The following is a 128794-nucleotide window of genomic DNA, read 5'->3' as shown; positions in this document are numbered from 1 at the left end:
GTCAGACGCTCAACCGACTGAGCCACCCAGGCGCCCCGTAGTATCTTCCATTTGTATCGTCTTGCCCTCCTATCAATATTGTAGGAGAGGGGCACCTGGGTGGCTCAGTGGGTTAAGCGTCCGACTTCGGCTCAAGTCATGATCTCACGGTTCATGAGTTCTCTGTGACCCCCTTCCTCCCCCGCTCACACTCTGTCTCTCTCAAAAATAAGTAAACATTAAAAAATTTTTGTAAAAACATCGTACAAGAGTTCCAGTTGCTCCACAATGTTGCAAGCACTTGGTACGGTCGGTTTTTAAAATTTTCATCACCGCAGGAATGTATAGTGGTCGCACTGCATTTGTTCCCATTTGTGTTGCCCTGATGACTCACGACACTGTGCATCTTTCCAGGTACTTTGTATGCTATACACATGAAATAGATGAGGTAGGGAACTTGGGAGAACTTCGTCTTGGCTCTGAACTCTTTCTTCACGGACATACAGGCTTGTTGTCACTCACCCATCACACAGTTGTTGAGCGTCTATTGTGGACCACACGCTGTGCTGGGTCGAGAGGTGGTTATGAACCAGACAGGCATGGTCCCTGTCTCATGGGTCTTACGGAGTCAGGGCAACACATTCATTTCCTTCCCTCGTGGCAATCTATATCAAAAATATGTATCTACTGTCAAAGAATTGCTGAGTGATTAGGAAACATCAAAACAGATTTATGCTAATTGTATATATTATATAATTTTAGGTTGATGTCTCATTAAGGTGTCTCTCACTTAAGATATGTGTACTTATTAAACATTTGGTTCTTTCACGTGGGCTCCCTTGGAGAGTGTCGCATGATCATCCAGGGAGATTAGGATTGCAACCATCTTCGAAACTGAAAGTCAGAGAGCTAGAAAACTGGCCCAAAGTCACTCAAAAGCAGAACCAGTCTTTGACCTCAAATCTTGGAACTTTAAGTCTAGATACTGCTTGGAATAGTAACTGAGTGCCACTGGCATATTTTCAGTACAATTTTAGGACTAACACACTAGCTATAATCCGTTTAAATTAAGGTCCAAGGGATTATGGTCTGGGTTATTTTCCAAAGTTTCCTAAATATCTATCCAAATCCCTCATTCAGCCTGTGAGACCAAAAAGGTCCAGAGGAATGGCCACAGGGCGAGTCAGAATCCAAGTCCCGGCCTCCCGACTCCAAGCCGTTGTTTTGTGAAAGTGTTGCCCCTCGGTCCTCCCTCCTTTGCTTGGCCAGTCTCCGTTTATTTAGTCTACAAACATTCAAAGCAGTCTGTGCTGCTGTGGGCAAAGGAATGAGGGAAGGTGAGAAGAGAGACCCAAGAGACCTGGATTCAAGCCTCAGCTTTGCCACTTCCAGACCAGATGACTCCGGCAAGGAACTCAACTTCTGAGTCTCAGTTTCCTCATCTGCGCAATGGGAATGATAACGGCACTGACGCTGACGTTAGAGAGCTTCAGAGAGGCCTCAAACTCCAAATGCATGGAAAGCCCTCCCCTTGAGCTCCGGATTTTACTATTTGTTAAATAAACGAAGGAATACAAGCGCTTCGCTCCCTGCTGAGCTTATAACAGCACTGGATGAATCACTCAATGGCCAGCTTTTCCATTTAATAATTGCACTGAAATTATGTTTTATGAAGATTGAATTAAAGGAAATTTTAGTAGAGAACATTTTCACTGAAATGAGAACTCAAATACACTGTTTCATTTCTCCGTGTTTTCTTCAAACTTTTATCCCCATTGGGAAGTTGCATTAAAGTGATTTATTGTTAAGAAGCTGACAACAATGAAAAGAAAATCCTAAAGGTACATTTTTATATAAAACCCATGACTCAAAACATTAATGGTTTTCATTTCTCTACATTGCCTTCCAACTTTTATTCAGAAAATTTTTACCTCATTAGAATGAGAATGGCTGTCTTTGGGTCACTCTTTTTGGAAAACATTTTATTATTTAATTTTTGCTTCAAATTGTTTAATAAATAAAGTTGTTCATGAGCTTTATGCCTGTGATTTCTAATGGTTCCATATGATTCTATCCAACAGAATTCATGCACTAACCTACAGAATCTCAACCCTGCAGGAAATTATATCAGATTATCATAGCTTATTATATTCCACAAAATCACTAAACGTTTGGATGTCACCACAACCCTATAAGGTTAAGTACTAAAATTACCCCACTTTAGGGGCTTTTGGGTGGCTCAGTCGGTTAAAGCGTCCAACTTCCGCTCAGGTCATGATCTCACAGTTCGTGGGTTCAAGCCCCACGTCAGGCTCTGTGCTGACAGCTCAGGGCCTGGAGCCTGCTTCGGATTCTGTGTCTCTCTCTCTCTCTCTCTGCCCCTCCCCCACTCACACTGTCTCTCTCAAAAACAAATAAACGTTAAAAAAAATTTTTTTTAAACTTAAAATGATCCCACTTTACCGATGAGGAAACTGAGGCTCGTGTAATTTTAATGACGGGCCAAAATTCATACAAATAGTGTCTCAGCGATCTATTGCCGTGTGGCAAACTGCCCCCAAATGCAGCGGCTAAGGCAATGACACCAGCTTATTTGCTCATGATTGTGCAACACGATCAGTTGGTGAGTTGGCTCATCTCTGCTCCACACAGATACTGACTGAGGCAGCTTCCTTGTAGCTGGAGGATCCCGGGGTGGGGGTGGGGGGGGCGGTTATTGAGACTCCTGGTGTCTCCGCAGAGGAGGCTGAAATGGCTGGGGGCTGGCTGGTTTCTCTCTTTGTGGTCGCTCATCCTCCAGGGCCTCTGTGTCCACACGGTGTGTCTGGCGGGCTGGCTGGACTTCTTTCTGGGCGTGTGGCTTCCTAGAGACCGAAAGCAGAGACCCCAAGGCGCCTTAAGACCCAGGCTGGGAACTGGCACGACACCCTCTCTGCTGCATTCTTTTGGTCAAAGCAACTCCTAGGGTTAGTCTAGAATCAAGGGGAGGAGAGTAGACCCTACCCCCTGCTTGGGGGAGCACCAGGCATGAGGATGGCGGGACTGTTGGCTGCCATCTTGGTAGCTATGGAACAGAACTCCAAGCATAGGCCTGCCCGACTCCGACCTCCAACTCAGCTTCCCCGTCTCCATTCTACCTCAACAAATCTTTTTGTCTCACTAGCTCTTTCTCTTAGTTTCATTCATTTTTAAGTGGAATTTCCAGGAACGGGGAGACCTGGTCAAAGGGCAGGCACGTTGCCGTGCTCTATGCTGAGACAAGTCGGCATCGGCAGAGCAGAGTTATCTCCTGAGCTTCTCCTTAGGCATGCTGCTCAAGCCCCTCCCCCCCCTTCACAAAGGAGATGTAGGTTTAATTTAATTCAGCTAATTTATTCGATTTTATTCATTTAATTTATTCTGTTGCCGCACTTACTTTGATGGAGGAAATCTGGGTTCCTGCTATGGAGAACCTCTTTGGGACTTCTGGGCAACAATAAAGTTAGCAGAGACTTATGAGGATCAGCTGATCCTGAGCTAGGCAGGATAGTGTTCCCTGTGGGGCAGGGCACTCGGGGAAAGTAATTTGCTGACCTTGACTTTTTATAGAACTTGGGATGCGACAGCAAGAACATGGCTTATGCTTGCCAGAGTTGAGCCCCCGTTCTGAAGTGTGACCGTGTGTCTTTGTTTGCTGTTCCAGTTAACGGTTTGCTGTTCCAGTTACACGTGTTGTCCCATATTCTGTCCAGGTTAGCTTTTGTCCAGGGCCCAAACCTCCCAATTTGGACGATAAATTTTACGCGTACCCTACCTGTCACAGAAACTGGGGTAAGTCATTTCTCTTCCCCGAGCCTCAGCTTCCTCATCTGGACAACAGGCCCAGCTACCAATTTCAGAGATGTGGATCACTTTTCATTTAATAGCATTCTTCTGTGTGGCAGGAGCTGTCCCAGGCTCCGGGGGGAAACTGTGGGTAACCAGACACTCTTCCTGCTCTCCTGTCTTGCTTGGGCTTCACGTAGACAAGCCAGCTAATTTCAGAGGTTGAATTTAGATCAGATAGCCAGGGAGGGCTTCTCCGAGAAGGTGATATTTGGGCCAAGGCATGAAGAATGGGAGCAGAGCATAAAGGGAGGTGAGGGCACAGCATTCCAGGTTAAGGGAACAGCAAAGGCAAAGGCCCTGAGTCAGGAGATAACTCACTACAAGGGATAAAATGGAGCTCATGAGCAAGGTCATGTTCTAGAAACTGTGAAGAGTCCCAACAGTAATTATTTTACACTAGAGGGCTTTAAAATACTCTCAACATCCCTATGATCCTTAAGCGATCCTTAAAATGATTCCAAAAAATGTTGGACAGGCAGGGCCGAAAAGTATTAGTCCTGCTTTGCAGAACAAAATATTCCTATGAATTGTCTTTGCCTATCTTTCCAAAATGGTCCCACTATACGTCTATGCTTAAATTTAATTTCATGTATCACCATTATCTTTTATTGCTTTTGAGGATGGGAATCTTCTGGGAACCAGAGACATCTTTATAAATCTCTTCCCATTATGATATTTAATTCTGTGGTTAAGTCCTCGTGTGTGTTGCTGTCACATCTATATTCATAAGAGATACTGGTCTGTAGTTTTCTTTTCTCATGATGCCTTGGTCTGGTCTTAGTGTTCGAGTAATGCTGCCCTCATAGAATGAGGCGAGAAGTGTTCCTTCCTCTTCTGATTTTTGGAAGGGTTTGTGAAGAATTGTACGGATTCTTCTCTAAATGTTTGGTAGAATTCACCAGTGAAACCATCTGGACCTGGGCTTTTCTTTGTGCGTAGTTGTTTTTTTTTTTTTTTTTTTTTTTTTGTTTTTTTTTTTAACATTTATTTATTTTTGAGACAGAGAGAAACAGAGCATGAACGGGGGAGGGTCAGAGAGAGGGAGACACAGAATCTGAAACAGGCTCCAGGCTCTGAGCTGTCAGCCCAGAGCCCGACGCCGGGCTCGAACTCACGGTCCGCGAGATCGTGACCTGAGCTGAAGTCGGACGCTCAACTGACTGAGCCACCCAGGCGCCCCCAGACATTCTATTTCTTATTAAACTAGTGTTGTGTCTTTTAAAAATGTTTATTTATTTATTTTGAAAGAGAGAGAGAGAGAGAGAGAGAGAGAGAGAGAGAGACCCTTCAGGGGAGGGGCAGAGAGAGAGGGAGACACAGAATCCTAAGCAGGCTCCAGGCTCCGAGCTGTCAGCACAGGGCCCAACGTGGGACCCGAACTCACAAACCGCGAGATCATGACCTGAGCCGAAGTTGGAGGCTCAACCTACGGAGCCACCCAGGCGCCCCTCATTTCTTATTTTAATAATTTTAATCATCTCTCTTTTTTTTCTAGGTCAATTTAGCTAAAGGTATGTCAGTTTTGTTGATCTTTTCAAGAACCAACTATTCGTCGTTGAGTTTTTCTATTGTTCTTTGATTTTGTTAATTTTGACTCTAAACCTTATTGTTTCCTTTCTTCTGCTTGCTTTAAGGCTTCATTGATCTTTTTCCAGTGTCTTAAAGTGGAGAGTTAGATTATTGATTTGAGGTCTTCTTTCCTAATACAGGCATTTAGTGCTTTGAATTTCCTTCTCTCCTGTGTGCTGTTGTTTAGCGTCAGGAGTCTGGGGTTTCCGTCTCAACTTCTCCACTGCCCCTGGAGAGGCCAGAGTAAAATAACCAGGTGTAGAGTCAGGGAGCTTCCCGGGTCCTGAAACTGACACTTGCCGGGTGACCTTGGTTAAGTCACTGCCCCTCTTGGGTATTAGTTGTTGTTTCTTATCTATAAAATGAGGAGGCAGGGGGCACCTGGGTGGCTCGGTCAGCTGAGCGTCTGACTCTTGGTTTTGGTTCAGCTCATGATCTCACAGCTTGTGAGATCGAGCCCCACATTGGGCTCTGTGCTGAGAGCATGGAGCCTCCCTGGGATTCTCTCTCTCCCCCTCTCTCTCTGCCCCTCACCTGCGCATGCTCTCTCTCTTTCTCTCTTTCAAAATAAATATTTAAAAATAAAATAAAATAGGCTGCACCATAGCATGTCCAGGGCTCTCTTCTAGTCTAAATGGCTTAGAGAGCAGGCTCACATCTGACACTTCTTTATATGTGTCTTTATATATCTTTTTGGAGTGGGCATGTGTCGTTTCTACTCAGCATTCTCTTCCCTCCCCTCCGACAAGGCACTTGGTTGTCCTTTGGGGAGACACCACTCTCCCACAATATATCTAGACCTTTTTGTGTGTGCCATGGACCCCTCTGGCAGTCTATAGAAGTCCATGGACCCTTCTGCAGATGGATGTTTTTAAATGCATACTATAGACTGCATATGATTTAAAAGAAGTCAATTATATTGATATCGTTCTCAAATAATTAGAAACACGAAATTTTGCTATAGTCTTATACATACACTTCTTTTTTTTAATCACATTTATTTATTTTTGACAGACAGAGACAGAGCACAAGCGGGGGAGGAGCAGAGAGAGAATGAGACACAGAATCCGAAGCAGGCTCCAGGCTCCGAGCCATCAGCACAGAGCCTGACGCGGTGCTCGAACTCACAAACCGTGAGATCATGCTCTGAGCCGAAGTTGGAACCTTAACCGACTAAGCCACCCCGGCGCCCCCATACACTTCTTTATTAGTACATTAAATAATAAGATCTAGTTGGTCCGCTGCCTACCATATTTCAAATAGTGAGGAACATAAATGATACTTTGAGATACCGACAACTGTGATGTAATACGAAACACCCGTGATTTCTATTGGTGACAAAGTTGTAGGTACTTTCAATGCTACTGTGATGCGTTTGCTACATTTGTAACAGAAGGAAATGCTAAATTTCAGGTAGAAGTCCGTGAAAAGAGAGCTATAATTTTTTCCTATGTAAATCAACCGTCCCTTGTTAAGAAACCTTTGTTTAGAAACTGCTTGACTCCGGGGATTCCGAAGTAAGCGTGCAACCCAGTAGCGGCCAATCAGAGCAGAGACTGGCTTAGCTATAGGCATTTAAGCCAAAGTGGTAGCATCAGAGTGCACCCTGGGCCTTTGCTGGAAGCCTGGGACGGTTCTTTCTGGTGGGTTTGCTAAAGAGGATTGGGTGTAGGCCTGGATCATACATACCTTGCCTTCACTGGGGAAAACCGACCTCAGGATGAAGCCAGTACCGAGGAAGGCAGAGCTGAGGAGTGATCATTCACAACTTCCTGGCAACATTCCTCCTTTTAATGTGTTAATTATGGAAGCCAATACATTATCTGTTGAAGCCAGTTTGAGTGGGGTTTTCTGTTCATTGAAATCAAAGCGGTCATAACTAATACAGTCCCATAAAGCTGGCACAAAGTAGGCGGCTCATGAAGGAATGATGAATGAATTTCAAACAATGTGGCAACGTGATTAATATTGTTTGCTAGACTCATCTGTACAGAACTGGCTTGATTGTGTATTAGAGGATGAAGGTATACTTAAAGCAAGCATTCCATGGGCTTTTTGTTGGCTGAAGGAATAAAAGGACTCATGCATTGTCATTACTTTCTATTTTTAGCCTCGTATATTCCTCAGTGATACAACCAAGACCGCATAACACAAGTCTAGAGTCATTTGGGGCCACAGTTACAAGCGAAATCTGTGGCCCGCTCACCCTGGGGAATAGCATGCAGTGATATAAAGGAAGAAGGTAGATCTATATGTGCTGATATGGAAGCACCTCTAAGACTCTTCAAGAAGGAAATTACAGGGGCGCCTGGGTGGCACAGTCGGTTAAGCGTCCGACTTCAGCCAGGTCACGATCTCGCGGTCCGGGAGTTCAAGCCCCGCGTCGGGCTCTGGGCTGATGGCTCAGAGCCTGGAGCCTGTTTCCGATTCTGTGTCTCCCTCTCTCTCTGCCCCTCCCCCGTTCATGCTCTGTCTCTCTCTGTCCCAAAAATAAATAAACGTTGGAAAAAAAAATTAAAAAAAAAAAGAAGGAAATTACAAAACAGTAATGACAGTAAGGTTCCATTGTCATTAAAAACGAAATCTCCCAAGCAAAACTTTGAGTTTCTCTGTGAACATAATGAGTGTATAAATCAAACAGAAAAGTCTGGAAGGTCACTCACGAAACACTAACAGTGGGCACCTCTGGGGAGGGAGGGGTATCGGGTGGCCGTGGTCACAGGAATGTCCTTTCTCTCTATTCTTTCCATTTTTTTATACAAGGATAAAATAATTATGGATCGTTTGTGTAATCTAAAATAATTTATGATGAAAAAATAAGAACTCTGGCAGAAAGCGGACTATTCCCTTTTAGCCTGCTCCCCACCCCCCACCGAGGTGTCGTCAGTATTCTCAGGGAAACTGAACATAGCAGGGATGTGCCCATGATGCTCTGCTGCTCCCCTGATGCTGTGCCCATGATGCTTTGCTGCGCCCACGATGCTGTGCCTGCGATGCCATGCTATACTCTCTGTACCTTGCCATGCCTATGAGGCCATGCCCTTTCCCTGGGACTCTCGTTCTGGCTGCTCCAGGAGCCAAGGAGATTCCACCCCATATAAAATGCTCCTGGGGTGGCCTACTGACCTGGATTCTCTTCTCAGTATCCTGACTCCAGCTGCCTCTTCTGCCAAACTCCACACGGCCCAGATGATTTCTCCTGCAGATGGGAGAGGGAATCAGAGCATCTCACGGTCAGGGCAGAGGCTCCCAGGGAGACCCCTATCCCACGAACGTTTGGGGTGGCCAATCCAGTCTATGCCTGTTGTGCAGACTGGGAATTTGAGTCTTAGAATGGGGAAGAGGTTTGTCCAAATGTGAGTTTAGTGCCAGAGTGAGACTCTGACCTGCCTCCCAGTTCAGAGCTCATTTTCAGGAGGGTGCCAAAAGTTCCCGCTGTCACAGCTCTCCTTTACGTAGAGATCTTGTCTCCAAGATGTCCCTGTCACAATGCGCATCTGTTACTTAAATCACACATTCAGCACTCAGCAACCTAGTTTCCCAGAGGAGCTGGGTTTTAGCATAGAAAGCAGATAGCAAGTTACATTTTATTTTATTTATTGTAAAAAACAAAATTGTAGGGGCGCCTGGGTGGCTCAGTCGGTTGAGCGTCCGACTTCGATCGTCGATGATCTCTCTGTCTGTGAGTTCGAGCCCCGCGTCGGGCTCTGTGCTGACAGCTTAGAGCCTGGAACCTGTTTCGGATTCTGTGTCTCCCTCTCTCACGGTCATGAGTTCGAGCCCCGCATCAGGCTCTGTGCTGACAGCTCAGAGCTTGGAGCCTGCTTCGGATTCTGTGTCTCCCTCTCTCTCTGCCCCTCCCCCGCTCATGCTCTGTCTCTGCCTCTCTCTCTCTCTCTCTCTCAATAATAAATAAACCCTAAAAAAACAAAAAAAACAGAATTGTAATGACACAAGTGAACATATTAAAATAATGTATTTCTGCCATCCTAATCCTGTTTCGTGTGCGCAGATGTCTTACGTTGCTCTAACATACATACTTTGCACGCGCGTTTATGCACACAGCTATAATCATTTCATAAGGATTTTTATAATTTTGTTTCACTTAATATTGTACATTTTCCCCATTTTCTTTTAAAAAAATTTTTTTTAACGTTTATTTATTTTTGAGACAGAGAGAGACAGAGCATGAACAGGGGAGGGTCAGAGAGAGGGAGACACAGAATCTGAAACAGGCTCCAGGCTCTGAGCTGTCAGCATAGAGCCCGATGCGGGGCTCGAACTCACGGACCGCGAGATCATGACCTGAGCCGAAGTCAGCCGCTTAACCGACTGAGCCACCCAGGCGCCCCCATTTTCCCCATTTTCCACATCGCTTTCTCCTGCCTTCTGCAGAGTATTTCATCATGTAAATAAACCATATTTACATAAGTACATCTTCATTGTTCTTCTAAAATATTCCAAACATACAGGAAAGCACAGGAACGATACGCGACACAGGTTCAACAAATACTGATACTTCACAAAGGTTTTTGAGACCTTTTCCAAGAAAATAAACCATTACAGGTACAGCTGGAGCTGTCTTCTGTACAATGGACTCTAATCTCCCAGGACAAGCGACATAACTTGCAAGGCTCAGTGCAAAGTGAAAATGCAGAGACGGGTGTTCAAAAATCATTATGAATTTCAAGACAGTGACAGCAGAGCGTTCAAGGAAGCATGGGGCGTTTCTAAGTGTGCGGCCCAGGGTGACTGTGCAGGACGCACACCCACGAAGCTGGCCCTCAGGCCCCCTCTCCTGTCACATTCCTGAAAGTGATCTGTGTCTTTGCTGTCCCATGTTTACGCTTTTCCTTCATACACATGCATTGCCCAACATTATGGAGTACTAGTTTACATATTTTAAAATATTACGTAAGTGGCATAACAACGTGTATCCTTAGACTGCTTGCTTGTCTCGCCTATTGTTTTTGTGATTAATCCATGCAGATTCATGAAGATGTTATTGATTTTCACTATCGTCTAATATTCCATTATGAGATCTCACCACAGTTCATTTTTTTTAGAACCCTTCTCTTTTTACCATAATTACTAACGCTGCAGTGAACAGCCTTGGACACAGTTCTCTGTGCACATGTGAGCTTCTGTCTGCTCTCTGTGAGGAGGTGTGGAATCGAACTGCTCTGTCTTACTACATGGTGGGGTTGTTTCCGATTTTTTCCCGGGCATCAATGTGCTCCCCTTACGTGTCTCCGCTTGGAGATGCCCCACAGACATCCAACCCCCCTTGGGAGACTTCCCCCTAGTTGTGTTTCCTCTAAGACCCATCACTCACTGAATCCAGAAACTGGATGTCCTGTAATCCTCCCCCCACCCCGGCCCCCATTTCCTACCTATGACCAAAGCCTACTGATTCCCAGTCCAAACTATGGCTTCCACTCATCCACTCCTTCATATCCTTCTTGCTACCTTCATTGTCTTGGCTTAGGATCCTACCTCTCCCCTGGGAACTTCTCCCAGCCCCTCCAGCCTCCAGCCTCCCAACTTGTTGCAGAACCTATGACTCTAGTGAACTGCATTTTGACTAGTCTCTCTCGCATGCATGTGGTGGAGATCAAAGCTGTGAGTTATACAAGAGCAAAGACCATATCATGGGTCCCCTTTGGGGGCCTGTGGCACAGTGCCTGACACCCGGCAGGTTCTGAAAATATTTGTTGAATCAAAGTGTATGTAAACATCATGCTGTAGTTTCCCCATCTTTTGAATCAGACCCCTAGGATAAATTCCCAGAGGGAACGTTATGGATGACTTAGGATAATGACTTCGTAAGTAAACTTGATCCACAGAAAATTCTAGGTCAGGTAGGGTAGATAGGATGATCCTCGCCAAGGAGTCATTTTCCCAAGGTCCCAAAGCCAGAAAGTGACAGAGTGTCAAGAAGAGGTCTTCAAGTCTTGCCATCGGCTTGTCTTATTTGATAGGGATACTAAATTTAGATGGTGCCCTTTAATGTCAGGTGACTGTCTCTTTAAATGTTGCTGTTCTGGTATACATGTAACAACCTGGTAGAATTCACATCTCTGTAAGAGCAAAACAGAACAAAATAACCGTCACACCTATGAGCCTTTGTTTCAGTATCTATCAAATGGGCAGACGATCTCTTTGCTCTGTGGACAGATAAGGAAGAAGCACCTTTCTATCCCCTACCCCGATCCATCCTTCCCATGCTTAGTGCACAGTTATTTATGAAACCGAGGAGGGTGAATGAAAAACAGCTCTCTGCAAAAGTGACTTAATGCCCCTCACCTGCTGATCTGGAAGCCCTTTAATCATTAGCATATGAAAGAGAAATCTGCTAAGTGTATTCCCAAAAGGTACTGGTGATTTCATAGGCTAACCCTCCAGGAAGAAAAGGGCATTGACTAACACTAGAAATGCCTTGCTTATGATGGATTATCAAGCGCCCAAGATCCCCACCCCCCAACTCTGAGACCCTAGAATGACACCATCTAGTGTATCTTTCCAAAGGCTCAAGCCCTGCACACGCAGCCCCGCACACGCCTGGCTTGCGGTCCTGGCTCTGCCCCTGGAGGGCTGTGTGGCTTTGGCCACATTCTCCTAACCTGTACGATGAAGGGGTAGATAACGCCTTCTCCCCTGCACCCCTGCAGCTCTCAGGTTCTGTGTTCAGCGAAAGGTGGAGATGGCTGTCAGAATTGACAACACAAAGCAGGTGTTTTTTAGTTCCTCTTGGCTCGAATTTCTGCCTCCTGGACAGAAACTGGGAAATACGTGTGTTTCTGACTCCCTGGCATGGGTCACAGAATCCGAGTTGTGGGTGGCCGGCAGGAAACCCAAGTGATTCTAAAGACCCAGGTCCTAGCGCTCTCCCTCCCTCAAAGAAAATTCACCATGCCCTGATCCGTGAATAGAATACAGCCAGGTCGTCAGCCACCGTGTTCTCTGATTTATCCATGGCACCTAGCGCAGTGGCTGGCACGTAGTAGGTGCTCATTAAATATTGGCTGAACGATGGGTAGTTTCTTGTAGGAAGCGTCATCTAGGGGAGCCTCTTAAATGCAGATTCCTGGGCCCACTGCAGAGCTACCCGATTGTAATCTCTGGTAGCAGAGCCCAGGTGACCGTCGTGCCCTCCAGAGTTTGAGAGCCACAGTTATAAGCGTCTGAATAAAGTATGCTCCTAGGATCAGAAGGGAGAAAATGCTGTTGTTTTTAATGTTGAGCATTTGTCAGTGGTGACTATAATCAAGTGAAAAAGTTCATATTGCTGTCGCCATTTCCGTGGAACCTGGAGGAGTCTGGGCTTTGCCGGGTGTATGTGCAAAGCAAACTTTCACTAATCTCAGGAGAGGCGAGGCCAATAAAAAGGCAGAGCAGATAGGAGCGAGCCACATGAAGTCCAAGTTTGGCATTATTATTGCCCTTCACTTGGAAGTCATAAAACAAGAAATGTGCCACCGTTCGGGCTTCTTGGGAGTGGTTAGCTGGTGTGAGGTTTTTCTTAATTCCTTTCAAGGGTCTGTGGCTTGGACCAGACACAGACCTGGGTTCGAATCTTGGCTGCGTCTCTAACTGCTTGGTCTTGGGCTAATCACTTTAACCCCTCTTAAGCTTTAGTTTCCTCAGTCATTACGTGGATATAATAATGCTGACTACTCAGGGTTGTTGAAAACAACCTGAGATGATACACATTCAGGTATCTGGCCCGTGTGTGGTATGGAAAAGCGAAGTTTTAGCCAGTAACCTATAAACAGCTATCATATTGGAGCTGCAGCGTTCAGGAAAGGGTCGTTTAGTTTAGCTCCTTTGTTTTATCCTTGTGCAGGGGCCATGCTAATCTTCTCTGTGTCGTTCCAATTTTAGTATACGTCCTGCCTTGTTTTAAAGGCAGGGAAACAGCCTGACGGAGGGCAAGCAAATTGCACAAGATCACCTAGCACCTTAGGTTTCTTGAGGGCTTCTGTTCTCAACGAAGATCTTTGAGTCTTTCCATGGACCAGAGAGGGTGAGGAGGCTGAGCTCTGTAGGTGGCTTGTGATGGAGGCATTTTGAAATGTGCTTTTGAAAAGAAAGCTACATATCTCAGGTGGGGAGTCTTGTCACCTGAGTTGTTTGCCAGCCAGAAGCCTGTTCTGAGGACATAGTGATTGGTGAGAAAGTCCTTGAAGCTGCTCAGTTTGTGGCTCTTCTGTCGACACCAGAGTTTAAGGACACCAGAGTTTCGAGCACTGTTGAGGCCTTCCCTGGGAGGCCCTGTCTGGTACTGTGGTTGTGCAAGGCCAAAGCCTGGAGATGGCTGGCCTTGGGGACTCCCCAAGTCTGGCCTCTCGGCTGCAAGGGGCTCAACGCCAGTCACAGGCCATGCTGGATCTGGTAGGGACATCTCTGGAAACTTGTCCTGCAGGGTTCTGACTGGGGTCTGTGGGCAGCGGCAGCAAAGTCCTTGGTGCTAATGACGATGACCTTGGTGACGGTGATGACGATGAGGGAGGACGAGCCCAGCTATCTGCCAGGTGCAGGGCCCAGCAATTTCTTTTACGTGCACTGATTTGTGCAACCCTCACAAGAACCCTATGGGGAGGAAACTGTGGCTCAGAGAGGTTGAGTAAATGACCAAGGGCACACAGCTAGCGAGCACCAGGATTCAAATCCGGTTCTACAGGAGTCCAAGGCAGCCAGCAGCCTGTGAGTGCTGGAAGAAAGGAAAGTAACACCGGCCCGTTCCTTCAAGGGACGTGTATTTTCTCCCCATTTTTACAGATGAGGAAACAGAGGACCAGAGTTTAGTGTTTTTCCCCGTGAGGTCAGGCACTGTGCCAAGCACTTTACATATTTTACCTCTTCACTCATCATAACATCCCTATGAAGTAAGTAATTCTATGATTTCCACTGGTGTAGATGAGGAACCCAAGGCCTGACACTAGATGATTGGCAGGGGTTCAGAACCAGACAGTCTGACTGCGGTGGGGGGGGGGGGGGTTGCCCATGCTCTTGATCTCCTGAGTTGCCCAATACTGAGACAAGATGTAGCAGGACTGGACCAGGACCCGGGACTCCTGAATCCCAGGCTAGTGCTCCAAGGCTAGATGGAGGCTCTCTGTTGGGACTCTTTATTCCTTAAAAGCGCGCTGGCCTAAAGCCCAAAGAGTGAAATCACGCCCTGTGGTTCTGGGAACCTGACTGGAGAAGAAGGAAGCTCTTGCTCTGGTGTTCAAGTCTGAGCAGGTGTACTGAGAACTCTCCCTGTTTCCTCCTCTGGCTGGGAGGGAGCCCACGCAGGGTGGGCAGGGTGGGCAGGGTGGGGCAGCCCTCCTGAGTGCCAGTGGGGGAGGAGAGCAGGAGGCAGGCGTGCCCAATGAAACAGGCCTAAATCTTCCCTCCTTAGGCCTTTATCCAGGTGGTGCCCTCATGTGCTGCCTGGCAAACAGCAGGGCATGATGATGAGAGTCCAAGGTTACAGTCAGGAGGCCTGAGTTCTGGTTCTGGCACCATCGGCTCTGGGCAGTTTCCTTATCTATTCAACGGGTGGTGGGGGTGTGGGGGGAATCAAAATCCTCTGGGTTTTATAGTTAACACATTATTTATTAAGCACCTACTATGTGCCAGGCACTGGAGATATAGCAAATGGGAAAGCAGATTTAGTCCCTGCCTTCATGGGTCTTAGGGTCTAGTAAGGAGAGACGTGAAGACCAAATCTTCACTGAAACAAATGTAAGATGGCAGCTATGGCCAGTGTTTTATTTTTATTTTTTTAAGTTTATTTATTTATTTTGAGAGAGAGAGAGAGAGAGAGAGAAAGGCACGGTGTGTGTGTGTGTGGGGGGGGGGGGGAATCCCAAGCAGGCTCCATGCTGTCAGGACAGAGCTCCATGTGGGGCTGGAACTCAAGAACTGTGGGATCATGACCTGAGCTGAATCAAGAATTGGATGCTTAACCAACTGAGTCACCCAGATGCCCCTAAAGGAAAGGCCTGTAGAGCTAAGGGGGCCCATGGCGGTGGGGTGCCCGGTGCCTGCGCAGCAAGGGGTTGACAGTCTGAAGGGCAGTGGGGACCCACTGAAGTGGGGACCCACCCTCTGAAGATGTGGTTACTAGGTAGATGGCTGCTGGTCAGTGGAAAGCACTGTGTGTGGATGCGGGTATTGAGAGGGTTCATCAAAGGAACTGGGAGGCCAGGGGGGCGGGGGAAGCGGGCATGTGAACCATGCATGGTAAGAGAAGTCATGGAAGTTTATTCAGGGGTAGGGGAGTGAAGGGAGACCGGAGGGAGATGGTCAAACTTAACAGAATACGAGTTAATGCATTTTTCAAGGAAAAGAAAAAAAAAAAGGGCCACCTCCTTTGAGGAGCCTTCCCTGATTTCTCCACCTTTGACCTATGGTTTTCCTCCCTCTCTGGTCTTGCAGCTCAAGCAGAAAACCTCAAACCTCTGGGGCAGTCGGACCTGAGCTTATGTACTGTGTCTTCCTGCTATTGAAATGCACAGTGACTTCAAACCAAGTCCTCTGCCTTCTCGGGCCTCAGTTTCCCCAGCTGTGCAGAAGCAGGTTGTCTCAAAGGACCCGCCCAGCGCTAACGCAACGTGATTCGCTCTGGCAGGAGCGGGGGGCTGCCCGCATTGCTGCGCAGGCACCGGGCCGCTGGCTGGGGCATCGTCACCCGGCTGCGGGCGCTTTCCTCCGGGCCGGGGGCTGCGAGCGAGGACCCCGGCGCCAGACGTGGCGCAGGGAAGTGGGGGCGCGACCCCCGGCTCGCGCGGGCACCGCGCGGCCCCGCCCCCGCAGCCAGCGGCCCTGCGGCAGCCGGGCCCTGAGCTCCGCCCTCCGCCTCCCGCCGGCCTCGCTCCCTCCTCCCGCCTCCCTCGCTTGCTCGCTCGCTCCCTCCCCCCGGCCGGCTCGGCGCTGACTCCGCCGCACGCTGCAGCCGCGGCTGGAAGATGGCGGGGAACGACTGCGGCGCGCTGCTGGACGAAGAGCTCTCCTCCTTCTTCCTCAACTATCTCGCCGACACGCAGGTACGGCCAGCAGGGGCCGCGGGCCGGGGGCCAGGGGTGCTGAGCTGCGGGGGCTGCCGTCGCAGCGGCGGAGGCCGGGAGGCGACGGTGGGTGCATCGGGGGGATCGGGGGTTCCCGGCTGCGGAACCCCCCTTTCCTTGCACCCTGAGAGGATCTCTGTTTCGGAGGTAGGGAGCTGGGGGCTCCCCCCGCGCAAGCCGGAGCGTGGGGGGAGCTACGGCCGCTGGGGAGGGTCTGGCCTCGGGTGCTTGGAGTCTGCCCCCCCCCCCCGCCGGCAGAAGTGGGGGTTACCGCGTTTCCTTGGGGAGGTGGAGCCGCGCCAAGGTGTGGGGGACCCTCAGGCTGGCCCTGGGTGCTGGAGGCGCGCCCTCAGACTGCCGGCACTTGCTGCCGTACTTTCACGTGGACTTGTGGCCCCGGCTCAGGCGCCTGCCCCGGTCCCCCGAGTGCCCTGGTCCTCCGGTCTCGGGTGCCCGGAGTGCTGCTGCTGGCCCCCCGCGGCTCCCCATCGGCGCCTGCAGCGCAGAGTTTCCTGCCGGTTGCCGGCTAAGGGCTTAGGGGGTCTGCGGGGCACGTGGACATGCGGCCGGAGATAGCACCTTCCTGGTTTCGCTACCGGCCGATCCCCCGGGGGGAAAAGCACGGCAGGATGGGGGTGGAAAGGCTGTCTGGGGGCGCCTGGGTCCCCCCTGCGGCGCGCGGCCCCGGTGCGCGCCCGGCGATGCTGGGGGAAGGGAAGGCGAGGCGGCGTCCCGGGCTCCGGCTGCGCCTGGGAGCCCCACCGGCGACACGCGCGTGACAGGAGAGGGTGCTCTGGTGTGCCGGGGCGGGGGGAGGCGAGAGAGCTGGTGACTTGGAGACGGGGAGCGGGAGGGGGGGGGGCTGCTGCTGGGACGAGCCGCCACCGAAAATGCCTTCACTAGGCGTACGCGCCCCCCCACCCCTTCCTTGGTTTTCCCCACCCCATGCCTGTTGCAAGCATAAAGTTTGGCCCCATAGTTATGGCTTTTTCTCCCGGCGCCCGGCTGCGGGTAGCGGGGAGGCTGGGGATGCGGCGGAGGCGAGAATGAGACCCCGGATGCGGGCGCACGGCTGGGCGCGGAGAGGGGGCCGCCGGGCGGAACCGGGCGCGGCTCGCGAGGGCTGGTTTGGTACCTGGAGTCGGAGCGCCGGTGCCGGCTCGTTTTGCATAACACTGGAAGGGAGGGGGAAGGCGGAGGGGGGGCGGGCGGTGGGAGGAGAGAGAGGGAAACTTTGCTTCTTGTTATAATCTGCCTGTCTTTGGGCGGCAGCAGCTGTCATGGGACCGGGTGGGCGGGGAGAGGCTTGCAAGCTGACTCCTAGCCGTGAGACTCGACTTGGAGGGGACGCGCAGCAGCCGAGACGTTCAGCTCCGGGCGGCGACTCCCGGCTGGCGGCTGGGACGGCGCGGCGTGGCGGGGTGTCGCGGAGAGGAAGCCCGCCGCGCGCGGTAGAAGGCCGACCCTCGCCCGCTGCAGACATCCATGCGTCAGGGAGCCGCGGGGCCTCGTGGTCGGTGGCGGGCGTGCTGGGGTGGTTTCGGGGCTGGGGCCGAGGGGGCGGTGGCGTGTGATCGCGCATTCTTAGGGCCGGGGGTGGGGTGGGTAGTGTGTGTGATGAGCGGTCTGCGCGCGCGGGTGTGTGTGTTTGTGTGCACACGCCGCGCGCGCCGGGCGCGTACCTTTACCTCTGACGAAACTGCAGTGGAGCTCCCGCGGCGGTCACCGGGCGCCGTCGCCCGCCCCGCGCCCACGTCTACTCGGAAGGCAGATCCCGGCCCCAGCACCACCGCCGCCCCGTTACCGCCGCCCCCCTCCCCAGCCCCAGCCGACAGCCTGGGCCTAGGAGGACTGGGTGCGGGCGGGACAGAGCTGCCCCCGGGAAAGTTCTGTCCTCATCCCTTGCACTTGTCTGGGGATGCCTCCAAACCTCGCGACTGAGACTCGGGTGAAGGAAGCCTGAAATAGCCGGAGACTCGTTCGGGGACCCAGAGCAAAAACCGTCCGTTCTGGACCCTGGTTTTAACTCCATCTTCAGTGTTCTTTGGCTCACCAGTAATTTGCCCTTTAGTCTCGCAGTGGGCCTACCCTGCAGGGATATTTCACCCAAGGAAACTAGAAAATTGGGTAATCGGCTATCAGCAGAAGCAGTGCAGTGAAAGTTAATCTGGGACGTTTGCTTTTTTTATTTAACCACGTGACAGGCAGAGGCTCCTCTGGTGATCTTTGCCGGCCCAACTTGGGAAATGTAATTGATAGGGGAGCCTTGCAGCCACCCCTAGAAGGTTCATAGAGCCCAGCCGGAAGAGGACCTGGGCGGGCCATCGCGTGCCTCCTCATTTTACAGTTGGGGTTAGAGGCTGCGAGGGGTGAGCGGCTTGTACAGGACCACGCAGCCAGCGGGTGACAGAGCCACCCAGGGCTCCTGACTCCAGGTCCTGTGTGTTACCTCGAAATAGCACTGGACTTGGAGTCAGAAGGCCTGAGTGGAGTCGCCTTCCCCACTCTCTGGCTGGGTGACCCCAGAGCGAGCCATTTGAACTCTCTGAGCCTCCTTTCCTCCATCTGTCAAATGGGGCTGGTGTTGCAGGCAAGAGAAGAGGAGGTCGAGGTGGTGGGGGTGAGCTCTGCTTGCATGTGAGATGTCTGGTTGTTCCTGCAACTCCCTCTCCTCTTCCAGACCCTCCCTGTCCCTCCCTCCATTCCCGACCCCCCCCCCCCAAGGGGTGGGGAAAGCGAATAAAAAGCTAATTTATTGTCTTTATCCAAAAGACTTGTCTTTGGTGGCTAATCCAGAGTTAGAGAGAGGGAGGACTTGTGTTTAGGAGACTTAACTTTTACCCATTCGGGCCAAAGTTCAGAAATTCTGCAGACCGAGGATTGTGAAAGTTTCTTGGAAAGGTTTGGGGCACGTATCCCAGAGGACTTTGGGTTGGCTTCACCTTTGCCCAGCCTGTTCCCCTTGCCTCCAGTGCCCTCACCCACTGTTCCTGCATGGCCCTCTCGAGCAGGCCTTCCTTTCCTGGCTTGCTCTGGTTTGTGTCTCTTTTGGTTTTCTTAGTCTGTGTGATACAACCAAGCATTTTGTGTGTGAGTCCTGTGGCCCAGTAAGATTCTGGAACTAGAGTTGTGCCTTTCATCTCTTTGTGGCCCCGTGGCACCTGCCACCGTGCTGAATTCCTTTGCTTGGCTCTTGGCTAGGCACGTGAACTACAGGGGAAGCTCCTAGGCGGTCCCTGAGACAGCTGGGCAGTCAGTATGGGTAGAAAGGAATGCAGAAAGCTACAGCTATAGGCCATGACTTAGGCTCTAAAGGCCACACAGTAAGCCCACACTAAATATGGGTTGTTTGAAGTCACTTGGGACATCAATCATAGATAGATGCCCAAAATGTCAGAGCTTTACAAATCATGTGGTCTAATCTCTTACCACTTAAAAATATTCAATTATAGAATTGTTAGAAAATACTGGCAGGCATGAAGAGGAAATTGAAAATAGGTAATCTTACCCAGAGACCCCTGTTAATTTTTATATATATTTCCAGACCTTTCTTTCCTATTGATTCCTATCGATTGTATCTTTTGCACAAAAATGGAGTCACTCCTATCGATTATATCTTTGCACAAAAATGGAGTCACTCATTATATCCTAATTGTAACTTGGAATCATGCTGTTGTAATATGCTTTTTTTTTCCTCCTCCAAACAATATACTGTGATTGTCTTTCCACATCAATAAATATTCTACTTAATATCATACTATCTGAATGGTTATATAGTATTTCATTGAGGGTTGAACCAAAATGTATTTAATGAGTCCTTTATTGTTAGCCATTTAAGTTGTTTACAATTTTTGTTGTTCTTGTAAGCCATGCTGAAATGAATATCTTTGCATATGTCTTCTTTCCTTCATTTAAATTCCTAGAAGTGAAATTACTCTGTCAAAGGAACTATGCAGGCGTTTGGGAAACACATTTCTGGATTGCCTTCTAGAAGGATTGTGGTAATTTACACACTTACCAGCATTGTGTGGGAATGCCTGGTTTCCTGTAGCCAGAAAACTCTTGGTATTTTAATTGGTTTTCATTTTTGCCAGTCTGTTCATCAATAAATTCTTTTAACCTTTTGTTTTAACGTGCATTTCTTTGTTCACTTGTAATGCTTCCCCCCCTGCCCCCCCCCCCCCATATGATGATGGGCCATTTTTGGTTCTGTTCTGTGAAATGTCATGTTTATGATTTGGCCCATTTCTCAATTGGTGTCCTATCCCCTCAGTGTTCTAAAATTGGACCTGAGTACTGAGAAGGGGCCCCGTCACATGGAGATTTGGGAAAATGGCTTGAACTCCTTAGTGTTCACCTGTTGGGTATGCAGTGTTGCAGCTTCCATAGCCCCCCAGCTTCCATGGCCCCCCATGCCAGGGCTAACTGCTTTTCCAAGTCAACGCTGCAGGCATCTAGAGGGGCAGGTTGGAGTGCAGCCTTGGCTGGGTGCCTTTGCGCACCCCTCACCTGTGTGGGAACAGGGGGAGTAACTTCCTCACCTGAGCCCAGAAGGGGACATGTGTGCTGGCTTTGTTTACCTGAGGGCAGGGCTCCACTTTCACTGGGGCTCCGTGGCTGCTACTAATGATCAGGATGCCTGTGAAAGCCAGGAAAGGCAATGGCCCAGCAACTGGGCCCTGGGGGGCTCATATTTCCCCTTCACCTTGGGACTCTCCTCTCCCCAGCTGCTGCAGGCCAGCCAGAAGCTTCACCATTGCCAGGGTATGAGTCACCCTTTTCCCTCTCTCTCTCTCTCTCTGGAATAATAGAAGGAATACTGGCTTGAGTCAGAAGCAGCCTTGCAAATGGGGACTTGGGCTTAGAAGTGAGGTCATAACATGAGCACTGCAGTGCTAACAGCTAACTCCTCCTTCATCATCCTCAGCGACATCTGTCGGAGCATCCTTTAGATGCCGTGCACTCTGCCAAGCATTGTTTTTGCATTGTTGCGTTTTGTCCTCAGGGAGAGTCTACAAAGGGTAGGTGCCATTATATTACCATTTTACAGATGAGGATTTTAGTTTCAGAGAACTGGCTGGCTTGCTGAAGATAATCTACCTACGCTGTCTTGGAGTGAGTAGAAGAGCCAGGATCAGAGGCGAGGTTCCCAGACCACGTGACTCCAAGCTCCCGAGGCAGGGAGAGGCAGGGACGACTCCTGTGCAGTGTGTTTCTAGCACCTCGAGCGAATGAAGGCACATTGCAGAGAGAGAGAGAGAGAGAAGACAACTCATCAGGCCCTCTGCTTCTCTAGGCCTCAGTTTCTCAATCTCTGAAGTGGGGATTGTAGTCCCTAACTCCCAGGGTTGAGAGTCAAATAATATAATGTATATAAAATGAGTCGCAGCCTGCAGCTCAGAACACTTGGAATTCTTTTTGAAGCACTTTGGAAGGGCAGGATTAAGTGTAAGCAAACTCCCCTTCATGCAGTCTTTTTTTATGCAAAAGAGGGAAACATAATTCTTATGTGAGGGTGAAGGAGACCCAGATAAAGTCATTTGGAAGAGAATGAGCAGGCCCATTGGCTATTTCTTCTCCAAGGTACTCCAGTGCCTCACATGGGTCCTGTGGACTCTCAGTTGATGTAGAATCAATTGGATTGGATTGGATTGCCCTTTCTGTTCCTCTCCCCCTCTTCCGGTCTGGGTCTTGTCTTTTCATGACTATGGGATTCCTGCAGTTACTAGAATGCACGTCTGATGCCATTCCCTCGCTCACGCATTCCCCCCCCCCCCCCCCACCCCGTGGCTTCCCAGGACTTTTACACTAAAGCCCCAAGTTTAAATGTTCAAGGGCCTCCAAGGACTTGAACTTGGAGAGCCAGGCCCCTGACATTATCCTGCTTCGCCTACTTTCCCTTTCGGTATGGGTGTCCCCTCCCCCTCCCCCAGGGTATGTCATGAATCTTCTTCCTGGAAGTGTAGTCTATCTCCTCTGCCACTATTTCTCCCATTTCCATACTCATCCTTCCAGATCCAGCTCCGATGCCATTGTCGTGGTGCCACCTTCTCCCCGCTCTCCAGGCACAGCTGCTCATCCCTGGTGTGGCCACTGCACTCACTCATCCTCCGTGGGTTGGCCTTGGCCGGTTGCTGGCTGTGAGACCCCTGGTGGGTCCCATGACCTCCCTGCACTCCTGTTTCCTCCTGTATAAAGATAACAATAAAGAGTACTTGCCTTATAAAGTTGTGGCAAGAAGTCAATGAAAATCAAATGCAAATGGATTGAAAGCGCCTAACGCGATGCGTGCCGTATAATAAGCTCCAAATAATGGGTATGTTTTTTTTCCTAATGTAGGTCGCGTTAAGTTTACTCATTTAGGAAATCACTCCACCCCACCGTTTAAATGTATTCCTAGCCCACCTGCACTTTGGGCTCCTCCCACCCCCACACCTGTCCTCCAGGGGAAGCCTCTTAAGTCTACCACTCATGGACGGTGCTACCTACTGTCTCTCTGGTGTCTGCGTGTTTTTGTCCCTACCGCTAGGTTGACAGCTCTGGGAGGGCAAGAAATAGTATTTTTATCCTGAGCTAGCTTTCTGGTTACCTGTTACGTAGTTGATTTTTTTTTTTTTTTTTTTTTTTGAGCAGAAGAATGTTTTATGTGATTAGGTGTCAGGTTCTCTGAAGAGAAGTTTGTGTTTTAAACATTTTACTCTGGAAAATGTCCAACACATACAGAAGGGGCCGGCCACGGAATGGTGTGGTGAATCCCCATGTTCCCATCAGCCTGATGCTGCCATTTTGGACCCATGGCCATTCTTGTTCATCCATGCACACACCACATCCTGTCGCCCGTGACTGTTTCAGTGTGTATTTGTGAAAAGAGACTTTTGAGTACTATCACATGGTTTCTCCCAGTAACGGTGACGTTGGCTCTGTTGTCCCCATTTTGTAAGTGCACAGGGATTGGGTTAGTCACTTAGGGGCTTGCAGCTCGTGAGGGTCTAGCCTGGGATTTGAACATTGACCCCTGAGCCCCATCCTGTCCTGCCATGCTTGGGAGGGTCATTGGAGAGCATCCACTCTTTCCCTGACTTTTCCAGAAGAGGAATATGGAGCGAGGCACAGAAGAAGCCACTTAGCTGGAAGAGGTCCAGGTCCCTGACTCTCAGACCTATTCTTTTCCAGTATCAGGACTTGGGGAGGGGGTGTCTTGGCTCTTGGGGACAGACAGGTGGATAGTCCTCAGAGAGACACTGTTGCCCAGGTGGCTGGGCTTTGTGGTGGCTGTGGGATCCTGGGGTGCATTCCACTGCCACCCCTGGACGGGCTGCATTTGTTTCCTACTCTTACAGCTCCTAAACCCCAAAGGCCCCCCCATGCCCCTAGCAGTTAACCCTGCGTTTCTTCATTAGGTGCTTTCATAAGGATTACCCAGTGAGTGAGTCAGGGGGTGGCGATGGGGGGTCAGAAGCCTGGGTTCACAGGACTGAGGGAGGGTCCGATCTGAAGCATACAGCTGGGCTGGGCACAGGGTCTATAGGCCCCTGATGGCAGCTAGACTCCTGGGCTCCCCACCCTGCCCTTTCTTTCTTTTCTAATATTTCCCCCCACCCTGACTACTCTTTAGGGCAGAGACAGATTTGCTGCCCAGGAGTAGGGTAGGAGACCAGAGAGACTTTTACAAATGGGAGGGTAAAGTCATTGATTAATTATCCCCAAAGGCCGTAATTACAGCTCCCTCTTTTAGGTAAGAAAACAAACATTTGCCCCGATTATTTGTTTAAGTGGCTGAGAGACCTTGAGCCCTAGGGTTGGGCTCTGATTCTGGGAGCCCTGTGACCTTGGCACAGGCTTCTTTGTGCCTCAGGTGTTTCACCTGGGAAGTGGGACGGATAGTAGCACATAGTTTGGAGGGTTTTAGGACTAGTTGACATGATGCCTGTAAAATGCTTAGGAATAGTCAGTGAGTAGGAGCCATTGTTAGTAATAAAACAGACAAATCCAGCGTAGACCCCGCCTTTTGCCGTCCCACTGAGCTCTGGGGCCTTGATCCCATTGAGGCCGCCCTGAGGTTTCTCTTCCAGAGTGTTATGTTTTCCTTCCCCCTCTGCTTCCGAGGGAGCTGAAGAGGAATCCCACCCAACCTTAGCAAGGACCGCAATATTGACTTTTAGAAAACTGAATCCAGTTAGATGCTACTTGAAGAGAGAAGAGCCAGGTAGTGGTTAAGAGCTCTCGGCTTTGGAGTTTCGCTGCCAAGGGTTTAAAATCAGGGGCCTACCACTTACTAGCTGTGTGACGAGACACTTGAGCAAGTGTCTTAACCTTTCTGACGCCAGTTGTAGAAGCAAGCTCCTGGGTATGGCATTCAAGGCCTCACGTACACTATTGGGGAGAATCGTGGTGTTTTCTTTGGATAGCTACAGCGGGGAACGGATAACGCTCGCAGCATTGCCTGACATAGAGTAAGCACTCAGCAAACAGTTGCCACTAGGATGATGACAATGACAAGGATGTATAAGCACACCAGTGGAAAACAGCTTTCGGGGAGCTGGAGTGCCTTACAGACCATCTTACTCAGGCCCTTACCTCGAAGTGAGGAAACAGGCTGGGAGCTGACCAGGGACTGGCTTCGGGTCACCTAGCAGAGGCAGGACAGGACCCCTGGCTCCTGTCTACTTGGGCAGGGCTGGCTCTGGATAGCAGACGCTCGGCTGTCTGGGACCCACTGTCTGGGAACTCAGCCGGGCGAGCCCTGCTTGGCTGAGAGGGATGTTCCCCAGCAGCCCTGCAGCCGTGTTTTCTCCCTTGCTTGCCTGGCAGAACACAGCCATTTAGCAGAGGGAGAGCGAGGAGACGTTAGAAACCAAGCCCTGAGCAGTTGCGGCAGCCGGCCCACGAGTGGCTCCCTGAGGTTGCCATGGCAAACAGCCTTGGCAACGTGGCTGTTGGAGCCTTTATTTCTGGTCTCAGCCTCCTCGCGGGAAGCGTGGTACCCAGGACGCTGGGGAGGAGGGCCCTGTCTTGGCTCCTTGACACCATGGATGACCCGGCCTCCGCGCTGCTCGTGATCCCGGAGGCTACAGCAGCCACTGTTTAAAACATCTGCGGGTCCACCCTGCACAGCCTGCAGAAGTGAGCTCCTGGTGATGGCATTCAAGGCCTCAAATGCCTGCCTACCCTTCTAGCAATTTATTCCTCAACTAGTGTGAGACTATGCCATACTGGATCTGGTGCTGCAGAAACAGAACAGTATAATAATCTTAACATGGGCCTGGTGTCAGGGGTTCGCAGTCTGGCCTCAGGTTCCTTGGTCAGGTCCTAGGCCAAGTTAGTCATGTAAATTATTCACAGTCACATTAATCTCTGAGGAACCCCATGAAGGAGTGCCCATCGGTCTCCCCATTTTACAGTTGAGTAGGCTGAGGCTGACTCCACAGAGTTTGTGGTGTTGGTGCCATTCCTTCCTGTGCCAGGCAGCCGCTCGGACTCCTAGCATGAGGCATCTGTCTCCTCTCCCCACCTCTGGCTGCATCCTTCAAGGCCCAGCATGAGTTCCACTGCATCAAATTCTCCCTCTTGCAAGTGGGCCCTTTCTGCTCTGTGATCCCCCCGTCTATTATAGACCTCTCATGTGCCCTGCCCCACTGTGTACTCTACCACCCTGCTGAGCTTATCCCTGCCCTCCAGTCATCCCAAAGCAAAACAGGGAAGCTGGCTAAAGGGGAGAGCTCTGACCATCCAGGACTTTGCACTTGGCATGCAGGGAGGAGTCAGCAAAGGTTTTCTGTTGTTGTTGTTTTTCTTTTTAGTAGGCTCCATGCCCAGCATGGGGCTTGAACACATGACCCTGAGATCAAGAGTCACATGCTCTACTGACTGAGCCAGCCAGGTGCTCCAGCAAAGGTTTTCATTAATATTGTTATTAATAACAGTAATCGTAGAAACAGCTAACCCTTAATGACCACTTGATTCATGCCAGGTTCTAGGCTGGGACTTTCGGGTGCATTATCTTGTTTAATCCTCAACCATCTGGTGAGTCTGATGCTATGACAGACCAGAAAGCAGAGGTTGCAAGTTCAGTGGCTTGCCCCGCATCCTTCAGGCAGATAGTGGCGAGGCTGGGACTTGAACCTGGGTCTGCCTGGCTTCAGAGCACTTGGTCTTAACCACCGCAGTGTGGGTAATCTGGCTGAGCACAGAGAAAGGACTCCAGTGTGGGTGATGGGCTACAGGAAGGAGGCATCTGCACTTGGCTTCAGCAAAGGCGGGGGGGGGGGGGGGTGCTAAGTGGAAGTGAGTGGGATGTGAGAGAGAAGGCCCAGAGTGCAGGGGCCTCAGTGGCATCCCTATAGCTGAGACAGGGGTGCGGAAGAGGAGTTGCTTTGGGGGAGGATTAGACATCCATTTATTCAGGGCCCACTGTGTGCAAGGTTTGTCCCCACCCCTGGCTTTCCCTAGAGCCTTGTTAAATGCAAAACTCTGGTCCCAGCTTGTGATAACCTTTGTTTATGTGTGTATTCTTCACTGTTCTCTCCTCTACCCACTCAGGACCGGAGATCCCTAAGGAAAGGGACCTCATCAAGCTGGTTCACCATCAGATCCCCCAGTGCCTTACCAGATGCAGGTACAATATAGGCCCTCAATAGATGTTTGTTGACTGACTGTCTGAACAAATGCTATTTGAGCTTTCAGGAAATTCACCAACCATTTGCTTGGCCCCAGAGGCCCCTTCTCTGCTTGGAACTATGTTGGGGTGTGTGGGCGAGGGGACTGGGGGAGTTGTACCCGTCTTCACAAGGGGCCTGCTGCCCTTGTCTCCAAGATAGGACTTGCACACAAAGGAATCAAAGACAAATATTTTTTGGAGCCTCCAGAACCCCGCTATCAGAACGCATCTGCAGTGGACATGTCTTTGTAGAACGTTAAACCACTGCTGGAATCCAGTCTGTTACAGGGCATTGCTCTGGCCCCACTGTGGAGGGGCTCAGGGCTTCAGGAGTCTCTGTGGTTGCAGGGAGGTGTCTGGTCTAATATTTCCACACCTTCCAAAGAGATCGAAACCAGCACCTTCCTTTGGGCCCTCTGGCCATTGCCCGTCTGCTTATTCCAGAGGGAATCGGGCAGACTGGCCTCCACTCTGGAGGAAGAAAGGGGGAAATTCAGGCAGGAAAAGGAGAGAGGGAGCCCTCAGGGTCCAGTGACCACACTCTGTAGCCTGAGACAATTAACTCCATGTGGTGTCAATCTTGCCTTGCACAGAATCCACTCAAGACCCTGTTCTGCACAGTATCGCCACTCCCCCCCCTTCCTGCTCAGGACCAACTCACTCTTAGTTTACACACCATTCTTACAAGCCTGGAAGTCCTGTCCACACCTCATGACTTCAGTAGCAGTAAGCCAGTTCAGTTAGTGTGTGTCCGTGCAGGCATGGGACAGGTTGAGGGTGGGGACAGGGTTCTATCAGAGGTAGAAACACGTGGACATGTTTCTGGGCAGGCAACTGGGAGCCTTTTGGTAAGGGGGCAAGGAGGCCTCTCGTTCCGGAATACACCTTACAGAAGTTACAAAGTTAATGGGCCATAGAGACAGAAATTTTCCCAAGGAGAGGTATATTCTGTCCAGTGTTCTCTGTTCGAGGAAGCAAGGAAGAGTGAAATGCAATTTGGCATTAACCACCTAAAACAGGAAGTCGATCAGAAGCAGGAAAAGTTCCAAAGTTACCTACAAACTTGCCTTCTGTGAACACACGTTATTCCCCAATAATGCCAAGTGAGGAAGGAGTCGGTCCTGCCATAGAAGTTTCTCTGAAAGTTAATGCAGTTAACTTTAACAGTTGAACTGTGAATGTGAGGTGTTGGTTTTTGTATTTTTAGGGCTGCACAGGAGTATGTATGTATAGATGCAGTGGGAGTCTGTATGACTGGCCTCAAGAAATTGTGTAGCCCTGGGGCACCTGGCTGGCTCAGGCTCTAGAGCATGCGACTCTTGATCTCGGGGTTGTGAGGTCGAGCCCCACGTTGGGCGTAGAGATTACTTAAAAATAAAACCTAAAAAAAAAAAAAAAAATGTGTAGCCTCATGATTAATGAGAGCAAACTGTCTGGTTCAGATCTTAGCTGTGTGATCCAAGGAGTTAGACAGCCGCTCTGTGCTCTAGTTACCCAGCTCCCAGATGGGAATACTAATAGGTCCTACCTTCCAGGGTTGGTAGAACTAATCAGTGGTTCTCAACCATGAGTGCATATCAGAATCAACTGTGTAATTAAAACAATAATAATTACCCGTCTGGGACTGTCCCAGACTCAGTGAATGAGAATCTTTGAGAGCCGGCCCTTTAGCTTCTGTGTTTTTAGAAGGCTCCCTCTCATGGCACCCTGCTTTGGTCTTGAACAATCAGATACTGTTCGTAGAGTATCTGGCATTAACTCGGTCATTCCCTCCCCTCTCTGTCCTTTCTGCCTTAGTCCAGAACACAGGGTAGCACGTAGGATACAAAAGACCCAGAAGCAGATAGAAGCCCCTTCTGTATGAAGCAGGGTAGCTTCCTTATGTGGCATTTCCACTCGATCTTCACATCAATTCTGTGTTGTAGGCAGGGGCGGGGGGTACTAATCCCATTTTACAGATGGGGAAATGGAACCGAGAGAGTGCAACAGATCAGTTGTCAGCTATTGCCTTCATCTCTCTATCTGTCTTCCTTGATCCTCAGCCGCCTCCTCACTTACGGGGCCACTCGGGGGGGGGGGGTTGGGGGAAATCATGATTACTTCAAGAGGTGGGTGGATTGGAAGAGGGGAAAAGGAAGGAGCTTGAGGGAATGCAAGCCATTTACAGATCCTCAGATCAGGGATCGTTGGATTTATCGGGACCCTTACAGATCAAAGGGTGTTTGTTGGTCATGGTCCCAAGCCATATGGTGGTTTAGGGGAAGCAAGGGATTAGAACCCTGTTCTCCGGATGCCCAGCTCACTGTCCTCCCAGCTGTATGTGCCGCTTCTATGGAGTAGACGGGGTGTGGCTCAAGTGATCACGAAAATAGTCTTCAAGTTAGTGTAGTGAGGCCTTTGCAGGTGCTGTTCCCTCTTTCAGAAATGCTCTTCCCAGGCATCATGGTTTGCTGTTCCCTTTACTCCTCCAGATCTGCTGAGACATGTCCTCATGAAAGCTTTCCCTGACCTTCCTGCCCTGACCCCTTTCTATCCCAGCACCATATTCTCTTTTCTTTAAGACACATACCATTCCCAAATACGCTCATGTTTCTGAATTTGTACCTCGTTGGTTGCCTGTTGCCCCTGTGGGAATGAAAGGCTCCACAAGGCCTGTATATTGCCTGAGTGGTTTCCACTGTATCCCTAGCACCTAGCCCAGGGCCCAGCACGTGATTGGCCTTCACTGAATCTTCCTTCCTTCCTTCCTTCCTTCCTTCCTTCCTTCCTTCCTTCCTTTTCTTCTTTAACATTTATTCAATTTTGAGAGACAGAGACAGAGTGTGAGCAGGGGAGGTGCAAAGAAACAGGGAGACACAGAATCCGAAGCAGGCTCCAGGCTCTGAGCTGTCAGCACAGAGCCCGACACAGGGCTCGAACTCAACTGTGAGATCGTGACCTGAGTTGAAGTCAGATGCTTAACTAACCGAGCCACCCAGGCGCCCCTGAATGTTTCTTGAATGAACGAATGAATGAATGAATGAATTTGCTTTGAGCCCTTAATCTGTACTGGCCACTGGGGTGAGCTCGCTTAATTCTCTTGGCAGCCCCCGGAGATAAAGCCCCATTCTTCAGGTGAGGGACTCGAGGCTCAGAGGGTGAGTGGTGGACCAGGAGGATATGGCTTCTTTACTGACCAGCCCCCCATCTGGGGCCCAGCAGGCAGGTGTGACCAGGGACCTGTCCCCCAGGAATCATACCCCAGTGTCCTGGGGACCTCACGCCACCTTCTCCCCAGGGTTGGGCAACAGCCCTTCCTTGTTGCGTGGGTATGGCCTGTGTCGTGCTCAGCAGCGCCCTGGGCCTTCAACTTCTCCAGCACTTGCTCTTTGTCCTAGTGGCCGAGGATGTGGCCGCCTGCTTTGTACTTTGCAGCCCAGCCACCAGCAGGAATGTGGCGGTCTCCCACCTCTGGGGGTGGGGGTGGGGTGGTCTGTAAGGTGGACACTGTAGCAGGTGGGCCTAGAGGACAGTGGTGATATTTTGCCCAAGATTCCTCTCCCTCGAGCCACAGTTGGCCCAGATTAGTGGATCAAGCCCTGGGGAGAGCAGGATGGGCTCAAGGATGAAGTGAAAAGCATGAGGGGGAGGAGGGAGATTTAAATTCCACTCCAGAATGAGGAGAAAGGTCTCCTTTGCTCAGGTGACCTCGCGGTAAGTTTTCACTGATCCAGTTGTGGGACAGCGAGGGAAGGGGAGCTGTCAGCTGGCTCCAGTGGTAGACGTTAGCCTGGGGTCTGGATTTCGAGGGCCAGCACAAGGCAGGCTTGGATAGAGGTTAGTTAAGACTAGAGCTTTCGGCCAGAGTCTGAGTCTAGGATCTTTAGCAGCTGAGTGACTTAGAGCGTGTTACTTAGTCTGCCTGGGTCTCAGTTTCCTTACCTGAAATGGGATAATAATCAGTATTTCAGTGGGCGGTTGAAACGAGAAGATAATAATGTTTGAAGAGAGTGCTGTGCCTGGGTGTTGTTATTAGCAATAGTTACAATCAGTGACTGCTTGCTTTGATGACACATTGGTGGAGGAGACTGGAAGACCCCATGAATTACAGACTGTAGGTTAGCATTTGGTGCCTCTTCCTTTTTCTGTCCACGCAGCAGTCACTCCCTGGGTGTGGGAAGCGAGGATTGCAGATTTGCACAAGCCCTGCTCCTTGGCCCGGGAAGAACCCATCTGCAGATGGCCATGGAAAGTGGCCGGTGCAGAGGGAGTGTCCAGACAGCCTGTGTAGCAGACGGCGTGTGGAGAGGTGAGCTGGAGCTGGCTGACATGGTGGGGAAGGGCATTGCAGGGAGAGACCAGCCTGTCACAAGGCCTGTTCATTCTGTGGCTGGTGAACGAGCCGTGAGTGACTCAGGGGAGACGGGAGCTCCCGCCCCAGGATGGAGGGTTTGTGCTGCTCCCAGGATTCCCGTGAGGGTGAAGGACGTAGAGGATGATCTGAGTATCTGGAAGAGATACAAAGAGGAGCGCTGAGATTTCCAGCCTGGAAAGCTAGCTGGAGGCTGCTCAGGGGATTGGGGAGGTCTTAGGGAGGGTGACTAGGTTTTCCCCGGGCCTCACAGGCAGGGTGGGTGAGTGTCATCACCCTGTGGTCTGTGTAGGCCCTAGACATGGAGACACAAGGCTGGGGCACAGCTTCTCACCTGCATTCCTGACTGAAGGCCTTTGCCCAATAAAGCAGCAGGCCCCGTCCACCCACCAGGTCCTTGCCGGACAGGGGAAGGGTTGGTAGCTTTACAGAGTAAATGCAGTGACGATAATGATAGGTGTTGCCGTGGTCTAACTGTTGTTATTTCTCTTGCCACCACTGTTATTCCTTTTAGCACATTTCTCTGAGATTCTCAGCGCGTTCCACATCCATAATTCATGTCCTCAGGAGGATTTTCATTTCCATTTTACAGATGAAGAACCCGAGGCCAGGCGTGTTGAAATGTCTTGCCCAATAAGGTCACTGTTGCGGGAACTTGGTAGGAATGTGAGACTTATGCCCCCCCCCCACCCCCCACCCCTTGCCCCCAAGTGGAAAGTGGACCTGGAGAGGGGCACAAGACCCACCTGGTCAAGATGGGGTAGCCTTGGAAAGGGCCTCTCAGTCATTCCTGTCACTGCCTTGTCTTAGACTGAGTTCCCAGGATCATTTCGAATTCTCCTTGGAGCAGTGATCCCCAGTCTTCTTGAAGTTGCGACATCCTTCCATTGTGTGATTTTGCAAGAATTGCAACTCCCCCCGAAAAGTGTAATTTCCATTGATCCCTCTGAGTTAGAGTTAGGGAAGAGAGTTGTTTAGAGAAGTTTGTAGCTGCGCTGAGGACTGAGTCCCATGGTGGTGGCAGCATTATCCTTGGGAGCCTGGGACGAAGATCTGGGTTCCGGTCCTGCCTGTCCCTTGTCCCTCTTTGCTGTGTGATCTTGGACAAGTCTGGCCTTCTCTCTGGGCTCTGGCTTTCCCCAACTCTCTCATCTCTGCCATTGGTGACTCATTATTATTCCACTGTGGGGGCTGTCTGCTTGGGGCGGAACCGCCAGGTGCTGGAGGGAAAGGGAGGTAAGTTACTGGAGCCGGAGGGAGCCAGATAACTCTCACATCTCAGTTGGGCGACATCACTTCCCTCCATCCAGTGAGCAAAGCCCGTCGCAGGTTCTTACTTTCCAGGTTGTGTCCCCTTTCCCGGTGACAGGTGCTGACTTCTCTTTGAACTCCAAGTTGGAAGAAATTTGTCGTGGGATCATGTGCCTGCAGTGAGTGGGTTTGGAAGGAGGAGAAGGCAGAGGAGGAACTCTAGGCAAGAGAATCCCCGATTTCCAACCTCCCCGGTGAATCACGGAACATTGGGATAAGTCACTCATGGGGGTGGAAAGATTGGGCGCAATTTAGGAACTTCGGGCCAGGTTTTTTTTTTTTTTTTTTTTAAAGGAGCAAATTATTCAAAATCCTCTGCGGATTATACCTAAAATTGATTTCTTCCTTTTTTTTCTACAGTGCTGTGTTATCCACCTTGAATCATTCTGTAATCTTTAAGACTGTCTTTCAGCCCTCGCTGTTTCAGCGAAGAAATACTTCAGTAGGGGAGGGAAGGTGTCAGTGAGCTCTGAGATACTGTGGGAGTCTGCAGACTCGGCCGTGGGTGCTCTCTGAGGCTCAGATGGCCATCCTCGGGCCCTGGTGCCTTTCACGCAGAGCTCCTGCCGGGTGCAACCACGAGGTCTGCAATTATTTAAGGAAAGCTCACATCAAGTGGAAAAAGAGTGACCACACTTACCATACCATGTGGCCAATAGGCAATTCAACACCGGAGCTACCCAACCCCCTCGGGCCCTCGCCAGCTGCTGGATTTTGCAGCCGCAAGGATTAGGCAACTACGCCTGACAGGCAGGTCCATGTGTACGTGGTGGGTGCCCGCGCAGGCAGCCTGGCCCCGCTTCAGCCTGGGAGATGGATCTGCCTGCATCCAGGGGAAGTCTGTTCTGAGCCTCACGGAGCGAGTTAATTTCAAAGCAGTTTTTTCGGGTAATAGAGGAAGCTAAAAATGATGAGATTTTTAAAACAACAGTTTTACATTACTATAACTCAGATGTTTGTTTAACTGCTCTATAATTTGCCATTAACCCCAGAATGTTTTCGAGAGATGACTTACTGCCTTGAATTCTTTCTTTCATTTTAGATTTTAGTTGTTGGTTCCACATATGCAATATATATACTTAGGTATTTAAAATGAACATGAATTAAATTTTTTTTTTTTACTAGAAAGTGTTTTTAAATAGTAGTTTAAAAATTTCCAATGTTTGGAACCAATAAGTCAAAAAAAGTGAGGTTACCCCCCCACACACACACCCACCCATCCTATATACTCTCTTACCCTTAAGAATCAACCATTCTTGGGGCATCTGAGTGGCTCAGTCGATTGAGCGTCCGACTCTTGATTTCGGCTCTGGTCACGATCTCACACTTTCTGGGTTCAGGCCCCACATAGGGCTCCATGCTGACAGCACAGAAACTGCTTGGGATTCTCTCTCTCTTCTCCTCCCTTGCTCTCACTCTCTGTCTTTCAAAATAAATAAACATTAAAAAAAAAAAAAGAAACAACCATTCTTTAACAGTTTGGGATGTTTCAGTGCCTTTCAACGAAGTAGCAGATTATCCATTTTGTTTTTTTATATAAATATATTTTCTTGTTATGAATAAGTGGCAGATATTAATTTATTGAAATTTGAGAGAATACAAATTTCTCTGTGGCCAAACAAAACACAGAAAATAATCCAGCACCCAGAAATAACCAGTCAAAAACAGTGCTTTTTTTTTTTTTTTTTTTTCTTTAAAATAACACTGTAGGTCCCACCTCCAGCCAAAAGTTGCCCTGCTTGGGTACACTTTCCCTGCCTCCCCGCTGGCATTTGTGAGCTGATTTCTGCCTGTGACCTTGACAGGGAGAGAACCTCAGCTCCAGTCCTGGTGTAACCGTCACCCACCATGTGACCTCTTTCAGCCTTTCATAAATGGGAACAGTCCCTGCTCTGCTGTGAAAACGCACATATCGTGGGTTTCAAAGCTAATTGCAAGTTGTAGGGTCATAAACAGACACAAGGCCCCCACAGCAGCTGCTATTGTTTTCACTCAGGCAGTACCATGTTTGGACAATATCTGACCACCTCCAAGTATTTCACATGACCGTGGGCCATTGTACTTCAGGGTTTGACCACTCCTGAGGTTTGGCTCTTAGTCCACACAATGTATGTCATATCTATCTAAGTGTGCGTTTCTTTTTGTATTTTTATATTTTTTTAATTTTTAATTTTATTATTAAAAAAAAGGTTTTTTTCATGTTTATTTTTGAGAGCGAGAGAGCGACAGAGCACGAGCCGGGGAGGGGCAGAGAGAGAGGGAGACACAGAATCTGAAGCAGGCTCCGGGCTCCGAGCTGTTAGCACAGAGCCCGACGCGGGGCTCGAACTCACAAGTCGGAGCCGAAGTCGGACGCTCAACTACTGAGCCACCCAGGCGCCCCCCCACCACCAACTTCCAACATGTTCTTCCAGAGATAAACCAGGCAGTGGACATCTTGTGTCATTTTGCACGTGTGTGGCAGAGGTGTAGGAAAAATACCTCCCGGGGCAGTTGTCCAGTGAAAGGGTGTGTGCGTTTACAGTGTTGATGGCGACTGCCACAGTCCCTTTGATGACATTTGATCAGTTTTACATTTCCACAGAAATGCACGAGAACTGCTTGCTTCCTCAACACCTTCACCAACACGGCGTGGTATTAAATTTTTTTGATCTCTGTTACTCTGGTGTTTCTTTGGAGTTTTAATTTGCAGACTTTCCTTCCTGGTTAAGGGTCGCTTGTGTTTCGTCTCCAAAGAACTGCCTATTGTGTTGTTAATTCTTTTCTTACTGATTTTTTCGGGGTATGCTTGTTTTTCCTTACTTTCCCTTCCAATACCCTGGTGTCTTCTGGGCCCCCAACCTTCCTCCAGCAGGCAGCCCAGTTGGAGGAAAAAGCCTACTGGACTAGGTAGGGCTGGGATCCAGATCCTAGTCCTGTTACCTACCCGCTGTGTGACCTTGGCTGAGTCACCTAAACTCTCTGAGTCACTGTTTCCCACTCTGTAAGTCAGGATGTTCGTTCCACAGGTGGGTTATTGGATGGGTGAGATCATCAATGTAAAAGTGTTTTATAAACTGTGGAAAGCTGTAAAAACATAATACTGCATTAATATTTACTAAGGTTCAAGGGAGCGGTAGAGTTGGGATTCCTAGAGCTCCAGAGGCTCGTCACCTGGTTAAACATGTGGGGAAACTGAGGCCCAGAGAGAATGAACCTGCCAGAGTCCTAAGTCAGAGGCAGGCCTGACTAGGAGTGGGGTCCTGAGTTGTCTCGCTGTAGCAGGAGCCATGGGCAATGTGTCGTTTCTTCGAGAGCATTCTGATTTTTATACTAAATTATCCCAGCTTCCGTGACAGCCTCTCCCTTCCATGGGAGTGCAGTGTGGCTGAACCCCAGGAGGCTGAGAAATCTCTAGATCGGACCCCACTTCTGCCAGCTGTTAGCGCAGTCTCTGCACCAGGTGATGTTACCCTTTTGGGCCGTAGTTACCTTCTCTGTGGAGGGCAGAGGGCTGCTGGAAGGGATTACTGCGACCACAGTGGTAGCGCCCTGCCCGTCTGGCACATGATGGGACTTGGTAAATGGTGTCATTATCGTTGTTTGGCTTTGCAGGAGGCGTGGCGGCCGGGTAAGCAGGGAGCCGGGCTCTGGCGCCTGACACCCTGGGGTCAAGGCCTTGTTCTGCCCTGCCTTGTTGGTAGGACATCTTACTTCACATCTCTGAGGTCATCATGGGAGTCCTAGCCACAAAGCTTTGTGATTTGGAGAATCGGTGGACTTTGAATACCAAGTACTTACACGTAGGAGGCATTTGTAAAAAACAAGTTATGAAAAAAAACACAACTTACTCAAGTGCCTGTATGTGCCAGTGCTGGCCCAGATGTTGGGGGTATAGCAGAAAAGAAGCAGGGTCCCTGGCCTGGGGGAGTTTATGTCCTAGATTCTTGCTTATGCTCATTGTTGTTCTTGGTCATAGTAACAGCTGCACAGTCTGGTCACTGTCACTAGACTCTGCCTGGCCTCTATATAGAAGCTCTAGGACACACACTCCAAGGGGACCTGGGGTTTTCCCTGCCCCTATAGACTCTGCACATGACTTACTTCCTGTGAGATGCTCCTTTTCCATAACCTTAGGGAACTTGACTCAGTCTGCCACCCTCGTTCCCCCACACAAGGACTGAGCGGCTGTAGCCTTGTGGTCCAGTGGCTTGTTTGATATTCCACCAAGACTGGACCTGGCTTCCTGACCCCTCAGCCTGGGTCTCGTTGCTTCATTCGTTGTTCGGCCGTGGGATGTTTCCCTCTCATCCAACCTATGTTTAAGTTCATTTCTTGTGTGCTTGGGCCTGGGGACACAGCTACGAGCCCAGTCCTGCCCACAGGGAGCTGGGCACAGGGCAGCAGAAAACAAGGTGACTTCAGCTGAGGATAAGCCCTGAGAAGAGAATCCGTAAGACAAGGACATGTGATGGGGGGTCCGTGAGCTCCATGAGAAAGGGTGGTCTGGAAGCCCCTGTGGGATGACAGAGAAATCAGAAAGAAAGCAGGTTTCTGGAAAAAAGGTGTTCTAGGCAGTTAGGGGCAGCAAGGGCAAAGGTCTTGTGTGGCAGGGTTTGTTGCTCACAGAACACTCGTCTGACTGTGTGGACAGGATCCAAGGCGGGGGGGCGGGGGGCATCTATGTCAAGAGATCTGGCATATATGAGCATCTTTTCAGAGCAGACGATGAGCTCGTTTTAAATCAGAGCTGGCCTCGCCTGAGGGGATCGCTGTGTCCGGCTGGGGGAGGTGAGTGAGTAAATGCATTTTAGGCTGTCGCTGGAGCTTCCGCACTAGTTTGGAATGAGTAGGGTCTACAAGGCCTTCGGAAGTGGCAGAATGGAGGCATTCCTGGATTCAGAGCAGCTCTGGCAGTGCCCTCCTAACAGATGAGGGCTCCCTCGCCGGCTCGCCACCTAATGGTGTCAGCGCCCACAGCCACCATCGGCAAAGTCAATTTCCACTCCTGGATCTGCGATTTAACGCCCGGCTGCGCAGGGAGTTGCAGAGAACTGAGGTCAGGGAGCTAATTGGGTTGCTTCATAAGAGGGAGGTTCTTAGAATTGGAATATCTGGGCCCAGGGCAGGGTCACGATGCAGAGAAACCAGCAAGGCTTTTTCTGGGGGCTGGGCTGGCTGGAGCCACTGGTAACAGAGCTGAAGTGACAGGGAATAATGTGGAGGCCCTGGACTCCCAGGGACACCACTGCTCTGGGAGGGAGTCCTGGTGCCCCGGGGGTTTATGTTCTAAAAAAAGGCCAGGTGGGCAGCTTGGGGTATTTTCTGTCCTGGATTAATCTCTTCGTAGCAATAGCCTGGGTGGTAGGGACCTCTTCTTCTTGCCCCCTTATACCAGGACCCTCATCCCTCCATCCCGCGCGTGTACTGTCTGTGGTCATCGGCAGCTACTGTTGGCCTTGTGAGGGTAGAGCTTGTGGTAAGGCTGAAGGTCACTCGGCCAACTCCTGTATCTCTGTAGGGTGGACTCTGTCTGGCCAGATAATTCGCCCCTTATTCTAGGTCAGAATTCACTTACTCATCCGTTCATTCATCCATTCGTTCATTCACCTATTCAGTCATATATTTATTCATTTGTTCATTATGGAGCCATAGTCCCTGTCAGGTTCTGCGTTGGGTGCTAGGAGCACAGGCTCAACAGGACAGACTGTCCCCGTTGTCTTAGAGCTTAGAGTCTGCGGGGATGAGAAGGAAACAGACCTGTGCATTGCATACATCATCACCGTTATGATTCTACTTGTCACTGAAGCTGCATGTCAGTTACCGTTGTGAAATACACCTCAAAACACAAGAAGCGGGACCTGCTTGAGGGATCTGATCCATGTGGGATCTCCTGTGTGGTCATGTGCCAGGCCCGGTGCTGCCTTTTGGGAGCAGGGGTCCTATCTGGGAGCTCACTGCCATGGGATTCAAAGCTGACCTCAGGCCTGTTCTGCCCATGTATGTTCTTGCACCTTTTCTTTCCAGGTTCAATGGCATTTTGTGTTTCTACTGTGAATTTATATCCTGCTTTAAAAAAAAATTCAACAGATATTTAAGAACTATACAGTTTTTGCATTTTACTTCCAATTTTTACTTTAAAGCAGATGTAATTAATTAAAGAACGGGCCATTAATTTTACACATTCACAATTCCTTTGGTTCACGTAGGGGGTAACTGCTTTGTTTTTTATTTTTGTTCTAAGTTTTTAAAATTTTTTTTAAAAGTGTATTTATTTTGAGAGAGAGTGTGCACAAGTGGGGGAGGAGCGGAGAGAGAGAATCCGAAGCAGGCTCCGCACTGTAAGCATAGAGCCCAATGTGGGGCTCGAACCCACAAACTGTGAGACCATGACCTGAGCCAAAGTCGGATGCTTAACTGACTGAGCCACCCAGACGCCTCTCCTGTTTTGTTTTTTAAGTGTAACACAAAAGTTTGTGTAAGATTTTTTATTATGAACGAATTACATCTTTATTGAAGAAAATTTGAAGATTGAAAATTGAAGAAATGGACACACGCTTCAAAAGGAAATAGAAACCACACCTAATTTCACTCTCTAGAAGCGACCACCATGAACATGCCTTTTTTTCTTTCTTCCCCTGTACGTTTTTCCTTTAAAAAAAAAAATCAGATCTTATTGTCCGTGACTTTTTCATGGCGTTATATTGGCTAATATATTTTTATTAAGGACTTATTAATCTTTATTAAGGTTTATAGAAGGCGTTTTCTATGGCCTTAAGTTTTTTAACTGACTGTTTTGGTGACGGCAGGTAATGTTTCTCATGGAGGTAATGTGGCTTGAGATTCTGTTTTGTGGTTTCTTCTGTCTTAGCCGGTTCGGTCTTACTCGCAACCTCAGGAAACTCACTGAGTCCGTTTGCCTCTTTCTTTCTTTGTAAAAGGGAGAAACAACTGTCTCTCCCTGCTGGAGTGCGGGTCCTGGTGCCTGGAGTATGCCACAGCCACCACTGGGGAAGCAGGTGAGGAGGGAGGAGGGCCTGGTGGCCAGGACAGTGAAAGTCACCGGCCTTAGGCGGCTGCTGAGCAGAGTTGAACGTGAGCAGCATGGAAAGGGAAGTCCAGCGTAAGGATGGAACTCCTGTACCTCCTCCCCTTGTCCTCACAAACTGGAGGAAGTGCATTTGGTTAGGAATAACCCGCATCCTCCACCAGGCATGCTTCCAGCAGCAGTGTGGGACGGCCGCTAGGCTGCTCCTTGGGAATTGGTGAAGGGCCTGGCCTCCGAGAGCCTCCCCCAAACCCGGGGCCACCCACCCCTGCCCTGCATACTGAGGCTCAGAGACACTGAGCCATCTCAGTCAGACAGTACGTTAGTGGCAGAGCTGGGACTTGAACCCAGGGCTTTTCCTACCACGTCGTCCATTTGAGACTCCTTCGCCCAGGGGGATGACACCCCTCCGACCTGCAAGGAGCTGTGGTGGGGACAAAGAAGGGGTGCGGACCTTGCTGAACTGATGCATATGCGTCATGCAGGAGACACTGCGGTGGTCAAGGACCCAGTAGGGATGTCCACTGGTCGATTCCTTCAGCATATGGCATGCTAGGCCCTGTGCTCAGCTCCATGCCCAGAGCTGTGAGCAAGCAGACCACACTGACCAGCAAAGAGTAAACTGTCGGCAGGTGGAGGCTAATGAGCCCGGTGAGGGAAAGACCACTGTATAGATGGCAGAAGGTTCTGGGCTGCAGTCCCTGAGAAAATTGCTGGAGGTGGAGCTTGAGCTTGGGGTACCCCAACAGCAGTGCCCTAGCAGCAAGGGTAGGACTTTGGCATTGAATGGTAACCAGTGGTAGCCGGGTCTGAGGATTCTGCCGATTAACATGCTGTGTGACCTTAGGCAAATTGCTTGGCTTTTCTGAGCCTCCTACCCTGTTTTCAAAAAGGTGCAAGAATGAAATGATAAGTGGACCCAATGTGTCTGCAGCAGCCTGTGGTCATCGTCACCGGCTTTGTTGCCATTGTCCCTCACGGCAGTGGCAGCAGCTGTGCGGAATCTGGGACACGCTTGGGACCCACACTGCTTGTACACTGTGTTGTGAAATGTAAGTGGAGCCCCGATACTATGCAGACGTGATAGATAGTGCCCTGCTAATGATCTCATGTACCTGCCACACAAATAAGAGAGGGACCGAGGCCTGCTCTGCCCGACTGCCCCTTGAGATGAGGAGGAATGGAGTCATTTCTGGAATTTGCCCTGAGGTCTAACAGGATTCCATTTGACCTGGTCCCACAGTGCACACTGAGCATTCCAGGAGAGCCTGACCATCCTTGAAGTAAAGGTGAAAGGAAAGGCTCATGCCCTGAACTGGGGGGTGGGTAGGGAGAAGCAGGAAAGCTTCTGGAGTTGGGCATACTTCCTGCTGCTCTAGTTATTAAAGCAGCACGGGGCGTCTGTGTGAATTAGTTCAGGGACTGAAGCTGGCTGTGCATCCAGCCCCTCCTCACACTCCACGGCACCGTTCTGGCCTTGTGGGCCGGGGTGGGACTGCCTGGGGCCCAATCCTGCTTCCGTGGCTCATGAACTTGACAGGCTGCGGGTCCCCACTGTCCTGTCTCCTCATCTACCACCCTCATCAGGGCACTGTGAGGGCCAGAGACACTCTGTGCTTCGAGAACAGAGCACAGCGCCTGCCCCGATGAGTGCTTGTTTTTGCTCTCACAACTTGGATTTCCGCCTCCTCTACCCTGCGGTTCCCTCCTTAGCTCAGCCTGCCCCTCCCCCCCATCCTGTTGTCTGTCTAGACCCTCGTCCTCCTGTGAAGTTCCTATGAGGACTTATGTGTGGGGGCGGGTGCAAAAAGCAGGGCAGTGACAAGCAGGGGGCAGTGGGATGACTTAGGTCAGGAGACCCCAGTGGTGGCCTGTGCATGCCTCCCTTCTGATCCTGGCCGGACTCACCCATGGAGGCCTCTCTCTAGCCGTCTCCCCTGCCTTCCCAGGCCCCAGTCTTCGCTTTTGTCCTGAGGAAGAATCCAAGGCTCTCAGGAATGGAAGAGATTTTTTTTTTTTTAATGTTTATTTATTTTTGAGAGAGAGAGAGTGCATGCAAAGGGCATGGAGAGAGGGAGACAGAGGATCTGAAGCAGGCTCTGGGATGACAGCAGCGAGCCCATTGTGGGGATTGAACTCACGAACTATGAGATCATGTCCTGAGCTGAAGTTGGATGCTTAACCGGCTGGGCCGCCCAGGCGACCCAAGGAATGGAAGAGATTTTAAATTTAAAATTTTTTTTTTTCAACGTTTATTTATTTTTGGGACAGAGAGAGACAGAGCATGAACGGGGGAGGGGCAGAGAGAGAGGGAGACACAGAATCGGAAACAGGTTCCAGGCTCTGAGCCATCAGCCCAGAGCCTGACGCGGGGCTCGAACTCACGGACCGCGAGATGGTGACCTGGCTGAAGTCGGACGCTTAACCGACTGCGCCACCCAGGCGCCCCTGGAAGAGATTTTAGAGGACGTCTTATCCAACATCCTCCCAGGCAGGGTTTGGACGTTTTAGCGGCTGCTTGCAAACATGGAAGGACGGGGTGTTCAGTGTCTCTGGAGGCCCCTATTTTGTTCGGGAGACAGTGTTGGTGACATGTGGGTGCTGAGCCGAATCTGTTTCTTTTGTCCTCTGGCTCCCTGTGGACTCTCCCCCAAGCGTCCTGTGTCCCTCCCGATCCTCCCTCTGGTCCTCCCTCTCCCTTTCCCTGGCCTTGCAGCCTCCCTCCCTCTGGCCCTTGGCCCTGGTCCTGCCATTCCTGTTCTGGGTTCCCGGGGGAGCCACCATGGGGTTGAGAGCTCGCTGTGGCCCCGGGTCCTGGGGTGACTCTTGAAGTTTACCTTCTTTCTCCTATTAAAAATAACTCCCTTTGGCTCTTAAGTTGAGTAGAAGGCATCGAACCCTTGATGTGATTCTCTTTCTTTTCTTGTTGCAGGAGATGTTGGTCATGAAGGTTGGGGTTCAGGGAGAGATGAGGGGGCTTTAAGTCTCTCACTGAGGCCAGTTGCGCCCTGGGTCCCAAATGCGAGGATTCCGAGGAGGTGAGTGAGAGCTGGAAGGCTTTCAGAGACCATCTACTCCTGGGGCTTTGACCAGTTTTTGGCCAGAGCCCCCTTCATTCTTTACATAAGAAAGTCAAAACACGAAAAGGTTTCCATGTGGTTCTGTGGACACTGAATGCCGCATACGGGCCTGAAATAAGAATTTATTTGCGTCCTTCCACCCTCATTGTACAGACAGGGACCCTGAAGTGCAGAGAAGCACCCCCATACTTCCACTTATTGGTAGGCAGGAGGAGGGGGCTGGGGTAGCAGGTGGCACCGGGACCAGGAGAGTGGGGACCGTGAGTGGAGTGCTGGGGGGCTCGGCCAGGGGCAGGGCTGTGAGGCTTGTGCACGTACAGAAGCAGGGTTGGGGGGAGACGAGTGAGGGGGGAGGACCCTGAGGCATGGGGGTAGGGGAGACTGGGTCAAACATGGAGGCTGTGGTGGGCTGGTGGATGCTGGCTAAAGGTAGGGAACCTGTGACTTCATGGTGGGATCAAGACTGGCCCCAGTACAAGGATGACGTGATCCTTGGCCGGTGAAGGTGCCAGACCCAGGGAGACCAGGCGTTGGGTTGGAAAGACCTCAGATGCTACTGTTCAGAATTTTCCAGGGGAGGAACCCAGGCCAGCAAGAGCGGGAGGCTGGGATAAGGTCAGTGCCTGTGAATGAGTGAACTCAGGAGTCTCCCAAGTGTGGTCTGCTTGGTGAATTGGCTGGGGGGGGGGGGGGGGGGGCATGAATCAAGTTATTTCATTTAAAAAAACAATTTTTTTCATGTTTATTTTTGAGAGAGAGGGGGGTGGGGAGGGACAGAGAGAGTGGGACAGAGGATCCAAAGCAGGCTTCCCGCTGACAGCAGAGAGCCCGACGTGGGGCTTGAACCACGAACCGTGGGATCATGACCTGAGCCGAAATCGGATGCTTAACCGACTGAGCCACCCAGGCACTCTGAAGTTACTTCATTTTAATAGCTAAGTACTTAAGTGCACATTTGAGAAAATACAGCTAGTATGTATACCTAAGGATAACTCTTAAGGAGAAAATGAACAGATTGAAAGACAGATTCTGGGTAAGAAATAGTAGAGAGGCACAAAGATAAGGTGAAACTAAGGCGGCCAGCATGGGAACATGACGCTCTAGGCCCCACTGCACTAATGACTGACAGATTTGACCCAGGCTGAGCCCTGAGCCCTGAGGATGGGCTCCCCTCGGGACAGAGGCTAGAATGTAAGCACTCATGCCCCCTCCTCCCATTCTGGGTGGGGTGCTTCCCAAGAATGGTGCAGAGAAGGAGGGACCAGGGAGGTTGGAGCTGTTTAGGGGCTTTTCCCCAGGACCTGAGCTTGGGCCCCTTCCAGCCTGATGGGGCACAATGGGCTCCAACCAAAGACATGGGGTTGGGGTCATCTAGGTTGCTCCTAGCTCTGTGACTGGGAAGAACCCCCCTGCTGATCTATGAGATATGGTGGCTGGAGGAGCTGCTTGGGCGGCCTGTCCAACGATGGGCCAGTTAGGTCTACACTGTCTGGGCACGGAGGGCGCAGGCTGTCCGCATGGCGGCCGAGGCACCTCAGGCCGCCGCCGTAGAAATAGCATGAGAAGGTGGAGCTGCTCGGCCCTACGAGGTCCGGTTGGTTCAGATTTTTTTTTCTTATTAAAAAATTATTATTATTGGGGCGCCTGGGTGGCTCGGTCGGTTAAGCGTCCGACTTCGGCTCGGGTCATGATCTCACGGCCCGTGAGTTCGAGCCCCGTGTCGGGCTCTGTGCTGACAGCTCAGAGCCTGGAGCCTGTTTCAGATTCTGTGTCTCCCTCTCTGCTCCTCCCTTGTTCAAGCTCTGTGTCTCTCTGTCTCAAAAATAAATAAACGTTAAAAAAAATTATTATTTTTTATCATCATATTTTGGTTTTGGCTTGAAAGGGGTTGGCTGAAAGAAGGAGACCAGCTGGAAAATCACAATCCATATGGTTACAGGGTAACCAAGAAGCATGGGCTAAGGTATCTTCAGCAGGTTAACTACAGAATAGCAGACCTGGCAGACTTAATGATCCACTGATCTATATACTTCAAGGTACCACTCATTAAGCTCTTTCTTAATAGGCCAGGCAATTTGATTTCAATTTCCTTCAGACTTGGCTCTAACGCCCCCGCAGAGACCTTCCCGGGCCATCCCTACGCACCCTTGATTCAGCTGCATCACCCTGCTTATTTTCTTCACTGCTTCAGGATGATGTCTGACTCACTTCTGTGTATACTGCTTTATTATCTCCCCTCCCACCAGAATGGCAACTTGATGGGGTGCTGGGGGAGAGAGACATGAGAAGAAGCAGGTGGAAAGTGCTTAACACTGGAATCAGAGTTATTGATAGCCAAAATGCAGGCAAGGGAGTTTCCCTCTAGGGATCTGATAGAAGGAAACCAAGTCAAATCTTGATTCAGGAGGTAGGGAAGGGGTGTCTGGGTGGCTCAGTCGGTTGAGCATCTGACCCTTGATTTCAGCTCAGGTCATGATCTCGTGATGGTCTCTTGGTCTTGAGATCAAGGCCCGAGTTGGGCTCTGCTTGGAGCCTGCTTAAAATTCTCCCTCTCCCTTTGCCCCTTCCGCCTCTCTCTCTCAAAAACAAACAGAAACAAAAAGAGGTAGCGAAGTATTAAGGGCATGCCCCAAGGTAATTCAGAAATTTCTTTTTAAGGCAAACTAATCCTATGGGCCAAAAGGAGGGAAGAGCCCTCTTCTTCACCTCTATTTATTAAATAACAGAAGACCTCCTTTGGACTAGGGAAGACACACTCGAGGCGTCAAATCAGCCTGGCCTGTGTCACTTCCCTTCTGGAAGGCACTGAGATAGTCCACTGGCATCTTGTCTCGTAAATGGTAAAATGAAGACCAGAGCTGCCTGCCCGGGGCCATGTGGGACTGGAGCCACCCAGAGCTGAGGGCAAACCCTCAGGGCAGAAAGGGGAGAGGTGCTCATTCTTACCTGAAATCCTTCCTTTAAGACATAATAGGCTGTGTGGCCTTGGGCAGGTCACTGAGACTCTCTGAGCCTTTAGTTCCTGATTTCCAAAAGTGGCCATAATATGTCAGCTTCTGCAGGATTGTTTTTTAGGATTAAATGAGATTAAGCACCTGGCAGGACCTGCCAATAAATTGCTGAATTTATTTAAGGCTCTTATTTTAATGAAGATACTTTTTAATGAATGCATGAAGAAATTTCATGATTACTAGCCTGTGCGACATGAGCAGAACTTTACCTCTGAATCTTTAGGCAAAGTTTGGACTTTATAATAGACCTTGCCATTCAGAGTTCTGCCACCTAGTGGCCGCTTACCCAAATTGCAGGTTCAGGGTTTTTTTTAGTTTAATAAAGTATTTATTACAATTATTATTATTATTATTATTATTACTACCATATTTTGGTTTTGGCTTGAAAGGGCTTGGCTGAAAGAAGGAGACCAGCTGGAAAATCTAAATCCATATGGTTACAGGGTAATCAAGAAGGATGGACTGAGGTGTCTTTACCAGGTTAACTACAGAATAACAGACCTGGCAGAGACGTAATGATCCACTGATCTATATGCTTAAAGGTAGCACTCATTAAGCTCTGTCTTAATAGGCCAGGCAATTTATTTTTATTTTTATTTTTTGTAGCTTTTTTTTTTTTTAACATTTATTTATTTTTGAGAGACAGAGACAAGGTGTGAGCAGAGGAGGGGCAGAGAGAGAGGGAGACACAGAATCTGAAGCAGGCTCTAGGCTCTACGCTGTCAGCACAGAGCCCTATGCAGGGCTCGATCCCACAAACCGTGAGACCATGTCCTGAGCTGAAGTCGGATACTTAATTAACTGAGCCACCCAGGCGCCCCAGTAGGCCAGGCAACTTAATTAGCACTTTGCATACTTTGCATAGCAAAGGACTACTATCCTTCGCAGTCTATTCTACATAGCAAGATCAATATTAGTAGTACCATATTTCATAGGGGGAAACTGAGGCTCACAAGTAACTGAGTCACTTGCTTGATGACAGTGCATAGCCAGCCCATGTATCAAAGCTGGAATTTGAACCAGGCAGTCTGATTCCGAAACCTGTGTGTGATCTTAGCCTTCTTACCATCTCTCAACCAAGGCCAGGCCAAATATCTGCTCTGTTCCTGGACCCTAGAGAGGTTAGTGGGTTACGTTTTTGGTTTCTGCCTGCAGCTGACCTAAAGAAATAGTATGTCACCCCAGAACCCGGGTTTACACGCTATAGTCCTGATTACAGAGCACCCATCATTTCACTGGATCCCACTGAAGGCAAGTGTAAGATGATGGAATTATCTGTTCCTCCCCTTGCTCCCTCCCCCCAAATCAGGTGGCTGGCCTCTTTGGGAAGGTGGATGTTCTCTGAGTGGCTCTGAGAGAGAAGCAGGTTTTCTGCTTGCACTTTGAGAACATGAGTGTGAACCTACCCACCATCAGCAGGGAGGTGGCTGGAGCGTAAGGAGAAAACAAAACCACTGTGTTTCTTTCCAAGTCCATTTGGCTGATGGTGCAGGCCTGGCATGACTGGTGTGGAGATGAGGACCGGTCCCCACATTGAGCGGGCAGAGGGCTGTCCTAGCAACTCCCTGGCCCCCGGCGAGGATATCCTCCTGGGCCAGGGGAGGAAGTCTGCCCCACACTAGGAAACAACAGGCTTCTTTCTGTACAGTTGGACGCCTCTGCCCATTTCCCACGCTGGCTTGGCTGGCAGGGAAGGGTGTGGGCTGGGGTGTAAAGTTCATGGAAGCGGGGCTGGGACCTGAGGGGGTGTTTGTGCAGAGAGCTTCAAAAGCCCGCAGATGCAATCCTGTACCTCCAGCCTTTTCCCCTGCTTCAGGAGATGTGTCTGGGTGAGGCCAGCTGGAAAGATTCCCTGATAATAAAATAATTGTTCAGAAATGATAGTTTATTCAGGGCTCCCAAGGGAAGCCCTGCTTTTCCTTCTTCCTGCTTTTCTCTCTGAGCCCATGGGACACCAGAAAACTGAGGATGTGTGGAGAGATGGTATGGGGTGTAAGACTTTATTGAAGGGGAGAGTCAGGTTTTACAACTTCAGAGGGAATCTAGAGCCTTGTTTTCAATGTAAAAAGTCTAGAAATCTAGAACCCTCTCAAATCATCAATTTATGGAGATCCTTTGGTTTCACATTCCTCCCGAAGTAAGGAAGCTTCTCTCAGCATCCCCAGAAAATGCTGTACCCACTTATCGGTGCACCTCCTGAGACAGAACATTTCATTCCCACCGCGGGGTATCCCATTGCGTTTGGACATCTGACAGCTTAGCTGTTCCTTTTGTTGAGCTGAGCTTCTCCCTGGAACTTTCTAGCATTTGTCCATATTCTTCTATGTAACATCTTGCATTTCCCCCTTACAAATGATAATCAAGGTGGCTAAATGATAAAGAGCAGGAGAGGTGGGTTCTCCCTGGGACAGGGAGCGCATCGAGGGTGGAGGAATTTGCTTTTCCCCTCCTTGGGTCTTTGCCCACAGTGGAGGGACCGCTGGCCACTTCCTTCTTCTGGGTTTTAGTTTCTTTACTTACACATTGATTGGGGGCTGTATTAGCTTTTCTATTGCTGCTATAACCATTTCACACTAACGTAATGGCTTAAAGCAATACAAATTTATTATCTTTTAGTTCTGGAGGTCAGAAGTCCAGAACAGGTCTCACTGGGCTAAAATCTAGCTGTTGGCTGGCCCATATTCCTTCCTGGAGGCTCTAGGACAGAATCCATGTCCTTTCCTTTTCGAGCTGCTAAAGGCTGCCCACACTCCTTGGCTTGTGGTCGCATTGCTCTAACCTCTACTTATATCATTGCTCCTTCTTCTGTGGCTCTGACCCTCCTGCCTCCCTCTTATAAAGACCCTGTGATTACATTGGGCCCACCGGATAATCCAGGATAATCTCCCATCTCAAGATCCTTAGCTTAATCCTATCTGTAAAAAACGCTTTTGCCTTGTAAGGTGACACATTCATGGATTTGGGGGATCAGGATGTAGGCATCTTTGGGGGACGTCGCTTGCTGTAGGGATGAACTCCATGATCTCTGGAGCCCCCTCAGCCATGTGTTAGCTCAGCACTGCCCCTCAGATGCACCCCCCTCCTTCCCTCCGGGTTGCAGGACCCCCTTTCTCTTGCAGAGTCTGGATTCCTAACAGGCAGAAATGCTGAGGTCCTGGAGGTGCCTACTCTGGCTGTCAGATTCTGTTCAATTTTCTTATGACTCAAGTGAAAACGCACCGAATTTTTACCCTTCCAGGAGCCATATTTCTGTTGTCCGATAGCACCCCTCAAAGTGCAGAGAAATATGACCTTATCTCTGCCCTCAAAAAAAGTTGATCATCCAGTTAGGAGGAGACATAGGCAGTCAGTAGCTCTGTGCCCTTAGCAAGTAACTTACCATTTCTGAGTCTCAGTTTCTCCATCTGTTAACTGGGAATAGTAGCACCTTCTTTTTCCTCCAAGGGTGGCGTTAAGCTAAAAATCAGGAAATATTTTGGAAATACAAGGGTTTATTGGGACGGCATGAGATACCTTGAGCAATACCAGAGCAGTCATAAGGACTTACGTGATTAAACGTGACCCAAAATTATTATAGGGTAAGGCCGGCTATGGCTTAAGTTGGTGGGGGCCACTCTGGAAGAGTTGAGGACCTTGGGCTTTGGAAAATCATCACCACTGCCAAATTGCATGTTCTAGAACCTCGAAGAAATGGAATGGCTGGTTTATTGAGGCTAAGACAAGAGTACAAATGGAAGTTCCCAGCCTGCATAGTGTGGGGTCTCATGCACACGCACGCAGGTGCCCCCAGCTGAGTGTCCAAGCTCCTTCTGCCTTTTTCCCTGCAGCCGACAGCTGCTCAGTCACCCCTTGAGCCTAGGAGTAGAGTACGTGTACCCTGTGTGTGCTGTGCTGTTGTCCTGTGGATGATGGACCTGAGTGGGGGCGGCAGGGGGAGGTCTGCACAGGGTCTGGGAGCAGGGTCAGCGCCATTTAGGCATTTGGGGTCTGGGGGAGGGCCAAAGCAATGCCCTCTAAGATGCAAAACCCAGAGCGAGGGCCCTGATTGCCCAGGTCTAAAGAGCTATTCAGGGGGCAGGGTTGTGGGCAAAGGCACGGAGGCAGGATCTAGCTGAGTGTGGTCTCAGACCTGTGAGGTCAGATTTTGGGGGTGGGGAAGGCATGGAGTAATGGGTACCACATACCGTGTTGCACTGTGTGCTACAGAAATTTTAGTAGAAGTGTTTTCTTTTCCTCTGCCAATTTTATGTAGAAAGATATAACAAACAGTATTTCTTTTTCCTTGTTCTATTTGCCTATCTGGCAGCACCAATTATTATTATTATTATTATTATTATTATTATTATTATTATTATTTTTAATGTTTATTTTTCAGAGAGCGAGAGAGAGCAAGAGAGAGAGAACACGAGTGGGGAAGGGGCAGAGAGAGAGGGAGACACAGAATCCGAAGCAGGCTCCAGGCCCTCAGCTGTCAGCACAGAGCCCGACACGGGGCCCGAACCCGCGAACCCTGAGATCATGACCTGAGCCAAAGTCAGACGTTCAACCAACTGAGCCACCCAGGCACCCCTGGCGGCACCAATTAAAAAGCCTTACCCAGGGGGCGCCTGGGTGGCTCAGTCGGTTAAGCTTCCGACTTTGGCTCAGGTCATGATCTCGCGGTTCGTGAGTTCAGGCCCCGCGTCGGGCTCTGTGCTGACAGCTCAGGGCCTGGAGCCTGTTTCGGATTCTGTGTCTCCCTCTCTTTCTCTGACCCTCCCCCATTCATATTCTATCTCTCTCTGTCTCAAAAATAAATAAACGTTAAAAAAAAAAAAAAAAGCCTTACCCTACCTTACTTCTCATGGGTTTGCTGGTAAATGGGTAACAACCGGCTTCGGGGTCGTCTGAGGAGCCCGGAATTTTAGGATTTGCCAGGTTGTGTGATGTAAATTTCCCTACTGTGGCCAATTTCACGCCACCACTGTGATGCCACTGAATATCTCTCCAAGCTGGCTCCGGCTTTCATCTGCTTTACATTTCATTTTAATCCTCAAACGATCTTGTGATTTAGGTGCATCATCCCAGATTTGCAGACAGCAAACAGACTCAGAGAGGTGAAGGTTTCCAACCCAAGCCTGCCAGATTCCTAACCTGAGGGTGCTATACTGAGCCTTTCTCCCTCTTGTGGACTTAATTCCGTCCCGCCCCCCCCCCGCCCCAAAACCCTGCCCATTATTGTATTGATGCCCTAAACCCCAGTGTGACTGTACCCGGGGACAGGACCCTTAATGAGGTAAGGTTAAGTAAGGTTAAGTGAGACCCCGGAGAAGAGGCCACGTGAAGACACGGCAAGAAGACAACTGTCTATGAGCTGAGAATCCTCACCAGAACCAACCCTGTTGGCACTTTGGTCTTTGGTCTTGGACTTCTAGCTCCCAGAACTGTGAGAAAATACATTTCTGCTGTTTAAACCTCCCAGTCTTTTGTTCAGGCAGCCCTGGCAAATGAATCCATTCTTTTTTCTTTTTTTGCATTTTTAAAAATGTTTATTTGTTTTTTTGAGAGAGAGAGAGAGAGAGAGAGAGAGCGAGTTGGGGAGGGGCAGAGAGAGAGGGAGACAGAGAATCCGAAGCAGGCTCCAGGCTCTGAGCTGTCAGCACAGGACCCCACGTGGGGCCCGAACTCACGGGCTGTGAGATCATGACCTGAGCGGAAGTTGGAGGCTTAACCACCTGAGCCACCCAGGCGCCCTGCAAACGAATCTATTCTAATGGTGTGGCCCTAAAACCCTAGGGCCATAGGCATTGTCCTGCCAGCTTTTTTGCAGGAGATTTGCCCTTGCAACAGGTCCTGGGGAACGTCTGTGCAGCAGGACCTTAGAGGTCACCCCTAAGGTCTCTTTCCCGGTGACCGGTGCTGTCGCTGCCAGACCTCACGTCGCCTCTCCCCTCACCACACCAAGGTCAGTGAGGGCTAGATGGAGCCCCAAAGGCATAGAGGGGTTGCAGGGGCATTTCTTTCCCCCAACTGCTGGTGTCAGCTGTACTGTAGGGATTCTCAGGGGGTTGGCATTCAATGTCAGAGCCCTTGGGAGCTTTGAAAAACTCTCACCCTTCTGGTCTACTAGCAACTCCCTGTGAGTTCAGCCAGGGTGACTGATCTGGAGAATGTGACTGAGAATTGGGGTGGGGGTGGGGAGGAGGGGAGACGGTAGGTCCCAGAAGGGCCAAGAGGAGAGTTGGGCGGGCAGCCGGACTCCCACGTGGCTTCTGATCTGTGGCTGTGGGGTGTGGTCAGGGTGCACATCATACAGCGAGAGGAACCAGCAGAGTCCAGAAGCAGGTTGGGCGTACCACAGCCCCACGCCGTATTGGGGGTGGAGAGCCCTTCGAGGGTCCGCTCTGACCTACCACGTGACCTTTAGATAAGCAGACCCAGGAGCAACGTTTGGTGTTGGGCCAGAGCAGCTTTGGTGGTGAAGGCCTTTGCTGTGAGCATGCTGGGCTGGTGGTGATGACGTTCTAGGAGGGAGTTTGGCAGGGACATTGTTGGACCCGTGGATGGTAGGTTAGGGTGTGGTGGGTCTGTGTCAGGCTGGCGGTTGGGGTTTGTGCTAATGACGTCGCGACGTTTGGTAACACGGACGTGGCTGTGGGGGCTGCGTGGTGTTGCTGTGACCTTTGTTGTGTTTTCTAGAACTGAGCGGTGGAGGTGGTGCACGGGGAGGGGGGGGGAATTGGTGGCACAGTGCTTGTGACCCTGCGAAAGGCGTTGTGGCAGCATTCACGATGCCCGTGTCCCGTGTTGACAGTCCCACCACGGAGGCATCTGGCCTTCAAGGTAAGGGTGCTGGCTGTGGTGCTGTTGGAGAATGGTGTTTTCTCCCGGGCTGTGGTGCTTGCTGTTTTTGGTTACCAGTGCCGGCTGGGCTGGTGCTTTCGGTCTGTGACTTCTTGGTGTTTGGGGCGGCCACACGGGCTTTGACAGGGTTGGGGGACAGAGGTTGCTAAGGTGAGGGCTTCGGCAGTCAGGTGAGACCTACCTGCCTTTGATTAATCAAAACAGCCCCAGAGGAAGCACAGCCTTGCCCCCCAAGCCTGATGCCCCCAGTGCCCCCCTGTCAGTGTCTCTGGCCGGTGTTTTGGGGGGTGTGGCTCATGACTGAACCTGGCAGTTGGTTTTTCTCAGCCGATGCCTCCCGCCCCCACAGAGGGAAGCCGGCTGTGGCTCCTTGTCTGGCTCATGGGTCAGGATAGGGTGAGACAGCTTCTACTGTCCCTGCCAGGCTGCTCTCCTCCAGCCTGACCCCTCCTGGTCCCCTCCCTTTGAAAGGAAGCCCCCACCCCTCACCCCAGCCTTGTGAGGTTCCGCTCTCTTGAATGCCTGTTGAACTCCTACTCACTCTTCAAAGCCTAACTCCTCTTCCAGGAAACCTCCCTGATTGACTTTCTCTCCCCAACCCTGAGTGATCTCTGCCCATTTGGGCTTCTGCCGGGCGTTGCTTACTCCCAACTTTGCATGTTGCCTCCCCACTGGATTTGCTCCTTGCTTAAGTAAGCATTTATTGGGTACCCAGCATTTGCCAGCCTTGGGCAAGTGAACACAATAGCATCCCATCTTTGTGGAAAGGGATGAGGTTGGGGGAAGACAGACAATAATCAAGGATCCAAATCAGTGCGCGGCTGCACACTGAGAGAGTGCTACGAAGCCACCAGATGTGGTGGGCGGGGGGATGGGGGGGGCACTCAAAAGCCAGGAGGGCCCCTGAGGTGGCCCAGGCAGGGTGGCTTTTAGCCTCGCTGGAGACCGAAGGTGGAAGCAGGTAGAGCAGCGGGGATCGGCCTTTCAGGGAGGAGGTGAGTGTGAACTTCTGCAGGAGGAGACCTGATTGCCTGGGCTTGATGGTGACTCTCTGGGACTGGGTGACTGTGGTCAGGGCCCAGGGTGCCAGGCCCTCCTGCGCCTTCCTGGTGTTTCTCCAGGATGTCGGTGCTCTGTCCCCAGGATCCCACCCCACCCTGCATGGGGCCCCACTGCAGCCTGCGTGGCCAGTCCCTCAGAAAGGAGGTATCTGCTGGTGTGCCTCAGGGTCCCAGCCGGAGCCCTGCCTGTTTTGGCCATTTTGTAATTAAATTTTTTTTTTAACATTTATTTATTTTTGAGACAGAGAGAGACAGAGCATGAATGGGGGAGGGGCAGAGAGAGAGGGAGACACAGAATCGGAGGCAGGCTCCAGGCTCTGAGCCATCAGCCCAGAGCCCGACATGAGGCTCGAACTCAAGGACCGCGAGATCGTGACCTGAGCTGAAGTCGGACGCTCAACTGACTGAGCCACCCAGGCGCCCCTGTTTTGGCCATTTTAGCACCAGTTAGGAGAGCAAATGAGGCCTTTGTCCTGAGTTCAGCTCTGCCCTGATGCCCTTTGTGGAGAGGCCAGGATGACAGCGGCATCTGAGCCCCATTAGGAAGTCGAGGGCTTGGTACCTCGTAGCAGCCGTGAGGCAGGGAGCTTGGCGAAGCCCCCTGCCCCACTCTGTTGAGAGGGCACAGGAGGGTTGCCGCTAACTAACTGTGTGCAATGAGCCCCAATTCCCCCACCCACAAAATGGGGCTCAAAATATAACATAGTTTTATATCCTTAAGAAGTGTAACTGGGGTGATACAGGTAAGGCACTCAGCAGTGGGTGTGGCACGGAGTAAGGGCTCAATAAAGATTCGCTGCTGCTATCGTCCTGCTGGGGTCTGGTCCCATGACGAACTACTTGACCACAGGGATCACAGCTGAGTATTAAATTGGGGCTTGGGACGATCTCTCAGACTCCCAGCTTTCACATTGGTTCATTGGGCATGCAGGCTGCATTGCATATAACCCAGGCCTTTCAGGGAGTCAGGTGTTCAGGGATACGCATGACTGAGTGGCTGCCCCAGGTGTGACCTGCCTGCTGGGCAGGGTCTGAGCCTCACCTGATCTCCCCTCTGCCTCTGCTCTGCACTGAGCCCGATACTGTCCTTTGCAGCTAGGCCCCATTGGCTTGCTCAGAAAATGGCCACAGTCCTCCAGGACCCGCTCAAGGGATGAGGTGGCAGGTTTGAGAGCTGAGGACCTTGTGCCCAGGGGTTGGGTTCTATCCATAGAACCCCCAGAGTCCTCTGGGGAACTGGCTCACAGGATGGATGAATACCAGGCCCCATCCCAGGTTTTTGCTTGGTCCGGGACTGGGATTGGTCTATGGGTTCTGGAGTCCTCATGCGTGGGTAGCTCTGACATAGCTAGCCCACAGACTGGCGTTTGGAGGCCATGAATCCACATTGAACAGAGAGGAAACTGAGGCCCAGCGTGGGAAGTGGAGACTTGGCCGAGGCCCCAGAGTGGGTGATTGGCAGAGCTGAAACCTCAGTCTAAAACTCTGGACTCTACATCCAGTGCTCCTCACTGCCCAGCATGGCCTTTTGTGGTGGTCCCTCCACCTCAGCTCATGTGAGACTCGGGACCACAGCCCAACTGAACAACATGTCCCCCAGCCAGAGAGCTTGTGGCTTGTGCTGGCCGCCATGGGGTAGGCACCAGCAATGGGGCTGGTTACACAACTTCACCTGGACTGGCCTCCCTTTCCTCATTTGGTGGGCGTGTTCATGCACAGTGATGGGTGTGTGAGGGGTGTGTAGGGGTGTGTAGGGGCAGCTCCCTGCCATGGAGGCCTCTGGACAGCCTCACGTGGGTGAACTCTCACCCCTCCTTGGGGTTTTATTGCAGTAGCCATAACTGTGGGGGCAGGGGCAGGGACATAGCAGCAAACCTGTCATCTGCCAACTCTCTGTAACCTTAGACGGTTTCCTTGGCCTTCAGTTCCTTCTCTTTGAAGGAGCTCATCATTCTTGCCCTGCCCACTGCCTGGGTTGCTTGGAGGGTACAGTAGAGTGAGGCATGGACAGGCTTCCTGGAAGGGAGAAAATCATGTCTGAGATGTCACACAAGCGGAAACTCCCCTTACAGCGCCCATGGCAGACAGAACTAATCAATCACCATACTCTGTCCTCTGAATCTGGACAGATTCCTTTGCCAAAACAGGGCTTCGGGCAGACTTCCCAATCCATTGGAGCTGGCACTCGAGACCAACATTTTCTGAGCGATCTAGAAAGGGATGCTGAGTCTGCAGCTGGGCATGTCTTGTATTGAAGGCTTCAGCTAATGACACCTACTTCTCTTCGTGTCCTAGGATGGGAGCCAGGAAGTACTCAGGGCTCTGGGTCTCTGGCTTTCAGCTCCGCGTCTGTCTTTTGACTCTCTTCTCCCCTTTCCCCTTTCCCCCTGCCCTGTGCCTCTCTCCACAGTTGGCAGGGAAGGGAGTTGTGGTGCTAGGTGCTGGATGGTCCATAAGGAAAGTAAATCAAGTGAGATAGAGATCAGTTAATCGATAGAATCCTCCCTTCTTCCCCTCCCTGACCTCCCCTTAACTGGCTTCCAACACAACCAAGCTGTCTGAGGCCAACATTGCCCCCTAGTGGTGAGCACTGAGAGCATGCTGACTGTACCACGCACTCTCCATCGTTCCTTTTCTTCCCTGCCCAGGCATGACCGCATCGCTTTACCTCCATCTTGGTTACGAGCTTTCTTTTCCACTTCTACACTTCTCTGACAGGTGTCATAGAAAAGACAACAGAGCATAGGGATAAATGTCATGAAGGGGCACTAGGCTGGGAGCAAGAGGAGTTGACTATAGCTTCCTTCCCATTGCTACCTTACTGTGCGACCAAATTCCTGCCTCTCTGTGGGCCTTAGTTGCCCCGTCTGCACTGTAAAATTGGCCTATGTTCAGTGTGTCCCGAAAGGGGTGCCAAAATCCTTTTAGTCTGGACAGCTTTTCGCCGCATGTAGGACTGCCCGTGCAGTCGGGACAGTTAGCATCTCAGGCACCCAAATCATTGTACCAACTTGGAGCTCGCAAATGCCCCTTAGCAGTGGTACCGCCCACGGTTGGCATCCCGAGACCAGGGAGTCTTGAGATCATGCACGAGGTGGATGCTTCTGCCTAGGGTGCGGTGAGTTCACCAGGTGGCCCTGGTGGGACCAGGGGAATGGTCCACCCAGAGGGACCGTGGCCTTAGCCTTTGGACCTGCGTTTGTATCTATGCTCAGCCACTTGTGAGCCCTAAGCCTTCGGACAAGTTTGAACAAGACTGTGTGGTTCTCAGACGAGGATAGAAATAGGCCGGTAACCCTTTCCCTCTAGCAGCAGATGGGGTGAGGTGCTCTGCGTGTACTCGAGGGCACGCACCCTCGTACTCCTGACTGGCTCTTGGCCCCGACTCCTAACCCCACCCCCTGCCCCCCGCCCTTCCACCACAGGAACAACCGTTTCCGGCACGTTGCGCTTTTTTGTTTGCAAGAGGGAGGCTGTTAATCCCATTTGCGGGTGTGGGGCCTGCGGCTCAGAAAGGTGGTGTGACTGGTCTTAATTAAGCAGCAGGGTCAGGGATAGGACTCCGTCTGTGTCCATTTCTGTCATTGTCGCTGTGTGTGCTGGGTCTCAGCTACCGTTTGTCGAGCGTTATGCTGTGTGCCAGGGCTTTGGAGAAATGTTCCCAGTCATCTCAAACACACACGCACACATACACACTCTGCCCACTTTACAGATGTGGAAACTCGTCTTCTGAGAGAAGTCCCCAAATGCGTGCCAAGGCTGCCCAGGTTGGCACAGCCAGGATCCGAGGCCGCTCCTTCTGTCTCCAGAGCTTGCCCCCCCCCCCCCCACCGCCCCACATCTCTTTCCACTTACCTCCCAAAGCCCCCCACCCCCTGGGCCATGGCCAGGCCACGCTCAGTGGTAAGGCCTGGCCTGAGTTGTGCTGACAGCCAGGAGTGGGAGGGGGCACACTGGGCTCTGTGCCCAGGAATGTGTTGGGAAATTCCACTGCCATCCCACGCTACCCTCCCACGCTGGGAGGGAAGAGTTAAGTGGCTGCCTCGTCCCTCATGGATCACCGAGGCCTCTTCACTCCTTTTACAGCCTGGGTCTCCTCAGGAAACTGCCTGTGCCCCCCCCCCCCCACCCCCGCCCCTCCATCCCAACTTTTTGCCTTCTTTGGTCCTCTCTCCCCATGAGGCTGTACCGCCCCACCCCCTCCCAAGCTCTAGCTTCCCAAGCAGGGAACACTTGGAAGTAGGGATTGAAAGCTCTCTTCTGACAACACACGCAGAGCGGCCGGCTGCTCACGCGTACGGACCAGCATCAGCTGGTTCTCGGCACATACCTTGTGCTCTTGGGGAGGGCATACGGGAGGCATCCCCCGGACCGAGGGCGGTGAGGGGGCCTGTGTCCCTGGCAAAGAGATTTCATCTCTCTCTTACCCCCAGCCTACAACTGGGCAGGAGGTGAGGAGGTTTGTGAGGCTTCTCGACTCCACCTGGACCTCCAGTGGCCAGGGAGAACCCCGACAGCAGCGGAAGGAGGCTCCGAGCAGGGCTGCAGGCTCTCTGGGTCAAGGGGATGTTCAAGGCTATCTGTCTCCTGGAGACCACCCACCATCTGGTGCTTGCATCCCCCCCCCCCCCCCCCCCCGCCACCCCACCACGCAGGCTGTGTTTGCACACGCCCAGTCTCAGAGCCCTCACTACCTCCAAGGCCGCCTGGAACCATCTTTGGGCGGCTCTGGCTGTCCCAGGGCTTCCTTAGGATAAATGAGCTACAGGCTTAGCTTCGTGGGACCTCACAGAGTGAAGCTCACCCCTCCCCTGCAAGTCCCAGCTCTTCCCACCCCCTTCCGCCCAGGCTTCCCCGCCAACACAGGAGGCCAGACATCCTGGATCTGTAACTGTCTGGCTGTGGCTGGCTAATCTCAGACAAAATCTGGCGCTTATGGCCTCAGTTTCCTTATTTGAAAAAAAGGAAGTGGGACTGTGTGATCTCAGAACCTCCCCTCCACCATTTTCTAGGAGTCCATGGGAAGCGATTATCCAGAAGGTTCTAGAAGCATCACACAGGGGAGAGATGACCTGTGTCTGATGTCTTGTGTTTGACAGTGAGTTTCCTGGCAGACCAGTCTTAGGGAGCAGGTGCCCTAGACTAGGTCCCAACAAGACCTAGTTTTTGAATGTCACAGATTGAAGGGCCCTCCTCAGCCCCTCCTCAGAAGGGTCTTCCCTAGATTTCTGTTGACTACTAGATAGTTTCAGGCTCCTCCTCACCACACAGAAGCCCCATTATGATCTGATCACAGCCAGGCTCTGAATCGGAGCGCAGCTGTGGGAGAGTCCTGAGTTTTTAGTCCCACCTCCGCTGCACCTTGGCCACCCACCATGGGCAGATCAGTAAGCCTCTCTGACCTCGAGTCTCCCCATCTTTTAGACAAATGCAAATTCTGGTGCATCGTAAGCGCTCAGAAACAGGCACTCCTGCATCTGGGGGAGGGGCTGCCTCTTCTGCCCTCAAGGTCAAATTTTGGTACGCCCTCCCCCCCAGAGTGTGGCTGGACCGCCTCGGGCACCACACGACACTCCTGCCTTCAGGTTTTTATCGACCATCTGCTGTATACCAGAAACGGAGGGTACAGTGATGGAAAGACGGACAGGCTGCTGCATTCACGAGCTCTCTAGAGGCACAGAAATGAGGAAGCAAATCAGGAGACAGAATGGGGGCAAGTGAGCGGCCGCTGAGGGGTGCAGAAGAGGAAATAATGGGAGACGGGGCCATCAGGAAAGGCTTGTGCCAGCATCGACTTTTGAGACGTCTGGCAAGAAAGAACATTGGAAAGAGCCTGGACGGGCCCCGATTGGAGGCTGGTGGGGTGAGGGCACAGACCTGCAGGGGAGGGCGACATGAGTGGAGTATGCCAGGTGGTGAGGTCAGGGCAGGCACTGTCTCCCCCCCACCCCCACCCCCGCCCCCGTGTTGCTGTGCCCTGGTGCTTTGTTGCTCTGTGATGTTTGATAGAGTGTTGACAGAGTCCCTCCACGTTGGAGTTCTCCTGTTTCCGTTGGCATTTACTAACACCCTCTGGCTGGCAGCAAGGGAGTGACCGTTTCCCTGTCCCCAGGCTGAGAGGAGATGTGGGTGAAGGGCCTTGTGTCCTGGGTGGGGTGGAGGGGGAGGGACCGGCAATGAGTGCCTGGGCCTCCAGGTGGAAAGGCCGCGTCTGCTGCAGAGTTTGGGGGTGAGCAGGAGTGGGGGAGCAGAGCCATTGTCAGCCCACAACACCCAGGAGGGCGAAGCCCCAAGCACGGCTTCTGATACGGTGATGAACCCTGAGTGGACGGCAGCCGGAGCCAAGTGTGGCCCAAGGCCTGGCCCCAGGCCTGCAGGGTTCAGATTCTCATCCTGACCTGTCAACAGTCCTCAGTATGACCCAGGTTGGCTCGCTTGACCTTGAATTGGGTGCAGGATTTCAAGTCAAACCTTACCTAATGTTCGGTGGGCAGAGTCCAGCGCTGGGAGGACGGGATCTGGGTTCCAGTCTGGCTCTCTACCATCTTGCCACTAAAGCTGAAGAGGACCCTTCTCCCTACTCTGCACCATGAGAAGCTTAAACTACGAGTTTCTAAGCCCCTTCTTGCTCTGACAGCTTGTAATTCTGATTTATCCTAGTTTTACAGGACATTGGCAGGAGGGTTTTGGGGGGAGGGGAGAGTGAAGTATGAAGCATGATGAATCTCAAAAACTGATGGATAATTCTGAACATTCAGATATCTTTTTTAATTTTTCTTTTAATGTTTATTTTTTGAGGAAGGGAGAGAGAGAGAGAGAGACAGAGCATGAGCGGGGGAGAGGCAGAGAGAGAGGGAGACACAGAATCTGAAGCAGGCTCCAGGCTCTGAGCTGTCGGCACAGAGCCTGATGTGGGGCTTGAACTCACGGACCATGAGATCACGACCTGAGCTGAAGTCGGACGCTTAACCGACTGAGCCACCCAGGCGCCCCAGAACATTCAGATGTCTTAATAGAAGTCGGAGGTGTAGAACTAGGGAGAAGATGGTTCTGTCACCACAACAGGCAAACAAATATGCTCTCAGGGAAGGAGGAACAAAAAGCCAGATGCCTTTAAACCATGTATTCTTCCAAATGGTAGGGGCTGTAGCAGCGTGCAACCCAGAGGAAACCAGATTCCAGGGAGGGCGTGAGATTTGCCTGCAAATACTTGACCTTGGAGAGGATGGCGCTGGCGAGCCGAGGTTGCAAGGGGAGGTTCCCACTCAGGCTCTGGAGGAACTTCCCATATGTCCAGAACTGCCCCCAGATGGAATGAGCTGGCCTGCCTTGGATGATAGGGTGTTTCCTGTCCTGGGAGATAGGAGAGGGCAGGTGGGACGGTCACCTGGCAGGCCGGCTGGTCTTTGTCCTCTGGAGGACCGGACTGGATGATCCCTGCCAGTTCTGTGTGGATGCCATTCCGTGAGGCGAGTTCAGGTCCGAGCCTGCCAACTCCTGTCGCGGGCCGCCGGGATAGTCACTCAGCCTGTGTGTGCCTCAGTTGACTCATGTGACAGGAGAGAGAATACCTGTGTGTCTCTCGGGCTTGTCGTCGAGATCAGTCGAGGCCACGGCTGCGGAGTCCTTTGTGTGGGGCAACCCCAGATTTGAGCAAGAGATGATTATCGTTCTCTCTGCATTGTCTGCTTGGCACCCATGTCGGCTGATATTTGGGTGGCGGGCTGGGGGGAAGGAACCCCTCTTCCCACAGCTCAAACTGACGGGTCTATATAGTTGAGTTTCTGCCTTTAGGAATCTAGTCTTTGGGGGCAACAGAGGGAAGAGTAAACCCTGAAGCAGGGCTACTACTACAACCTGGTGTGAATGTTGGCATGGGCACTGGCCGAGACAGACATTACCCATCAAGCACCGTATTCGTCCTGCTGACTTTGGATATGGCTTAAAATCCTCAAACACATGATGACAGCTACTATTAACTGTTAGGATTTGGCCTATGAGAGAAACTCTATTTGCTACCCCTAAATAAAGGGAAATTATTAATGCCATTTGTGGTCAGTGCAAGCAAGCGACTCAGTAAATGCATGACGGGGAGTGGCTGTGCTGGCAGGGAGTAGGGCTTGGGACAGCTGGGAGCTAAATTAAATTAGGCTGGGATGGCTTCTTGGTGGAGGTGGTGGTGGGCTAAGTCCAGGAGCGGGGAGAGTAAGAGAAGAAGAGAGAAGCAGCAAGGGCATTCTGGGCCATTGGTATGGCGTAAGCAGGAACTCCGGGTGGCGGTGGGTTGGGAGTAGGGCTCGCGATAGCTTGGACCTGTGGTGAGTGAGCACTGGGCTGGGTGTCAGGTCACTGATCTGCCACCCTTTCACTCTGTGGCCTCGGGTAAGGCCCCTTCCCTTTGTGTGAGGAAAGGAGCGAGCATTCGTCTGAGATCCTGCAAGCTCTTAAGAAGCTCTGAAAAAACCGTTTCTGCAAAGACCAGCATCTCTGACACACACATGCACACACGCACCCCTCTCCCCAAGCAGTGGGTTCCTAATGAATGCCTTGTTGGTGGCAGCATATTAAAGTGTGATCCAAATGACTCAGAAATCTGGGGGCTGGAAACAGTAAGTACACCGGGGTAGTTACCGGGGATAGAAGCAGGATGTGGGCTGAGTGGGGCTTGGACTTGACAGATCCCTGGATTTCCAGAGGATGGAGTATTTTCCCTGAGGTCAGCAGCAGGTTGAGGTCCAGAGCAGCCGAGCTGGGTATCCGGGCCTCGGCATCATTTCAAGGCGCCCTTTCATTCTTGGCCAAGAGAGAGGGGAGGCTGGGCAGGGGCAGAGGGGCTGACAGGTTCTCATCTATTTATAGCTGGGATTTGGGGTCACGCGGTTCTGGGTGCTGGGGTGGCCTGATGCTTGGCTTTGCCAGCCAGTCACAGGGCAGCTGGCCCCAGGGTCCTGCACATTAGCAGGTGCCCTAATGTGAACCCACAAGGCTGGCCTGGGCTCTGGCCAGATGCTCAGCATTCCCTCCTGACTCCCAGCAGGCCTCTGGGGGGCTGCCAAGTGCCGGCTGGGATAGAGGTAGAGAGTGAGGCAGAGCAAAAGGGAAGAAAGGGCTTGTGTGAAGGCAGCTGGGAGGGCTGTCCTGGCCAATGGTTCTGAGCTTTGCAGGGTTGACAGAAAGGGTGCTGAGGGCAAAGGTCCCAGAATGGGTACTAGAACTCCTGGGTGCTGGCGTCAGTGTCACACTGGAACGAGAGAAAGAGAGCAGGAGGGAGAGTGAGCGAGCGTGAGCGAGCACCTTGGCCTGCCCAGGCCTTTCTCATCCTCAGGACACATCTTTTCCCCTCCTGCAACACTCAGCGCCTCGGAGACCAATTAGTTAATTTCCATTGAGACGCACAGCCACGAGCAAGCAGGATTAGGGGACTTGTCCTGACCGATCAGCACATCTGCTCCCCTTTTGCCCTGTTGGAAACTCAGTTAAGGCTGTGCAGGGCTTTTCATACAGAGGGTGGCATGTCAGGGTAAAGAGGGCCAGTGACCTTGACAATGACTGCGTGGGGCCTGGGAGGCAAAGCATGGGCTGGAGTCATGACCTCGGAGAACTCATCCAATTTTGGGGGGTCGTAGGCTCCTCATCTGTGAAATGGGGAGAACTCACCAGGATGCTAGAAGGGCCTGATAAGAGAGCCTGTGGATCCGTTCTGTAGCTTTCCATAAACAGGAGTATGGTAACAGCCGTATTCCTACCCACCGCCCGCACGCACCTGTGTATACGTGCACTCAGGTGCCGGCCTAGCCTGGACGAGGAAGGTGCGAGAGACCCCCCGACTTGCCTGCCTGACGCTGGCTGCACTGCTCCCCTGTTCTCAAGTACCCCAAACTCAGCATGTCCCAAGTGAAGCTCCTTTCACGTTTCACTCCCTGCCTCCAGCCCTGAACCAGGGAGCCCTCCTTAACTTTTCCTCCTTCCTCACTCCCCACAGCCCGTCTATCGCCCAGTCTGTTCACCAGAACAGAGATCACAATAGGTCCAACATTTTCTCCTCTGCATTTTACTTCCTTCTGCCCAGAGGCCACTATGTCGCATTGGCCTGTGGGACAGCCACTCATTGGACCTCCTGCTGCCATTTTGTCCCTATCTTCACGTGGCAGCCAGAACACAAATCTGACTTGTCACTGTCCTGCAGAAATCCCCCTCAGTGGAGCCCCATGATCTCAGGGCAAAGGCCACCCTTAACACAGTGGTTAGAAGTCCATTAGAGGCCCTGAATACTTCCTTCTCATTCTTCCTGGTCTCCCCGAACCCTCACTCCAGCCGACTGTCTTTGTGTTCTAAATCTCCTGGGCACAGGTCTGGGAGCTCCCCGTCTAACTAGATGGCGGAGACCCTGCCTTTCTATCACTGCTATATCCCCAGATGCATGGTGCAAGTTAGCACTGAAATAACTGTTCGGGGAAAAGGAAAGTGTTTATATACTCTCAGGGCAACAGGGAGTTCTCCATACTGATATCCAGGTTCGGGAGGTCTGGAGAGAAACCTCACCCAGGGCAGCAGGAAGCCTGGGTCCCACATAAGCCTCTTCCTCTGAGGCCTCCATCTCGTGTCTGTACAACCAAGGGTCGGACCAGATCTCCTCATTCTCATCTAAGGGCCCTTTTACTTCTACTGGTAGGACAGGAAAAAGGCAAGAGGCTAGTGTCATGGGCATTGCAGCCGGACAGACCCAGGTTCAAATCTTGGCTTTTATCCCTGGTTGGCCAGTGATCTTGGGCCTCTCTGAACCTTGGTTTCTTCATCTGTGAAGGGGATGGAGATCATCATTTCTGTTGTCTCAAATGGCAGTGCCCAATACTCAGCAAGCACACAGTAAGTGGGGGGCCCTTCCTTTTTTAAAAAGTTTACAATCTGACAATGGAACGTGGCAGTTCAAATGACTCTTTAAGAAAAATTCATTTCCCCCCCCCATCTTTTAGTGCTGAGTACTTGTAGAGAGGTTGCTGTGCGTATGGTCTGGCCTTTCACTCTGCCTCTCCTGAGATCCCAGTCTACCTTCTCCATACACAGGGCAAAAAGACTTTTTGGTTTCTTTACGAACGGTCCAGGCATGTCTGGAGGTTAGTGTTGTGACTCTTGGGAGCTGGTGCCACCCCAACCCAGGTTGGCACTAAAAGAGGCCAGAGAATAGGATCATTCCCTAACCTTTTGCCCACAGCTACGAGATTATCTGCCCAAGGGTCTGGGCCAACCTTGGCTCAGTGAAGGCAAACTGAAGGCTGAGCATGACACCCATTCTTTCTTTTTTTTTTTTTTTATGTTTATTTTATTTATTTGGGGGTGGGGAGAGCAAGGGCAAACAGGAGAGGGGCAGAGAGAGAGGGAGAGAGAAAATCCCAAGCAGGCTCCATGCTGTCAGCTCCAATGAGGGACTCGATCGCACGAACCATAGATCATGACCTGAGCCAAGATAAAAAATCACACGCTTAACTGACTGAGCCACCCAGGTGCCCCTGACACCCATGTTTAAAAAAATATTTATTTTTGAGAGAGTGAGATAGAACATTAGCAGGGGAGGGGCAGAGAGAGAGGGGGACAGAGGCTCTGAAACGGGCCCTGTGCGGACGGCAGTGAGCCCCTGCAGGGCTTGAACTCACCAACCACGAGATCATGACCTGAGCTGAAGTCGGATGCTCAACCGACTGAGCCACCCAGGCCCCCCCCACCAACACCCATTCTTAATGGGAAGATGCCCCAGGGGCAGAGGCCAAGACCCAGAGGCAGGTATCCGTGCAGACGCCTTCCCAGACACCCCGTCACAGGGTGGCCTTGTGCCCAATCCCGGCTGCATGCCTGCTGTAGACTACAGAAACTGGACCTGGAGGCAGTCGGGGAGGAATGTCTTCCGTAGTAGAAAAGGTGAAGGAAGATTCAGAGGGTTGGAATGGAGACCGTCAAACAGCAGAGAATGTCGGCAAAATGAATGAAGGGATGAATGAGCAAACCAATGAATAAAATATTCTCCTGCCAGGAAGAGCCAAGTCTTCTCCCAGACCTCAGAAGCACAGCATTAGCCCCCTTGGCTCAAGCCTTGTCAGTTTTATTAGGTGCCTAGAATAGAGAAAAAAATCACTAGGGAAAACCATAGCGTTAAGCTCAGTGGTTCTCGAACTTTTTTTTTTTAATGTTTATTTTTGAGAGAGAGAGGGGGGGGGAGGGGCAGAGAGGGAGACAGAGGATCCGAAGCAGGCTCTCTGTGCTGACAGCAGCGAGCCCGACGTGGGGCTTGAACTCACTAACCGTGAGATCATGAACTGAGCCGAAGTTGGGTGCTCAACCAACTGAGCCACGCAGGTGCCTGTCAAGCTTTTTTTTTTATCCTACCCAACCTGCATGTTAGAGAACCCAGGCTTTCTCCCCTCTACATATCCAGGGTACTCAGGATTGTTTGATTATAAGCAATGGAGACCTGACTCAAAGTCTCCCCCTAATAAAGGAATTTATTTTGTCCCATAAATGAAAATGTGGGGTTCAGGTTCAGTTGGCTCTAGGTGCTCTCTCAACTCTACTTTGTGGGGGTACCAGTTTCATACAGGTTCTTCCCAGTCAATGGGGAAAATGGCCACCAGGCTTCTCATGGATCAGCATAGTAACCACAATCGGAGAAGAGCATTTCTTTTCCAATAACATCAGCTAACATTGTGGGGCTGACTCTTGTTGTCTGGATTGGGGGCACAGGTTCAGCTCTGAGCCAGTTATGATGGCTGGGAAACGAGGGCCTCTGATTGCCCAGCAGTGGGTCATGGGCCCACTTGTGGAACAAGAGCGTGTATGTGGGTTCAGCATCACTGACCTATGAGGCCTCAAATGGGAAAGGTATTGTTTTCCAGAGAGATGGCAGAGGGATAAAAACTCCTTGTGCCCATTGAACCGCTCCTCTTTACATTAAAAACCAATTGTCCTCCACATTGGGATTTTAAAATGTGATAATAACTAATTACCACACCTTTCACCGGCGTCCTTTGCCACACAGGGGAGACCTGCTGATGTGGAATGCTTCCCTACTAGCTGACATGACTGCCAGTCAAAGGTGAGGCTCTGGGGTCGAGTCTCAGCAGGACATCTGTGTTGAGCAGTTTCTTGGATGTGGGGAAAGATGGATGCTGCTGTGACCACATTCTACCCACCGGGACACTACAGTCTCTGAGAGGGATCTGCAGGGAGGTTGACATGTGTAGTGATGCAATAGCTGTGGGCACCCCTGTCTCCCAGTCATAACTGGGTTTGGAAAGAACCCAAGTTTGGATAGAAGATTCCATGCGATGGAAGGGTTGGGTTTGATTATCCCCCATCTGTGATCGATTGGTAATGACTGCCAAGAGTGTGGTGGTGGAGAGTCCGAAGCTGTGCTCCGGATCAGCAGGAAGGAGGCCTGTGATTGATTAGCAGTGTCTGCCACGGGCAAAGGCATTGAAGTGGTGAAGTTTGTCATGGGAGCCATTCCCGGGAGATTTTTTTTTTAGCTCTCTCATTTCAGACATGAAGCAACAGAACAAATGAGAGCCACGTCGGGGCTCAAAGGAGAAACAGATGCAAATGGGGGCCTGCCTGGGAAGTGACTTGAGAGTTAATTCAGAGACCTAGCCTTTGACTGTGTGTCAGCCGTTTTCCCTGCCTTTGCCTTTTCTCATCTGCAAATGGGACAAGTGGTCCAGTCCTGTGAACCAAGCAGGACTGTTAGGAGGATCAGTTGAGGTGATAAATGGGAAGTCATTTCATCATACGATTATAACGGCAAGCATTAAGTGCCACTTTATGTTCCAAGCACTGTTCTAAGTGCTTTACTTTAGCCGCATTCAGTCCTCAAAACAAGCCATGAGGTAGTTACTGTTATTCTCATTTTAAAGAGGACAGCACTTAGGTTCAGACATTAAGTCACAGGTCCACACAGCAGGGCAGCCTGGGGCTGTGGCCTGCACTGAATCCCTTCATTATGGTGCTTCTCACGGTAAACTGTAAAGTGTGCTGCACCTGAAAGGGATTACCTGAAGCCGCACCTCTAATTCCTTTCTTGCTCAGGAAATGTCCCAATCCACTCCCTCATTAACACCCATGGAGGTGAAACTGGTCTGCTCTGGTCTGTGTGTCAACCTTTCAGGCGTCGATGACACTTTTCCAAGACCTCATTGGCAGTAAGGAAGGGAAAGCAGTGTAAACCTAAGGGTGAGCCCTTCATCCCCAAACTGCCTGGATTTACCTCCTGGCTCTACTGTTTCCCAGCTGGGTGACCTTGGGCAAGTTAGCTAACCTCTCTGAGCCTTGGTTTTCTCATCTGTAAGTGGAGATGATAATCATACCTGCTGTGTGGGATTATTGCGGGGACTAACGAGGATCATGTAAGAGAGGTAGCATATTAAATATGCAGTGTGGGTCATGGGGATGGGGGTGGGAGTGTGGGTGCTGAGGTTAAAGGAGCCTGAAATGGTAGGGAGGGGCGCTGCTCTTCTCAGGACCAAGGACTTCCTGTAGCCTCATTTATGATGATGCCCGGGACAGCTATGAGCAGATAAAAGGAAGCTAGCACCCTCTACCCTAAGCCCCCAGACCTGGGGCTCGCTAACCCTCTGGAGTGTGCCTCTGCTCTCACCGGCTCTCCCGCCGCAGACAGATGCTGCTCCCCTGGTCCTTGCTGCCGCAGCCCCAAACCAGCCAAATCCAGAGTGAGCTAGTCTGCAGCGTGCACTTCCTGGGGGCCTTTGAGGCTTAAACAATCTAATAAAAGGAGCACAATCAGAAGAGATTCTGATACTAGGGTGAGGCATCTGAGAGTATACAAGTGCCCTTGTTTTGGGACTTGATGAAATAAGCAAAGGGATAAATGACAATGCTCCTTGATGGTTTGCTTTCCTGTCATTTACTCTGGGTACTTTGCCATTGGGAATGGGCTTCAGTAAGCCCACCTGTGAAATGGGACCCGGCAACCTATGGGGAAATGAGTGAAAGGTATAGATTCCTGGTCTGGGGCAGTATTCTGGACAGTGGACATTAGTGGTTGCATCATCGCTTGGGGGCTTGTTTAAAATGTACATTCCTGGGTCTCCAGGATGGAGAATCCAAAAATGGATTCAGGGCCTTTGGGGTGGGGCCCAAGAAGTTGCATTTTTACAGGCTTCCCCAGGAGATTCTGCAGCAGCGGCTAAGTGAACGAAACCTTGGAAATATAGTGTCTCTTCTTAAGGATATTCTTTGATTCTCTTAGATTTCTCTTAGGCTCTCCTCTGAGAGAGCCTCCGCCTGTCGGGCAGCCAAAAGACCCTGCAATATGCCCAGGGCTCCTGCTTAAGAGTTTCTAGAGATGAGTCTGTGCTTGTGCTCGAGCTCCTCATCTCTGGAGGTGTGCAAGGAGCTCCTGAGCGTGCCTGCTCCGGGTTGGGGCTGGTGAGCCAGCCAAGCTCAGAGCCTCCTTTGGTGACTCTGTGATTTCAATGCCTGGAAAGGTTTGTCTTACCTAGCAGAAGTCAGTTTCTGCAGAAGGGGGTGGGCGGGGGGTGTGATTCGACAATATCAGAGCTGGAAGGCAGTCCTTTGCTGGAAGGCTCCTCTTCTCCCTTCTGCGGGCAGGATCTTACCCACTGGCTCAGTGAGTGGACACGAGCTGAGCTGCTCTGATTGGACTGGCGGCCGGCAGCCCCCTCCCCCTTTTCACAGCCTTCCACAGATTACTGTACCCTGCGCCTAGGTCTCGGTGCTTGTGGTTTTTCTGTTTAGATATAAAAGGATATATCGATAATGGGTTGAAGGAGCACTTGCGGGCCCCCAGGGGGGACCCTCGGGCACACCCTGTATCCCCTGGCCTTGGGTTCGAAGGCTCCCCATGGGGACGTGATGCTAAGGCTGTAGAGGAGTGTAAGTAGGGCAGAGGGCATTCTCAGGAGAGACTTGGAAAAGCAGCATCCTGAAGACGTGGTGCAGAGAACAAAGTCGCCTAGCTGGGAAGGCTGGGAGCAGGGTGGAGTGGGGGAACGCTGTGTACAAAGGTGCGGAGGTGGGACCATTCAGGGTGCTTGGCACAGGGGGTGGGGAGGGGCAGGGCAGGAGGCTGTAAAATGGCAATGAGCAGATAGGCCCCGCGTGGAGAGTCCTTTTGCGAGCCAGATCCTTCAGGGAAGAGACGGGGAGAAGTCTTCCTCTTTGGGGCCTCTTCTTTAAGATGTGGGGTCCCCCACTCCTCACAGCAGCTCCCCAGAGGTGGGAGGGGTCAAAGAAAGGCCAAGACACCCTCCCGAAAGGCATTCACTCCACTTTGGGGATGGGACTCGGATTCCCAAGTGTCATTTCAGGAATGCGACTGTATGGAGAGCCTGGCCCCTGGGAGCCGGGCTCTGCTCCTGGCTGGCTGCGTTGCTCTTGCTTCTCCATTACAGCCTTTCTGAGCCTGAGTGTTCCCATCTGCAGAGTGGGATGGTATGAATTTCTACCTTGAGGATTGTCGCGAAGCCTGAAGGACATGGTGATGAGGGACATCAGCAAAAGAGGACACAGGCTGGGCACATAGTCCTATTGATTCACCAAAGCCGTGTGCGCTCCTGGGTGCACGAGTCCCCTTTGCAGTGCACCCTGCCAGCCTCTGCGAATCACAGCCTGGAGGAAAATCACCCCGCCTTCATTAGAACATTCTTCCTTGTGTGGGAAAAAAAAATGGGACTTCCACCCGTTGGTGTCTTGCATCTGCCCTTGGGGCTCCACGGAAGAAGTCTGTGCGTCTTCTCCTGGAACACCTTCAGAGCTGTGCGATGACATTGACCACAGCCTTGGGACCAGACATCCGCAGCTACTTTATCCAGTCAGGGCCATCGCGGAGTCGGGTCACTGGGTTTGGTGGTGGGTGGGCCCGTCACGGTTGTTGGTTGCTGGTCTGGTGGGTGCCCTGCAAACAGCCTGTGGGGATTGCGGCTACTGCCTGCCCTTTCCCCTTAGCCTTCCGGAGAACTGGGCGGAGGCAGGGAGGAAGCTCTTCTTGGGCAGGAGGAGCCCCTGACTCATAGAAGATGTTTTCCTGTCAGAAGGGAGAAGTGGGCATATCACAACTTCCAGGGGAAATGCAGAAGGAAGTTGGTTCATCAGAGCATCCTCTGTCTTCCCAAAATCCCAGTGTGCTGTTAAAAGCAGTGTGAGCGGACCCCTGTGTAAGAGAATGCCCTTGCACTGCCTAATTTGGCACCCGTGCCTCACATGTTTGTGGGGAGGCCAGGTCACACCCTGGTTTCCTCCTGACCTCAGACGTATCTCGTCTAGCAGCCTCTGCCTTCTGGAATCTCTCACTCAGAGCCAGTGGTAGCCAAAACCATCATGACAGAGGCCAGGCACCGTTGTTCCCAGACTCCTTCTGGTTTTAGAGATAGCCTTCAGCTTGGAGACCCCCGGTTGACCAGTTCGCTGCAGACGAGACGTGGTACCTAAGCAGAGAGGAGTGGCACTCGGTGAGGACAGCAGGCCCACGTTAGGAAGATGGCGAGGCCGACACCCTACTGCCCAGAGGAGATGGCTGTGGAGGGCAGAGGCACGCAGCTCTGGAGACACCGCACCCCAAGGGGGGGACTGCCGTGTATCAGAGTAAATGGCCCCTTTGAGGGGGCAGTGGTGGAGATGATGGATCCAGGGGTCAGCCAACTAAGGCCCCGAAGGCCAAGCCAATCAGCTCTGTTCTTGTCAATAAAGTTTTATTGGCACCCAGCCACGTCTATTGGTTTATGCGTCATCTGTGGCTGTTTTTACATTCCAACCGCCGAGCTGAGCAGTTGACTTTATGGCTCCAAAGTCTGAAATATTTACTATCTGGCCTTTACAGAAAATGCTTGCCAGCATCTGATGGTTCGAGCTATGAAGGAAGGGGTTAAAATTCAGCCTCTGTCAGAGCAGGACCAGGAAGTATGAAGTTTCTTGGAAAAGGACTTGCATGCAGACTGGCTTCATGGTGGTGGTGTGCCTATATTGGTGCTTCAATGAAGGGAAAAGAGTCATTTTGCTCAGGAGCATATCGTGGCGGCTCTCTGTCTCAGATCCAGGCCAGAGCACTTGAATGGCACGTGCGTGTGCATGCGTACACACAGGCACAATTCTCTAAGCAGCAACACGGCAAAGAGATGTGTTTGCCTCTAAAGGGCAGTTGCTTGTTTTGTCTCCTCTGGGGCCATTGCCTTAGCGTTTGGAGAAGCCGGGCCAAGATTCCTGCGTTGCCCTATATAAGGAGGCTGTCGACCCAGCCGGGCCCACCCCATGGCAACAGGGCTAAAATGGAAACAGGGAGTTCTGTTTAAGGCCAGCCGCTGCCCAGCAGCTGCCTCCCGCCCGCTGCGGACTGAGCATTGTCTGCAAGCACCTGCCCTTCCTGCTGTAACCAGATTGGAATGCAGGCTCTGGGGGCTGCCGTCCTGAAGCGGGTCCTTTGTGGGGTCGGTGCCCCTGGACGCGTGCCACCGGTGCATCCTGCCTTGTGTCCAGGGCCATGAGGGGTTCACCAGAGGCAGCTGGACGCCGTGCCGGCTGAGGGTCAGACTTTCCCTCTCTGAGCCTCAGTTTCCTCCCACCGAAAATAGGAGGTTCAGGGCCAGTTCTGTCCAAGGATTCTTTTCATTCTGTTGTTCTGTAACTCTGGCCCCTGTGCCTCCCGTGGAGAGGCTCTGAAACAAAAAGGGCTTTGTTCTTATTCTAGTGCAGAGGTGAGATGTTGTGGCTTCGGGGGTCAGGTTTCTGGGTTCCCATCCCAGCTCGAGGACTTAACTTAGCTGGGTGCCTCCAGGGGAAGTCAGCAGACCTCTCTGGGCCTCAACTTTTCTCATCTGTAAAATGGGGATAAAAAGGGAACCTCCCCCGCGATGTACCTGTAGTTAGTGTTTGGTTAAAGCATAGGAGGGGATGGGACTAAATGGCTGTCAAGGCCTTTTCCTACCTGGGGTTCTGTGTGGTTCTAATTCCAGATTTCCAGCCTCTCAGGCACGTGTCCCACTCTCCCACTGTTGACTGGGGAATTTCCAAGCAGAGGACACTTCACAGCCCTGGAAACCTGACCGAGAGATTAGAGGCCCGGAAAAGGGAGTTGAGGAGAAAGGAGCTGTGGGGAGTTTCCAGGGTGTTCCAGGCATATGTGCGTGTGGGAGCCATGTCCCTGCCAGCCAGCTCCTCTGGGCGGAGCGGCCCCAGGCCCGGCATGGCTTCTGAGCAGGACGAGGTTACGGCATTGTGAGGCCTGGGATAGCATCCCTTCAGCCCCACCCCTCTGCATTTTTCTGCAGAATCATCGTTCTCTTGTCTTCTGTTTGGAGATATTTGGAGGGGATGGGGGAGAGGGAGGGAGTAATTTTTTTTGGAGCAGTAGAATACAATGATTAAGAACCTGGCTTTGGAGTCCGTGGCCCTCAGCCAGCTAGGGAACCTCACTGGGCCTCCTCAGCTTCCTCCTGTAAAATAGAAATAATAGCAGCTGTGAGGATTAAATGGCAGAAAGTGTATGAGCTCAGCCCATTTTCTATGCAAAATAAGCTAACTCAGTAAAATCTAAAGAGTGCCTACTATGCACCAAGATCTAGTGGGAAACAAGCCGGGCTAGTTTCCAGCAGTCAGGAGCTTCCATTCTAGTGAGGGTGGACAGATAACAAACACACGGCCAGAACGGACAAGATCTTTTCAGACAGTGAGGTGGATCATGAGGAAGATAAGACAGAGCCACGTAATGGACAGGGTGCCGGAGTGGGGAAGGGTAGCCACTTTAGAGTGAATGGTCAGCGAAGGCCTCTTTGAAGAGGTGACATTTGGTCAAAGTGTCAAGAAGGAGCCAGCCATGCAAAAATGGCTTGTGCAAAGGCCCTGGGGCAGTGACGAACTTTTGAGTTCTAATATATAAAAGAATGTCAAGATGTGGGGGGCATGGCGACTGAGTCAGAAGGTGGCCAGAGAGGATGCTGGCAAGGTAGGTGAGGACCTTATCAGCCATGGATGTTTGGATTTCATCCTAAGTACAAGAGGAGAGTCTTTGGAGAGTTTTGAGTAGGGAGGGAGTGGGGCAGCATGATCCGATGTACATTTTTTTTTTAAATTTTTTTTTTCAACGTTTATTTATTTTGGGGACAGAGAGAGACAGAGCATGAACAGGGGAGGGGCAGAGAGAGAGGGAGACACAGAATTGGAGACAGGCTCCAGGCTCTGAGCCATCAGCCCAGAGCCTGACGCGGGGCTCGAACTCACGGACCGCGAGATGGTGACCTGGCTGAAGTCGGACGCTTAACCGACTGCGCCACCCAGGCGCCCCCGATGTACATTTTTTAAAGATGACTTTTGGCTACGGTGGGAGAGACCAACATGGAGTGGGATGGGCAAGTATGGAACTGGGAGACGTGCTAGGCAGCCTTGTAGGAATCCAGGCAAGGGACGATGGCAGCATGGGCTAGTAGGGTGAGAGCGGAGATGGAGAGAGAGTGGACAGGACCAGCTGATGGACTGAGAGGGAGGGAAAGAGAGGTGTTCCGAGTGTCGCTTGTGAGCCGCTGGGTGAGGGTTTTGCCTATCACTGACAGGAGGAGGACTCGACATAAGGTTGAGGTGCCAATAAACCAACCCAGTGAGCTGTCAAGGGGACAAGATTTGAAAGGGCTCCTTTGCCGGAGTAGCCGAGGACACAGCTAATGCAGGGAAGGAAGGACATGGCATGTTTTGAGCTGAGACAGCCCAAGTGCACGTGTAACTGGGGCTTAACCCTCTTCCAGCCCTAAGCTTGTGGATTTAGCTTTAAGGACCTCCCTTAACTCACTCAACAGCCCTGCGTGACCCACATCCCGCCCGGGGCCCCTCATGGGCTCAGGGCTGTTCCAGCCACTCCCCGAGGACTCCTCACGGCACGCAGGTGGGCCCTGTTCTGTGTGGGGACAGAACCTGGGACGGCTTGTACCAGCCAGGCACCGTGTGAAATGTTTTATAACTGAGCTTCTTAACCATCACGTTCTCCAGCCCCAGGGGTTAGAATTTAGGGGCTCTGTGAACTTGGATAGAGAACAAAAATGATCTCTAAGCTCTAAGTGAATGTTTTGCTAACCTCTGAGTGAAATTTAGAATTTCCATTCATTATGAACATAGATGACAAACCGTGAAAATATTAGTGGTGGCTGTGACTTTGTCACCAATGGAATCACAGCTGTTTCCATATCACATTACAGTTATTTCAGTTATCTGGGAATATTTATGTTTATCGCTCCTTTGAAATTATGGGTAATTATTATACTTGTGCCGAGATCTTATTTTTTAACATTGCAGTGAGGAAGCAGGTGATGTTACTGTAACACAAATTTATTCTTCCTAATATCTTATAAGTGTATTTTGATATCATTGGTTTCCTTTATAATGCTGTTTTATTTTATGCGCTTTGAAACATTTTACTTAATTTTATTTGTAAACATTTTGTAAACATTCTCAGAAGCTTGTAAGCTTCACCAATGGGACCCAGTCACTCAAAAGAGATTGATTTCTGCTTTAAAAGCATGATCTTCTTGTTTTCGTTTTATAGATAAAGAAGCTAAGTCTCAGGGAGGGTGAGTATCTAGGCCGGGGTCACACAGCTGGTTGAGTGAGTGAGCTCAAATTAATGCAGATCTTTCTGATTCCAAAGTCAGTGTTGTTAGCAGTTTCCATTGCTACTTCCAAAGTGGCCCCGTCAGTTGAACCTATGACTGATTTAAACAGAATCTGCGGCACAAAAACCATTCATATTTTATCTGGAAAGATTAATACGGCTTTTGCGTTACAGTCCCAGTGTACCCTTGTTTTTTATAATAGAAGAAAGTTTTTCTTACCAAGTGAAATGATTTAATTTGCCATTGTGCCAGATATTGGGGAGTGGGGAGAGGGCCTGTGCATTTGTATTTCTCTGCCGACCACTGCGTCCCCCGTAGGTATGTGATCAGAGACAGAGAAGCATGGCCCCAGCTCAGTAGATTCTCATGCTGCCCTGTGAGCAGACAGCTCACTAAACAAATGAGAAAACTGAGGCCTTGGGGCAATGGGTGGCTTCCTGTAGTCACAGAGCTCCAGCCAGTGGAGTTCTAGTTCAGGCTCTTCCCCGTGCTGCAGCCTTGGTCCAGTTCCAGTATCACTAACTTTGCTGCATGATCTCCAACATATTACTTACCATCCCTAGGACTTAGTTTCCTCATCTGTAAAATGGGGTGGTCAGTGTGTCTACCTCTCTTTACTTGGTGGTTGGACAGTACCGATGACATGGGTATCAAGTGTGACCTTTTCAGAGGTCCTCAAGCAGGGGCTGGGTACTGAGGAAGGCAGGGACCCCCTTGCTGCCTGTGAGGTGAGATGGGACCATCCCTGAGCTCCCATCAAGGCCAGGGGCCAAGTCCGATATCCGGGTCCAGTCTTAGTTACAGCCCAGAGCTTCCTCAGTGAGCAGTCAGGACTGGTTGACAGGGGACAGACTCCTTGCCTCCCGTCTTTGTCTCTCTGTCCCTTCCTCAGAGCCCTGACACCAGACGTGGTGGCTTTATTTCACGCTTCTCTATATTTAATAAGCAGGACCATGACGAGATTTGGTGACCTCAGGGCCCAAATGGACCGTCTGCTGGCATAAGCAGTGCTTGAGTCATTTCCCAGGGATGAGCACTGGGCAGGATTCCAGGAGCTGAATTTACCCTCTGATTCTCTGCTTTCCTCCTTCCCTGCCTGCCTCCAAGCTCCATTTTAGAGTTTCCAACTTCCTTGGCTTCAGGAGGCCATGGACCAAGATAGATAGAAAATGAAACAGTTACTCATTCATCGAGGCTCTCCATGCCCCTACCTTAGCAGAGGCTTGGCCTCAGTGTGGGGAGACCCTGACCCAGGCCCTGGGGCTCCTGCCTGCCTGGGAGCTCTCATATCTGTATGCATTGGAGGACACAGGCTCAGTGGCCTATGTGCCTGAGAGATAGAGGCAGCAGATGGTGGAGATTGAGAGGAGGGACAAGCGGGGACAGTCAGGGCAGGCTCCACAGCCAGGGTGGCATATGAATTGGACTTTGGAGGAGGGATTGAGGCGTGTATGTGACCGAATAGAAATAAAATCCTCGAAGAGTAAGGAAGGACCTAAATAGAAAGTAAAAATTCTGTGACCTCCCCCATCCCCAACCAACTCCTTGTTCCTGTTTCCAAACTCTTAAATATTTTCTTCTGTCCTCCTAGCGAGGATCTCTGAATATGTGACCTGTGCATCTACTTTCCACCCATGCTGCATCTTTTATTAAAAGCACAGACAGGATCATAGAATGTCAACTTCCCCCTTTCACTTAGCAACCCACCGTGGCTACCTTCGTGGCAGTGCCCGTGGGGGCAGGGGGCTTCGACTGGTGGTACGGTCCTTGCAGGTGGCTGATGAGAAAACTCCCAGTGTGTACGACGAGCTTTGGTGGGGGCATGAGGTGGGCAGTATAGCCAAGTGGCTAGGAGCTGAGCCTGACTTTTGGATTCAGCAGATCTGGGGTTGAATCCCAGTTCTAGCACTTTCTAGCTGTGTGACCCCGGGCAGGTTTCTTCACCTCTCTGAGTTTCAATTTCTCTGTCTTTCAAATGGAGCTAGTAATACTTCCTTTTTTGGGAGTGTTGGGGACTTTCGGTGAAAGCACTTACCGGTCCCAGAGGCACCTGGTAAACAAGAACAGCCACCCGTTTGTGGCTGTTGCCGTGTTGTATCATATGGGGCAGGGGCAGCCAAGCCTTGCCAGGTAGGGCCAGGTGCATGTTGGGTGTTTTCTGAAGCGGCGTTTGGAGAGAGGAGGGCCAGCAGATCGATCTGAAGCTTAAAATAGCCTGGAAGTGCAAGAACAACAATAAATAAATGGGTTCCGGATGCTTTTAAATCTTGGCATTTCCTGATCTCAGCTCAGCTGGTCCAGACAGCTTCATCAGCGTTTACTGCCGAGGCTGGCGGTGCACGCCTCCCCTGGCCACGTCCCAAAGCTGCTTTCAAGAAAATCAGATCTAGAAACGTTTGGATCTCTGGCGCTGGGCCAGCGGGTCATGGATGTAGGTTGAGGATCAGGCAGCACTGGGGCTTGTTCCATGTGTGTGGAAAGTGAAGGCTTGGGGCATGAGGGGGTGGGTGAGGTGGTTGCTCGAGAATGGGGTTATTCATTCGCGACCCCGGTGTTTATTAAGCACTTACTATGTGCCTGGGGCCGGGGATATAGCAGTGAGTGTTAATAAAATGCCCATTCAAAAAAGTGTTTAGTTAGTAACTGTGATGAGCCCTGGAAGGCTCAGGGCCTCTAGAAGGCTGCGAGAGGGTGCGGTGGGGCTCCTCACGTGCTCCTCGGGGCTCAAGGAGAGCTTCCCCTGGGAAGTAGGCTAGCGGGGAGAGATACGCAGGCAGAGCAGGGCTAAGCGTGGGGATGATGTTCCAGGCAGAGAGAACAGCCCGTGCATAGACCCTGTTCAGGGAGAGACCCTGGCAAGCGCCAGAGGTGAAAAGGAGGCCAATGGGGCCAAAAGTGGAGGTAGGGGTGGGTTAATATGGTGACACAATACGGGGCAGGTAGGTGGGACCCAGATCACATGGGACCTTCCAGGCCTCAGGAAGGATTTTGGTCGCCATCTGGGAGCAAGCAGGAGCAGGCTGGGCATTAAACAGGGCCCGGTGGGGTCAGATCTGCATCTTGACGGGATGGCTGTGGCGGCTCATGTCCAGAAGCTCGGAGGGGGACTGGAGGGGAAGCAGGAGCCTGTGTGAGTTGATGGCGGTGTGCACCAGGGTCAGTGAAGGGTTAACTCAGTGATGGGGGTGGGGGTGGTGAGGAAGCACCAGCAGTTCCTTCTGGACTCTTCGGTGTAGTCTCACTAATCGCTGTTGTCTTTTGAGCACTTACTCTGTACCAGACGCTACGCAAAGCCCTTCTCCTTACGTCCTCTTAAGAACCCTAAGGTGGTCGGTAGGGCTATTATTATCCTCTGTTTGACTGAGGCCCAGAGGGGTTAAATCGCTCGGCTAAGATCACATAGCTCAGCCCCCCACTGTCAAGCACAGTCCCTGGAACTGTGTCCTCCAGTCAAGTCTGACCCTTCTCAGGGCTCAGCCGGAGCCCCTGGCTTCTGTCTGGTTGCTCCAGTGACCCTTGGGGTGGTGTCATGTCTGCCCTGGCCACAGAACCGGTTCAGAGCCAGCCTGGAAAGGCATTGTCACGTGTTGGCCCGAGGGGACACGGTGTGTGGCTCTTGCTCCTCTCCTCTCTCCCTCCCCGCCTGGTGGCTTCTGGCAGTCCTTGATAGCCCCAGTGCAGGACGTGAGCTGAAACGGCTGCTGGCTGCATCTCTGGGTTTCACATGTCGCCTGCCTCCTGGGGATTCGGACGGTCTCTGCTGCTTGTTTTTAGTTTGCTTCTTATTTCCTCTTCTCTCCTCCTCTCCCTCTGCTCCCACCCTGTCCCCATCTGTTGCTGCCCCATGGGGGTCTTTTCTTCGCTTCCCAGATGTGCAGGCAGGACTTGGAATGGAAAGAGAGGCCTTCCAGGAAGGGAAGAAGCTAGCAGTTTGGGCAGCTGTTACCTGCCGGGCACCGGGCAAGGCTGCTGGCATGCGTGACGTTACGTAACCCTCGCAGCCGTCCTGTGAGGACGTCCTGTGAGCACGTCATTATCTGTACGCCACAGATGGGGATGCTGGGGCTCGAAGGATTTAGGTGTTGAACCCGAGATCACATGCTCCAACCCGACTCCTCATTTAAACATTTTTGCTTCCCAAGCTTTAATGTGCTTATGAATCATCTGGGGATCTTGTTGAAGTGCAGATTCTGAATCAGGAGGTCTGGGGATTCAGCACGAGAGTCTGCAGAATTTAATAAGCTCCAGATGAAGCTGATGCTACTGGCCTGTGGACCACACTTGGAAGAGTGCAGCCAGGAGCTTGCAGATCTTCCCCACGCCCTCCCGTGACGCCGGTGCAGACGTGCACCGCCACGAGCTCCGTCTCCGTGCTCACCGCTCTGTATGCGCCCTCTTTCCCCCTTGTTAGTTGCTGACGGGGCATCTGAGGCTTTCCCGCCATGCCCAGGACGTCATGGGCCGACCCTGCACGTCCGAGAGCCCCACTTGACTGGCCGTGGTCTCCAGTGCTGGCCAGTGTTGGCATATGGGGAAACTGAGGCTCCAAGAAATGGAGGGACTCATTCAAGAGTCCGTGCCAATAGCGCGGAGAAGTCAGGGTTGGGACTTCGGTCAGCGTTCTCCATTATTGCTTTGACCAGGAGTCCGCGGTCTTGGGGTTTCTAGTCCCGCTCCTCTCTTTAATTCTCTGTATGACTCTAGGCAAGTTATTTCCCCTCTCTGAACTTTAACTTCCTCGACGGGAAAATGGCGTAACCTTTGTCTTATGAGGATCAAATGGACGAACGTCTAGGTTACAGCATAAAGGATTCCTATGAGCCCGAAGACCTCCGATTCTAATGGGGCGAGGGAAACCTCGCAGGTTCAGATGGCACTTATATGCAGGCACGGCGGGAACTCCGCTCCCTGAGAAATCTCACCGTTCTGTATCTGAGAACTCCCCACTTCCTGCCTCGTTCCCATCACGTGGCTTCGGTGATAACCAAGCACTGTCAGATGGTTTCCCTTTCACAGTGTAGGCGTCCGTTACTCCACTGTTAGTGCTTACTAACGACGCCCTGCCCTGCCCGAGAAGCCTGGGGCAGTACCACCTCGTGGGACACATGAGAAGGGGGATTTGTTGGACACGGATCCATGTGATGTTCGCAGGGAACACACTTCTATGGAAGGCAGGTCCACCCGTGGCTGGAAGGAGCCCAGGCCTCAGGCGGGAGTGAGAGGGGGTCTGCTAAGCCGGCCTTCTTGGCCTCCCTTCTCCTGGCCCTCACTGACCCCATGACCAGGGAGGGCCTGCTGGGGCCAGAGAGAATCTGTTTCCCACCAGCTTTATCTGGGAGCCCGTGGGTCTGGGTTTCTCATCATCTGACCCACTGGAAAAGGAAAGGCAGGAGTTTCCTTAAGGGAATAAACGGATATGGAAGGAAATCACCCCCTCCCCAACCCCAGGAAAGGCTGGTGGGGGGAGGGGCAGTGAGCGTGAGGGAGACTTTGCAGGGATCACAGTAATGTGAAGCAGAGATGCCAAAACTGTCCTGGGAAGTGGGGGCTGTACCCGCATCCCCGGCTACCCCACCTATCCCACAGAGGTTTGGTGAGTACCGACTCTGTGCCAGCCACGGTTCTAGGAAAGCCCAGCCACTTGCCCTTGTGCGGTGTGCATTCTGGAGGGGGGACAGACAGTCCCTGGCTTTGTGATGCGGATAGCAGGTGGGGGTATGTATGGTTCACTGTGACCAGGTGAGTTCCGTGTTGGGAAGGGCCTGTCTCACTGAGACTGAATGCTGGCAGAGTGGCCAGGGACCCAGGGAGGTGTCCCAGGTGGAGAGCCCAAGCCGAGAGGGTGGGGGAGAAGGCAGTCCGGGCCTCATAGCCAGGTGAGGATGTTGGGGGTTTGTCAGGGACAGGGAGGAGTCAGGGAAGGCTTTCAAGTAGGAGAGTGAGTGACTAACCCTAGTCTCAGCTCTGCCTCCTGCTCCCTGGTGATGGTGGCAGTGCCCGTGCCCTCCCGGAGGGGGCCTTGGCTCCCTCCTCTGTTGGTCTACACCAGCAGCTTGTGACCTGGGCCTCCTGAACGCATAAAGAATCTCAAAGGTGCTAGCAGGGCTCTGAGAACATTTTCCCCTCCCCATTATTTTAAAGTCTAGTAGATAAACTTGCACAGAGCGAGGGAAAGAGCCCCCCAACCGCCCGTAGGGCTATTGACGGCAGTAGTCACCTGAGGAGGGGGGCGAGGGTGGGGCAGCCAAGAACTTGGGAGCTGGGTCTGGATTCACATCCTGCTTAGCAAAGTCATGTCACCTCCCTGAGCGTTACCTTTCCATCTGCAGGGTGGGGGGTACCCTCGCTCACGTGCCACTCAGGCGCTCTGAGCGGGGGATACCGCCTCCCCGGGGAGTGGCTTTTTAGTCTGAGGATTCAAACGACCCTCCTCAAGGCCTTCGATTACCCATGAAACAGCGTGTGTGAAGATTAAGGTATGGGGAAATGGAGGATTCATGTGCAAAATATAATGTCACCCTATTTCTGATATGTAAGAAAGAAACACAAGTTTGGCTTTCCGTGTATTTGTGTTTGGCCCAGCTCATAATGTCGAATTCGCTTAGGTTCCACAGGAGTATGATGGGTGGCCACTGCGTGGTTTTTCGTTAATAAAAATGGAGAAACCAGTGAATGAACCCGCTCATAATCTCTCCCACTGCAGAGCCCAGGGCCCTGGTGGGCTGTGGGAGAGATGATGCAGGGGGTTCCCCAGGGAGCCCAGCGTGGGAACCACAGGACCAGATGGGCTGTGAGGCCCCTCCCGGCTCCCAGGCCGCGCAGCAGTCCCAGCAGGGGCAGTTGTGGGTTGAGCGTTGCTGAGTCGTGTCTCTCTCTCAGCGGGTCGGTGTGTGTGTCGGCCGAGGGGCTGGGGCTGGTGTGCCGGTGGCCGAGCCCTGGCCTGGGTTCCTGGGGACCGGACTTCGGCTTCTCCCCGCTAGGCTGGGGTGGGGGGGGTGATCCTCAGCTACCCAGCACCCCTCCACCCACCCAGTGGCCCTGTCTCTGCTCAGAACCGCCAGGAGCCAGCCCCCTGGGCACTGCCCTTCCTGGGGGGAGCGCTGCCCCATCGGGTCCCTGGCATGAGGGCAAGGTCGCAGTCAGCGCTGGGCAGCGCCGGGCTGGAGATGTGAGCTGGCACCTTGCTGGCCTGTGGAGCGTGACATTTCCTCAAATGCCACAAAGGGGCTGCCTGACCTTCACTCCCCTGCCAGGACCCCTTTGCTGCCTCCTTCTGGGTTATTTATAACGGTGCTAACAGGCAAAAGGGCTTCTCAGCCGAGCCCTGGCCCAGCTCCCTGTCTCTCCTGGCAGCTGGGGGAAGAGACACATAAATAGAACCAAAGAACACGGACACTATAGGACCCCAGAGAATACCTCCAGACGGAGTGTGCTGGCTACCTTTTTTTTTTTTTTTTTTTTTTTTTAGGTCTCTGGGACTTTTTTATGTTTGTTTTTATTTTATTGTGGTAAAATATACATAACCTAAAATTAAACATTTTTGAAGTGTACAATTCGGTGGCATTCGGCACATTCACGATGTCACACAAACGTCACTGCTATCCACTTCCAGAACTTTCTTTGTCATATGACCAAAGCCAGGTGCTTTTTCATCCATCTCCCAGCTGGCACCTGCTAGCCAACACTGCCCCCCCCGCCCCCATCTCCTGAGGAAATTCAGATTTTGAGGAAACCTCACAAAATGTGCCGAGGAAGGAAAGCGTCAGCCAGTTTAGGATTGCCACGACTTGATGAGAATGTCAGCGGTCACCCCTTTCAGCCACATCGGGTGGGCACATTTGCCAGGGTGAGCTGCAACCCTCTGCCTTTCTTCCCATTCAGGAATGGGGTCAAGACGGGAGGGGATGGCTTGGTCGCAGGGAGAACCATGAACCTGCTCTCATCTCTCTTTTTTTTTTAATTTATTTTTTTTAATGTTTATTTATTTTTGAGAGAGAGAGAGTGGGAGAGAGCAGGGGAGGGGCAGAGAGAGAGGGAGACACAGAATCTGAAGCAGGCTCCAGGCTTTAAGCTGTCAGCACAGAGCCGGACGCGGGGCTTGAACCCACAAACTTTGAGATCATGACCTGAGCCGAAGTCGGACGCTTAACTGACTGAGCCACTCAGGCGCCCCTCATTTCTGTCTCTTCTTAAGCAAAATCTATTCATTTAGCAAACTTCCCTCCTTCATTCTAAATAGGGCAAGTGTTTTGCTGAACTGAGTGCTGCCTCCCACTCAGTCGGACCACTCACTACCTTTGATAAAAATTTAATAACAGTTCCTCATCATGCAGACAGCACCTCAGAGTTTTCCCAAGCATTTTTCCGTCTAAAATAGCACACTGGGCTGGTCTGGGATAATTCCACAGCAACCAGAGGGTTACGGGTCCCTTTGTAGAGATGTGCAAACAGAGGCCCAGAGTGACGTGATCTTGGACGTGACTGATCTCATTTGAGCCATCTGCACATAGAGTAACTCAGCGTCTCATCCAGGCTGGCATTAGGGGGGAGGCAAAGGAGACACATGGTTCAGGTACAAAATTAAAGGGGATGCCAAAAAAGTCAGTAATCAAGACAATTCATAGGGTTTTGTGGGTTTTTTTCCCCCTTGTCTTTCTTTCTCTCTTTTTTTCTTTTAAAGTAGGCTTCAGGTTCAGCATGGAGCCCAGTGTGGGACCTGAAGTCGTGACCCTGAGATCAAGGTCAAGACCTGAGCTGAGGTTAAGAGTTGGACGCCTAACCAACTGAGCCACCCATGGCACCCCTGCTAATCATATTTTCAGGCAGTGTTTAAAAATAATAAAACTGGACACCTAAATATCCATGCAGAACAAAATACCAAATCTTTAAATAAAGGCAGGAACAGTAAGAGTTGCCATACAGAACCATATAGATGCCTGAAGCAAAAGGAAAAACCAGTACCACTGGCCTCTCTTTATTTAGAATTTTGATATTTTGCTCATCATGGGGTTTTTGCATTAATTTTGATTTTTTTCAGAGTGTTGCACTAGAGACGATCTGTTTTGATTACTGAGTTTTTTGGTGCCCAAGGCAGGGGGTGGGGGCTGGGTGCCTCCCTCACCTCATCCTCACCCTGGCTCTGATTCCACCTTCCAATTTCTGTGTGCTACTGTGACAGAGGACCTACCTCCCGGGTCCCCAGGCCTCGGGTCACCGTATGCCAGAGCCTTTCAACCACCGCCGAGGGTGGCATTTGCTCTCCACGGTCTATTTTTGTGCTTGCCCTTCAGCGACTGATAAAATGTTGCTCTGGGTACAGCTGATGTGTTGAAATGGTGAGTGTTCGTGTCAGGTGGCTTGTGTGATCGGATATCTTCATTCTTGACCTCGCAAAGGGGCCTGGAACCAGGCAAGAAAAGGAGTTCTTGGCGGGTTTGCCCCCACCGTGTTGGATAAAACTGGAAATCATTATCCGGTAACTGAGGCTCCCAGGCATTTTGGCCTCGTCTCGGCGGCTGTACGGAAAAACATGTTCATGCTGCTTTCTTCGTACTGTCATGCACAGTTTACAAGGCACGTCCACCTTTAGCTCGTTTTGTTTATTGAGCACCTACTATGTGCCGAGTATTGCGCTCGGCACCAGGGAGACAGTTGGGAGAGGCGCCAACGTGTAGGTGGATACGGGAAAAACGGGGTCGGGCTCTGGAGGGGCTGGTGGCCGGCGGCTGCACAACAGGGTGAATGAATCTTCTTCATGCCTCTGAACTGTCTGCTTCAATGTGGCCAAAATGGCAGATTTTATGTTACGTATATTTTACCACAAGTTTTAAAAATACCGGGGGTGGTGGGGGGAATGGAAATATCAAGGAATAGAGTGCTAATTGAGGGCATTGCCGCAGAGTGGTGTTACCGTAAGAGGGAGACGGGGCTGTCTGTAGGATACAGTGCTCAGGAGGGCCCATCTGGGAGGGACATTTAATCTGCTGCGGGGATCGTAAGAAGCAACCAGCCATTCGAAGATGCAAGAGAGAGGAGGCGGTCCGGGCGAAGGGAGTGCCAGCACAGAGAGGCCCCAGGCTGGAAACTCAAGCCACACAACAGTTCCACAGGGGAGGCTGGTCTCAGGAGATGCCAAGAGGCTGGGTGACGCCCTGCGACTAGTAAGTGACGAGCCGGGGCCAGCTCTGCCTCAACAAATCAACAGATACCTGCACATGCTTTGCAGTTTGCCAAGCACTTTTCCTGCTACTCTCCTTTGAATTCAAGAGCCCTTGAATTCAAGTGTGTGAAATTGACTGCAATTGCAGGCAGACGCAACGTGCGGATCGCACTGTCCCCAAAACACCTTCGCTCGCTCCCTCACTCGCTCAAGTGGCAGGATATAGTCCAGCCTTTTACTGTTTTAAAATAAATCACGCAACGTCCACCACTCTCCTGGGCCTGGGGCAGCCTGGGCCTTGTGAAAGGCAGGCCTGTCGTGCCAGTAGGGGCGCGATGGGGCTGGGACACAGCTGATGGCACCTTCTACAGCCTTGCTGCCAAGGGAGGGGCATCTGGGCCGTGCACAGCCACCTGCCAGGGCATTCAGGAGCCACTCCGCCCCAGGTAGCTTCACCTGGGCATAGCTCCAAGAGACTTTGCAGATCTCTGTTTGATAAGGGGCCGCTTGAAGGCAACGGGGAGGGGGAAGGAGATGACTGAGTAAGATAACACCCACCCCAGGAGACTTACTGCCTCAGTTTCCTTATCTGCTAAAGACGTCTTTCTACAGAATCTTCCAGCACCCAAGCCCCTGGTTTCTGTGCTGTTTGTAGTCCATCGTAGGTATTTATTTCCAGTGCTGGGCAGGCTGCAATCCATGTACAATAGGCATCTTATCTGATGAGAGTGGGAACAGTAGCGGGGTGGGGTGGGGTCTGGAGAGGGGAATTCTTAGGAAAAAGTCAGTCAGTAAGAGCACAAAATCATAAAACGTAATAATGAAGCCACATGACATGTACATTATTTCCAGTCTTCTGCTATAGAGCTGAACCCACTTAGGGTTCTCCCAGCTCATCTCCTGTATAGGCCACACCCACTGTACCAGGGCTCCTGTTTCCAGACTGGGGATTCATTCAGTTGGATCAAGAATTTCTAGTAACAAACAGGTTTGAGAAGAAGCAGAGCTGACCCCAAGTACACAGGCAACCCAGCCAGCAGGAGTTGAAGTGTGGATGCCCGAGGGGGTCCTCCCTTCAGCTCTGGGGCACCGTGGGCATCAGTGAACACTGATGTTACGGGAGGAGATTGACAGTGTTAATGAACCTGGCCGGCTGGTGAGAAGAGCTCCATCCAGTCACTGGTAGCTGGTCACCCTTCCTGGTTAGCTGGGTGTGGCTTGGCCTCATAGCCCAGTTTGGAATTCTAGAACCCATTTTGCTCTCTGGGCTGGAGAACTCACTCTCACCAGACCTGATGACCTCCCATTGGGTCGCCTTTACATTAAACCTTAAGTGGAGAGCTGTATGGCCAGAACTTGGGCGCCAGTGAAAAGGGCTGAACATCCCTGAGTTGTGCTTGGCAGGTCTGGGGCCAGACGCTTCCACGTGGAAAAGGCCTTGAGTGTTTTTGTCAGAGAGCCTTTCAATGGCCTGGTTTATCTACTCTCAGGGTGTTTGTTCCTTTAGGCTGGGCCCAGAACCCTTCCATTTTCAACTTACTCTTAGTGGAGCTTAGCTTTGTGTCTGTGGCTCCCGTGTCTTATTTCAGAGGATGCTGTAAGGATTTCTGTGTGGACTAAGATCAATTACTCGTCTTACTGTTCTCCTAGAAGTCTCCTTAGGAGTTTTGTACTAATTTGGAAGACAGTGGGAAGATTAGATTTTTTTTTTTTTTAATGTAAGAGAGATGAATTAGTCATAACTTTTTCATTGATAGGTGACAGAAACTCCAGCTGGCATGTAATCTGAAAAGGAACTTACTCATATAACTGCAGAGTACAGAGAATAGACTGGCTTCAGGCACAGCTGGATCCAAGTGTTTAAATTATTTTATCAGGACTCTCTGTCTCTCTCTGCTTCTTGGTCTGCATTCCTTACCCCGGCTTCCTTTTCAGGCAGGCTCTCTTCCCAGGTGGTGGCAAAGATGGCTGCCAGTCGCTCCAGAATTAAATTTAATCAGCTAAGCCCCTCTGTCTAAACGAGCCGGCGAATTCTTGGGTGTTCACTCTGATCCACCTCTGAACCAATTGAAGCAGTTGTTGTGGTCACTGGATGAAGCATTTTAATTAGCTAGACCGTGCTTACCTGGACTGTCTGGGTGGCAGGGAGGGGCGGCTTCCCCAAGAAAAAATCAGGAGGCCGCCACCATTAAGAAGGGGGGGTGGGTGGGAGGCCAGCCACATCAGAGGTGGGAGGGGAAGAAAACGTGTGCAATGAAATGGCTTTGCAGGAACTTTATGAATACCAACCTTACGTCCTTCGTAGAAGGTGAGGATGGGCCCAGAGTTCTAGATCTAGACCAGGCCAGTTCTGATTCATGAGTAGTGGCCACTAAGGCTCCATTCTGAGTAGGCGTGGGGCTCAGCAGGAAATATAGTTGTGTTCAGTTAGTGGTGTCCACCATGGTGAGGAAGGCAGGAAAGGTGACCTCACTGCTGGGTACCTGCCACCGTAGCAGCTCTCGTGGCTGGGCTGGGCATTCCCGATTGCAATTTAAAAGAGAAAACTTGCCTCAGACCGTCAAAGACAGCTTATTATCAGTGGAGGAGGCTCTGAGCTGGTAGTAGGGTGCCAGCCTAAGTACCATGTCGTACTTAGAGCATCCAAGATGGTGGTCAACAGGTCTGTCAGGCCTGGGTAGGGGCTCTGCTCCCCACCATCCCAGGCAGGCCTTGGAGACAGCCAGTGTAGTCTGGCTGTCAGAGCGAGGGTGTTCCTCCAGCAGAAACCATGAGTGATGATAACACTGGGATCCAGGAGCTGGTGGAGGTGGAAGGAACACAGGGTTGGAAGAGCCAGTTGGTTTAACCAGTAGGTTTAAGGACTGAGGGGATGGGTAAGAAGACAAGTTCAAGCATTGATCCTCTGAGAGCCCCTATTTTTCCATCAGTTAAGTGGAGATGCTGACCACTGACCACTCCTGCATTTGGGAAGGTGTCCATGAGAGCGTAGCTGTGAATGTCACTTGAAAGTCAACTGTAGGTGCTGTATCTCTGACTACCATTCATGGGGTGTCTGATGCATGCTAGGCTCCCAACCTATGTTACTTTATCTTTGTAAGAACCCTGTGAGGTAGGATGCTTTTTACTATCCCCATTTCTTCAAGAGAAACTGAAGTGGCCAAAGTTATGTCCTGACCTCAAAGAATTAGCATTAATAGCAAAGCCAGGGCCCCGACCTTTGTCTAAGCCTCTTTCCATTTCAAGACAGTATTTCTCGCTCCGCCATTGGGTCCCCTTCGGTAAATTCATTAATTCATTTATTTATTAGTTAAATGCCGAGTTTTACCTAGATAGTTCCTGAAAGCCTATGTGGGTTTCAGAGACTAGATTAGTACAGAATTGCATCAAATGCTTGATTGAGCAAGAGGGGTCATAAAGTCTGTCTGTTTGATGTTCTCTTTAATAGGAGGGGCAGTGGGAACTGAGAGGGGAGGTGACATAGCGAAGTGCACACATGGTAAAGGACACATAGTGAATGTGGACAGACCCAGAACCCGAGCTCTGTCACTGCTGCCTCCCTCTTTCCCCCTTCCTGCTTCCTTCTGCTCAGTAACTCCGAGAATGTGCTCTGGGCCAGGGACGAAGCTCGACGATTTGCTGATTGTAGTCAGGAAAGTGGAGTCACCAATTTTTCCTGAAGATGCATTCTTTCTTAAGCAGGGAATCGATTTCCAACAAGATACACAGGCTTCCAATGAAGCCACTTATGTGAATCTGTACAAAACACCATTAATCCACTGCTAGGGCCATTTATCTCCCTGGCTTAGGGCAGCCACAGCCTTTTCAGATGAGGGGTGTGATGCTGCTGAGGGAATGGGTACAGAGGGCTCAGCGACCGGAGGGGCATCCCCCGGCAGGGGTGTGAACGGACCAATAGTGGAGACCAGAGGGGGCCATATGCACGAGACGTCCTTTGTGTGGCCCCACACCTGTTCCTGTGCAGCCGTGAACCTGCCACATGACTTGGATCTTTCTCAGATCTTGTCTGAAGCTCCACCTTCCTATCTGTAAATGGGAATAAATGGTCTTGAATGTTCCTTCTCACTTTCAGAAGTAAAAAAACACAGGCTTTGCAGGGAACAAAGAGACTTGGCTTGGAATCTCAGCTTCGCCTTTCTGGGACCCTGGGTACTGTGGGTGGAGCTGTGTCTTCCAAAAGATGATGTTTGAATCCTAACCCTCTAGTACCTCAAGAATGTGACCTGATTTGGAGATAGGGTCTTTACAGAGGTCATCTAGTTCAAGTGAGGTCATTAGCATGGACCCTAATCCAACATGGCTGGTGTCCTTATCAAAAGGGGAAATGTGGACACAGAGACAGGCACCCACAGAGGGAGGGAGCCGGTGGGAAGACATACAGGGAGAAGGTCGTTCACAAGCCAACAAGAGTGGCCTCAGAAGGGGCCGTCCCTGCCGACACCTTGAGCTCAGCCTTCCAGCCTCCAGAGCTGGAAGAGAAAACATTTCTGTTGGTTAAGCCACCCAGCCAACGACACCTGGGTGGCTCAGTCAGTGAAGCGTCCCACTCTTGGTTTCTGCTTGGGTCATGGTTTGTGAGATTGGACTCTGTGCTGACGGCACTGAACCTGCTTGGGATTCTCTCTTTCTCCCCCCCACCCCCCTGTCTCTGCCCCTCCCCTGCTTGCTCTGGCTCTCTCAAAAAGGAATAAATAAACTTAAAAAAAAAAATGAAGCCACCCAGCCTGTGGCGCTTGGTTACAGCAGCCCTGGGCAACTAATGAGAGTGACTCCCTCTCTGAGTTTCCTGATTAGTAACGGGACAATGACATCTGCCCTGGAGGGTTATTTTAGGAATCTGATGAGAGGATGTGCATAAGGTACTTAGTGCAGCCCTCGGCGTTTGGTAAGCGCTCAGTAATAGCAGTGGCTGTAGTCAGTCCTGTGCTGTGACCTCCCAGCTCTGCTAGGGGGGCCCGCAGAAGATGGCTGGTAAGGAACAAGGAGGCCTCAAGTCAGACCTTTCCAAGAGAACTGGGTCACCCAAGGCACCCCTTCCAAAAGCCTCTCCAAATACGGAGAGGGCCAGAGAAATCACTATTAACGCAGTGCTTAATGGTTTTTAGCTAGAGAGTGGCCTTGGCCCTAATTGCCAAGGCCGCGAAGCTGAGGTTTCTTTATTTTTGTGTCCTGGGTATACTTAGGGTATGCCGAGCTGCTGTGGCTAATCGATAAGTGCAGCAGTCACTGCCATTTTATGGGTGTTTTGTAAAGGAGGTGGCATGGTTTTGATGGGAAGGACACTCCCTGGATGACCCTGAGCAAATCTACTATCCTCTTTGGGCCTCAGTTTCCATATCTGCAAAGTGAAGGAGGTAGGCCAGCCGGCCAGGAGTCCTTACGCTGCGTTCGTGAAGGCCTAGAAGTATGAATTTCTTGCACGCACACACGTTGCTCAGACATATTTAATGGGTAACCTAAAAGCTGTCCATAGCTTTCGTCTGGTTCGTGAAGGGGCCTCTGACTCCCAGATTGTCCACAGTGACTGTCCTGGACAGCCTCTCAGGGCGGCTGGTTCCTCGCCAGTCTGGGTTTCTAGGCCTCAAGAAGCAAGTCCTACAGATGTGGCTTCTCTGAGTTACAGGGATGAGAGGGATCCGGGACATAGAGAGAACTCCCCAAGGGAGCTCATCACTGAGGGCTTTGCCGGCCAATGAGACCCCAGGGGCAGTGAGACATTAGCCGTTCAGCACGTTCAGCACTCACGTGTCTCTGCTTTGGCCCTCCCTCCCACTCCACAGGCCCTCCGTGTGCCCGCCCTGCCTGCCTGAGTAGTACCTCCCAGCCCCTCCACCTGCCCCTGTCCTGGATGCCACATCCGCCTGCTTCCCTGCTGGCCCCACCCCCATCACGCTTGGAGTAAAACCCAAATCCCTTCCAATCCCCACCTGATCCGGCCTCCACCTGCCTCTCTGAAGGCATCTTCCCCCATCCCCCCCGTCACTCCCCGAGCTGCCGCCTCACCAACCTTTGGTCGGTGCCTCGTGCTCTAGGCCTGGCCCGCACTTGGGTCTTTGCCTTGCTGCCCCTCCGCCTGGAACGTTCTTCCCCACGTCTTCCACTGCCTGACTTCTCCAAGTCTCAACTCGGATGTCGGCTCTCCCAGGAAGCCTTTCCTGACCCCCCACTAACAGAGACTTCTCCTCCCTCTCTTATCCTCCGTCAGTGCACCTGGCCTGTTTCCTTCGTGGCACTAACCCAGCCTATAATCAAACATGCATGTGTTTTCTTCCCCGCGAAGATGTCAACTTGTGAAGGAATCAACTGAGGCCTCCATGTCCCGGCGCCTGGCTCATAGTAGCGTTTAATAAATGTGGGAACGCACTCACTAGCGTGGCTAAAATTAAAATGACTGTGACAACACCCAGTGCCGGGGAGGGTGTGGAATAGTCGGCGCTCTCAGCACAGCTGATAAGCATGTACTGTGGCACGGCAATTTGGGAGAACAATTTTGTCGTTTTATCAAGTCACATCCATTTATGACCCAGCAATTTCACTCCGAAATGTTTACCCAGGGGAACTAAAAACGTACGTCCGCGCAAAGGCTTGTGCACACATATTGCAGACGTGTTCGCGGTAGCCAGGGACTGGAAACAAACGGATCATCTATCTAGAACAGGCAAGGCTGCCGCATCCGCACAGTCTGACGGGACACAGAGGAGAAGGAAGCTGCCAGAGGAGGCTGAGAGTCCGCCTGAGTGTTCCCTGTGGCCAGGGCAGCTGAGCGTGATGACCAGAAGTAGTAGGGTGTTGGGCGGGGCCTGGAATGATCCTGGGGCGGGGGGGGGGGGGGGGGGGGATGTCCCTGGAGACAGAGGCTCGCAGGGCACCGTGGTCCCTAGTCTGAGCAGGGGACCAGCCACTTGAGAGAACCTGGCCCTGGTGCTGCCTGTGGATACAGGCTTCTTGCAAAACGCCAATTAAGACATTTGACCCAAATTCGGATAAAAGCCTTTTTCCTGTGTCAAGTTGAGCTAATAATATACATTTGTTCATAATTTATGAGGCTTAGTAAGTGGGAACAATTAAGGAAAAGGCCTGTGCAAAACCTATTTCTTTTAAGTGTCACATAGGCGTTTTTTTGTTCTCTAAGGCAGCTCCACCCTCTCTGCCCACCATGAGACACTGTTGTCATTGTTATTATTATTATTTCTTTTTCTTTTTTTAAATTACAAAGATTTTTTAAATGTTTATCGTTTTTGAGAGAAAGAGCGAGAGTGGGGAGGGGCAGAGAGAGAGGGAGACACAGAATCCGAAGCAGGTTGCAGGCTCCGAGCTGTCAGCACAGAGCCCGATGCGGGGTTCGAACCCACGAGCCACAAGATCATGACCTGAGCAGAAGTCGGACACTTAACTGACTAAGCCAGTCAGCGCCCCTGTTCGTTCGTTCGTTCGTTCGTTCGTTCCTTCCTTCCTTCCTTCCTTCCTTCCTTCCTATTTATTTTTTTTTAATGTTTATTTATTTTTGAGAGAGAGACAGACAGAGACAGAGACAGAGCTCGAGAGGGGAAGGGCCAGAGAGAGAGGGAGACACAGAATCTGAAGCAGGCTCCAGGCTCTGAGCTGTCAGCACAGAGCCCGATGCAGGGCGCCAACTCATGAACCGCGAGATCAAGACTTGAGCCGAAGTTGAACGCTTAACCGGCTGAGCCACCCAGGCGCCCCATATTATTATTCTTACTTGCTATTATTACTGTTAGCTACCATTTATTGAGCCCCTCCTGAGCCAGGCCAGAATATCACCTTACTTCACCTTAACTGTATGAGGCAGGAGGTGTCCCATTCTATAGGTAAGACAGTTGAGTTTCAGAGGGAAAAAGAGAACTTGCCCCAGGTTTCACAGCTGGTGAGTGGGGATTATGACTCGGGTCTGCCGGACCCCAAGGCCTGTGCTGTGCTCTTTCTGTCCACCTCCCAGCTTGGGCCGTCTCTCTGTCCTTCTACTGGTAGTTGTTAAATGTGGGAGCCAGGTGAGAAAGCCCTCACCTTCTGATTCAGTGAGTCTGGGGTTAGGCCTGAGAATCTGCATTATTTCCAACATGGTCCCAGGTGGTGTCGACACTGCCGGTCCTGGGACCACACGTTGAGAAACGCTGGTTCAGTCAGTGCTGTCGCCACAGTCCTCCCTGCCTCCCTTCTACCCCACCCACCACTGTCAGGTGGCTTTTAGCCTTGGAGACCTTTTCCGGTATATTTGCATATGCACTATTTTACGGAAAGAATTGCGTCGTTCGATTTTTCTCTTTATGGGCTAATATTCGACCCGCTATATGATTTAGTTTTCATGATTTAGTTTCAGTTTTAGATTTTTAGTTTCTGTGATTTAGTTTTCATTTCTATTTAACGTGTCTTGGAGAGCGTGTAGGTCTGCCTCGTTCTTTTCAACAGTTCCATGCTACAGGTGGTGATAGTTTTGTTTCCCTGCTGTGCACGGATGAGCAGTCTCCCACATCTTAGACATGACACACATCCACCTGTAAAATCCCTGAGACTGTGGCTGAGTATTTCTCCAGAATATTGTAATCACTCAATAATGCCAGCCATTATTACTGCTGTTTTTTGTTTCATTATTAATATTGCATCCCAGAAACCCCTTTCAGCTGGGGACAGTAATGCAAATGAGTCTCTGTTTGCAGCTTCTAATGAAGTTTTGCACACAACGGTTTTGGTAAGAGGAGGGAGGTGCTATGGGAAAGAGGCGTTGAGGGATGTGTAGGAGTGCAAAGGAGGAGGGGAGAGAGCAGCGGGCAGGATTTGTATTGCCAGGGCCTGGCTTGGTTCCTGGTACTTTCAACAGCTGCAAGAGTGTCGGGGCCTACCTTCACATTTGTTGGTCTCATAGCAAAATCAGGCCTTGGCCAAGGGCTGCCCGAGGCCCAGGCTGGCAGCACCATGGGCAAGAGGGTCTGTGCTTGGACCCAGCTCTGACTCGCTTCCTTCCTTCCTGTCTCCTCAGGGTGGGGGGTCCGGGGAGGAGCAACTCTGCGCTGACTTTCCCGAGCTTGACCTCTCCCAGCTGGACGCCAGCGACTTTGACTCAGCCACCTGCTTCGGGGAGCTGCAGTGGTGCCCGGAGAGCTCCGAGACTGAACCCAGCCAGTACAGCCCCGACGACTCAGAGCTTTTCCAGGTACGTTCTCCGAGCCTCGCGGTGACTCCCTCTACTCCTGAAGGCCTGGCTCTGCCCTGCACCACCTTCTTTTGCACTTGGTTGTGCAAAGAAGTCTCATCTCCCACCAAAGCTCTTGGGACCCTGCCTCTCGTCCTGGATCTGCCCTTGATCTTGGGCAGTTCTCATCCCCTTGCTGAGCCTGTTATCACCTCTGGACGGTGAGGGCTGGGAAGAGCCGCTCTTGCTGTGCCGCCCAGTCAGAAATGAGCCGCTCTGTGGGCCTGGGTGGTTTCAAGACCTCCCTTTCCTATAGTATCTCACTGAATTCTCATCCCTACCCTGTGAGGCAGGTGTGATTCTGAACCCATTTTATAGATGAGGAAACTGAGGCTTGGGGAAGTTAAGTCACATGCCTAGGGCGATTTACCTAGTCAGAAGCTAAGCTACATGCAAACCCAGTCTGCCTGCCTCCCGAGCCAGGGCTTGATAACCACGGCGATGCCATAATGGAGGTGACTCACATGTATTGAACAACTGCTCTGAGGCAGGACTGTCCCTGTTGTGTGTTAACTCATTTAATTCTCCTAACAACTCTTAGACCAGGTACAGTTATCTTCATTTTCCAATTGGAGCCTAGAGACTTCTTTAAAAAAAAGAGGCGGGGCGCCTGGGTGGCTCAGTCTGTTGAGCATCCATCCAACTTCAGTTCCGGTCATGATCTCGCAGTTCATGGTTCAAGCCCCGCGTTGGGCTCTGTGCTGACAGCTCAGAGCCTAGAGCCTGCTTCAAGTTCTGTGTGTGTGTGTCTCCCTCTCTGTGTCCCTTCCCCATTCATGCTCTATCTCTCTCTCTCTGTCTCTCAAAAATAAATTTTAAAAGTTTAAAAAAAAAAAAAGAGGCAGTGCTGAGAATTGCTGTGCATTTCAATGCCTCTCACCTTGTGTGCTCTGTGTCCAGTCTTGGGGGCACATGATGGGTGACATTTCCTTTAAGAAGCCCTCTCATATGGAATAATAATGATGTCTGGGATTTGCATCAAAATAAAACGAGTTCTATTTGTTCGCATGCATTTGCGTGTGTAGGTGTGTGGCCTGGAGGGTAATATGTGAAATAAGATTGACCGTGTTGTTGGGGCGCCTGGGTGGCTCAGTCGGTTAATTATCGACTCTTAGTTTTGGCTCAGGGCATGATCTCGCAGTTCAAGAGTTTGAGCCCCGCATTGGGCTCTGCGCTGACAGTGTGGAGCCTGCTTGGGATTCTCTGTCTCCCTCTTTCTCAGTGCCTCCCCTGTTCGTGCTCTCTCTCTCTCTCTCTCAAAATACATACGTACATACATAATTAATAACGTTGACCACGTTGAAGTGGAGTGATGGGGACATCCAGATTTATTATTCTTTCCTTGAAATATGCTCCCCTATAAAGACTTGGGGGAGAGGCTCTAGCTCCCCATGCCTGTCTGGCGATGTAATAATAATAACAACAATAATGTGCTGGGTGTCAAATGCCATGCTGACGTGTCACGAGCACCATCTCATAGACTCCTGACGTGTTGTAGCTTTCTTTCTAGAAATGGAAACTCCTGTGCATCAGGCACTGTGCTATGTACAGTGTAGAGAGAAAACTGATCCCAGATCAGTTAACACAGAAATTGTGGTCATTGTGACATGGGCATGAAAGGAATGAGCCAGGTGTGAGAAAAGGATCTGAAGACTGGCTGGTCAGGAAAAGCCTCTCTGTGTGCATGAAATGGTCTTGGATGCAAGTGAGCCTGATGTGGCCCCAGGGCTCCCAGCCCAGCAAGGAAGCCAGAAAACCCTCACAGACATATAGGGCTCTGGCCAAATTCTGCCCACCCAGCCCCTCTCCCTGTCATGGTCTGCACACCCCGCCCGCTCTCCCAGTCCCAGGCCAGTTGCACCCACTGCCCACCGGTGCGTCCCTATGGGTGTGATTCTGTGATCAGCACCTGACCCCCCTGCCACACACACGTCATAAATCCCATGACCGTGGGGGCCACGATGGCACCGTGCATTTCTAGCACGCTGCACAGAGCCTGGCACTTTCTCAGGGCTTAATAAATGCCGATCAGATGAGTAATTCCTTCAATGCCAGCTCTCATGTCGCCCCCTCGGTGAGTTACTTCCTCTCCTGGGCTCCCATCTTGTGTGCGCCTGTGCGGGCACATGTATGCTAGTGTCTCTATGTGTCCTTTAGACTCTGAGCTCCTTGAGGACAAACAGCATCTGATTAGTCTCTGGGGCCCTCGTGCATTGTAAGGACTCGATCACGTGTGTTGAATGAAGGAACCGATTGTGATACTTTCTTCCCTGCCAAGGGCCGGGCGTGGCCCATTCCAAAAACCTCAAGCTGGCATCGTGGGTTCTCCATCGGCCACAAGCTCAGTTTTCTCATTTGACCAGTGGGAATCCTAGAGCCCTGCTCCTGTGTCAGAGTTGTGTTTCCCCAGTCAAATGGCACCATTTCTATGGAAATAGACTAGGAATGTGGGGGACAAGCCACTTTAACAGTGTTAACGGCAGGGGGTGGGATGGGGGGGCAGAGATGGTGTCTTCCATTTTTCTGTGTTCCCAGAGTCCTAGGGCCAGGGCCATAACCATCACTAATTAATTTTGGAGGAAGCAAGCATTTGGTTGCTTTATCAGTTTGCTGCGTGGTCTTGGGCCCTGAGGCTGGGCCTTGGTTTCCCCATGCAAGGAATAAAGAAGGGATGTGGATTCCATCAGTAATTCTTCATCTGCTGGAGAGAGGGTCACCAGGTCCTTTTAGGCTCTGGTGAAATATATGGGCCTACTGCTGGACAAAAAGGCGGAGAAACTGATACCCTGGGTTTTCTGCACCCTAGTCGAGCCCCCTGGACGGGGGGGTGGGGGATTTTTGAGTGTTCTGTGGCCCTTGTGACAGAAATCCTGTTCTGTGTCATTCCTTCCAGGCCCTCCTGGGCCTTCAAAGTGAAGCACTTTCCCCTCAGATTTCTTGAAGACTCCTTTTCCTCTAGCTTGAGAGCTGCTCAGGAAGGCTGGGGTGGGGCTGAGTCTATTAATATCCTTTCCTCCGCTGATTAACTCTCCATTAATTTGCACTCTACTTCCAAGCGGAGTGGGGAGAGCCTGGCCAATGGGCCCGGGAAGAGGAGAGGGTGGCACGGCCCCCGGTGATGTATTACCCTTAGCACTGATGGATGCTGCGGGCAGAACGGCCTTTCCCCGAGCTGGAGCGGCCCAGGAAGGGCTGAGGAGAGGGAGGAGGCCTTTTGTCACTCATTTTGATTTGAAGCCTGTTGGGTGCTTCTTGAGGTCTTTGCCATGTTGTATTCATTTTTGTGTGGTGCCTGGCACGTAGTGAGTCCTTGACCACCCCCACCCCCCCACCCCCCCGCCCCTGCTCTGACTTGCTGTGTGACCTTGACAAGTCTGTTTCCTGGATTTTCATTCCCCGCCTGCCCCCTCAAAATGAATGGCGAATAGGTTTCCTCATGAGGAAATGGGGAATGGTAGTCATTGCCTAGAGGGCTGTGTTAAGAAAGATTTTGGTGTGGAAGGAATGAAGGCCACAATTGGTTAGTGATATGGGGGGAGGCAGGGCATGTGGGCCGCATGTTTAACATTTCTGGTCATCACTACAGGAGCCCTGAGGGATCCAGCTCTGATATTTGTGATAGTTCATAGTATCTCTGGACATTTGGCCGTTGTCCCTGTGAGAAAGGGAACTCTCGCTCCATCCAGTGCCGATGACATCATTTCTGAATAACTTCCTTCTTAGAGTCTCTCCTTTGAGACGAAGATCTGAGTCTCGCCCTGTGGCCAGAAGTCATTGTTTGGTGCATTCATTCTTCTCCTCCGTAGATCTGCCTGGAAGCCACCTGCCCCAGGCGCTGAGCTAGGCCTGGGAGCACCCTAGGGAGCATTTCTAGCACTGCTTCCCAGCACGGCCTTCCTAAGCAGACAGTTAGGGTGGGAGTGGGGGCAGGAATCATGTCTTCCCATTTTGCAGGAAAAACCACAAGGCTTAGAAGAGAGAAGCTGTTTGGCCACAATCACCCTATGGTGGCAGAGCCCCAGGTGGTCAGCCCCAAGAGTGGTCATTGGGTCCCCGGTTGCAAGGTCTGAACTCCCTGCTGGGCTAGACAGATCACTCTGGGAATACGGGGGGCTCTGGCCTGAGGGTGGTGGCAGCGGGTGGGGGGTGTGGGGAGCAGTCGAGTGAGCCCCATCACATTCTCGAGCCAGAGTCCACAGGCCTGGATCTGCCCTTGTGTGTCATTTCCCCCACCCCCACACACACTCCCCAGGGCCTGGGTCAGGCCCAGTGAAAACCTCCTTTTGACCTTTCTTTTATTTTAGCTCTGTTCCAAAAATTACAAATGCGTTTGTTCTCTCCTCCCTGTGTCCCCCCTTCGAGTTACTCAGCTGCTGCTCCAGTTGCAAGGGCTGGAACAGATTTAGTGCAGCCAAAGGGCCGTCACGAGATGCATGTTTCAGATGCACTTCCTGAAGAAAGGATAAACAGCCTGACCTGGGATGGGAACGAGTGCTGGCAGGGACATCATGTGACAGAATGTGCCTCCTGCCAGGACAGGCCCAGCAACCAGGGTTTACTAAACGAGCGAGGTGCCTCGCTCACCTAGAAGCAGTGTGATGGCCACACGCCAGGGCCTCTGGGCACGGGGGCTGCTGGGTTGGTGTCTGCGGGTGGTCTGGGAGCATCCATGCTGACCCGTGTCATTACAGATCTTAGCCATCAGAAAAGCAAGAGTCTTGGCTCATGTATGTCATGGTGGAAGTCCTGCCTCTGTCCCGGATCTGCTATTTGACCCTGGACACCTTGTTCAACCTCCACGATCCTCAGTTTCCCCAATTGCAAAATGGAGATTAGAGTAGCGCTCCCCTGGTAGAGGTTATTATAAGGTTTACCTGAGGCAATGTTCACAAAGCCTTTCTGTTCCTCGCTCTTGCCTAAGCACCCACAGCTGGTAAGTGTGGGATCTGGGATTCAACCCCAGCTCCAGAGCCCAAGCTCCTGATCACTCTTGAACGGTGAGCAAGGCCTGGAAACCCTCTGGGCAATCGTAGTGGTTTTCTCATTGCGGTGGTTGTCATTGTCATGGCCAACCCTGAAGCTTCCAGCGTATACGCTGCCTGCCTGGGCCCCAGAGTCAGAGGGGCTGGGACGCTGTGGTGGATGCTGTTCTCAGAGGCAGACAGACCAGCTTCAGGGGCTGGGGGCTGCGTCCCAGGAGTTGGATGCGGGAGGCCGTGGTGTAGAGCTGCTGTCCTTGGTAAAGGGGCCAGGTGTCTCAGGTGGACAGCCCTGTGCCCAAGGTTGCACACTGATGAGCAGCAGAGTTAGGAGCGGGGCTCCCAGGGCAAGGCTCCTTCCAGCATCACCTGCTGCCTGCTCGCAAACTTCTGTGATTCCTGGAGTCGATAACATATTTCTTTGGCATCTGCTATCCCGGCAACGCTGAGCCATCTGATGACTGGGGAAGGATGGGAGGGGATTGGCAGGGGGGTGACGGTGCTGCGTGTGCGGAGCCCAAGGCATTGGCTCACTGTGTCCCTCTCTGCTCCGCCCGTGCTCCTCACTTCAGATAATCGACAGCGAGAATGAAGCTCTCCTGGCAGCACTCACCAAGACCCTGGACGACATCCCCGAAGACGACGTGGGTCTGGCCGCCTTCCCGGCCCTGGACGGTGGAGACGCACCATCCTGTACTTCAGCTTCGCCTGCCCCCTCATCTGCACCCCCCAGTCCCAGCCCCTCCCTGGAGAGGCCCCAGGCCCCAGCGCCTGAGGTGGACGAGCTCTCACTGGTGAGAACCTGCTTCTAACTGAAGTGATGGCCGTGGCCTGGGATATGGCGTGTGGTTGCAGGGGTGGTGGGTGCAGGGGAACCAGCTCCCGATCCGGCAGGGGTGTCCGTGCATCTCGGACAACAGGGGTGCCCAGCGGGCAGCCTAGACGGGGCCTCACCTTTCCCACCTGTACGGCTGGCCTAACCATGGAGGCTCCACTTGCACCCCGTAGGTCCTTTGGCATTTTATGGATTGGCCTCCGTGATTAGTCAGCTCTTGAAATTACGTGTGAAAACGTTTTCCTTAAGGTTATACCTGCATACACAGTAAAAATTCAAGCAGGAGATGTGGAGAGTTAAAAGCAAAACCTCCTTACCCATCTCACAACTGCATTCTCCTTTCCTGGAGGTAACCATGGTTACCTATCCGTTTGGTGACTTTCCTCTTCCACCTTTTTTTTTTTTTTTTTTTTTTTTTACTACAAAAGGGAGCCTACGTTATATGCTGCTCTGCACCTTTTCTCAGGGAACTGGGTGTCTTGAAAACTCAGATGAGCACAGGTGGCTCTGCTCCATACTTTTTGTTAGCTACCTAATGTTCTTTTGTGAGGATGTGCCACTGCTTACTTTACTCGTCCCCAAGTTGGTGGAAACTGACATAGTTCCAGCTCTTACTGTTAATACTGCTTCCGTCAGTGCCCCGGACAGGCCTTTGCCACGTCCAAGTGGATGAATTTCTAGAAATGGAATCTCTGGGTCTACAGCTACCTGAGTTTTCAGTTTAGATAGATATTTCCAGATGGCCCTCCATACAGTTTGGACCGGTTGACGCCCCCCCTCCCCCCCCGCCAGCAAAAGTTAAATGCCGTCTGTGTGAGTATACGGGGAATGTGGGAATGTGCACATGAAATTGCAGTTTTCCGGGGAGAAGGTCTCAGCTTTTATCACCTTCTCGAAGGAGTCCAGACCTCACAAGTTACTGAAAGCAGGTGTCCCTAACTCAGGCTGAGATTTCATGGGGTGTGTGAAGCCCAGCTATGCTCACCTATCTTGGGCTCCTCACCTTGGCGCTGAGGTTCCTGGGCCTGACAAGGCTCAGGTGGAAAATCAGAGCCTGTTGAGCTGGGGAGGGTCTTAGGTCGTCGACAGTTTGAGTAGAAAGGCCCGTAGTGACCGTCAAGTACAACTATGGGGAAACTGAGGCCCAGAGCAGGGAGGGGACTCTCCCATGGTCACACAGCAAGTTGGTATTCAGACCCCCGGTCCAGGACCCCTTTCCTCCTTTCCCACTGTCTTCAAGTTCCCCCAAAGCAGTGTGAAACATTTAGTAAGCACCTGCTGTATGCTGGGCACAAGACTATGTTCAGTCCCACATTGTGGCTTCTGCTGATAGGGGTCCTGCTTCCTGTCAGACTGAAATCAGACTGGGTTTGAATCCCAGCTGCACCGGTTAGTTAATGCTTTCCTGTCCTTTAGACACCTAATCTCTCTGACTCAGCTTCCTGGTCCATAGGTGGGGTCAAATAATAGTGCTTATCTCAAAGGCTGATAGGAGGAGTACTGCAGATAAAGCATGTAAAGCACTTAGAACAGTGCCTGGTACTTAGAAGTTGCTCAATAAATACTATCTAAGTAATAGTTCTGGCTTGACCCATTAGTACTAACGAGAGGAAGTCTCAGTGCAGAGGGCTTTGGAGAGGGATCAAACCCAGGGAGGCAGAGAGCGGCCTCTGCTGGCCACAGGTAGTTTCCCCTCCCACACCTCAGACTGCCTTCATTCCACACAGGTTTACTGAGCACCTCTGTTTCAGGCACTGTGCTAGGCACACAGGAAACAGACTCACCATCTAGACTCCCAGCATACCGACAGAGTTCAGAAAGGCCCTGAGAAGTTATCTAGATGCCCAGTTCTTAACCTGGAGCCATGGATCCCAAGGAGTCCACCAATGGACTGACTGGGACCCATGAACCTCTACATGTCCCTGCAGTTTTCTGAGGTCAGCAGCTTCGGTTGTATTCTTAGAGGGGCTCCTGAGTCAAAAAAGGTTGATAACCAGTCATTTAGTGTAGTTTTCTCCCATTATGCCAATGGAGAAACCAAGGCCTAGGGAGGGAAAGGACTCACTCACTGAGGTCTCATAGTGAGCGGGGCTGAGCTGGGCCAGAACCAGGCCCCTTCCCACCAGCCCAAGAATCTTTTCCTGTCCATGTCAGAGAATCACAGACCTGCGTGGTTTGGGGTCTAGGTAGAGTGGTGGGAACCCTCCAGCTCCTGGTGGAGTGTGGAATGGCCTTTTCTCTGGTGCCTGAACCTTTGGCACTCCTTGCTGGGGTGACCTGGCCGGGGTGGGGGCTGCGGGCGGCCATATCCCTCAAGGAGACACTTGCTGCCATAGTGAAAACCCATCATGCTTCCCGACTTGTTCTCAGTCTCGCTGCGATAGGATCCCTGGTGGAACTTGCAGGTGTGCTGAGCTCCCTGCTCTCCGGATACACTGTGCACCTGCCCTCTGGGTGCAGAAGTGTAAGAGTCTCAGCAATTTTTACAGAAAAATTAGAGAAGCCAGACCAGCTTAAGTCCAGCATGCTTCCATTTGTGAAAAAACCAAGCAGGTGTGTTGGGAGGTGGCACGTACGTATATTCTTGTGTGATTGAATTCCGCCTCGTGATGGGGTCACAAGAAGGTGGTTAATAGTAATTGCCTCTGGGAAGGAAGAAGGAGAACCTCGGGCAGGAGGTCTTCCTGTTTCCAGTTGTCTACCCCATAGAATTCGTGGTATATATATTTTTTTCACCATTCACAAGTATAATTTTTTAATTTAAGAAATTAATTTTTACCAAAGCAGTATGGGGAAGCAAAAAGAACAAAAAGGGAAATCAGCTGGAATCCCGAACCAAAGAATCACTGTGGCGCCTGACTTTCCAGATTGTGCGCGTGCATGCGTGTGAGTGCTACAGGTGTACGTGGAGCGCCCCAATGAAGTATACACGTCATATTTTAACAGTAGAATGGGAAGACATTATTACCCAAGATCTGTTTGGATTTCTCAAAGTCACAGATCTTCCTCTTGGGTTAGTAACTCTGAGAAGGATTTACGTCTTGTTGGGATACTTGTGTGGGTCTTTGTTGTTAGACAGTCTGCTTTCTGTGCTTAGTACATTGGGAACATATTCTCGGTCATTAAATACCCTCTTCCCGTGGTCCTGTGATGACCCAGGCTCAGGGCGTGCTCAGTCCCAAGAAGCTAGCTCTGGGCTCAGGCTTCTCCCCAAGATATGCTTCTCCGTGTCCCCCCGCAGAGCTCACCCCCAGCTCCTCTCCTCTCTGCTTTTCCTGCAGCTGCAGAAACTCCTCCTCGCCACGTCCCACCCGTCCTCAAGCTCCGATACCCAGAAGGAAGGGACCACCTGGCTCCAGGCAGGCCTTAGGTCCAAGAGTCAGCGGCCTTGTGTTAAGGTATTTCTGCCCCCAAATCTCCCGAGGCCCCCAGGTGGGCTTTGAGGGGTATAACCTTCAGCTCTATATCAGGGGGTGTCAAGTTCAGTCGACTTGGGGTTTTCCTCTTTGTGCCTCACACAGCCCTTGTAGCTGGTGTGCTGGACACTTTCCAGTTTGGGGTTCTAGAAAAAGCCCCGGACTTTCTCATACACCTCAGTGTTTCAGGCGCCGTGTTAGACATTGGGTTAGAGCAGGGACAGGGAAGGTGTGGCCTGCTTTCAGCGGGCTGATTCTAATGGGTGATACACAGAAACATGAGATCCTTGCAGGTTGTGGAGACCACAAGAAGGTGTTTGCCTTTCTTCTGGGGGAAGCCCTTTGAGAGTCGAAAGCTCTGTCGCAAACACCAAGGAGTGAAGCAGATCCCTTTTCCTCCTTGGATTCCATCTTCTAAGACTTTCAAAGAGCGATTTCATAGGTGATCTCCTAGTGTTGCTCAAAGCCTACGCTCTGTCCTTCCCCTCTGGTCCCTGGACACTCCCGCAGGGGGCTCTTGAACACAATCCCATGCCCTCGGGCAGAATCAGGATTTTTTTTTTTTTAACGGCTTTATGGAGGTGTCACTTAAATATCATAAAAGGCACCTATTTTTAAAGTATAATTTGATGATTTTCAGTAAATCTGCAGAGTTGCGCAGCCATGACCACAGTTCAAAGTTGGTGGATTGATTGATTTTTTTGAGAGAGGGAGAGAGAGAATGTGAAGCACAGAGTCTGATGTGGGGCTCGAACTCATAAACCATGAGATCATGACCTGAGCTGAAACCAAGAGTCGGACACTTAACCGACTGAGCCACCCAGGTGCCCCATCCATGACCACAGCTCAGTTTTAGAACATTCCCATTATCCCAGAGAGATCTCCGGCACCCTCATTTACAGTGAATCCCTGTTCCCAGGCCCAGGTGCCATTACCAAAGGGTATAGCTCAGGGGAGCTCAGGGGAGCGGGTGGTCAGAGGAGGGCTTTGTCAGTGAACCCACGAGGGCGAAATCTATGGATGGGAGGCCTGTTAGGAGGCTGGTCGCTCCTTTGTTCCTTATCACCTGAGCATTGCCAGGTGCCACGCGGGGCCTGGCCAGTGGCTGCAGGAGGGGGGCAGAGTGGAGGGGGGCAGTGCGGGCCTCCCTCTTCACTCTGGCCTCTCTCTGTCTCTAGATGGACGGCACCCAAGACAAGAAGGTCCCCACGGTGCAGTCTCAGAGCCGGAGTTGTACGGAACTGCATAGGCACCTCACTTCGGTGCCGTCCTGCCCCCAGACTAAAGCCCGCTCCCCAGACAGGGGCTTGCAGCCGCCACCCGCTCTGAGCCCCCAGCTCCCAGCCAAGGAGGATGAGGAACCCGGTGAGGACTGCCCGAGCCCCCAGCCGGCTCCAGCCTTGCCCCAGGACTCCCCGGCATCGGGCAGGGCGCGTCCCGGCACCCAGGTTTCCCGGGAAGACATGCACGCCGTGGTGCAGCTCATTCGCTACATGCACACCTACTGCCTCCCCCAGAGGAAGCTGCCCCCACAGGCCCCAGAGCCAGCCCCCCAGCCCTGCAGCAGCCCCTCCAAGCAGGTCAAGCCCCAGCCTCGGTCCCAGCACCCTTCCAAAGCCTCCTGGGCTGAGTTCTCCATCCTGAGGGAACTTCTGGCTCAAGATGTCCTCTGTGACGTCAGCAAACCCTACCGCCTGGCCACACCTGTCTATGCCTCCCTCACGCCCCGGCCAAGGCCCAGGCCCCCCAAAGACAGCCAGGCGTCCCCTGGCCACCCATCCCCCGTGGAGGAGGTGAGGATCACAGCTTCTCCCAGGAGCACAGGGCCCAGACCCAGCCTGCGCCCGCTGCGGCTGGAGGTGAAAGGACGCGCCGGCCGGTCGGCCAGGCTGCAGCAGCAGCAGGAGGAAGAGGACGAGGAAGAGGATGAGGACGAGGAGGAGGAAGAAGAAAAAGAGGAGGAAGAGGAGGAGGAGGAATGGGGCCGGAAAAGGCCGGGCAGAGGCCTGCCGTGGACCAAGCTGGGGAGGAAGCCGGAGAGTTCCGTGTGCCCCGTGCGGCGTTCCAGGAGACTGAACCCGGAGCTGGGCCCCTGGCTGACATTCTCCGATGAGTCTCTGGTCCCTGCAGAGCCCCAAGGAGCTCTGTCCTCACTGCACCTGGCTCCCGAGGCCTACGACATGGAGGGGGCGCTGGGCAGCCCCACGGATGAGGACAGTGGTCAAGACCAGCAGCTCCCACGGGGACCCCAGATCCCGGCTCTGGAGAGCCCCTGTGAGAGTGGGTGTGGGGACACGGATGAGGACCCCAGCTGCCCACGGCTCCCTTCCAGAGGTAGTCGGAGTCGGTGGTCTGTAAGAGAGGGGGCAGGGATGGGGTGTGGCATACCCCACTGCGCTGGGAGCCAGGAGCCCTGTGTTGGGCAAGTCCCTTCCCCTCTCCGGCTGTCGACTTCCCTTTCTGTGCAATGGGCTAGTTGGGCGGATCTTCAGACATCACCCACACATCTCTGAGTTTTTCATCACGCATGGGCCAGGCACCACTTAATGAACACGGAGCGAGATGCCTGCCCTCATGGGGCTTTTGTTTCAGTGGGGCAGACAGGCAATCACAAAGTAAATAAAAAAGGAAGATAATTACAAATGGTGCTAAGTGCTCTAAAGAAGACGTCCTGGGTGATGGTGTGACGAAAGGAGTGAGTCTATAAATCTAGCTCCATAATGATGTTGAATTTTATTTTATTTTTTTTAAGTGTATTTATTTATTTTTGAGAGAGAGAGAGAGAGAGAGAGAGAGAGACAGTGAGAGCACAAGCAGGGGAGGAGCAGAGAGAGAAGTGGGGCGGGGGGGAGAGATGCAGAATCCGAAGCAGGCTCCAGGCTTTGTGCTGTCAGTGCAGAGCCCAACGCGGGGCTCGAACCCACAAACCGTGAGATCATGACCTCAGCCGAAGTCGGACGCTCAACCGGCTGAGCCACTCAGGTGCCCCTAATGACGTTGAATTTTAAATGGTAACAATGGTAGATCTGGTAATAACAGGTATCTATTGTGTATTTGTTGTGCCAGGCACTGGTCTAAAACTTGACACAGCTTATCCCCAGTGACTCCTCACAGGGGGCCTGTGTGGCAGGTACTGTCATAATCTCCATTGCACACACAGAAACTGAGGCACAGAGATTGAGCCGTCCATTCAGCCCTCGAGTCCTACATCCATCTGTGGACCAGCCCTGAGCCCCTGGCCTTCCCTGGGGCTCCCCACCCTGCTGTACTATACTGTTTGGCCAGAAGGGGTCGCTCTCGTACCTACCTGCTCTTTCCCAAACCTTGAGTAGTCTGCCAGGTGTTAATGTTGCTGAGACCCTGCGAATGACGGTGACTTTGAGTTGTTCCTGCCCTTCCCTAAAAATGACAGAGGATTTTGGGTCACATGCTTGAAGGGAGCTCTGCCTGGTACCAGTGGAAGCTCGGGGTCTCCTCCAGAGGGAAACATCTGGTAGTGATGATGTGTTGGGGAATCTTATTTTCTTCTTTTTCGTCTTCTTTTCAGACTCTCCCAGGTGCCTCATGCTGGCCTTGTCACAAAGGTAGATTTTTGGAAATCAGTGGTTTATTATTTCATGAGTCTGTGTCCTGTTGGGTGTGTGTATGGCGGTGGGGGTTGGATGGTTCATCAGCCCGTGAGCCTGCCCCTGCCCCCCATTCCCCTGCCCTCATTGCCATGCGGAGCCCTTGGTAGCCGGGCTCCCTTAGAAGGGAGGTCTCTGCAGGCCCAGGAACGTAAGGAATTAAGGGTTCAGGCCATTTCATAAGCTGTCCTCTTCAGAACCTGGGAAGGAATTACTTTCTTCACGGGGGAAAGGTGATAATGCTCCGTGGCTTTGGGCAAGTCTCCTCCTCACTCGGGGTGTCAGGTCTGTAAAATAAGGAGGGTGCTGATGCTTGTCCTGTCTCCACCTTCCAGCAGATTACTCCTGTGTGTCCTCCAAGAGTGATAGGCTGCTTTGAACTCTTCTAAGCCAGGATGGGGGTCTCCCAGAAAACTCCCCAGCACCCACCTCTGTGGGCAGTAGAGCCGGGCTCTGTCATGGTGTCCCCTTGCCCTCCTTGCATGCTGGGAGAAGTGGAGCCTTCTGCTGACTGGCCTCTTCCCTTTCTGTCCTCCCCGCCCCCACCAGTGGCCCTCCTTTTGGCAAGAAGAGCTTTGAGCAGACCTTGACGGTGGAGCTCTGTGGCACGGCAGGTGAGCCAGGGGCTCAGCTGGTAGGGTGCCCTCAGGGGAGCTGGTATGACTTCCAGCAATGAGTCCCCCACCCTGAACAGCCCCTCGGGCAGTTGTGGGGGGGTGCCCCACTGAGCCCTCCCTGCCACCGCCGCTTGGGCTGCACAGGGTCTTGGGATACCTAATGAGGGTGCTATAAGGGGGAGAGTCAGCCGGTCAGCTGCAGCAAGCCGCACATGAGCTAAGGGAGAGACACACGTCTTCCCCCGAAGGAGCCCGCAGTGTTATGTGGGAGACAGGCTCCCACCATGACGGGTGCTGTTGCAGACGTGTTGGTTCAGAGTATGTACGAGAGCGCCGGAGCATGGAGGAAGGGGTGAGGTGGGGCAGGGCAGGAGTGTGGCCTGGGAAGATTTGCAAGGCATCCAGAGCAGGGGGCTTGTGAGCCGGGCTCGCAGGATAGGCAGAGGCTGGAGAGAGGAGGCAGCGAGAAGTAGATCCCTGGCAACAGAATCTACAGGAGCAAAAGGCACCCAGGGTGAAAGCCTTAGGTGCTCCTGAGGAGAGGTGCGCCTGGCATCACCACATCGCGGAAGTGGAGGAGGGGCCGGAAGGAGCAATCACAGAAGGCTGAGAGGGATGCCAGGCTGAGAGTTTGAGCTTGATCCTGCAGGCTTCAGGAGCCCCAGACGGGAAGAGATCTCGGGCATTTAGCAAGTTCCCTCTGCACTGGGGCGGATGGAGGCCAAGGTCAGATGCAGGAGCACTCATGGCACCGTGGGGGTCCAATCCAGGTGGGAGGTTTGACCTGCGGTGCCTGCCTTTAAACTCCCTGGGGAGACATCAAAACAGTAGGGAGAGCTGGTCGAATGATTGGATGGAGAGCAGGAGGAGATATCTCGAATGACCGGGAGGCTTTGGCTACCATTGCCGGGCTACAGAGGGATGGCAAGTGGATTTTGTCACATGCCAGCTCAAGAACTAACCGTGGGCTGCGTGAGTCCCAGGCCACGTTCAGGCTCAGCCACCAGTGTGGTGTTCGATTAGTGATGCCTGCCATTCATTGGGTTGGGAATGTGGTGGTACATACACTGCTTATCTGCCATCCCAAACCAGACCCTCTGTCCCTTGGAGGAGTGACCCGTTTCCACCTCACACGGTTCTCCTCTTGCTTGGCTAGGACTCACCCCGCCCACCACACCTCCGTACAAGCCCACAGAGGAGGACGTCTTCAAGCCAGACATCAAACACAGCCCAGGCAAAGACAGAGCTCCCAGCCTTCCCAGCTTGGAGGGCCTCCAGCTCGAGGCCGCCGCGGGGGCTGCCCACAAGCTGCCAAAGAAGCACCCAGAGCGGAGCGAGCTCCTGTCCCACCTGCGGCATGCCACAACCCAGCCAGCCTCCCAGGCTGGTCAGAAGCGCCCCTTCTCCTGTTCCTTCGGAGACCACGATTACTGCCAGGTGCTGAAGCCAGAAGGCGCCCTGCAGAGGAAGGTGCTGAGGTCCTGGGAGCCGTCTGGGGTCCACCTTGAGGACTGGCCTCAGCAAGGGGCCCTCCAGGCCGAGGTGCAGGCCTCCAACAGGGAGGAAGACAGAAGCCGTGATGCCAGCGCCCCCGCCAAGGACAGTGTGCTACTGCGAGACCACGAGATCCGCGCCAGCCTCACCAAGCACTTTGGGCTCCTGGAGAGCGCCCTGGAGGACGAAGACCTGGCCTCCTGTAAGAGTCCTGAATACGACACTGTCTTTGAGGACAGCAGCAGCAGCAGTGGTGAGAGCAGCTTCCTCCTTGAGGAGGAGGAGGAGGAGGACGATGAAGAAGAGGACTCGGGGGTCAGCCCCCCTTGCTCTGACCACTGCCCCTACCAGAGCCCCCCCAGCAAGGCCGGCCGGCAGCTTTGTTCCCGCAGTCGTTCTAGTTCCTGTTCTTCCTCCTGCTGCTCCCGGTCACCAGCCGTCCGAAGGACCTTCAGGTATGGATGGGTGGCCTCAAGAGGGACAGCGGGCAGCCGACGACCCCAGTTCCCAGGGTGCCAAGGGAGGGAGGAGCCCTGAAACTGGGGCTGAGTCTCTCCGTGTGGCCTGTGTCCTGGTCAGAGGCCCTGGAGGTGGTCTCCCTGGGAGAGTTGTGGGGCAAGTCCTGGAGGCAGGCAAAGCCTGCCGTGTGGCAGTCAAGAGTGACCCAAATCTCTTGGCCCCGGGAGAGGAAGAATACCCACTTCCTGGCTGCTTGTGGCTTTATGTCTAAATGAACTTGTCCCTTATTCATCCATTTCCTGCTTTGGACCCAATTTAATGTCTATGTGACCTTTGCATGTCAAAGGCAGATTAGCAGAACTCTAATCTTCGTTCTAAAAATAAGACCCGGATTTAAAGCAGCAGTAAGGTTATTCCCATCTCTTGGTCCTGCTGAGCTGTGCCAGGACTTCCAGCCAGTCAGTTGATCCCCCGGGAGCCGCTCCACCTTCGCACGGGGATGATGCATCATGAGCCTGTTTGCTCAGACCATCTTGGCTCAGTAAACCGGTCTGAAAGAAGGAGCTGGTCCAAAAGTCAGTGGGGAGCTGGGCAGAAAGAATGGAAGTTTGGCACATTTTGGTGGAGTCAGGTTGCTTCTTTCCCTGATCACAGCAGGACCTGACCTGACCTGACCTGACGTGGGGAGGCCTAAGCGGGGTCAGGGCATGTCCCAAATCCTCTGCCTGCCATGCACCCGAGTGACCACTAGATGGTGCACTTGGGTCTAGAGCCATGCAGCAGCCACCTGGAGTGCTTGTTACCTTGCAGCTGCATGGACCCCACCCGCCCGGTGTCTCAATCTGTACATGGGGGTGGGGGGGGGAGGGGGAATCCGCAGTTCTAACTAGTTCCCAGGTGATGATGTCACCAGAGTGCCATACTCTGAGAACTAGAATTCAGGTAATAGAAAAGTATCTTCTCGTAGAAAAACTCTGCTTTGTATTTATGTATCTACACCAGTAGCTCTTAACTGCCTGAAAATCTGATTAAAGCAAACGCTTCTCTTCCCTTTAAAATGTATGTAGACCTGTAACTGGGCATTCAGTTTGAGGGGGGGTTGTAGACTCCCCTGACACTAATGTTAGAAGCCCTGAACTACCTGTTAATCAAAATGAGTTTCCCTAGCGATTTCTCTAAAAGCCCTTCTCTGTAATAAGCCAGGATGATTGGTCAGACCTCTCTCTGGCTCCATTCTCCTTTTGCCAAGGGTCACGGGGACTTAAGTGACTAGGCGTCCACACTAGGCAGCTTCCTGTGCAACATTGAGTAGCTCAGAAGCTACGAAAGGTTCTCTTCTTTTTGAAACACATCCTCCAAGGCTGGAGCTGGGGCTTCCTGGCCTCCTTTCCCTCCTGACCGGCTCAGGGGCGTTAGGGCAGGGCCTGTATTCATGAACTTGCCTGCAAAGAGCTGCGAGCCTCTCTAGAAACTCCCATGGATTCGCCTTTTCCTCTTCTTGCTTTTGGGCCAAGTTCCGGGCTGGCTTTTTCTGCTCACTGGAGAAAATTAATTGGTTGACTCGGTTTTTGCTCAGCTGGCAGAGCTTGGTGCCTGGCAAGCCTGGTAAAGGAGTCATCAGCCTTCTCCGGGCTCACATTTTAAAAAAAATTTTTTTTTTTAACATCTGTTTATTTTTGAGAGACAGAGAAATAGAGCACATGTGGGGAGGGGCAGAGAGAGAAGGAGACAGAATCCAAAGCAGGCTCCAGGCTCTGAGCTGTCAGCATAGAGCCCAATGCGGGGCTCGAACTCACAAACCATGAGATCATGACCTGAGCTGAAGTTGGACGTTCCACCAGCTGAGCCACCCAGGCGCCACCTCCCCCCCGCAGGGCTCACATTTCTTAAACCTGTGCTTCCGATCCCGGCTCTGAGCTGGTGTCACAACACAAACCCCACAGTACCTTTCGGTCACTCTCAACAGTTCAGGTGGGGGAACTGCCAATGTGTTACCAATGGATGATGACACTGCGATTTGTTGCACTTTAAAGTTTGCAAGTCATACCCCCTTCTATTACCCTGTTTGGCTTCGCAGATGCTCTTGGAGGGCGCATCTGCTTCTTACCCCCATTTCATAGATGAGGAAGCTGAGGCTCAAAGAGGTTCAGTAGAAAACCATAGCAAGTAATTATTGAGCAGGTCTTGCGCCGAGCATTTTCTGATTTGATCCTCACAAATGGCCAAGATGGCAGTACGGTCTCCCTGTTTACAGTTGAAGAACTCAGGCTAAGGGGAGGTGAGTAACTAGCCCAAGGTCGCCCAGCAGGAGGTGGCAGAGCCGGGATGCGAGCGAACACAGGCTGTCTGACCGGAGAGTCTGTGTTCTTATCCTGCGTGCTGTATTTCCCAAGGACGCAGACAGTATGTGCAGAGCCCGGACTCCCCCCTGCCTCCCATGCTGTGCTCCTTCCAGTCCAGCAGCCTGGCTCTCTCGGGGAGGAGGCGGTGTGCAGACAGGCGGCAAGACGAAGGCGTGTGGCACCCAGGGGTCTCCCCGGGCAGCACATGCGGGCTGCTGAGCCTGATAGCCAGACTGGACGTGGGGGCTGTGAGGGCCGGGTTGCCTCGTGCCTGGGCGCCAGCCATTAGACAGCAGTGGGTCCAGGATCAGCAGACCTCCTTCTGGCTCTGGCTTCCCCACATTCCATCCTTAGGCAAACCCATATTGAACCTGAGCCTCGGGGTTTTCATCTGGAAAATGGGGAAACGTAAGACCTCAAAGGTTGTTTTCCCCCCATCAGGTCCCAGACAGTGATGAAGTGAGAGGGCCTTTCCACCCTTAATGGCATAAAAAGGCGAGGTTCAGACGGGTTGGGATTTCGCGACACGGTGGTTCCCAGTGATCTCGTCCCAGAGGCTGGCCAGAGGCGCCGGTCACATTGTACAGAGCCATGCCCAGCCCCGGGCTGCCACTGCTGGGGACGGGGCGTGCTGGGCTCCTTCTGCCCTCATGAGCAAGTTCTAAAGAAGCGTGCCTCGCTTCCGGGGGCAACTCCACCCGCCCACCCTGCCGTGGTCCCTCCTGAGAGTGAGTGCCTGTGGTTTGCTTGTTCACCGACAGGTGTGAGAGCAGAGGACCGTGTTCAGACGGAACGCCAAGTGTCCGGCATGCCAGGAAGCGGCAGGAAAAGGCCATTGTAAGTGATCTGGGGCCCCAGAGCCCGGAGTGAATGGGGAAGAGCAGGGGCATCAGGACGTGCAGGGGCTTCATAGACCCGAAGCTCTTTGAGGCCAGCTGTGGCCTGCAGAAGATAGTCACGTTTCTCTCACTTAAAGAAGCACCAGGGTCACCAAAGGGCATCAGAGGTGGCATCGTGCAAAGTGCGGCCGAGGGACTGGCAGTGAGGCATGTAGTGGGTGGTGATTTTAGGGCTGAACGTCAGAGGCTTAGCAGGGCCGAGAGGGCAGGCTGCGGTTGGGGGCGGGGAGGAGCAGAGCAGGGCCAGCCAGGCCACAAACCAGCCCTGGTACCACCCTCTGTGTGACCTTGGGCAGGTCTCCCAGCTTCCCTGAGCCTCAGTTTACTCATCCATACACAAAGGAGTTGGGCCTTGTCCTTCCTAAGCATCCCCCAGCTTGATCTGGTCTGAGGGACCAGGAGAAGCCTGCTTCTTGCTTCCTACTGACCCCCCTGATCTTCCCCCAGAGTTAGTTTATGGGCCCAGGCTATGCCTGGTGAACCCACTGCAAAGCACCTAGAGAAAATTCATCAGGAATCTGCAGTGGGGAGCCGGAGCCAGCCCCTCCATGTCACTAGAAAGAAGGGAAGAGAAAGTAAGACAGATGCTCAGAAAGACAAACAGGCTTGCACTTGATTGCTTTCCTGCATAACTGGCACTTCCGGGCAGAAGCAGGGAGGACACATGAGGTGTGTGTACCCCAGAGGTACCCAGCTGCCTGCGGGCAGGTACTTACAACCACAGGCTGTGCCTGGAGCATCACCTTGGATTCCACGTGTGACCATTCAGCAGTGGGGCCGTGCCTGGCACGAGCAAGACAGACAAGGTCCTCATTCCCGTGGTTGGGGCAGAAGGGAGAGAAAGGCAACAGACTCGTAAGCAAGGAATAAACACTGTAATCAGAGATTGGGAGAGGCGCGGTGGAATTAATCACATGAGGCTAAACTCTCTGAAACAAACAGTCGTGTTTTGACTAGTGGGGAGGATGTGTTTACATGGCAGTCTAGGAAGGACATCTGCGAGGAGCTAGACCCTGACAGATGAAAGGAGCCACCATGTAGTTTCAGGAGAACCATGGGGCAGAGGCAGGAAAGAACTTCCCAGCGTAAGGAGCTGAAAGGAGGCTGGGGGAGGGGATTCCTACACTGAGCAGAACCCAGTTCCCATGGTTGACAGCAGAGGTCTGCTGTGGCCCCTGGGCCTTGTTTCCTCCCTGCCAGCTGGGAGATGAGAGTGGGGTGGTTCCAGATGGCTTTAACCTGTTCCCGGAGAAAGCCTGTCCAAACCAGAACCTGTCACTTTCACCCACGAGAGCACAGGTTTCCAGGACGCAGCCGGAGTTTCTCCAGCGGGTCAGAGCAGCGATGGCATTCACTGGATCCAATCACAGATTGGAGGGGAGGGGAGGGCACATTCCATCCTGGGCTGCTCCCCACCCCTCCCTCTGCTGGGCTCTTTTAGGGGCCCACAGCATGGCACCCGGCTCACCTGAAGTGACCCCTTAGTCACAGTTGTCTATGCACTGCCCTGGCAAGACTGAGGATAGCGGTGACCCCAAGACCTGTGTCCTGGTCCCACTGCCTTCCTCCCAGCTCACTGTGACCCCCACAACGACCTGGTTTCCCATGCCTGCCCATTCCCATCCTCGGCAGTTTGCCTTTCTTTCTTCTTATTTTTTTTTTTAATGTTTCTTTATTTTTGAGAGAGAGACAGAGTGCAAATGGGGGAGGGGCAGAGAGAGAGAGAGAGAGAGAGAGAGAGAGAGAGAGGGAGGGCTCAGGCTCCACACTGTCAGCACAGAGCCCAGCATGGGGCTCAAACCCAAGACCCTCGAGTTCACGACCTGAGCCAAAGTCGGACGCTTAACCGACTGAGCCATCTAGATGCCCCGACAGCTTGCCTTCCTATCCCCTCCCCACTACCCAGAAAAAATCCCAGACTCCAAACACAAATATGAGTAAGCAGTTATGAGTAAGCAGTTAGATTAATGATGATAAACTCCCCCCTCCTGCCTCTGTCCATTCTCTGCTCATTTCCTCCAAGTGAGCATTTGTTCCCTTTAAAGCCACTTCCCCGTCCGACACTTAGCAGCCCCCTCCTCCAACAAGGCAGGTCTTCCGGAGAGGAGTCGTCATTGTCCTCTCTCTGATTCCGGCCCCAGTTAGTGTTACCCCCTCAGCCGGACATCGTGGGCTGAGACCTAGGACTCCATAGAAGCCCCCCATCAAGCGGGTCCCAGGAAGCCAGGAAATGACTGGGTTTCTGTGTGTTTCCCTCCTTGAGCAGGGTGAAGGCCGTGTGGTATATGTTCGCAATCTCTCCAGTGACATGAGCTCCCGAGAGCTGAAGAGGCGTTTCGAAGTGTTCGGTGAGATTGTGGAGTGCCAGGTGCTGACGAGAAACAACAGGTGAGTCCGGTCAAGCTGTTGCAGGAGAGGGGAGTGGGGAAGGGCAGGGGTCCCCGTTCAAGGCCAGCCACACAAAAGATGCCGGAGAAGATCCGCAGAACAAATCTGATGAGATCCGCAGCCTGGACCTGGAGAGCCAGGTCCCACAGAAGGTCCAGTAACAACTGTGTGGCCCAATAATAAGCAGTAAACTCCCACTGATGGTTTGCTGACTGCCAGGCAAATCCTGTGCCTTCTCTTAAACGTTCTAACCTGCCTATGACATATGCACTCATTCTTTCTATTGCTTTCCCTTCCCGGGCAGCTCAGACAGATTAACTGAGCAGCTAGTTAGTAGCAGAGTCAAATCTGCAGCTCTCATAGCTGCTTTAGGTCTCCACTCTGATATAGGGCAGCAAACAGCCCCCGGGGCTTAAAGGGACACTTACACAGGAACCACACTGCCCTGCAAGGACCCGTGCCACTCATGCCCCTCTGTTCCTCCAGAGCAGCCAGGTCAGACCCTTTATTCTGCTGGGAATCTTTGTTTCTCCTCACTCACCTGGGGAAGCAGTGTTCATCTGTCAGGGAACCCGCATGCAGGAAGCATAGGTTGCATGTAAACACACGACTTAGATGTCAAAACTTTGTCAGTTTTGAAATAACTCTAAAGTATCTCCCATCGTATTTGCCAACTGAGCTTTGAAGGTTTTTAAATTCAAATTTAATAATCGTTTTAAAAACTTCAATGAGAAACTTGTTTCTACATAGGGATCATTACACACGTCACATCCATTAAGGTGGCTCCAGAAAATAATAAGTGTTGGCAAGGATGTGGAGAAATCGGAACCCGGTGCACTGTTGGTGGGAAGGTAAAATGGTGCAGCCACAATGGAAAATGGTACGGAGGTTCTTCAAAAAGTTAAATATAGAATTACCATCCGATCCAGCAATCCCACCCGTGGGTATATACTTAAGAGAACTGAAAACAAGAGATCTCAAAGAGATATTCGCACGCCCCTGTTTATAGGAGCATTATTCACAATAACCAAGAAGGGGGAACCACCCCCATGCCCATTGGCTTATAAATGGGGAAACAACATGTAGTACATGCAAACAAAGGAATATTATTCAGCTTTAGAAAGGAAGGAAATCTTGGGCGCCCGAGTGGCTCCATCAGTTAAGCGTCCAACTTCAGCTCAGGTCATGATCTCACACTCCGTGAGTTTGAGCCCTGTGTCGGGCTCTGTGCTGACAGCCGGAGCCTGGAGCCCCCTTTGGATTCTGTGTCTCCCTCTCTCTCTCTCTCTCTCTCTCTCTCTCCCCCTCCCCCACTCATGCTCTGTCTCTCTCTGTCTCAAAAATAAATATTTTAAACATTTTAAAAAAAAAAAGGCAGTCTGTCGCATGCTGCAAGCACGGATGAACCTTGACAATCATGGATAACCTCATTAGGCTACGTGAAATAAGCAGCCACGAGGGGACAAATGCAATATGGGTTCCACTTCTGTGAGGTGTCGGCAGTAGTCAGATTCCTGGGAACAGCAAGCAGAGAAAGTGGAGATCCGTTCACAGCAGCGTGAATACACTTAACACTACTGAATTGTACACTTAAAAACCATGAAAATGGTACTTTGTGTGTTCTGTGTTTTTACCACAACTTAAAAAGAGAAAGTCGTTACACAAATAGGATAGTTTTAAGTTCTGTGCAGTCTTCAGGACGTCAAACAAGAGAACGTGCAAAAATAAAGCAAGCAGGCTTGGACGTTGAAAGAGGCAGAAGGGGTCCAACTTTGGCCTGGTTCAGAGAGGTGTCAGGAAATGTGAACCAGCTGAGTACTTATTAGGCGCCTAGTGTCGGTAAGCCTGTCGCGAGCCGTAGCAGAAGTCCACATTGTCTCTGCCCTGAGGAGTGCACGCAGCAGAGGGACAGATCGGTCAGGATTCTTTTTCTTGCTGTTTGTGGAACTGAGGAGCTGGGGAAAGGACCGACCTTAGGCCCCCCTTCGCCTCAGCACCCTTCTCAAGCAGGCTTCCCTCGGGTGGCAAAATGGCCGCCTCCACGTCTAAGCTTACGTACCTCCTACCAGGGGCAGCAGGAGTCTCCCTCACAGTTGGGGCCAAGAGCTGGGATGCACTCTTTGAGGCTCTGCTTTGGGCGACAGGCTCATCCTTGAATGCATCACTGTGGCCAGGGAGGGCCACCATCATGTGACATCCCCTGGTGCCCTGAGCCCGGCTGAACACGTGGCTCAGTTGCTGAGCAAGCAGAGAGGTGTTCACCATAAAGGATGATGTGTACAGAATGCCAGCTGTACTAGGGAAGGGGGAGGCTAAGTCAGCAGCAGCCAAGGTGCTGGTAGCTGAGGCTGGCTTTGAAGGAGGCAGGAGGGAAGGGTGGGGGCCTAGGTGCCACAGATCCAAGAGAAGTACATCAGCTTTCATGGTGGGAGGCCTGAGTTTAAATGCCCTGCCTGCCATTGCCTTGGGGCAAATTCTGAACTCCGCAGAGCCTGTTTTCCTCATCCCTGAGCGGGGAGAAAATGCCAGTGGCCAGTGGCAGGGTGATCTGAAGAGTGAGGCGCCCGGCAGACGTTCTGGGAATCACCTGCTCTTACTGTTCTCACACAGTGGAGGTCAGCCTAGCGACTGCCCTCATCTGTATTGGGGCGGGCGGGGGGCAAGCGGCCATGGTTACTGAATCAGTGTGGCTTTCTGCTCTGCCTCTGGTAATGGGTGGTCTGAGGGTATGAATCAAGCTGGCCCAGTAACATGCTCCCCCTGACCTCTCCCCACAGAGGCGAGAAGTATGGCTTCATCACCTACCGGTGTTCTGAGCACGCTGCCCTGTCTCTGAGGAATGGCGCTGCCCTGCGGAAACGCAACGAGCCCTCCTTCCAGCTGAGCTACGGAGGGCTCCAGCACTTTTGCTGGCCCAGACACACTGACTATGGTAAGTACACAAGGCCCCGCCACCTTCCAGTGAGACCCAAGGCATGAGGGGCAGTGACCTCCTTTAATGAAACCCACACCCAAAGCCCCCTCTGGACCCAGTTCCCACACCAAAGCTCTAATGTGCCGATTGGGTAACTTTGCAGCCACTTCGCCTGGAGGCCGCCATCTTGCTTTTCTTCTGGTCTCTGGTCCATCTTGTCCTCTCCCAAGACTGGTACCAGATTCAAGCCTCCTGTGGCCACTTGGAAGGTCTAGTCTTGTGTTCACAGCCAGCTGGTAGAACGATGGTTACTGTCTCTTTGACCTCACAGGGCCAGTGGCTGCACTGCCGCCTTGAGGGGCATTCCATGGTGACCCCAACAGGCAGCAGGCAGCCTTGTCCATTAATGGGCCACAATGAAATAATATTGTCACCGTGCTCTCACATTTGGAGAGGAGTTGGTGAAGAAGGACAAAGAAGTACAATTTAGGAGAGAATTATCTGTAGAGGAGAGTCTGACACGGGGTCCGTAGTACGGGGCTGAGTGTGAGTAAACCGAGGAGGATTCCAGGCCGGGCAGTGCTCCACCTGGCTGCATGGCCACCCATGGGGACCTGCTTCCGTGTCTCTACAATGAGGGCATCCTAGCTCTGGTGGCCACCTTCCGTGACCTCCGCAGTGGTTCACTAGCCAGCAGGAAGCTCTTAGGGAAATAGATTAATGGGATATCAGAGCTAGGAAGGAGCTCTAGGGTGCTCTGGTTCAGGCCACCCCATTCTAGAAACAGGGCAGCCGAGGCCGAGAGACACTGACGACAGGGCAGTGGTGTCACGGTAGAATGGCAAAGTTGATTCTTGCTGTCTGGTGTTATTGGAGGCCTGGGGCCACATGCACCCCATGGGGCTGACCCCAGTGGCAGATTTTCTGATCACCTGGCCTTTCTGAGTGGCTCACTGCCTTCCCCTCTCCTTGACTCCTCCACCCCCTGCCCAGATTCCAATTCAGAAGAGACCCTTCCTGCATCCGTGAAAAACAAGTACGAAGCCATGGATTTTGACAGCTTACTGAAGGAGGCCCAGCAGAGCCTGCATTGATAACAGCCTTAACCTTCGAGGAATACCTCAATACCTCAGACAAGGCCCTTCCAATATGTTTACGTTTTCAAAGAAATTAAGTATATGAGAAGGCGAGAGAGCGAGCGCGTGAGAGAACACACGTGAGAGAGACACTTGAGACTGCTGTCCTTTTAAAAAAAAAAAAAAATCAATGTTTACATTGAACAAAGCTGCTTCTGTCTGTGAGTTTCCATGGTGTTGATGTCCCACTGCCACTTAGTGTCCTCGCTTCCGGCGGGTGGCCCCGGGTGCGCCTCCAAGTGCTGGGTCAGTCACCCATCTCCCCCTTCCTTCCCGACCGACTTCCCTCGTAGACGTGCAGCTGTGTCCACCATAACATTTCTTGTCCGTAGTATGTGATGATGAAATTGTTACTCGTGAATAGAATCAGGATTATAAACACATTTTTAATTGAAGAAAAAAAAGTATATCCTTCAAATAACGTATTTATGGCTCAGATGTACTGTGCCTGGGATTATCGTATTGCTTCCTTGATTTTTTAACTATGCACTGTCGCGAGGTGTTTGCCACTGAGCTGCTCCGCTCCCTCTGCCAGAATGCTCGAGAGGCGCCGGGCGGCCGGGAGGCTGATCCCCAGGGAAGTGCGGCCTGCAGCCGCAATGAGGAGCAGAGGGGAGAGGTTTCTGGGACTTCTCTGCCGTGCTCTGCCCTCGGTGTCTCACTGAGCAAGGGTGGGTCCAGTTAGAGTCAGAACCCTCATCTGGTGCCAGCTCGTGCCCGGAGCTTGCGCCTGGCCTGGCGCACTCGGATCCTGGCGGACCTCGTGAGGAAGGCAGGGGTGAGCTGCACTGTTCTTGTTTTTCCAGGTGAGGCGGGCAGTGCCCCAAGAGGTGAGATGACGGGCCCGAGGTCCCACGGCCAGTGGGAGGGCAGAGCGGTGCCCCAGCCCAGGCCTCCTGATTCCTGGTCCCATGCTCCTGCAGTAGTGGGGTAAAGATATAAAGTCACAGGGACTGGTAGAGGTGAGTTGAGCAACATTGGGCCCCAGACTAGAAGTCTCCGGGCTCACTTTGAGGGTTAAGTCACCAACTGCCTTGCCAGGATTAGGCGGGTTTAGACTTGGACCTGCGTCTGGATCCAGAGGGCTCTGTGGACATGCCATGAGAGCTTCAGTGACACGCCTGGGATGGCACAGGCAGGGTGATCCCAAAGCAGCCGTCCTTGCTGGGACCAGCCACCAACCCATCCCACTCCGACCGGCTTGTCTTTCCCTTTCCTTCACCTGGAAAGTTGCTTTGGTGGATGGGGCAGGGGTAGCAGGAGGGCATGTGAGGACTGAGGGTGGATAAGACCATCTCCAAGGTCCTTTGCCATCCAGACAACATTCTGATTGGGCTTTACCGTAAACTTGATGTTCTTGAGTGATGTCAAGCCATGTCCAGCTTGGATGTTGTGCAGGTGCCTTGGGGAAGCGTGGCCAGGCTGGGTGTGAGCTCATTGCTTCTGCCTCAGACAGAGTGGCTCCAGTTTAATCTCGTTCATATATCAGGGTCCCTTGGGAAGTTTCTGTCTTAAAAAGAAAAGAAAAGGAAAGAGAAAAAGTCCTGCTTGCTTTAACAGTGTTTGAAATTGACTCATTAAACTAAACAAGCTAATTTAATCTTTTGCTACTGCCAGGCTTTAGAACTTTGAGAATTGGTAGTTGATTTTTTTTTTTTTTTAAAGATTATCAAGTACCTTAGTAGGTATACTGGGAAAGTGAGCTTGTCCTGGGAGGTGAGAATACTCCCAGCCCACAGAGAAGACTGGAGGAAACAGGCTTTAGAAAGAATAGGGAATCTGAGCTCCTGGGGATCAAGTCACTTGACTGCTCTGGGCCCCCACATTCTTTTCTCTGAAATGGACTGAGGGGAAGTAGGCAAGTTGATCTCCAAGGTTCCTGCCGGCTCTGAGAGTCTTAGCTTCTGTGAAGGTGGTCTCTAGCTCGGGATGGCAAATACATAAATGGCACATATACCACTACTCCCACCTCCTTGGCCAGTGGCAGACATAACTAATCGACCACAGCACTCATGTTCTTTGAGCTTGGTCATACTAACTATTAGAATCCTCAACACAGTGCTCTGGGCAGCCATTACTAACGGATCAGAGTTTAACCTGGTCTGATCTTCGAAAGGTTCCCATTATACAGAACCAAATGGTGGCTGGGTTTCACGTCGGCCCATCCCTATCGCGTCCTGATGTGTGAGAGAAAATCCCCCTAAGGCCATTCGTTGGCACAGGACTCGCAATAATACTGTGACACATGACCCCCACTTGAGTGGGGGGAGCGAATGGAATAGCAGACATGAAATGTTTGAGGGAGGCGGGGTTTGTGAGGATGAACCAAGAAAGGGACTATCCCCAGCACAGACCTGAACATTGTAAATTCCTTTAATAGCTATTCACTGCCTAGCATACAGTAGGCACATAAATAAATGGTTATGGAATGCAATAGAATAGAATTTAAATCTGTCTGCTGCCCCCACTGCGTCCTGATTTGCACCAAGGAGCATGCTGAGGTTTTATCCTGTGGAAGCCAATAGGAAGGAGCTCTAGATTCAGAGTCTGGAAGAGCTGGGTTGAGGCCTGGCTCCACCAAGAACTTGCTTTGTGACCTTGCTAAGTCACAGAGTCCCTCCCCCACCCTTTTGCACCAGGAAGAGTTGGCCTGGAGGTTGCCTAAGCCGCTCCTACATACAAGACCAGTCTCTCTCTCCTGTCTTCTGGGTCAGCCGAGGCTGCCCTTCCCAGTCAGGTTAACACAGGACCCTTGAGGTTACTTAGATACTGGCCCTTGAGCAGAGTCGAGATCTGCGCACGGTGTTGGGAGGTAACGTGCCTAAAGTCAGGGCTGGCCGCTGGCGGGAGAGGATGTCTGCCGAGAGCATCCCACAGGGTTTCTGCTTGCCATCCCGTCCACAAAAGGCTGCAAGTTCTTCTAAAATTGACCAACCCTGCAGATAACCTCTATCTGGACGACTCATTCGGTGCTGTGTATTATTAACCAAGGAGACTCCAGGGTTCCTCCAGGAAAACTAGGCAACCTTGGTCTCTTGCCCACCACATTAAGGAGTAACCCAGAGGGAGCAGCTGCTATTGGCAACCATCTCATCGTAGCTCTGTCCTCGTATTTGCTCTGGATGATGTTTACATGTGATTGCCATAAAAGCTTACTGTAAACCGTGTCGACAGCTGCCCACGCCGGGCAGGTTGTACTGTCTGTCCCTGTGCTGTGCTGGTGTTTGCAAAAATGTCCGATCCAACCGCTAAGTGGAATTCTTCCATCTCCTTCCTCAGTCGGTACAAGGCTGAATCAGAATCCTCACGCTTGGGGGTTCTGGTGACCGAAGGAAAATGCATCAAAGAGGTAAAGAATATGAGTGGATGGAGTGCAGAGAAGGCCCCTGCCCCCCGTAGCCCCTCACATCTTGCTCCCAAGCCAGGAAACTGGTCTAAGAGCACGAGTTAGGGGTCTGCATCCGCCGTGAGGTCTTGCAGTGCTGCGTGGTGACTGTGCTCAGGGGAGAGGCAGGGCTTCCGGGGCTCTGGGGGCAGGAGGAGGAAGGGAGGAGAGCTCTGAGCTGCAAACACTCAGCGCCCAAGTCCTGACGCAGGAAAAGATGCACTAAGACGTCTCTTGTTGCATAAAGCCTCTGCTTGTTGATGTGTTGAGAGCAGTGTCTTCTAGGCATGTGCAACATGCGTGCCGAGGCCACCGTGCAAGTGGCGGCTGGGGGCGGCAGGGAGGGTGTTGACACACGGTCCTTCTGCATGGACAGGTGAGAACCTCATCCCAAGCCTTGGGCTCAGTTGAAATCACAGCTGAGCCTGAAGCTTGAGAGATGGGCCGTCCCGGCTGTGAAGCGGAATCAGCCCTGGAGGATTGGTTGATCTGACTCACATCAAAACGGCAGTGTTTTTCTTAGCATTGAGATCTAGCAGCTACCCTCAGATCTAAGGGAAGAAATCGCGTGTGCGGTAGCAAATAAAGTGAACCTCATGGTTTTGTTGGCCAAAGAAGAGGGACCCCCTCACCCCTTCCCACCGGGGCGGAAGGAAAGCAGCTAGTGCTTATGTGCAATATGTTTAAGCCGGTCCCCAAGTCAAGTCCCCGGGGTGTTTGCCCACGGGGCAGACAGGGCTCCGGGGCTGTTTGCTGAGTCCGGAAGTACAGGGTAAATGGAGGGAGAGCTCGGGAGCTGGGAAGCCCACGTGGCCCAAAACAGACGCTGGGTGTGGGGAGACCCCTGGGAGCCGGCTGCAGGACGTCCAGGAAATAGGCAGAGGCTGACTTTGCATTGAACCAATAAAAGCACTTTGAGAAAACCACAACCCTTCAGCCTGGCTCCATGTTTCTACGCTGGCAAAGATGGGTCTCCTTTGGCTTGAGTGAGGTACTCTCCCAGGGATTGGGATGGGGTCGGGAGTGGGGCTGGTATGAGGGAGGAGAGAGATGCCTTCCTAAATAGCAGCAGGAAAGGCCAGCCCTTTGCTGGCCCTTTTGTTGGAGGCCCTAGAGATGGGGAACGGTGAGTTTAGATCTTGGTACCTATTTTTATATATGTATAAAAAGTTGAAACAGCCCAGCTGACATCAAATGGGTTTACAGAGCAAGTCATTCAACTATAAGCCATCTCAGTGAGAAACCTGATGTTTCTTACTTGCTGTGTGATCCCGGGCCTCTGTTCCCTCATCTAACGGATGAGGATATTGGATGGAATGAGCACTCAAGTCCCTTTCGAACCCGCTAGGCTCAGGTTACCAGCCGGGAGCCTCAGGAACCCGTCACTCACCCGTGAACCGGATCCCATTCTCTGGCCGCGCCCAGCTGGTGTTCAGGGTGCGAGTTCTCTGCCGGGTAACCAGCCAGCAGCAGACTCGAACCCACATGGTCCTGGCCGAGTTACCTTGTATGAGGAGGCCAGCTCCCCAGGACAGATCTAAGCCATAGTTTCTCGTGGGGATGGTGAGAAGTTCAACCCCGACTTGGCTGGGTGGTGATGTCACATCTCCCATCGGCCTCGTTGTCATCGTCCCCGCGGAACAGCTTTTAATCCGAATGTTGTGACCGCTTGGCTGTTTCTCTCTTGCTCTCAGACAATACTAGCAATACACTTGTTTTTTCAAAAGAGCTTAACTTAGGCACTTTTCACACGTTTCCTTCAAATGATTGTAAAACATACGGGGCGACAGGAGGCATCGATCACACTGCATGTGTTTAGGGCAGCTTCTGCTTTTTGTTTCTCTAGTGATACAGCAGTGGTGGCTGAGGCTTTGAGACCTCGGGGGACGGATTTTCAGATATTCTGTTTCGTCAGAATGCCTTGCACATCTGGAAGCAGCAGGGCGGTCCGACTGCCCCACCCGGGGGCGCGGAAAATACGGTTTTGTAGGTGGTCAGTCCCCGGGCAGAGCAACGCCACGAAAGACGTGTTTATGTAGCTAGAACCCGCTCTGTGCTGCGTGTTTTGTCAAAGGAGCCTGCAAGGGAGCCTCAAAGAGCCTCTTCTTCCCCTTTGCCAGCCTTGCTTTATGGGTGACTTTTGAAGGGATTGGTCGGCTTCCACCTCAGCACTTTGCCTTATCGACGTCTGGTCGCCCTCTAGTGGCCAAAGACTGTACCCACCAGCTTCCCAGATGGAAGGCAAATAAATCCTTTCGGCCCCCTTGCTGTGCAACACCAACTTTGGGAATTCTGTGTAATGGCCTGAGTGAACTGTCTATGTGTTTAGAGCCCAGTGTCACGCCAGTCAGAAGACTGCAGAAGCAACCGCTTAGCAGACTCTGGCACAGACCGAGAAGCACACTAGTTATCCTGTGGGCAAAGGAGACAGGAGTGGACCCTGTGTCCGGGTGCCCAGGAGGGGTTTGCTGTAACTGCAATACTGGCATCCCAGCTGCTGACCTTGTTAAGCGAACCTCTGCTGGGTGGCCCGCCCTGTACTCTCGGGACAAGCAAAGAGGTTACGTGTGAGGAGACTGGGGGGGGGGGGGAGGGGCGGGGCGGGGGAGGGGAGGGGGCTGGCCATGGCCTTGGATACGGTCCACTGAATAGCCAAACAGGTTTTTTTGTTTGTTTGTTTGTTTGTGTTTGTGTTTTGTATTTCAAACTCTTGTCGAGTGTTTTTGTGTTAGGAATAAAAAGTCATAAACTCTCCCCAACTTTGTTTCTTGAGGGGTGTTCTGATTCCAATGGAAACAGGTTGGAAATCTCCAGGGGAGTGTGGTCACGGTGGTCAGCGGGACAGGGAGGTGGACCGCTTGGCTTTCCGGATGGTTTCTGGAGGCCATGACCATCCAGAAGTCTGGCTTGGTGCCGTCCGCTCTGGAAATTCACACCCACCCCTTTGTGCCACGGTATTAGCATTGGCTTTGAGCGTCGGCTTCCTCCACAGGCAGCTGCTAATGTTGAAATCAACTCAAGATCCCTCTCCCCGACCCCAGGTTTCTAAAAGACTGTGTCTGTAGCTAGCCTTAATCGACTGGGCGAGGTGGTCCCCATGGTCCCTTCCAGCATTTCCAAATCTTGGACTCAAATCCTTTTCTCTTGGTGTGACCATGCAGCCTAGAGAATTCTGAGCAATAGGGAGCCAGGGCTTTCCTCGGCTCTGTGACAGGGTTAAACCAGGGAATGGCTAAACTTGTCAGGTTTGGGCATCCCCAGGGGTACTACCGTAGGGGGCATTATTTATTAGGAAGCTCAACAAGGTAACTACAGCCTGGGGTGCGTGAGCGCAAGGCTGTGTGTGTGCGTATAGGTGTGTATTTGTGTGTGTGTGTGTGTGTGTGCGTGTCTGTCTGTCTGCACGTGTGCACGCCTGTGTGTGTGTGTATGTGTGGAATTACATTGATGCATTTCTTGAGAAAGGTGCAAGAATTTCACCTACACAGAGGGACACATCTGCTTTGTTATTTATAATAGAAAGCTAAATTTTAATTTTTTAAAGGACACTGCTAATGATTGAGAATCGAGTTTTTAGTTTTGCTATTTTTTTTAATTGGTAGAGGATTTTTATATATTTTTTCCATTTCGTTGGGTTGTGTCCTTATTTATATAAATACTTTATCTGTAAGAGGCAAGGAAGAAACCTTCTTTGCTTTTAATTATTGTGGTTGTCATGGTCCCTATTTTATTTCCGGTGTGATTTATCTGTCTCACCTTCTAAATGAGAAAATGTTTTCCTGTATTTGTACATTGTCAGATTCTATAGTTTCATAGATAATTTAACCAAATTGCTCTATGTATTATTCTTTCGTGAGTATAAAGTTCTATTTTAACGTCTGTAAATACTTCAGAACTGGCTTCTTTTCTCAGACTCCTACTATGGAGTTATTGTTTACATCACAAAAACTGTAGAATCTCTATGCTCATGTACTGTAAATAGTGAAGTGATCTGCTTATAAATAAACTGAACAAATACACTATGGAGATTAAAAAGAAAACACCACCCACAGCCCCAGTGAGATGTGTCTTTATTTGCGTGCTCGTTGAGGGACACCCTGGCCACTAAATGGGGAAAGGATTCTAGTTCCAGGGTCGCTTTCTCAGAGAGGACCGGGGTCAGGTGTGCCCCCCGAGCCTCCCAAAACTCTCTGGGTTCACGTTTCCTTCCTTCACAGCACATTTCATGGCTCTTACGAACCATTCAGACTCAGTCTCCCACAACAGTCATTCCAGGACCAGTTTTTTGCCAGGACTTTTAGAACGCTCTCCCGCTTTCTGAACAAGGACCTCCTTGTCTGGCTGTATCAACTTTTCCACACAAGCTCACTAATGACACATGCTGAAGGAGATACTTTGACATTATGTTTTCAAGCAAAAACCCTCACCAACGGACGACAACAGTACGGTTTCTGGTTAAAAACAAAGTTTCTGGTCAGAGGATATGAAGAACAGACTCGAATTGTGTGCTTCATTTGGGTGAGTTTGAAATGTTTTCCTTTGCTCACTTCCAGCAAGGGCGGTGAAGAAACGGCGTCTTCTAAGACCCTCTGTCTTGGATGTCCTCTGTTTCATGCTTTCTCGGGGGTCGCTTTTATTTTGCCCTAAAACTGCTTTACCTTTATTTACTCTTTTTTAATAATTTTTTAATGTTTAGTTATTTTTGAGGGAGAGAGAGACAGCACGAGCGAGGGGACGGGCAGAGAGAGGGAGACACAGAATCCGAAGCAGGCTCCAGGCTCCGAGCTGTCAGCACAGAGCCCGACGTGGGGCTCGAACCTACGAGCCGCGAGATCATGACCTGAGCCGTAGTCAGACGCTTCACCGACTGAGCCACCCAGGCGCCCCTTAACTTTATGTTTTAAGTGCAGTTTAAGTGCACGATACCTGTGGATATTAATGTGCCCCCAAAGGGTTGAGACGTTGGTGAAGAAAATCACACGTACCCAAGACCAAGTACAATCAGCCATTCCATTCTACGTTATGTGCAAACTGGTTTCAAGTTGTTTTGTTTCCTACATAAACTCGCTCTCGTTTTGAGGTGATTTGTTTTCTCCATCTGGAAACGGTTTGGATTTCTGCAGTCGGAAAGGAACACATCGCAATTATTTCCCATTCAGATGAATGGGGATGTTCCCCCTTAGCAGCAGGCTTCTGTGACTTGAGTTGGTCTTTAGAGAGGTTTTCCGTGTGCGTGATCGCTCAGAAGCTGTCGCCCCCTTGCTCGATGGTAAAATTCAGGAAAGCAGGGCTGCTTCTCTATTCATGGCAGGGTGCCCAGCCCTGTTGGTCAGGAGTTCCTGAATGGACGCGTGAGTGGATCCTATCCATGGCCTGATGACTGCACACACAGCTAGGGAGGCCCCCGAGCCACAGAGTCGCGGAAATAATGCCCTCAAGGATGCATTCAGTGGTGCCAGAAATAGCCCGGGAGATTTAGAGGCTCGAGA

General features: G+C 51.8%; 1 protein-coding gene and 1 non-coding gene across 3 annotated transcripts; one reads left to right on the top strand and one right to left on the bottom strand.

Annotated features, from left to right (window-relative positions):
- Positions 1-13215: 13215 nt before the first annotated feature.
- LOC113595006 (U6 spliceosomal RNA) lies at positions 13216-13325 on the bottom strand. The gene has a single exon (XR_003415482.1). It is a non-coding gene; the product is annotated as a U6 spliceosomal RNA (small nuclear RNA).
- A 2942-nt stretch (positions 13326-16267) lies between these two features.
- On the top strand, positions 16268-125395 carry PPARGC1B (PPARG coactivator 1 beta). Of its 2 annotated transcripts, none has more exons than XM_027076992.2 (12): positions 16268-16451; positions 94603-94776; positions 100367-100588; positions 103911-104027; positions 105224-106379; positions 107593-107629; positions 108221-108285; positions 109445-110237; positions 113345-113420; positions 115746-115870; positions 118648-118802; positions 119778-125395. In XM_027076992.2, the coding sequence occupies exons 1-12, from the start codon at positions 16374-16376 to the stop codon at positions 119876-119878; spliced, it is 3099 nt and encodes a 1032-aa protein (XP_026932793.1). In that variant the 5' UTR covers positions 16268-16373; the 3' UTR covers positions 119879-125395. The 2 variants fall into 2 exon arrangements, with proteins under 2 accessions (XP_026932793.1, XP_026932797.1); XM_027076996.2 differs by having other exon boundaries at positions 16270-16451; positions 115749-115870.
- The last annotated feature ends 3399 nt before the right edge of the window (positions 125396-128794 follow it).

This window comes from Acinonyx jubatus, chromosome A1 (assembly GCF_027475565.1).
Source record: "Acinonyx jubatus isolate Ajub_Pintada_27869175 chromosome A1, VMU_Ajub_asm_v1.0, whole genome shotgun sequence".
NCBI lineage: Eukaryota > Metazoa > Chordata > Mammalia > Carnivora > Felidae > Acinonyx > Acinonyx jubatus.
Note: the sequence above shows the minus strand (reverse complement) of the source record. Positions and strands in the feature narration are given on the sequence as shown.

Excerpts from the sequence above, each read along its gene's own strand:
- PPARGC1B (XM_027076992.2), top strand. The coding sequence starts at position 16,374 with ATGGCGGGGAACGACTGCGGCGCGCTGCTGGACGAAGAGCTCTCCTCC. Across the intron at positions 16,452-94,602 it reads ACTATCTCGCCGACACGCAG|GGTGGGGGGTCCGGGGAGGA; the intron begins GTACGGCCAGCA and ends CTGTCTCCTCAG. Across the intron at positions 107,630-108,220 it reads ATGCTGGCCTTGTCACAAAG|TGGCCCTCCTTTTGGCAAGA; the intron begins GTAGATTTTTGG and ends CGCCCCCACCAG.